Source organism: Rhineura floridana, chromosome 16, assembly GCF_030035675.1.
Source record: "Rhineura floridana isolate rRhiFlo1 chromosome 16, rRhiFlo1.hap2, whole genome shotgun sequence".
Lineage (NCBI taxonomy): Eukaryota > Metazoa > Chordata > Lepidosauria > Squamata > Rhineuridae > Rhineura > Rhineura floridana.
This window is the reverse complement of record NC_084495.1, coordinates 20,944,409-21,088,587: the sequence shown is the minus strand read 5'-3', so window position 1 is coordinate 21,088,587 and position 144,179 is coordinate 20,944,409. Positions and strand designations below refer to the sequence as shown.

The following is a 144,179-nucleotide window of genomic DNA, read 5'->3' as shown; positions in this document are numbered from 1 at the left end:
TGTCAGTTTCAGTTCTCTGGGTTTCTCATTTTCCCCATTCCAAATTCATTTCTCCACATTTCTGCAGCAATTTCTGATTTTTTAAAAAATCCTAATGAAAATTCTTAAGCATTTTTATGCAAATCTCTCCTCATAAACATATTTTTGTATGCAGTTTTGTGACTAATGTACACATTTTTACATGCAAATTTCTCCTAACAATTCATTTGTTGTTTATACTAATATATTCATTTTTATGCACCCTTTCCCCTAATATATACACATTGGTTGGTTGGAGAACTGCACCACAAAATTCAGGTAAGTGTGAATTTTGAAGGATCACTCTGTTTTGATTCTCATATTGTTTCAGAAAATGCTAATTTGATGGTTTTGTCTTTAAATGAGAACTAGGTCAAATTTATACCCCCTCAAATTTCTTTGAGTGGTGTGATGGAGGATGCTGTCCCATCCAGTTGGTTTCTGCATCCGGAATGGGACAGCACCATCATGTCTTTTGCAGCAAGCAGCAAATGCCTTGGATTGACTCTGTTTCTAGCCCTATAGGAGGGCCTGTACCTTAGTGGTAGAGCAACGTCTTTGCATGCAGAAGGTCCCAGGTTCAATCCCTGGCATTTCCAGGTTGGGCCAGGAATTAACCCTGTCTGAGACCATGCAGAGCTGCTCCCAGTCAGTTTACACAGTACTGAGCTAGGTGGACCAATGGTCTGACTCAGTGCAAGTCAGCTTTCTATGTTATTATGCCTTGGAATATAGCAAGGGGAGAAACCTCTGGTCCATTGGCCAAATTTAGCCCAGCATGCATCCCAATTTAGCTTGTAAGGCCTTTTCCCCCAAAATCACACCCCCTTGCCCTGAACCTGATCATATGTGATTTATTTATTTGTTTGTTTCATTTTTAGACCACCCATAGCTAGTAGCTCTCTGGGCGGTGTACAAAACAAATTAAAAATACAATATTATAATAAAATCAATCACATATATCAACAACAATATTAAAATAAAGCGTAGACATAAACATTAACATTAAAAACATTAAAAAGCCTGGGAGTACAGCCAGGTCTTAACCTGGCGCCTAAAAGAAAGCACCGTAGGCGCCAAGCGTATATCTTCAGGTAAGCTGTTCCACAATTCGGGGGCCACTACAGAAAAGGCCCTAGATCTGGTAACAATCCTCCGGGCATCCTGGTGAGATGGTACCCGGAGGAGGGCCTTAGATACTGAACGAAGTGAACGGGTAGGTTCATAGCGGGAGAGGCGTTCCACAAGGTACTGTGGTCCCACACCGTGTAAGGCTTTATAGGTCAAAACCAGCACCTTGAATCTGGCTCGGAAACAAATAGGTAGCCAGTGCAAACGGGCCAGGACAGGTGTTATATGCGCAGACCGATTGGTCCTCGTCAATAGCCTGGCTGCCGCGTTTTGCACCAACTGAAGTTTCCGAACTGTCTTCAAGGGCAGCCCTACGTAGAGTGCATTACAGTAATCCAGTCTAGAAGTTACCAGGGCGTGAACAACTGAAGCGAGATCGTTGCTGTCCAGATAGGGGCGTAGCTGGGCTACTAAATGAAGATGGTAAAATGCATTCCGAGCCACCGAGGCCACTTGAGCCTCAAGCGACAAGGAAGGGTCAAAAAGGACCCCCAAACTATGAACCTGTTCTTTCAAGGGGAGTGTAACCCCATCTAGAACAGGATGAACATCCACCATCCGGGCAGGGAAAGAGCTCACCAACAGTGTTTCAGTCTTGTCTGGATTGAGTTTCAGTTTATTAGCTCTCATCCAGTCCATTATCGCGGTCAGGCAGCGGTTTAGCACATCAACAGCCTCACCTGAAGAAGGTGAAAAGGAGAAATAGAGCTGCGTGTCATCAGCGTACTGATGGCAACGCACTCCAAAACTCCTGATGACCGCACCCAGAGGCTGCATGTAGATGTTAAAAAGCATGGGGGACAAAACCGACCCCTGAGGGACTCCACAATGGAGAGTCCAGGGTGTCGAGCAATGTTCCCCAAGCACTACCTTCTGGTGACGATCCGCTAAGTAGGAGCAGAACCACTGCCAAGCAGTGCCGCCAACTCCCAACTCCGCGAGTCTCCCCAGAAGGATACCATGGTCGATGGTATCAAACGCCGCTGAGAGATCAAGGAGAATCAACAGAGTCACACTCCCTCTGTCCCTCTCCCGACAAAGGTCATCATACAGGGCGACCAAGGCTGTTTCGGTGCCAAAACCGGACCTAAAACCGGATTGAAACGGATCCAGATAATCGGTTTCATCCAAGAGCGCCTGGAGCTGACCGGCGACCACCCGCTCCAAAACCTTGCCCAAGAAAGGGACATTCGCCACCGGTCTATAGTTGTTAAGAACATCTGGGTCCAAAGAAGGTTTCTTTAACAGAGGTCTCACTACTGCCTCCTTGAGACTACCAGGGACTACTCCCTCTCTCAAGGAGGCATTTATCACCTCTTTGGCCCAGCCGGTGGTTTTGGTCCTGCCAGCCTTCACCAGCCAAGATGGGCAAGGGTCCAGAGCAGATGTGGTTGCCCGCACCATTCCAAGCACCTTGTCCACTTCCTCGAGCTGCACCAACTGAAACTCATCCAATAATGAAGGACAAGGCCGCGCTCTGGACACCTCAATGGATTCTGTTATAACATCAGAGTCTAAGTCCCAACGGATGCATGCAATCTTGTCCTGGAAGTGCTCCGCGAATTCGTTACAGCGGGCTTCCGATGTTTCTTTAGTATCGTGAGGGCCAGAATGTAACAGCCCACGTACTACCCTAAACAGCTCCACTGGGCGGCAAAGAGATGATCTAATGGTGGCAGCAAAATAAAACTTTTTTTTTTGACCAAGTTCTCCTGTGGAACTTGACTCCCGCAGCTGATCCCTGAAGAAAGCAGGCTTGAAGTCACTGTCCATCAACTGATGGGCAGTCAGTTCAAGCCCGCTGGATCGGCTATGCAACTGAGTTCCCCACAAAGAGGCTTAAAACTGGAAAGTCCGTTCCACTCTCCAAAGCTTTGATGGGGTATTTTGGATTCCCAGTGACTAGGGCAGTAGAACATAAGAAGAGCCTGCTGGATCAGGCCAGTGGCCCATCTAGTCCACCATCCTGTTCTCACAGTGGCCAACCAGGTGCCTGGGGGAAGCCCACAAGCAGGACCCGAGTGCAAGAACACTCTCCCCTCCTGAGGCTTCCGGCAACTGGTTTTCAGAAGCATGCTGCCTCTGACTATGGTGGCATAGCACAGCCATCATGGCTAGTAGCCATTGATAGCCCTGTCTTCCATGAATTTGTCTAATCTTCTTTTAAAGCCATCCAAGCTGGTGGCCATTACTGCGTCTTGTGGGAGCAAATTCCATAGTTTAACTATGCGCTGAGTAAAGAAGTACTTCCTTTTGTCTGTCCTGAATCTTTCAACATTCAGCTTCTTTGAATGTCCACGAGTTCTAGCATTATGAGAGAGGGAGAAAAACTTTTCTCTATCCACTTTCTCAATGCCATGCATAATTTTATACACTTCTATCATGTCTCCTCTGACCCGCCTTTTCTCTAAACTAAACAGCCCCAAATGCTGCAACCTTTCCTCATAAGGGAGTCACTCCATCCCCTTGATCATTCTGGTTGCCCTCTTCTGAACCTTTTCCAACTCTATAATATCCTTTTTGAGATGAGGCCACCAGAGGTTGGTCCATTTGGGCATGTGGGACACTGCCCTCACCAACCTCAGTCTACCTGCCTTCTTATGCCCAGTCCAGAGACAGTGATGCTTACTTGCTGTCAGCTTCTTTCTCCTCAGTCTCAGTGTTGCTCTTGTGAAACACTCAGGAGGGAGGAAGCTGGGTACAAAACTTGGATTGGTTCTCCCTGTCATTGTCTCTGGCTCCACCTATTGTTGGGCTCCCTGGATTCTGCCCTGCTAGTCCCAATGGGTGCCAGCCACCACTGGATTGGGGGTAGGACTTCAGTGCCCTGTATCATTTCTTGCTGCTCTTCCTCATTAGTAGAAGCAAAACAAGTTATACAGACACACACCTATAAATATGAAGCTTTTCTTGATACAGTCACTTTGCTGACCTTATTCCAAAAAGCACAATACAGTAGGGGAAGACCACGTCTCCTTCATGTAAACTGGTCCAAATAATCTCCTGTGGGATTCCTCTGGCCTTTGACTCATTTCCATCCTATAGAAATGACTAACAGCCCTGGAGACATACCTGTACTGTGAAAGTAGGAAATGAAAACAACACTTGACAGCAGCAGAGCAAACACAGGTTGCATTTGGGGGACGTTGTGTCGGTTCTAAGAGGCTGAACAGAGAGAATTGGTGCGGGGGGAGGGCAACTGATAGCTCAAAATTGGACCCATTAGCTTTCACATGCTGCTTTTAGCAAAATGATCAGAAGGTAAAACTGTAAACTCCGGAAATAAAGCTTCTTGAAATGGGAAAGTGAAGTAAGCCGGTCAGGGAGAGGAGGGGGGGGGGAATCAAATTGAAACAACGAGGAGAGCTGTCTTTACAGGGCATGTAAGGCTACTGCAAGATCTGTGCAGAACAGTGGAAGGACCATCAATTTTCATTTTTCAACATGTATCTAGGCTAGAGATGGGCGAGAAATTCAATTCAGTTTGCATTTCAAGCCGAATCTATCAAATTAGCACTTTCCGAAGCAATATGAGAACCGAAACACAGCTATCCCTTCAAATTCACACTTACTCGAACTTTGCAATGCAGTTCGCCAGCCAAAGTTTACAAAAATGCATATGTTAGGGGAAAGTGTGCAAAAAGTAAAAATAGGAGTGAAAACATACAAAAATGCTATTTAGTAGAAGAAATTGCTTGCAAAAAATGTCAAAACTGGCTACAAAAATGTGTTTATTTGGAGAAATTAGCAGTAAAATGCTGGAGAATTTTCATGAGGATTTTTTAAAAATCGCAAATTGCTACAGAAACGTAGAGAACTGAATTTAAGGTTGGAAAAATGAGAAATGGAAAGAACCAAAACTGACAGACCTTTTCATCCCTAATCTAGACTACTAGAATTTGGCCACCAGCCACTGAAGGCCAAACTAGGCATCTTTTTATTGTGCATCCATGATGATTTGTGTTCATGATGCCGTTGAGGCAATCATATGCAATCCCGTTTGCAATTCTGTTTGCGCCTGCAAATGTTTTGAGGTGGCCACACTTCTTCATTTCCAGTCAGTGCATATTCTGTAACATCATGCTAAAATCATGTAACTTTTCATACCACAAATGTTCTGGTTTATTTTTGTTCCGCTTTTGTTAAACTATGAAATGGAAATGGGCTGCCTTCAAGGCGACCCTATGAATAGGGTTTTCATAGTAATTCAGAGGTGGTTTACCATTGCCCTCCTCTGAGGCTGAGAGGCAGTGACTGGCCCAAGGTCACCCAGGGAGCTTCATGGCTGTGTGGGGATTCGAACCCTGGTCTCCCAGGTCACAGTCCAACACTAACCACCTCGCCACACTGACTCTCCCTTGTTAAACTATAACCCCTCTGCAATCATGTGGGGATCACTGAGGAAGCTTTGCAGAACAACTGATCAAGCAGAATAAGTCTACTACTTATGCTGCAGGATACAGCCACAGAAAAAAGGAAGTCTGGAAGGCCTGTATGTTACATAAATAAATGCATGCTTTTTTTTAAATCTTGGTGTTATCTTTGTTTTTGGAAAAGCAGCTTTAAAAGGAGGGAGAGGTTTAGAGTGGAGCAGTGAAGGGAAGGAAGGAATGTTAAGTCTTTTGCCACCAGCCATTTTTGGCTCCAAATTGCTAGTACTCGTGCTGGACTTCAACATTATGTTTTCCCTTGCAAACATTTATCTGAACATGGGGGGGGGGCGTGGAGAGGGAACTGCAGTGGAGGGTGATTTGGAGCAGAAAAACAGCATGCGGGTAAAAATATTAAATATCTTCCGTCCCACCACTTCTCTGCTCTAAATTGCCCCCCACAAATTTCTGTCTGTTTCTATAAACAGAGTGCTATTGGGATTCATAAATATATGTCTGCACAGAACCCTAGTTGGGATTTGAACCCAGAGCCAAAGTCCAACTCCCACTCTAGTCACTAGACAATATTGTCCCAGCACCAGCCATTTCAGTAATTCAAAATATCCTGCAGAGCATGGCAATTTGTTGCCCTCAGGATCCTGCTTCCGGGCTTTCTGTACGCACTGAATTGGCCACTATGGGAATGGGATGCTGGACAAGATGGGCCAACAGGTTTCTTTTTTAACCCAAACCAGGCTGGGGCAGGCAGCATCTGAAAAGGGAAATGCTCAACCCTTTCTTCTCTTTCTCTTACTCCCCTCTACCGGGTCCTTTTTCAACTCAAAACCACCCTCCCCAAGGTACTTTTTCACCCTTGGAAAAATAAGGGATCCTCGTATCTCTCGTTTCTCTGCATTGTTGAAAAAGCAGCTTGGGAAGGTTTTTTTCCTGAGCTGGAAAAGGGGAAAGGGTTAAGCAGGGGGAGTTTATAACATATTTGTATAGGACTAGCGCTGCTGTTGCAGTCCCACCTTAGCTCAGACTGCAATCCAGTAATACAGGAGAGGGGAAGCTTTTTCAAGCCAAGGACCACATTCACGTCCGGGCAACGTTCTGAGGGCCACATGCCAGTGGTGGGTGGGGCCAGATGCAAAAGTGGGCACAGCAACAAATGTAAAATTTACCTTTGCCCAGTTGGCTTGTTTCGACACACACCCCTCTTTATCTTCCATGCAGGCAAGCAAGAGGCATGATCAGTGTATAAGGGCACATTCCAGCCAGGCAAAAACTCAGGGTGCAAAGCACAGCCAATGAGGGGTATGGCCTGGGGAGAGTTCTGAGGGCCACATAGAGGGGCCTGGGGGCCACACTTGGCCTCTGGGACTGAGGTCCACCCTCTCTGCATTAGTCGGTCCTGTCCTAATAGCTGAACACAAGTGGGATACAGAGATCCATTGGAAAAATCCACTTCAGGAGAGAGAAGTAAGTGTTTACAGCCACAAGAGGGAAAGGACAGGAGAAAAATCTACCAAGAGTTGCCAGCATAGCTAATCCACAGGACTACAAACTATCAGCCTCCTCCATGGGGAGGAAGGGCTGCCATAAGCTTTGAACAGCAGAACCTGGAGGTGGCTTCCATTCCAAACCAATGATTAATTGTCTGCTTGGGTTTACTTTGGCTCCATGGCAAGTGTACACACCGCGTGTCTGGGCAATGCCAGGTGGACCAGGCTAGCCTTAGTACTGGCAAGGAGCGACTCCAGACCTGGCTGACGACCGTGCAACAACAGGTGTTTGCCTGGAGCAGCAAAATGCTTGGCTGTTGTGTGTTGGGGGATGTTGGGGGGTTGTTTTGAGCGGGTGATTGCAAGTTGGCAGGGAGCTGGCGGGGAGCTGCCTGTTTCCCTGAGGGCATTGTAACCTCCAGAGCCAAGCAAGGAAAACAAGCTGGGGAAATGGGGGGGGGGCAGCAGGGAGAAATGACTCCAAGGCGGTTATCCATAAAGTTTATCATGCATCAATTGGAGAAGAGAGGTATAGCAAAGCTGTGACTAAGGAAGGAAGAAAACTGGATAGAAACTGGGTATATTTATGCATTTGCTTCCCTAGCACAATAACAGAATCTCTTTCAGTGCTAGTGTCAGGGGTTGGCATTGTCAGGCATCTGCCAAGGTCTGCTTGTCATTTCAGGGGGCAGAAACATTTGCCACAAAAACACTTTGTGCAAACATCCACTGTCCCACAGTGTCTTCAATGCCACTGTTCCCCCCCCCCCCGCTGTTGGCTGCTGCTTCAGCACCATCTATTTTTCCCTGTACCTGCTTCTCCTTGGATTAGTCGCATGGGGAGTCACAGCAGATCCCAAATTGTGTAACGAGTGGGGTCACATAGTGCAATGGCTGTGTAAAAGGCTTCATTGGGTGGAAATGTAATAAACAGAGCAAGGGCAATGCTTCCTGGCTCATCTCAACCAATCGGGGCTTACCTAGTGATTAGGATTTATTCGTTTCAATGGCAAGAGAGGCTTCAGCCACCTTTGGCCAAAGAAATGAACACAAGAGAAGGTATCCCTCATGGCTTTTTACAATTCCTACTTCTAACTTTATAAACTTCCATTGTTTTGCTCCTCTCCATAGTCTTCATTCTCTGTCCTCTTGGGCACAAACAATCAGCCCAGATGGGGACCTTGGGTGTTGCTGTCTTCTTCACATGCCTTGCATCTTCATCATAGCATTTTGGCTTAATGGAAGATTGGGAGTTGAGCTCCACTGCACATCCAAGATCCATTCAACTGTGCCGATGAACACGGTTCTCCTCCCGTCTAATTCTACACCCACACCTAAACCCATTTCCCTCTCCATCAGCACTTAGCCTCTTGACACAACCACGTTGGGGTTTTTTTGTTTCTCTGTTTTAATGGGATGATGGAAACTACATTAGCAAAAGCAGAGAGCACCTCTGGCTGTGTAGATGGAGTCAAGGTTAATGTTTTCTTTCGGAAACTCTCCAGCAAACTGCTTATTGGAGCTAGAGGTGAGAATGGCAGATTCATATTTCTGCACCTTAATAATAGATGTGAAACATATTCAAATTCTACAGCCCAGCATAAACCAAACACAGAGCACAGATCCTGAACAGTGGGAGATTCAAGACAAATGAAAGAAAGTACTTCTCATAACGTATTGTTGAAGCTAGGGAATGTGGCAGTGATCACCCACTTACACAGCTTTAAAGGGGGATTAGGTAAATCATGGAGGTGCAGGAGCTTCATTTGGGTGGTCTGTGGATTTGTGGTGGGGAAGACTGGAGAAGACACTCCATCGCATTACTTAGTCACATTGACTTTGAATTGTATTTTTATTGCTTCTCTTATTTCTTATGTTGTATTACCATTTGAATTCTCTGGAGTGCAATAAAATGTAATGGGTGGTATTCAGTGCTACTATTCAAAGTGGCCCCACTGAGGTTAATAGGCATGACAAATGTAGCTTCATTAATTTCCATGAGTCTACTCTGGTAAGACGTAGCTGAATACAACCCAATATAAAAGAAATAAAAGAAGCAATAAAAACACAATTAAAAATCAAACAGCATCTAGCATAGTGTATTCCAACAGCTACAAGAAGCAGAAAAATAGTGGTCCACTATGATCCTCAGCAATTTTCAAGGGGTCCACAGGGAAAAAGGTTTGGGAACCACTGTCATGGAGGATTTTATTTATTTATTTATTTATTTATTTATTTATTTATTTATTTATTTATTATTTCTTAAATTTATATCCCGTCCTTCCTCCCAGTAGGAGCTCAGGGCAGCTATCAAATGCATTGCTACCTCCAGGATCAGAGGCAGCCTTATTACTTATTGATTCATATACTGCCTAATGCAAAAAAACCAGCTTCTAAGCAGTTTGTAATATATAAAAAGTTACACAAACATTAAAATCCACAATAATATAATCCCACTGAAACATTAAAATAAACATCCAAAATTAAAATATGCAATAAAACAACCCTATTAAAACGAGAGACCTATGAAAACAAGAGACTTGGGTCAAAAGTTTCAAGGGAATATCTGTTTCAAAAAGTTTCAAGCACATCTTCAAAAGCCACCAGATTACTTCAAAAGTCCCACTAAAAAGGGAGGCTCTCATATTTCAGCAGGGAGTGCATTCCAGAACGCTGGCACAACCAGTGGAAAACCCCATATCCATGTACAAGCCAATGATCATCAGGCTGTAGCAAAACTAATCAGGTTTTATTTCTTTATCTCAGTGCCCTTACCAGACCTCTGAATACCCATCACTGGGAAATAACCGTGGGAAAAGACTATTGCAATGCACAAGTGACCACCCTGATCTATGCTCTGCGGGTCCTTGAACACAAGGAGGTTGGGGATGGAGCCATTCAGCACAGTCCTGGCCCCTTCATATTTTCATTTCAACAAAGATGTACACGTGAACAGGGTCACTGCTTATGGCTGAGACACTATGGATCAAACATAACATGATTCAAAATAGTACCAAGTTGGCAAAGACCCAGAAGGAAGTACATGCCCTTCAGGTATTTGCAATCTACTAAGAAGCCACTTCTTTTTTGCAGTCTGCAAATACACGCAAACACACACAAACACACGGTTCAATAGATTACTGCAACACATGAACTGCCAGCCACATTTTCTGCAGACCGAAACAACAAAAAAATTGCCATCCTGATCACAGTCCCTTAACAAAGGTGGAAACCTTTGCATCTGCGTTTGCAGATAGCCCATTATCAACCATGCAGCTATTTCTGTGGGTAATCTAGATTTATGCTAAGAGTTTGGTACTGTTTTCTTTAAGTCTGATAGAGTTCTGTGATGCTCCCATACCATTGGTCACATCAAAGATATCACTTTATGCCTCCCAAACAAACAGTGCAAAGGGGGGGAGGGAGAGAACTGGGGTTGCCCATTACAGGACACCAGCTGGGTCTAAAGATTGGATCCTTTTTTTTAAAGAAAGTGCCTGGAAAGCCCATTTCTTTCCACTGCACACCCCCTTCCTCTTCTCCACATTCTCTCTAGGCTAGGGCAAGGCTGCAAGAGCCACTGTTTGATTTCAGTGAATTCAAGCTTAGACAGCTGCCCAGCCTTCAGTAAACAGAAATAAATATGTATCTTGCAATGCACATAAATGCCAGAGCGGCTTTCTTCTTTGGTGCCTGCTGGTTTATTTCTCCCCCACTGGGATCACTACTCATGCAAGCCTCTTTGAACTCTCTTTCCTTATAAGTCCATGAAGGAGATTGCATTCCCCTTCCTTTCCTTTGCCACGGCACCACCCAAACCCAAAACTGCGTCTTTGTTGTCTTGCTTCCTCCTCCACACACCCTCCCACTTGTATTCTTGCCTCTGGCGGCAAATGTTTATTTAGGAATAAAAGGGAAAGGGGTTTCACAAAACCCTGGTACACAGGTCACAAACATGGGGCCTGTGGCCACCCGTGGGCTCACCAGTACCTCCTATACTGTCAGTGAAAGGTCTCAAGATTGAATCCAACTATGTTTTACTCAGAGAAAACCCACTAAAATTAATGGATGGGACTGAGTAGGACCAGCATTGGATGCAACTCTCAGAAAATATCCACTGAAAATACACACAACATACAAGAGAGAGCTTGCTCTTCCTGGTCAGTTTCTGTTTGTACTGGTTCAGCCCCTCTTAGACTGAACACACTCTCCTTAAACATGGCCACATTTCATTGGATGCCTGGACTGAACACCCACCCATCCATCTATTCTGAACAGAGGAGAGGAGCAAAGAGTTTCTCCCCATGAGTGAGCCCAGCAGTGCTGATGTCTGCACTTTTTCTTTCTACTGATGGGGTGGCTGATGCAGACACAATGCATGTATCCTCTATGACCCTCTCTTTTTCTGCACCAGTAGATGGGGCAGCCATTTTTTATGATTCCACATGGCAGCCATCTTGTGGTATGCTGCGATCCCATAGCAGCCACTTTATGACCGGCTTAAAATTCCAAATGTGCCTATAGGCCCAAAAAAGGTTGGTTACCCTTTTTTTATTAGTCTCAAATCAAATTTGAGCCTCTATAGCAGGGGTAAGGAACTTTTGTTCAATCGAGGGCCACATCCTCACAGTGGTAATATTTTGAGGGCCATATGCCAGCAATAGAGGCATCCAGAGCCAAAAATGGGGAGGGGACACCTCCTTTTATTTCTCTCTCTCTCTGACACCCCATTTCCCCCATCTTTTTCACCTTTGCCAGTTGCATGAAATATAGGTCGAGGGCCACAGGCTGCTGACTCCTACGCTCATCTGATACCTGATGTACCTGTTAGAAGTGCTGGGATGCAACTGAACTTGGTGCATTTGCATGGGGATGAAGTAAGTAAAGAGCTTCCTAGATGGTCTTTTCTGACAATCTGTGCTGACCTTCCTTCATATGTAAACTGATACTCTTGGGGTTGCTGACCTCATTTCCTGCTCCCTCCATTTTTCTTTGTTGAACTTGGGAAAGGAGACATCTTTCCTTTGTCTCCCTCTCCAACAAAAGAGATCAAAGAGCAAGCATGGCTCTTTGCATCTCCAACTTAGTTAGTTAGAACTAGGAACTCTTTTCTATCCAGTAATGCACTTCCAGTAATAAGCTAAGCTTTTTTATTTTCTTAAACCTAGAGTCTCAGCGTGATTACATCCAGGGAAATGATGTGCGACCTCAGGTAACATTCACACACACACAGCACAGCTACCATGTCATTTTTGTGGCTCCGCTAACATTACCTGTGTCATTCTGTGCTTCCAGATGCCCTGTTGATTGAACATCCATCCCAGTTTTGTTTGCGAAAAAATTAGACAACGTTTGCTATTTAATGAGCATTCATTTTGATTTGTTTGTGGGAGGAGGATAGACAACAGCTTCATACACACCATACATTTAAAGCTTCCTCAAAAGAATCTTGGGAACTGTAGTTTACCCATTACAGAGCTACAATTCTGAGCAACTTTAACAAACTACAGCTCCCAGGATTCTTTGGGGTAAGTCATGCATTTTAAATGCATGGTGTATATACAGTCAGTGTTGCATCAAAGCATCTGATATTCCACACTTTCTGATGCATTTTCCTATCACTTCCCTCATTGCAAAAAGTCCAGTCTTTGGGGAAAATGGGTTTGTTGTGTGACACCTCCCAGTCAACTATAATTGCACAACCTGAATTTGATAGTATGTGATTAATTCCCACCCCCAAAAAAGCAACAGTCTGGAAGCACCCATACCCTCCCTCATTTACCAGGGACAGTCCCAGTTTTCTGGTGCCTATCTTTGGCTAATTACTGTCTCTATTATTGCCCTTTGCACCTGCCAGGGCCAGCCTGAGATATTTTTGCTATTGGAAGTGGAGCAGAAAACGCCCACCCCACCACCATCAAGTCAAGGCGCACAGCCCCCAAGGCTGTTCAAGTCCTCCTGGCATCTGGAAATCCCACAAGTCCCTTTCCCCCTCTCTGGCAGTAAAAATACAAGAAGCAAAAATACAAATTAAATAACCAGCCATTATCTGCCCCATTCATGACACCCAGAATCAGCAGCCTGTGGCAGCCGCCTCGCTCTCCCTAATGGTAGGGCCAGTAATAACATGTTACTAGTGCGAGTTCCTAGAGTTGTCATTCTTCAGGGTTCATCTCCCTCCACGAAGTCTCTAGGTTAACGTGTGTTAGATGTATCTCATTTCTAGCATGCACACAGATAGATGCCCATTAACACCTCACCCATATACTTTGCCATTTCACACCCTACAGTGAATTGCAATGTTAGAACAACCTGCAGCAAAATGTTGCAGCATCGAGTGCTCCCTGTTAAGGATCCCAGACATCCTATTTCATTCCTTCTCTTCCCCACCCCAATAGCAAGTCAGCAATCCATGCCCACTGAGCATTCTCCATCCTCACTGGACTGGGCTTTTTGGGGGGAGGGGGTCCCCTGAGGGTTTTTATTTATTTATTTATTTATTTATTTATTTATTAGATTTATTAGTCCCCCATCTGGCTGGTTGTCCAGCCACTCTGGGCGACGTACAAAATGAAAACATACAAATACATTAAAACATTAAAATCTCAACAGTAGTAATAAAACCTAACCCCCCTAAAGGGGAAATCTTTTCCCTCCTAAAGATTTGTTGTACTTCTGGAAACTTTGAGGTTTCCCTCAGTCTGCTGCTGCTTTCCTCTTGTGCACGGGTGCCTCACTTGTGGCGACATAAATATCATCACCTGGAGACTTAGTATATTATTAGAATAATTATGTTATTCACATAACCAGAAGCAGAAACATTGCCTTTAAAATTAGGGCTGAGTAGATGATTCAGCAGAAATCAATACAGCAGAACCTTCAGTAATGTGTACATACGTTGATGGAGGACTCACACAGCAACAGAGATATAAGAAAGCATCAATTTCCATGCCAATCAATGTTCATCGCATGCAACACTGCTTCTGTTCCACTGCAGTTCGGCTTCCAACAAAAAATAGGTAATTCGTCTCTGACATGGCGGAATTTTGTGTGATTAATTAGGTTATTGTGCTGTTATTCCACACCATTCATTTCAATGCAAAGGAAACACAATGCAAAGGAGGGGAGGAGTCATCAATTTCGTATTGTTTGTGGACTGAAAACAACAATAGCAAATACCAGTTTCAGGAACATACATAGGAAGCTGCCTTATTTCTGAGTCAGACCATTGGTCCCTCCAGCTCAGTACTGTCTACACTGACTGGCAGCAGCTCTTCAGAGCTTCAGACAGGAGTCTCTCCCAGCCCCTTCTGGAGATGCCAGGGATTGAACCTGGGACCTTCTACACACAAAGCAGATGATGGATTGAAATCTTTATGGGATGTGGCATCTTGGCCAGGCTCCCTCAGCAAAGGGTAGAGGAACCCATGGATCTGAGGAAGGCTGCAGAATAGAACATTCTCTGTGTTTCCACATGATTCCAGCCAGCCAGGCTACCTACTGGTTCCTTCTAACCAAGAAGAACTACAAAAGCTTTATCTCCAGTCTGGGACTTCCCATGAGCCTGTCAGAGTTTTGGGTAGATATATATTACAGCAGAGTGCAGAAATATCTGGTCTATTAAGACTGGTCGCTGAAATAATAAAGACGGGTTATTACTACGAAGAGGTAAAGTCATACATGCTGAAGCAGCCATGCAACTTGTACTCAGGGAGCCATTACTAACTAACTGAGAACAAAGACAGGAAGAGGGAGGAGCAAAGTCTGCAAAAACAGCAAACACTTTAGAGAAGGAATCAGCAGAGGGAAGAAAAGATTGCCATTCTGTCTATCACGCACTACTGGTTCCAGTCACTTGTAACATGCATTGGTGCTTTTATCCCAACCGAGCAAGCTTTCACCAATCTGGTGTCCTCCAGATATTTTGGACTACAGCTATCAGGGCAGCTGTGCTGGCTGAGGTTGATGAGCATTGTACCCAAAATATCTGAAGGGCGTGAGGTTGGGAAAGACTGCCCTTATTGTGTCTTGATTCCTGACATTCATTGTGTGTGATTTCTGGCATGCAACTACAAATACCTGCTTGGGGACTGCCTGTAGCCCGGTGCTTGAATCAATAAATCCATCTGAGCCAAAAAGGATATTTTTAAAAGGAGCACTGACTAAGACTATGGAGAAGACATTTAAGCTTAAAGAACTCTTTGGCTGACATAATAAAACCTGACCTATTATGTGATGAGCTGGAGATTTCTCCTGGATGTTAACGAGCCTGTGAGATAAGAGCAGAGGAACTAAAGTCATTTAAAGGGGGGGCTCTCTGGGTTTACTGTTCTGTTCCTATCCCCAACCTTTTATTGCTGCAGTTTTGCCATCACTGTTTCTGGGACAGTTGCTATTTTGACGTTTGAATCCCACCTCCAGCAACACTGTTGAGCTGCCTTGGACTTGAATAGTCCCCCCCACACACACACAAAAGGTTTGTTATGAGATGTGCATTGTGAAACTGGAGACCAACAGCTAGCACTGTAGCTGCTGTGTTGAAATCAGTGTGTAAATTTCAGATGATGGCATACATGCACATACACCCCTTACTTTCTTGAGGTCCCCCACCTGCTTGGAGCTCAACCCAGCATCTCTCAACCTTCAAAGCTTTATCTCCTTTCCACAGCCTTCTTGCAAGCAACACACAGCTCTTCCTGTCCTTGTGCAATGTTTTTCCCGAAGCTCAGAGGTGAGGAACATCCAGGCTGCAGGCCAAATTCAACCATCTCCCCCTTGGGCCAATTTTGAGAAGTGTCAATCATCAGGTTTCATTATGATGCCAGATGACTGACAGGTGGGTGGTCACCATTTCACACAATATCCTACGACAAATTTTGGTAAGCAGCATGATGGGAAAATAAAATGGAACACAGGAGCTCCCTTATACTGGGTTAGATCAACAATCCATCTAGCTGGAGATGCTGGGGACTGAACCTGGAACCTTCTGCATGCAAAACAAATGCTCTCCCACTGAGCTATCACCCTTCCCCTGATAGCACCTAGGCCAGCCACCTGATGTTGTCAGGCCAAAATGTTAAAGAGGAGACCAAGAAATCAGGAGTGTGTCACTCCAGGGTTCTGGGGCCCTGGAAGCTTCCCAAGAAAACCAGCCTTGCCCAAGTGTGTAGAGGGGGAGAGAGCACCATTTAGGTGATCTGTGGAAATCTTGTCGAACGATCATGACTGTCTCTACTTGACCCTGCACTTGATGTGGTTTTTTTATAACAATGGAGATGGAGGCTGTTTTGACCAGGGCTGGAAAACCAAAGAGGCTAATAAAGCCCTAGCCAAACGCTTATAATTATCATAATACAGCTGTATTCAATGTAGCACTTCATTAAAGTCACTTAGTGGAATACTTGTTCCGCTGGCAAAATGTGTCGGTAAAATGTTGTTGTGCAAGAGAATGCATAATCAGGCTGCAGGTAACTTCGTTGTGCATTAGACTGCACCATCTGTTGGGCAACAAGTCTTCCCTAGAGCAGCTGTTGTGCTGGCTTCCTTGGTCGTGCATTACGAAAGCTTGCCTGTCTGCTAGTGCAAAAGTCCCTTGCACTATTAGACAGAGAATGTTAGATACAGCCTTAAGTTTACTTATTTCACCCTACAGTTTACTGGCTAAAATGACCCTTCTCCAAAGCCCGACCTAGGGCCCATGATTTTCATGATATGCTGCTGGTTTTGGATATAAAGATAATAAAGTATTACAGCAGAAGCTCATTATGACATGAGGGTCAGGGGACAAAGGATGCACTTGCATTGTAAGTGTTCTGAGTTATAACAAAAACTGTGGAAATATATACAGTATTGTTCTCGGGGATATTGTCATACCTGTGGTATATCAGAATCCACGGTACGATGAGCTGCGTTCCAGCGAGGTTCTACTGTACTTTATTTTTCTTCATTGCACTAAAAAGGCAAGACTAGTGTTATTAAAATGAGTTATGTTCTTAAAATGAGTGTTGATTTCTAGAGGGGAATGTGTATTAAGTGGTCTTCCAAGACCACTAGCAATTTTCAAATGATCCACACGCCCCCAAAAATGTGTGTGAACCACTAGCCTAGGGAATGAACTGATGACTCATCGCACAGGGCGGCAGTACACCAAGCCACAGGCTCCTAATGCTAGTCGAGGATTGCCCTTGACACATATTAAGTCAAGCTAAAGAAAATTATACCTTTGAGTGTGGGTGTCAGCATTGTCCCAAGGCATTTTTGCTGCCTGATATGAAGCGCCAACTGGTGCTCTGCCTGCCTCTCCATATTACTAATCTACTAGTATACTTTTTTGTTGCAGCATAGATAGCAAGATAGATAACTGGAAACAAGTTAGCTACAATGTAATAGAAGAATGATACAGGCAACTTCGGGCAGCTGCCCTAATAGAGAAGTTGGCTCAACAATTAAGACAGAGACATGATTCAGCAGCAGCACTTTTCATGGGAAATGGATGTGCTTCATAGTCTATGTGGCCCCAAAGGAACAAAACTGGAAGTTGTTTTGGGATAACCTTTGACACCTTTATAGTTCTTCAGATTTATAGAAGGATTATAGGTGATATTCAATGCTAGTCCTCAAAATAGACCCATTGAAGTTAAGAAACATGACTAACTTAGGTTCATTCATTTCAGTAGGTCTACTCTGAGTAAAACATAGTTGAATACAACCTATCATTTGTAATGGTGACTGATTTCTAAGTGTGAGATGTAACCCTTGAGAAGGTGAGCCTCTCTTTCGTTATGAATTTATGTGCTCCTTCCCACTTTTGTATATCTTGTTTTTCTTTTAAGAAAGTCTTCTTTAAGTCTTGTCTCCTTTCTTTTCTTCTTGACATGCATATATAATTTCTGTGTCATAAAATTACAAGAGATGGGTTTTTTTTAAAAAAGTCTTGCTGCACCACTTCATCCATTCCCTTAAATTCTGGAAGCAGCAGTTCACAATTGCTGAATTGTGATATACGCAGATCACTTTTTCTTTTCCACTGACTAACAACAACCCCCATGCTTCTAGGATTAGGGCAAATGGTTTCTTCTGGGGCCAATCTGCAAAGTGGCTGGCACTCCCATGCCACCCTTGTCATTTTAGAGCTCAGCCCCACAAAGGTGCACCATTTTGATTAACCTTTCCCCTCCAAAAGCAAAGGCCAAGCACTTGCACCAAACCAAACTGAAAATGTGCTCTAAACCTCTTTAAACAGGAGTGACTCAGAAAAAAACCCTGCACTTCCGAAAAGCGTTCACACTGTAAGTGCCGTTTGCCCCACAGTCAGATACTTCAACATCAGCAGAATAAAACTGCAGCAAGATTGTTAACAGATGGCCTGGAGGCCGGCAAAATTTGTCCCACCCTGTACACCCACTCTTGTCTAGCATAATTGTTGCTTTAAAAAAAACACAGTAGCTGTGAATGAATAGCCTTTTCCCAGGACTGCATCCTATTACCAATCATTTATTTTTTGCACAAAGTACTTCCACAATTTTAACTCATTTATCCTCTTAGGGTTGTCAGTAGTTATTGTGCAGAGAATGGGGGTCACAATTTGAGAAGCACAATCTTACCTACCCACATTAGGCTGGGTGAAGTTTGGACTCAAGCCTTTTGCAGACATCTATCCACTAGATCAGCCTTTCCCAACCTTTCAGTCCCCAGATGTTGTTGGACTACAATTCCCATCAGCCCCAGCCAACATGGCCAATGGTCAGGAAGAATGGGAACAGTAGTCCCACAACATCTGGAGATCCAAAGGTTGAGAAAGGTTGTCCTAGATTATGCAGAAGCCTCCTACTGTACTGCCACTGCAGGGATCTGCACTGATAACATTCCTGACTCACTGGAGTTCAGGTTGGTGAGGAAATGTTTCTGCCCTGATTTGTTAAGGTCATGAAAGGAGAGGCTCCCTCCACACTGATGTAGTTTGCTTTGTTCCCTGTCCTGATGAAGCAGAGCCTAAAGGGAAGTCAGTAAGGAACAAATCCAGAAAGCAATCTGGAGTGGAAGAAGAGGGCAGGCAGGGTTACATCAGGCCTAGAATGCTGGAAGACAAGGGAGGTCAGCAGCAGGTGTTTCAGGACCCTGGACAGAACCCAGGAAACGCATAACTTATTTCAAGGAAAGGGCTTTCCCCGCAGAACCCCTTTGTGTTCTCTGGGTGTCACTACCTTCTCAGGCTCCACTCCCTTTGCTGAGGAATGTGGAACCTTAAAGGGACAGGTCTCTGGCCTGGATGCTAGCAGTCTATTGTCCTTCCTTGAGCTCATACTCTCTACTTAGGTTAATGCACAGCATCCATGGAACAAGATCCTTGGAGGCCCCCTACCAGACCTGGGCTTGTGGGGGCTGCAGGCTGTGGGCTGAGCTCACTGATCTCAACCTGAGAAGTCTGGGGAATTATAGGAATCTCAGGCTCAGAGAGCTTGGGTTTACTGTGGTGCTTGGACCAGTTGTCTCCTCTATAAGCCCCACTGGCCACCCAGCCTCCATTTCTACATCAAGATCACTGCTAGACTCCAGGGACATGATATTCTCAGATTTATGCTCTTGGCTGCCACTGAAAATCTCACTTTCCCCCAATCTGATTCTGCAATAAGGATGTGACAGGAGAGGGGAATTCCCAGAGCCCAGCATTGGGACCTGTGGTATACTCCTTGCTGGAGTCCTGACTGTTGTTACTAGGAAAGTATCATTTATTAATTTTTATTTATTACATTTATATCCTACCTTTCCTTCAAGGAGTTCAATTTATTTATTTATTTATTTATTTTTTAAAACTTATATACCGCCCGACTAGCAATAGCTCTCTGGGCGGTGAACATAGATACAATAAAATACAATATAATACAAAAGCATCAGTCTAAAATCAAATTTCACAATCTAAAAACAGCAAAGGCTAAAATCAAATTACAAACATTACAATCATTAACAAAAAATTAAAATGCCTCGGAGTAGAGAAAGGTTTTAACCTGGAGCCGAAAGGATGATAGTGTCGGCGCCAGGTGAACCTCCTCGGGGAGACTATTCCATAGTTCAGGGGCCACCACTGAGAAGGCCCTTGATCTTGTCACTGCCCTCCGGGCCTCCCTATGAGTTGGGACCCGGAGGAGGGCCTTCATAGCAGACCGTAGTGTACGAGCCGGTTCATAGCGGGAGAGGCGTCCTCCCCCTCCCAATTTTGTCCTCACAGCAACCCCGTGAGGTAGGTTAGGCTAAGAGATCATGCCTGGCCCAAGGTTGCACAGTTAGCTTAATAGCCGAGTGGGGGTTTGAACCCTGGTCTCCCAGGTCCTAGTCCAACACTCTAACCATACCACCACACTGGCCCTCATGTGAGTCTCCAAAAAGTGCAGTTAAAAAAAATGCCCTGGTTTTCATACATTTCTCGGTGTCCCCCTGATGAGTCACCTCCACTGTCAGTGGACTCTGGTGGCTGCGGGCAGTCACAGGCAACAGGAGCATCATTAGGGGTCTAGGTCTAGCTGCCATTTTAATGTCATATTATGCCTCCCAACCAGAGCTTGGAAAAGTTACTTTTTTGAACTACAACTCCCATCAGCCCAATCCAGCGGCCATGCTGGCTGGGGCTGATGAGAGTTGTAGTTCAAAAAAGTAACTTTTCCAAGCTCTGCCCCCAACTTAACATTGGCAGCCACATTTTGATGTCACATACTGTCCTGGAGCATTGTCCTTTTGTCAGCAGCATGGTGGGAAATTAAAATGGCAGCTAGGACAGCCACTTGATGCTGTTCAGAGCACTGGATCCAATAATAATAATAACTTTAAAGGCCCAAGAAATCAGGGATGGACCCTATTAGGTTGTTGGGGCTCTAGAAACACCACAAGAACTTTAGAGGCTAGTGACAACCCTGCCCCAAAGTCTTGATAGATAGCCAATGTGGTGCCCATTGGTGGCTGGTGACCATTGTGATTGGAAGGGTGGAAGACAGGGAGCCCAAACAGCAAGTGGAGCCAGAGCCAATGATAGGCAGAGCCAAGTAATTCTAGTTCTGTCCCCGTCCTCTTCCCTGCTCAGTTTTGCAAGGGTAACATTGAGGCTGAGGAGGAGGAATCTGACAGGCAGTGCCACCCCTTGAACTGGTTGGAAGTAAGAGGGAAGGCAGATGGAGGTTGGCTGAAGGCAGACTTGCCCTAATGCACCAGCTTCCACTGGTGGTGCCTTCCATCTGTTATGGCACTCCAGCTTTCATCAGCTCTAACCATTAGTCATGCTGGCTGGGGCTGATGGTAGTTGGAGTCAAACAACCCCTGGAGGGAACCACATTGGCTACCCCAGAAATAGACAATGCATGTTTCAAAATATAGTGTTGTGTATCTGCCTCCAAGCCTTTGAAGTGCCAGGCATAATATATCAACAGATGTCACCAGCTGGCTTGGGACCCAAAGAATTGCCACCCCTGGAGACTGAGCACCAGAGAAGTGAAGCCTGCCATCACCTTTTGAACACATTCCCTTCAACAGGCCTGTCATTTGCATGAGATATTCATTGCTCTTTCCACCTAACAAGGCACTTAAAATTCAACAGCATCCTCAACCAGCATTAGAAAGCAAAGATTTACCTCTGGCCATACATTAAGCATCAAAAGAAAAAGTATTGTAAGGAGATGAGAATGACTTCACATAACTCTGGTTATTATGTCCCCTCTCATTTGCCTTGCTCGTAATGAGCCTCTGCACATCACAGATGAAGCAAAAAAGCAAAGCCACCACACACTCTTGTTATCTTTCCAGCAAAAAGAGCGCACCCTTATGCACAATTGTTCCACAGGGGGCAAGTCACGCAGGCAGCAACCTTCATCTTCTACTTGGACCAGAGAGACTCAAATGTTAGAAAGCATTGCGGAGGGAGGAAAAGACAGCTCCCAGTTTTCCGAAGATGTCTCAAAAACAATTCTGTATCCACAAAGAGAACGGGAAAACAACCCACTCTGTGCCACTCACTTGTCGATTCCAAAAGCCAACGGCCAATGCAATGTGGCATTTTGGCATCTGATGTAAAGATGTGCACGCATGTGTGCAAGCACCTTCTTTGTCAACATCTCGCTAAATTATCCAGGGATTTGTGAAAGGTTTTGACAATATAGCAACTGGTTGTTTGTTGGGGGGGGAGTAAGGAGGCAAGCCACCAGAACTGCTTCTCACACATTTCCGACTGAAGCACTAGGACAAAATCAAACCATTTAAGTCAGCTGTTTTGGCAGCTTTGGGAAACTCGGGCCAACTGCAATCAGGTAGAATATGGAAGCACTCAATCACAGCTTCAGAAGCTTGGCTTCATCCACTGAGGCGGATGGCAGGTGCAAAAACTTATTGCTTTAATACTACTACAGCTCTAGGAAAGGAGCAAGCAATTAAGACAAGCTAACAGAGCCACACTGACCCTCTTTGGCAACAGGACAGGAGGAAATCACACAAAGAGGGTTAGAAGCTGCCTAAGATGACTAGATCAGACCATTTTTGCTCCATCTTCCTCAGTACTATCTACTGTGATTGGTAGCGGCTCTGCAAATTCTTTGCCAGAGGTTTAAAAACCCTGCTTTTTATTTTAAAAAAAAACTGGATTGAAATCAGGGCCTTCTGCACACAAGGCATGCAGCCTGTATCCTGAGCTTGTGTTTGCTCCTCCCACCCTTCAGGTGATTCAGCTGGGAGCTCTCCGCCCAGAGGTATGAGCCTTTGGGTGAGAGCTAAAGGGGTTTCAGCCCATGGGTCAGTCAGGAGCCAAGTAATCTTTGTTGGCCTTAAAGAGAGAGTGGATAGAGAGACGTTTTTCTCCCTCTTTCATAACAGTAAAACTTGTGGTCATCCAATGAAGCTCAATGCTAGAAGATTCAGGACAGACCAAAGAAAGAACTTCTTCATGCAGTGCATGTTAAACTATGGAGGCAGTGATTGCCACCAGCTTGTGGTGGGGCTTTAAAAGAGGATTAGGTAAATTCATGGAAGATGAGGGCTTCAAAGGCTACTAGCTATGATGGCTATACTCTGCCTCCACCCTCTTCTGAGTGCCAGTTGCTGGAAACCGCAGGACGGGAGAGTGCTCTTGCACTTGGGTCCTGCTTGCGGACTTCCCATTGGGGCATCTGGTTGGCCACTGTGAGAACTCGATACTGGACTAGATGGGCCACCAGACTGATCCAGCAGGCTCTTCTTAGGTTCTTAAACTATGAAGAGGAGATTCCTCCTCCATAAACAAGACAAAGAACTCAACAGTGCCATAAAACACAAGTGAGCCAGGGAATCAGGAGCTCCTGTTTGGCTTATTATGAGAGTTATGACTGCAAGGCAGGCAGGGAATGTCCAGTCTAGATATCCAGAGACCAGTCACCCATCCCACGCACCAGCTGCTCCCAGCAAGCCAGTCCCACCTGCCATATATTCTGTATGGTACTGTGCACTGCATTGTGTACTGCCTTGATCTCTCAGCCCACGTCTCCCATTTTAACTGCTGTGCTGTTTTAATAGGATTGTTTTATTGCGTATTTTAATTATAGATGATGAATATTTTAATGTTCATGTGATAGGTTTTTATATTTTTAAACTGTTTAGAAGCCTGTTTTGGCATTGCACGGTATGATGCCACTACTGGGGTTTGCCCGATGGCACTGACCCATGACAGGGCCTTTTCAGTGGCAGCACCCCATTTGCAGAATACCCTTCCTGGTGAGGTGCATCGGTCTCCCTCATTATTGACTTTCAGGAGGAATCTAGCAACATCCCCATTTATCCAGGCATTTGAAGGTTAAACGATACTGTTCCTGGCACCCCTGAAATCACAGACTGAGATAATTTTTTTAAAGTGTTAGAATGATTGGCCCCATCTGTATAATGCATTTACAGGAGTACCATACTACTTTAAACAGTCCTGGCGCCCTCCCCCCTGAGGAATCCTGGGAAATGTAGTTTGCGGAGGGTGCTGAGAGTTGTTAGGAGACACCTATTCCCCTCACAGACCTACACTTCCCAGTGTGGTTTTAACTATCAATCCCTCTTCCCAGAGAATCTCTGCGAACTGTAACTCTGTTAGGGGAATAGGGGTCTCCCAGCACCCTTAAAAGACTACACTTCCCAAAATTCCTTGGGGGGGAGCCATAACTGTTTAAAGTGGCATGACACTGATTTAAATGTATAGGGCCTTTTTAGAACACTTGTACAATGTTTGTTTTACTGTTGATGTGCTTGCCATCCTGGTCTCCTTCGGGAGGAAGGGAAGGCTATAAATTGAATAAATAAATAAATGTTTTGCACATGTGTGCACATGCACAGAGAAAATGAATTCTCAAATGAACTCATGGCTGGGTATCTTAACTCCAGGGGGCTGACTCCCCATCTTGGGGGGGGGGATGAGGCCAGGAATTCAGTGGGATAAGCGATTGCCCAGTGACCTCCCAACCACCCCAAATGCACTAGTGCAAGACAAGCCTGTTGTACCAGGACCTCCCCGACCCAAGACAGTCTCACTGATTCCAAGGACTCCAGCCCAGATACCTAGTGGCACCACAATCTCCCCCACGCCATCAGAGTCAATGACTATTAAAACAGGCAAGGGCCCTTCAGCTGAGGTTACTGTCCCCAAAGGTGGAGCTAGGCAGCGTAGATGGAGCTGCGGCTCTGCTTAAAACAGAGGTGAAGAGCCTTTTTTTAATCCCAAGGGATGCAATTCCTCCTGATTCCAAGGGCCACATGCCAGCAGTGGGCAGAACCACAAACAAAGCACGCAGAGCAATCAATTCAACTGTTAGCTTGGTACAATAGGATACATGCCAACCATAGAAAAGTCAAATGTATCTACCTCCCAACTCTCTCTCCACCCAAGCAAGCAAAAGTCATAATCATATTCCAGCCAAGCAAAAGCCTATAAGGAGTGCATGGAGCAGGGCCAGTGATGGGGAGAGTTCTGAGGGCCAGATGGAGAAGCCTGGGGGACCAAATTTGCATCCTGAGCCAGAAGGGTCCCACCCTTGATTTAAGCCTCAGGCTCAGAGATGTAGTTGTCCAGGGTCTCAGGGGGTCTTTACACCCCTTACTTTTTTAAGAGCAGGGTCTCAGCAGGGTTCCTTTGTCTTCATCATCCTGTCAGCCAATCAGCATGAAAGGGGAGAGTGTTCGCCTATAAAAAGAGTCTTCTAACATGCTTTCTTGTCCTTTCCCACTGATTGGAGCCAATCAGATTAAGAGGAGGTGAGTGAGCCACTGAGAAGACTCTTCTCAGTAGTTAACGCACTCCTCTTTCATGTGGATTGGCTCATCAGAACATCTGTTGTTGTGGGAAAAGGCATTAGCAAGGATCTCCTTCTCAACCCAGCAGCAAAAAGAGGGAGGGGAGGGGAGGGGAGGGGGCATGGCCATGACTATCATGAAGAGACCCTGCACTTCTGAATTTGCCACTGCTCAGGCTGAGATTGCCTGGTCCTGAAGGAACATCTGAGCCCTGTTCATATGAAGGCTCAAGCCTCAGTTCCAGATGGAGCTGTCCAGGGCGCTGTCCAAACACTGAAACTTTGCCTCACCTTGCTCTGATTGTCTTGAACCATCTCCCACAGAATTCCCATGCCTGAGACCATAGCTTGGAACAGGACACTAGCAATCTGACATCCTTGATCTCGGTATGATGTAATGAGAACCAGTGTGGTGTAATGTTTAGAGGACTGGACTAGACTTTAGAAGACTGGGGATCAAATCCCCCATGAAGCCCACTGGGTAACCTTGGGCCTGTCACTCTCTACCTCATTCTAACCAACCTCAGGGTTGTGGTGAGGATAAAATGTTGAGGAAAGAGGCTTCCGCTCTTGGGCAAAAAGTTGGAAATAAACATTGTGATTACATCATTATCATTAATTTGATTGATTGATTTGATTTCTTACCAGCCTTTCACCATAAGGTCCAAAGGCAGGTTACAGAAATTTAGAAACACAATATTGAAAAAAGTTTCAGTCAAAATAATAGGGTGAGCACTAACATAAAATATATTTATTAAAGTGCGTGTGTATCTGTGTATATATGTGCATGTATATGATCTGCTTCACAGAGGATGGTTCACACCGTATCCCAAGACAGTGCTCCAAACTCACAAAAGGCTGTGGATAAATGCTATGCATTAAATCTGCATAGTTATGACTAAGAGTGATTCTGAATATCCTTCAGTAAGCATCTACTGCATTACAAGAGAAAGAGAGAGAGAGAAAAACCAACCGTCCCAACGATTAAAAGAGAACATATTTCCTGTTATACAAAGCAGGGAAACACTGGGAGAAGGATGGGGGGGGGAATTTAACCCTTCACCTTACATTATTGGCTGCCACTAGCATGAATACATCCCATCTGTGTCTTTTGAAAAAAAGCTGTGGGTTTTGTTTGCCCTCTCTGTTGTAAAGGTGTTCACACTGCTATAGCAACTGTGCATTTCCCACCCACCTTGCAAACCAGATGGAATGTTCATGGGGGGTGTGCATGCACGGGTGCGTGGGTGGGTGTACATGCAATGTTCTGGCCGCACCTGCTACGTTTGACACGGCAGAGTGTGTGATTGAACCAGATTCAATGAAGGCTGTCTCTGAAGTTGGGAAGAAACAAACAGGACAGTGTTTCATCAGAAAGGCTTGCAGCTGGCTGAACACACTGGGGAGGGGGAAGACAGAGAGAAAGAGGGAAACCATCTACCCATAACCAACCTGAGAACTATTAGAAAGTTCGCCTCCTCTGCAGCTACAGTGTTGAGGGCCGATAGCTCAGTAGGAAGAATGCAATAAGAGCCTTGCCAGATCAGGCCATCAAGACAGAGATGCCATCAGGCCCAGGAGTTTAGGAGATTCAGCCAGGGCCCATTGTCCCCTAGCAACTGGCCTTCAGTGACATCCTATCTCTTTTTTTTTTTACAATAATTTTTATTCAAATTTTCATAAAACATAGAAAACAAAATCATAAAACATTCAAAGACAAAAAACAAAACAAAACAAAAATGATTAAACAAAAAAAAATAAAATGTTGACTTCCCATTTGTCACATATCAAATCAGTTATAGGTCTACAATATATAACAATCCTGTCTCTTAAATCATATTATAAAATCACTTTCCTCCAGTAGTTATCTTAATTAATCATCAAATCTCATAAACATTACTTTATTCTTTCCACAAAAAGTCAAAGAGAGGTTTCAATTCTTTAAGAAATATATCTATCAATTTTTCTCCAAATAAACATGTCAATTAATCCATCTCGTTAATAATTATAATAATCTTATTGTCATAATCATAGTCCAAATAAACATTTCGATTAATCCATCTCATCAGAATCTGTTAGGTCCAATAATTTCAATAACCATTATTCCATTATCCCTATTAGTTCCATCTTCCATCTTCAATAGTCCTGTTAAGTCCAGTAATTTCAGTGTCCAATCTTCCATTATCAGTATTCCATAATAATCTTGCTGTTGTAGCCATAGTCATATAATAAGAGTCTGATGGGAATTTCCTCTATCCCAAATATTTTCTTGCCATCCATTCTAAATAAGTTGCTGAAACATTGTTGTAAATTCATATCTGTGTTCTTCTTTTTTAGAAAATGCACTGGCTCATCTCTTAAGAGTTTTTCCATTGTCACATGACTGCAGTTAATTCCATAGATTTTCTCTATATCAAGCTCCATCACATCATTCCAGTCCAGAAGATTATCCAAGCCATTGATAACTTTATCTCTAATATCTTCATTAATTTCTTCAGAGATAACGTTAAATTCCAAACAGTAGATTTTATTTCTAAAATCCATAAACTCCAGATCTTTTTCCAATTCCACATTTGTTCCAATCTCCAGGGTTTGTATCTTCCCTTTATTTTTTCTTTTCTCATCTCTGATCTCATTCTCCTCTCTCACAGGGTCCCCTATTTCTTTAAACTCCTGCGTCATTTTGCTCAGTTCAATTTTCAGCTCCTTACTGCCCTGTCGCAGGGTTTGTTTCGTTATCTCAATCTCATCCATTATTTTCTGAAACATAATTACTTCCAGATTCTCAGCCACTTTCTTGATTGCCATTTTTAAAACCACGAAAACAAAGCAAAACAAAAATAAAGAAGAACCACTTCTTATTTCAGCAACAATTGGGTTAATATTCCAGGCTTGATGACATCACAGTATAAACAGAGCAACCTGCCTTATCTCTCTATGTTCAAGAATGCAAAATAAATTTAGTTCCCAGCATCAAAACAGTTAGTGGCGTCGTGAAGAAGCAGATTCGTCAAAATAAAATAGACCAAAAAGAGAATAGTCCCAGACAATATAATATTCCTCGGAATAGAAATCAGGAATAGAAATCCCTCTTCTGTTTATTATCTTTAGAATGCACTTCCAGGACAGCTTTTTGCGACAGAAACAGAGATAAGCTGTTAATTTCGTGAATAACAGAGAAGAGCTATATCTCACCCAGAAGTTGTCCAAAGCCGATCAATCTGACAAATCTCCTTTTGCTGCAACAATTTAAACCAAGTAAAAAAAATAATAGAAAGAAGGGTGCTTGCCTGTTAGTCCGTTCTCTCTTTCAAGAAAAGATAAACGTATCGCTTAAGCAGATAGAGCTTGTTAGGAAGTCCGTCCGGCATTGTTGGCTGGACCTTATCTCATAAATTAATGAAATCCAGTCCTCCCAACAAAAACAGGCTTTGAGGTTGATCTCTACGTTTCTCCCTGCCCGGGAGAAATTTCATCAGTCAAAAAAAAAAAAAAATGTTCTGACTGATTTATATCTGAATAAGCTTCTTTTGAGGCGGGAGCCCGTCCCAAAAGCAGGCACAAGCGAAGTCACCCTTCCCGGAAGTCCCAGTGACATCCTATCTCAATGAAACACAAGGTGGCAGCGAAATGCTTTTCCTGCTGCTGTTAGGACAATATAAAATGTAAATGTACTGCCTTCAAGTGGATTCCGGCTGATGGCGACCCTATGAATAGGGTTTTCATGAGGCTGAGTGGCAGTGATTGGCCCAAGGTCACCCAGTGAGCTTCATGGCTATGTGAGGATTCGAACCCAGGTTGTAGTCCAACACCTTAACCACTACATCACACTGGCACACTAGGACAATATAGTGTTACATTTTGTGTAGCAATATAGTGATGACATAGCATTGTATTTTAAATCATTTTTACCTTGTTTTAAATGTTGCAAACTGCCATGGGGAGATTTTGGCTTGCACAGCGGTGAATACATTTCTCAAGCTAAATAAATACAAATGATACTAGGAGGTTGTGCCAGAGGAACCTCCTGCCAATGTCCTTCTATGTGTGGCCCCACACGCTAATACTGTAGGAGAGGGAGAAAAATATATAAATATCTGCACTTTTTCCTGGCCATGCATAATTTTACAGAACTCTATTGTATTCTGCACTCGGCTAGTTACCTTTTTTCCTAAGCTAAAAAAAGATTGACCAGAAGCACAATCCACACTCAAAAAGCTCACAAGTACGGGCAAAGATCACTACCAGAGACTTTAGGTAGACCAACAACACAGCACAGGACAGGGCCCCTCTCTATGTTTGTATTCCAAAGCTGCAGGTGTGATAATAGGAAAATAGAAAAATCATATTTCTATGCTTGCTTGGGATATATAGAGGAATAGCAGTTCAAGTATTATTGGCTGACTTATGGGCATAAAACACGATATTTTCGTAACACAGGCAGAACAGCTGGCCACAATCAGAGGAGCATCCAGCAGCTTCATTGTACAGCTTCCATCATAAGTTGAAGACAGACGTCTCAACCATGGCCTCTGAGAGTTAAGGTATTTTGTTTTGTGGGACCTACCTTTTTTGCTGAATTTATACAGCTCTGTTCCATTTGGAACTCTTTTACATGTTTTCTAATTGTTATGGCTTTATCTGTTTGTATAATTATATATTGTTAGTTAGTTAGTTTGTTTATTATTTGATTTATATCCCGCCCTTCCTCCCAGCAGGAGCCAAGGGAGGCAAACAAACGCACTAAAACACTTTAAACATCACAAAAACAGGCTTCAAAATACATTAAAACAAAACATCTTTAAAAACATCCTTTTAAAAAAGCTTTCAAAACATCTTTTCTTTAAAAAAAGGTTAAAAACATATTTTTTAAAAAAAAAGTTTTAAAACGTATTAAAAAGCGATTCCAACACAGACGCAGACTGGGATAAGGTCTCAACTGAAAAGGCTTGTTGAAAGAGGAAGGTCTTAGTTGTGCATCCCACCTTTCCTCCAAGGAGCTCAAAATGGCATACATGGTTCACCCCCTCCCATTTTATCCTCACAACAACCCTGTGAGGTAGGTTAGGCTGAGGGACAGTAACCAGCCCAAGGTCACCCAGTGAACTTCATGGCTGAGAGGGAATTTGAACCCTGGTCTCCCAGGTCCCAGTCCAGCACTCTAACTACACCACACTGACACTGTTCTGTTGTTGTGACCTGCCCTGGGACTTTATAAGATTCCTTACCTGCCCTTCACCATAAACAGGCAAATAAATAATCCTATTGCATTATGCACCACTTCACCATTTCAAAAGGTCTTGTGCATGGTGTGACCCCCGTGGATTGTTTCCCTAAAAGAGCATCCCAGTAGCTCTCTCAGGAGCCCCATGAGGAATGCTGATGCTTTGCCATATGGTAAACATGATGTTTAGAAACACCTTTAGAAATTACTTCTAGATCCACTGGGCCTAATTACTTTACTTATTATATTCCATCCATCTTTAAAGGTAATCCTTGCAGATCCAGCATAGTTATTGTCATTTGGATGAGCCCAACATAATTACACCATGACCCTGATTTCTAAGGACATTTACCACTCCAATCTTGGGCATGCTTGCTCAGAAATAACACCATGATCCTATGCATGTACACTTGGCAGCAAAACTTGCTTTCAAATAGGGCATTTGTGTACACTCACACACAGAATTGCCGCTTTAGAGTTGTATCCAGCCTTCGTCTGCTCAGAGGAGACCCACTAAAATTAATGCACATGACAAACATAGGTCCATTAATTTCAGTGGGTCTACTCTGAGTATTACAGAGCTCAGTACAATCCATTAGGCAAGTAGTTGCACTGATTTCCATGAAAGCTACTTCCTGATAACTGGGCACAGACTTACATCTTTGCACTGAATCCTGTACACCAGGGGTGGGAAATCTCCAGCCTGTGGGCAAAAACTTTCCCACTAGACCTCCCTATTTGGACCACATTTTCCTGAAACCACACTTACATGCCCCACACCTGATGTGATATGCGATGTCAAAAGTGGGGGCAGGTAGAGACAGAGCTGCAGAAAGCAGGATTGCATTCCCCGCACATCAGCTGATGTGCAGGAATTCAATCCTGCTCGCTTGGAACTGGCTGGCACACCCAAACCCTGCGCAAATCAAGACTGAATTCCCCGTGTATTAGACAATGCATGGAGAGTTCAATCCTGCTTTGTGCAGCATCTCCCCCCACCTGGCAGGACAGCCCACCTATCAATCACCTGACATTGATACGGCATCAGAGAATTGACAGATGGGTGATGGTTGTCAAAGTTTGCCCCCTAGGGTGGGGGAAGATCAAGATCTGCCCCGCCAGGCCAAAACGTGTCCCCACTTCCACCAGACACATTTAACTAGGAGTAAAACCTATTGAACTGAAGAGGAAACATGCATACGGTTGCAGGACTTTCTCTGCAATCCTAGGAAGACTGGATGCCTGAGACCCGAGAAAAACACTACCAGTCCAAGTAGACCAGTGGTAGGGAAATGGATCCAACTAGTGGGCAAGATCCTTATCCCTAAACCCCCTCCCAGACCACGTTTGACAGGCGAGCAGGATCACCCGCGTGTGCAATGCTTCCCAAGTGCCAAAAATCAGGCCCACGGACTGGAGGTTCCCTGCCTCTAAAATGCACCACGCTGGGCCGGGTGAAGAAATAATCTGGCCTGGGACAAGGCAGCTTTGGTTCCTATGGGTAGGAGCCAACAAAACAGTTCCACTAGCAGAAGGACTTTCAGCTATGCAATGGAACTTCATCACCCTCTCCTCTCCACATGTGCCCCCTAAATCTGTTCTGGAGTTTCCCCAACCCCCAGAGCAGATTTACAGGTGCTCAGAGAGAGGAGAGGGCATGGGAGTTCCATGGCACAACTAAAAGTCTTGGATACTTACAAACTTAAACCTCCAATCTTTCTCTCCTTTCTCTCCCCGTCTCCTTCCCCCCCTCCCTCAACCCCATATAATCAACTGAGGCGCTGTCAAACTGGCTCCATTCATGACCATGTAATGTATTTATTGCCTTCAAAGACAAAAGAAGGGAGCAACAACCTGTTTGCCATTCCATAGGCAAGGCAGTCTTCCCTGCAAAAGCCACTTTTGCTTGATCATCATGAGCCTGCAATAATTTGAGTTTCTTTCTCTAAAAGCATCCTGTGCTCTGTCAGGTATTAATGCCAGCTTTTCTATCAGTGGCATTAAAGAGCACAAGGCAGTCCCACTGATGGCCCATCAACACCCGGAATCACTTCCAATAATTACAGCTCCACTCCCTTGAAAGTAAATACCATGCTAGTAGAGCCAAATAAATCATCCTTTCCTTCCCCCACCCCTCAAAAAAAGAGAGAAAAGCACAGTCTCAACTCCAAATCCTTTCAAGAACAGCATCCATTTGCCAGCAAGCAATCCCTCACCTTAAAAGGTTCACTTCACAAAAAACCATGCAACTAGCAGTAGTCATCCGAGAGCTGATGAGAGCCAGTGTCTTGCAAGGACTTCATTATACTAAAGTCGCTCCTTAATACTTCCCATGCTAGCTCACTTTCCAGAAGATATGCTGGAAGATTCAAGGAAAGTAAAAAGAACAAGGGGCACTATTTCCCCACTATTTTTGCTGGGGGAGTACATTTCTGTTAATGTAAGAATATGTTGTTTGTGCAAGGGGGAAAGCTCTGGCATTGTTCCTGTGCTGTCACATCCGCCTGGTATGCAGGAATATTCATAGCAGTGGAGGCTGGTGGCTCCGATGTCAATGGGGCAGTGAATCCACTCTGGGTTTGGTCTGAACTTTCAAGGAGTTGTGCTTGCACTGCCCCATTGACATAGGAGCCACCAGTCTCCACTGTTATACAGCAACTGAAGGTTTCCTCATCAGCATGGCAGGAAAATGTGCCCTTTGCACCTTTTTTCTTTTAGATATGCGTTTAAAATTATACCAATAATGAATTAAAAGAGCCAGCGCACTGAGAAATGTCCACAAAAATACTGAAGAATTTACATAAGATTTTTTTTTTAAATCACAGATTTGTGCAAAAATGTGGAGAACTGAATTTTAAGACTGGGAAAATGAGAAACCAAGAAAAACGAAATTGACAGATCTGTCTATTCTTACAGGGGAGTCTTACAAAGGCTCCTTACACACTGCACTTTATTCCGTTATTCTGATAATTTCTTTCCTGGTAATTTGTGCATGATATTTGATCTTTCACACGATGTACAAGCTAGCTCTGGAATTCTGGTGGAATGTAGTGCAAGTTTAGCGCAAATTTCTGTGATAAATGATACCAGAAATAATCTGTTAGCAAGGCTGGGAACCCGGAAAATCACAGGAGTTTTTCATGAGCTGCAGCCGCTCACGTGACAGGCATCCTAGCATGCAGTGCATTCCCACCCTTTAGTCGTGCGGGGGTTTTTTTGCCTGATGAAAATTGTACCAGTATTCTGGCATCAGTGCAGATAACAGCAGCATTTCCCACACACACCCGTGTCGATATAACTAAAACAACTTTTAAAGGGAGATCCTAAAGGGAGAGGGCGTGCATGGCGACGGGATGAGAACTTAGACTTCCTACATGGTGGGGAACAGTGTGCATGTGTATAATGGGTGAGGGACACAAACAAGCCATGCAAAAGACAGTTGTGTGAAAGGCTGGTAGATCGGCTGAAAAAGCTGCTGTCCCTTAATGCAAAAGCTACTGCAGTATGAAAAGGATTTTAGAAATTGGGACAGAAACGCTACCTGTTTAATCCGTTAAACTAATGCAATCAGCCCCATGTGTGAAAGCAGCCAAAGTTGCCCCCCCCCCCAGTTGTTGGGTGTGGATGAGGTGAAATGCTGATTCTTCACAGAACAGTCTATGAGGCAGGAGATGGTGAAAATGCTGCACTTTATTCCCTTTCGAAAGAGTAGGCACAGAACTTTATGTCTTGTGATATTCAGCCCAGAGATGGTGAGATAAAGCTGTGTGGGGCTGGTGGACCGCTACCAGCATGTTGCCAAACTAGATCCAACCCTCACAACTTCGGTGAGTCACCCCAAACATTAACCACCCCTGGAGTGAAACAAAATAATTACCACAAATTGGGGGGGGGAGATGGCAGTGCCTAGGTAGGAATTCTGTTGTTACCTTGGAATGCATGAGCATTATCACAGGGAAATATGGTCCCCATTACCAGAATGCCTTGGAGCAGCCTCTGAATGCAGAAAATATAATTTACTAGTCTCAGTACTGGTATTAGGGTTTATTGGTTGCTTTTTACTCGAAGGACTCCAAGCAGCTTATAACACCGTTAGAAGCTAAAGTAAATATACCACATCAGAAAAGGAAGATAACAAAACAGCCACCCCATACAGCCACAGAAAGCTTTGGCAGCACATTAATACAAACAGCATCACACTAATACAAAACATCATCTCAGTCAGTCAAATGCCTGGGGGGAAAGATACATCTTTACCTTGGGCCAAAAATATGTCAATGAAGGCGCCAGGTGGATCTCACTGTGGAGCACATTCCACAGATGGAGAGCCACAACTGAAAAGGCCCTCGCCCTTGTCACCACTGAGAGGGGAGTCCTATTTTAGGCATCATCTAGGACAGCCTTTCCCAACTAGTGGGCCACCAGATGTTGTTGGACCACAGTTCCCATCTTTCCTGACCATTGGCAATGCTGTCTGAGGCTGATGGGAGTTGTGGTCCAACAACACCTGGTGGCCCACTAGTTGGGAAAGGCTGATCTAGGACCATCTAGAATGACAGGAAGGAAGGTTCAATGGCCATTCAGCTTCAGTCCCCTTACACTCAGTGTTGTCTCTGCTGCTGTCGCATAAGCCTATTCAGGGGAGAGCGAGGACTGCAGTGCCACTGGAGGTACCAGGTACTAGTGCAAGAGGGTCCATGTGTTGGTGGAAGTGCCAGGGGAATGTTGTATCAGAGGCCCAGGTCCAGGTGATCACTCCGAAGGACCAAGTTGTAGCACATGGGCCCTGGCAGTTTGCCAGTAGGTGATGCTGGGCCTGCACAAGCCTTAGCAAGCGTGATCAAACAGACAAACCCTGAACGTCCCATTGGTTGATAACATCTCTCTCCCCTCTCTAAAATGCCATGAAAATCTTCTTTAGATCCATGTTATTTTATTGTATTTTTTTAATTAAAAATGGCTTAGGTGTTAACTTGGTTGTCAAGGGATTCCCTCCCCCCCAACCTAACAAATGCTTTTACACTATAATAATTATTTCACAACTTTTACTCCAACTGTTTCTGACAACTTATCAAAAGATGCCTTCCTTTCCTCCTAGCTTCTTTTCCACAATGGCATCCTTTCAGCCAATTTAGCCTCCTCCTTACCTTTAGTACCTCTCCCTCTAATCTTCCCCATGGGGAAAAATGTTGTTAAAAGCAAGGCATTTTCTTTGGCACTTGCAACATCTTTCCCCATCATTTCAAACACTTTTTTTAAAGAAAGAAAGAGAAACAGATATTAATTGCCAGATTTGAGACAGTCCCTCTGCTTGTGTTTCAAGGAGTTGGCTTTGATAATTTGCTCCGCTTCCTGCTCAGTTTGACCCGGTTCTCCGTTTTTAATGATGGCACTCAAACACATTTTTGACCACAGCAACCTTCACAGGATTTCTGTGGAGCATTTCTTGTTTGATCATCTCTGCCGATGTTAACAAGCCTGTCTATTATCTCTGAATTCAGTTGCACTAGCTTAGATCAGCTTTATGTCCTTTGGATCATGGTTTTTATTTTTATTACACTCAACAACTGAAGATGAGTTTGGAAATTGGTAATATTAAGCACAGAGATACCAGCCTAGACGTTGCCAGTCTTTTGCTTTGGGGAAAGGGGCCTTTTGGTTGATGATGCTCTCCAAAGCATCATGTACGTTGATGGTGGCACTTTTTAACAGCTTGGGCTAACCTTACCATTAGAGGCAGGGTGGGTTGATTTTGGTCTTTTCTCAGCAGTTTCTTGAGTACATTAAAGGAAAAGCAGAAAAACAACCACTGAAGTGCAGCTCAGTCCTAAGCATGTCCAGTAGTGTAGTGGCAAATTCAGAAGTGCAGGGTCCTTTCATAACAGAGAGCCACATCCCCTCCCCCTCACTTCTGTTTTTTCCTGCTGGGTTGAGAATGAGATTCTTGTTAATGCCTTCTCCTACAACAGAAGTCCCTAGAAGCCAATAAGCATGCAGAGGGAGAGTGTTGGCCACTGAGAAGTCTTCTCAGTGGCTCACTCACCTCCTTTCACTCCGATTGGCTCCAATCAGCAGGAAAGGACAAGGAAGCAGGTTAGAAGACCCTTCTCAGTGGTTAACACACACCCCTTTCATGCTGATTGGCTCATAGGATGCTGGAGACATAGGGACACTGCTCCCAAAAGAGTCCCAGGACGACTACACCATATCTACTCAGAAGTCAGTCCTAAAGAGGATCTTCTCCCCAGTAAGATTATATAGGATTGAAACCTTCATTTTCTTATATTTTGGCCACTCTAGAGAGAAGAGTCATTTGGGATTTCCTGCCATGAACACACCAACATATGGGGCAAACAACCACAATAATTACACACAATTTGAATGCCCAAAGAACTGTTTTGGTTTGCAAGTTTATCTGTCTCCAGTTGCTTGATACTGGATGGTGGCAGATCCATATCTCCAAACAGGGATCACCAAACACCTGTAAAAAAAAAGGGTGGGGGGAATGCAAGAACAATTGATTGAAGAGGGCTGCTGCAATGGTATCATCACTGCCCCCCTTGTCCTGTCCTAACTATGGGTCAACCTGCACTATAATTTTAAGGCATTATGATACCACTTTAAACAGTCTTAGCTTCCCACAAAGAATCCTGAGAACTGTAGTCTTTTAAGGGTTCTGGAATTGTTGGAAGATGCCTATTTTCCTCACAGAGCCTGCAATTCCCCAATGGGTTTAATGGTCAATCCCTCTTCCCAGGGAACTCTGAAAATTGTAGCTCTGTGAGGGGAATAGGATTCGCCTAACAACCCTCAACAAAATACCTTTCCCAGGATTCTTTGGGGGAAACCATGACTGTTTAAAGTGGTCTGATACTGCTTTAAAATGTATAGTGCCAACGGGGCCTATGAAAGGGAGGGGGTCCAGAAAACACAACAGGTGCCTCAGAGTGGTTTTATAGGTAAGGTCAGATTAGGGCTCCAGGCCCTTGGTCAGCTTCGAGAAGACAACTTGTTCCAAGGAGCTCAAGTAAGGCCTTTGATCCCTCTTGGGCCAGAACTGTCCCTAACAAGCTCAGTCTCCTTTCTGAAGAGCAGAGAGCTTTAAAGGGGGTCCCTCTGGCCTGGAGCTTTGCCCTCCAACACCCTTCAGCCAGCCCCCTCCTTGTGCTTTGCCTGTGCTGGCAAGCAGGCACCAGAGAGCAGAGAGTCTAGTCTAGGTGGCGTTGTTTCTGGGGGTCTCTGGATCAAGGGGTTCCCAGCTGAAAGGCTCTGGCTCAGGGCCTGGGTCTCCTGGCTTGTCCTGCTAGTCCTCATGATCTAGCTAACTCCTCCACCTCTGTGTCAGAGTCATGACTGCTGCTGCTTGGGGGCAGGATCATGACTGACACACACACACCCTACTTTTCTCTCAGCCAGAACTCATGGGAGAAATGCAACTATGGGAGTGGCCAAGAGGAGCAACAGGTGAAGGAGGGTTAAGCAAAACACCCCCGCTTGCTGCTTTTCTATATTCATTGCCAGAGCTTGGAAAAGTTACCTTTTTTGAACTACAACTCCCATCAGCCCAATCCAGTGGCCATGCTGGCTGGGGCTGATGGGAGTTGTAGTTCAAAAAAATAACTTTTCCAAGCTCTGTTCATTGCCCCCCTCCCCAAATGCTGCTTTACAGAAGCTTGGCGGTAAGATTGCTAAAGATAGAGAACATGTCCCTTTATATCTTCTGAAGCAGCTGAAGATAACACCACCCCAGCTTATCTAGCTTTGCTCTCCATGGTAAACACATTGTCCTGCTTCTGGGAATAAGGATACCATTGCGTGCACCCCAATCTCCAAGCAGCAAGAGACTCCAAGGGTTCCAGCACTCACCCAGGGTTCAGTTTCCTTGGAGTTAAGATGACTGGAGCCTGTGGTGTCTTTAGGATATTTGGCTTTATTTTCATATATATACAACCTAGATATAAGACAGAAGGGGCTCATAGTGATAACACTCCAACGAATCTTGCTTCCCCGTTAGGTTTCTAGGAGGGGGCTTCAGACATGTAAATCAGGCACTTAACAGGTACTTAAATCAGGTACTTAACAGGTCCAGCCAGGCCCATTAGCTTACCAAATAAACTGTCTTGAACACAGGAAGCAGCCTTAGATTGTGTCAGACCTTTGGTCCATCTAACTCAGTATTGTCTACCCTAACTGGCAGTGGCTCTCTGGGGATTCAGATGGGGGACATTCCCAGCCCTACCCAGAAATACTGGGGATTGAACCTGGGACCTTCTGTATGCAAGGCAGGTGCTCTATTACTGAGCTGCAGCCCCACCTCCCAGTTCAGCAGGTTCCTCCTGCTTCAGATCCCAAACTCCCAATGGAAAATTACAGGCTTGGAGGGGACCCAAAGATATCATCCAGACCAACCGTCCAATCCTATAAAAATACCAAGAGACACAGTCCACTTATAGGATAGTCCAAAGAGTGAGGTCAGGTCACAGTGCTAGATCAAGGTTGAAGGGGCCAGTGACGGATGCAAAGTCCAGTCACAGGTCAAGGTCATACACACAGGGAAACCAAGTTCACAGCAAGGCAGAACAGCAGGTCAAGAAACTGGAATACAGAAGCTGTTCTAGCAACTTCCCCAAGGGACAGAAGGCTTTCATCCAGGAGACAGCTAAGTTCCAGCCTAGGCACACCAGAGCCATCTGAGGAGTTGGGTCTACTCATGAGGAAGCTCCTTATGAGTAGCCCATTCCTCTTGAGGAGTTCTTGGCTTTCAAATGGACACTCTGGTGCCTAACTACTGCCTGGTCCTGCACCTTAATGCCTGACACCTCTTGGGCTTGGAGATAGCTTGGCTTCTTCCTCTGAGCGTGGACTCTCTACCAGAGATGGTGGACGTTGGGATGCTGTAAGGACTGGTGGTCCTGGTTCAGCCTCACTGCTGCCTGATCCTACCTGTACCTCCATATGGTTCCCTTCTGGCAGTACCAGGTCCTCCTCTGCTGAGGACTCCTCTAGCGGGGGCATGGCACACACACCCAGTCAAATGAAAATCTGACATGCACCCATGATTGTGAGCATCGGTGTTGGAGCACAAAGCATATGTTCTCTCCTCCTCTGCATACCACCGTTCTCATCTCACCTCCTTAGCTCTCTGCTGACCTATTGTTGATGCTGGCTTGTAGCAATCGGTCCCTGCAGACCATTTAACTGCAAACGCTGATGGGGCAGAAAACAGCTTTTCGACAACATTACGAAAGGCTTTAATGATCTCAGCGCTGAAATGTCTCCCACAGTAACTTAAGGGGAAGAGTTAATACATGCCTTCGACCCTGTGCTTTCCCCTCCAAAACACCAACTTGAGAAATCCAGACTCAGTTACGTAAATCTGGACCCCCCTCCCCCAACTGTGCATGGCACAGCCAAAACGAACTAAGTGAATGATAGGCTCACCAAAGAGTTGCTTCCCACTTTCTATGTAGGAAAAAAAAAAAGAGGGTGCGCATGTATGGTGTAATTGTTAGGGTGCTAGACTATGACCTATGAGGGTTCAGATCCCCACTCAGCCATGAAGCTTACTGGGTGACCTTGGGCAGTCACTCTCTCTCAACCTAACCTACTTCACAAGGTTGTGAAGTATAAAATTGGGAGGGAGAGAACCACGTATGCCACCTTGAGCTCCTTCGAGGAAAAGTGGGATAGAAATGTAAGAAATAAATGTTTTGCTACATTTAATTATAAGCAAAACAGGGGCCTGTCCTATTGTTACTCCAATAAAGCAGCATTGAGAATGGAGAAAACAATGAAATTAAAGTAGTTTACAAGGCATTTTTACATGGGTTTCCTCAGACAAGTCACAATGTGTTCAATAGGATTGCAGCTTTAGTTTTATATTATACATATCTGTGTGTTTGATATACTTAATATCTGATTTTCTGTTAAGACAATCAAAGTGGTTTACTGTAAAATAAGAAAATCCATCAGAATAGATACATTAAAAAGTAAGGGTTGTAGTCAATTAAGTCTTTCTCAGAGTAAACCCACTGAAATTAAGAAAATTAGTCATGTCTATTAAATTCAATGGATCTACTCTGTATAGGACTAGCAATTAATACCATTCTCTGTCAATAATAACCAGCTATTATAATAACCAGCTATTAGCAGCAATTAAAATATTAATGTGTAGCAGTACAAAACGAAATGCTCACACAGCCAGCTTAAAATACATTTTAAAAAAATATTAATTACTACATTTAATCATGTTCTGATTTTGTTCCCAACAAACGCTTCATCTTCATATCAAAAAGAATATAACAAAAGAAAAAGAAAATTTTAAGATACAACTAATAAGAATGCTATTAATAAAGATAACATTAACATAACAGTATAAATCATTCTGAACATGCGGTTTGCATAACATAGTTGTTAAAAGTTTTTAAAACATCAGATTATACATTAAAAGCCAACTGCATTTTTTTTAAAAAAAATTGCTAACCCACTAAAGAGGGAGCCCAGCAGATCTCACTCAGAATTCCACGAGAGAGAGAGAGAGAGAGAGAGAGAGAGAGAGAGTGTAAGCATGTCTATAATCAAGAGCAGGGATGTAGTCATCCAGGGTCTCAGGGGGGCTTAGACCACTTACTTTTTTGGGAGCAGGGTCTCTATGTGCCCAGCATCCTATGAGCCAATCAGCATGAAAGAGGAGTGTCTTGGTCTCTGAGAAGAGTCTTCTAACATGCTTCATTGTCCTTTCCTGCTGACTGGAGCCAATCAGAATGAAAGGAGGCGAGTCATCCACTGAGAAGACTCTTCTCAGTAGCTAACACACTCCCCTTTCATACTGATTGGCTCGTAGGGATGTCTGTTGTTGTGGGAGAAGGTGCTCGGGGGAAGGACTGAGGAGTGTGGAGGTGGCAACAGACAGCAAGCAAGCAAGGGGATGTGGCTGTGAGGGGATGTGGCATGACAATCATGAAGGGACCCTGCACTTCTGAATTTGACACTACTACTGAATCAAGAGAATAGTGTAAGCATGTCTACAATCATCAAACACAACTTAAATATCTGCCAACCATCCTGGCCCATTAACCTACCTTCTGCTTACGAAGTGAAACAACTTAGCAGCCATAACAATATGTGCTTTGTGTAGCCAGTCATGTGTGAAAGAATACTAAATAGTGCTCAGATTACATGGGGCCCGCCCCTTGGACCTTTTACAAAGGCTACTAGGGAGTGAATTATTTGGGGAAAATTGGAGGAAGAGCCAGGAGAGAAGCTCTCGGATTTCATGAATGATCCCCAGCTGCCACCAACCCTTCCTCCACCCCCACATGAAATCCAAGAGCCTCTCCCCTGGCTCTTTCTCCAGTTTTTGCTGCATACTCTTTCCCTGATCACATCAAAGCTCAGCATCATTTGGCTAACGTTACACTGATGCTCACAATATTTGCACGCACACACACGAAGCCAGAGTCACTGATCAGACCCATGCCTCTGTGCATGTGGGCGCAGAGCTGGTGCTAACATGAGAAGCAGCCCTTGGAGTGACTGGGTAGCGCCCACCCTACTGCTGGAGGCAGCCACTGCAAGAGCCAGATTTGTGACACCATCGAAGGCCATCAAATTGTCCATTATGTAATCCATTGTTACCACAATCATTGTTGCCATTATTTTACTTATCATTGTGGTCATCGTCATTATTGCTGCTGCTGTCATGATTGCTGCATTTTCCACAACCTGGATGGCTTTAATAGACAAATGCATGGAAGACTACTAGCCCTGATCGCTGCGTTTTGCCTCTAGTGTTGGAGACTGTATTCCTCTGAATATCAGTTGCTGGGAATCACAGGTGGGGAGCAGGCTGTAGTACTTGGGTCCTGCCTATGGGAACCCCTTAGGCATCGGGTCAGATCCACTGTGAGAACAGAATGCTGGACCAGATAGGCCTTTGACCTGATCCTGCAGGGCTCATATGTTCTTGATGCACTCTTTATTATCCTTATAATGATTATGTTGCTGTTGTTTTAGGAAGGGCTTGCATTTTCTACCTCAGACACCAGAACGCATTGGAACAGTCAGATGGGGTTGTTGTTTTTTTTAAGTAATATGTGGTGCTAAGAGCAAGCAGCAGGACCTTCTGGCTGTTCCTGTTTCAGAACAGGGGATGAAAAGGTGCCAATTTCTTTCTCTCTTGCAATTAAGCCGGCGTAATGTCCTTCCTGCTGCCAGCTTCGGCTCACCAGGCTCGCTGCAAAATTCATTATCTGATATTGCAATCACAGTCACCTTTATTGTCTGCTGCATTTACAATAATTAGACCTATAAACACTGATTTATAAAAATGACAAACAAGAGCCCCCAGTAAGGAGGAAAAATGGGTTCTCTTGATTGCATATCACTTCACAGAGGCTGGCCGCACACACACACACATCAGGCAGAGAGCAGTCGCTTTATTTTATGGCAAAATTAAAGAATCTCTCTCCTCCTGGAGTCTTTCATTCACCTCCTGTCAGCCGCTCAAAAGAGAGACCAGGCATTCCAGATAACAGGAAGTTCTCCTTCCGGTTTTTGCAGTTTAATCATTTCTCTTTCGCACACACACACCTTAAGCAGGAGGAGTAATAGTTAAAACAATGAGAACCGCAACATTTGAACAGTTGTTAGAGCAGATCCTAGTAGTGGTCTTTAAAGCTAGAAGGAAGGGCTGTAGTTCAGAGCATCTGCTTTGCATGCAGAAGGTCCCAGGTTCAATCCCCAGCTTCTCCAAGGAGGGCTGGGAATGTTCCCTGCCTGAAACCAGGAGAGACGCTGTCAGTCAGTGTGAACAAACAGTGAGCTAGATAGACCAATGGTCTGACTCTGTATAAGGCAACTTCTTATATTCCTAAGCCCTTATCCCAGGGACGGAGGACCTGGTGCCTACCAGACACTCTTGGACTGGATCCAACTCCCAGCAGCACGGCTAATGAGCTGGTGTGGCAAGACTGAAGTCCCACATCTGGAGGGCCACGGGCTCTCCATCCTTGCCTTGGTCAGTATGGATCCCAAGGAACTCAAAAGCTTCTTCTCCTGCACAAGTCAGGATGCACACGCACAGATCTCCTAGCTCTGCTCTGATTTCCTTCCTTTAGACTCCACTTCCACAGGATGTCAGGCCTGCTGCAAGGCATCTTCTTGTATAGGCTAGAGCGGCCTTTCCCAACCAGTGTGCCTCCAGATGTTGTTGGACCACAACTCCTATCAGCCTCAGCCAGCATTGCCAATGGTCAGGAAAGATGGGAGTTGTGGTCCAACAACATCTGGAGGCACACTGATTGGGAAAGGCTGGGCTAGAGGCATTAGTTAGGAACACAGGAACCTGCCGTATAGCAAGTCAGACCATTGGATCCATCTAGCTCAGTGCTGTCTATAAGAACATAAGAACAGCCTCCTGGATCAGGCCAATGGCCCATCTAATCCAGCATCCTGTTCCACAGTAGCCAACCTGTTCAGGCAGGGCTCTCTCCCAGTCTTACCTAGACATGTCAGGGATTGAATCCATGACCTTCTGCATGAAAAGCAGATGCTCTAACCACTGAGCTACAGCCCTTACTTCTAGCTTTAAAGGTCAATACCAGGATCTTCTATAACAACAGTTAAAATGTTGCGGTAATCATTGTTTAACTATTATTCCTGCTTAAAGAGAAAAATCAACTCATTTGAAATGTGATGTTGGAGGAGAGCCTTGCACATACCATGGACTGTGAAAAAGACAAATAATTGGGTATTAGAACAAATTAAACCAGAATTATCACTAGAAGCTAAAATGATGAAACTAAGGTTATCATACTTTGGACAGATAATGAGAAGACATGATTCACTAGAAAAGACAATAGTGCTGAGAAAAACAGAAAATGGAAATGAACTGCCTTCAAGTCAATTCTGATTTATGGCGACCCAACAAATAGAGTTTTCAAGGTAAGCAGTATTCAGAGGGGGTTTACCATTGCCTCCCTCTGAGGCTGAGAGGCAGTGACTGGCCCAAGGTTACCCAGTGAGCATCAAGGCTGTGTGGGGATTCAAACCCTGGTCTACAGAAGGGAGTAGAAAAAAAGGAAGGCCAAATAAGAGATGGATTGATTCCATAAAGGAAGCCACAGACCTGAACTTACAAGACCTGAACAGGGTGGTTCACGACAGATGCTATTGGAGGTCGCCGATTCATACGGTCACCATAAGTCATAATCGACTTGAAGGCACATAACAACAAAAGGGGTGTGCAAGAGTTCCAGGCTGTTCCCACGAGCTCTTGCACACACTGCACCATATGATTCCACCTTGGAGCCCAAACCACAACATCCTACCCTGTTATTTCAAAATATCATATGCTTTTTAGGGAAGGTCTCAGTGACGGAGCATCTGCCTTGCATGCAGAAGGTCGCTGGTTCAATCCCAGCCATCTCCAGGTAGGGCTGGGAGATATCCTTGTCTGAAATCCTTGAGAGCTGTTGCCAGTCAGTGTAGACAATACTGAGCCAGATGGACCAATGGCCTGGCTCAGTGTAAGGCAGCGTCCTATGTTCCTATGCTATTTTGGTATTATGGATTTATATTTAATGTGTTGTAAGCCACCTGGAGAAATTCAGGTAACAAGTGACTAACAAGTCAAATAAATAAATAAATAAATAGATAATATTAATTACCAATAGATTCTACAAAACTTGACATTAATCATTCACCAAGGAAATACAGGAATTGGGCAGATTTCATTTCATTCACACATTACGTGATGCAGCCTTCTGCTCACGTAAAGAGAAACTCCTTACTAGCTCTTCCACTAGAAAACACTAGATGGCAACAGCATTGCACCTGTCAGAGCTCTCGCGCCTGGTTCCAATAACATTACAAGTAACAGAAAGAATAATAATCATTTTTAAAACATCCCATCCCTTAGCTAATCCCCGAGCCTCTATAGCAGCCTTTCCCAACCAGTGTGCCTCCAGATGTTGTTGGACCACAACTCCCATCAGCCTCAGCCAGCATTGCCAATGGTCACAAAGATGGGAGTTGTGGTCCAACAACATCTGGAGGCACACTGGTTGGGAAACACTGCTCTATAGGGATGTCATTAACATGCCGTTTCTTTCTTGAGTTAAAGGATATTAAGATCTCTTAACAAACAAACATTCAAAATCCACAGTTGGGCAATGCGTTTATTAGGACTAATCAACAAGTTTATTTGCAGTTAACTGACCATTAATACCTAAAATAAAATACATAGTGGTGAATACGCTTATTAATACAAACAGAAAGAAGTACAGAAATTGTAAAATACAAGTTATTTAATATAAAATGGTCAAACAATCATAATGATAAGTGGTCTGTGTGACGTCCTTCCCTGGTTCTCCCTGTCAGGTTCCCACCTGCTTGTGGCTACTGCCTTTTACTAGGCACCAACAGGGATACCACCAGTTCGGACAGTCCTTTATATGGTTTCTCACTCCGCTCTAGCACAGATCTCACTAGATCCCCCTGCTAGGCAGCACCACCAGTCACATCCTATAACCAATACTTCCAGAAACTTTGCCTGAGTCTCTCTCTAGCTGGTTACTTTTGTGACTGCGTGCTTATGCTGTTCCCAACCCCCTTGTATCTTTATAGATAACGCATACAACTCTGGGTTGCTCTGGATACTTGAATTGTTATTAATCCTTCCTTCACCGCTGCCACCATTAGATAATGTTTCTGTTCAGCCTTGGTAATTACCTTGCCCTCCCTTCTGGTATGTATATCCCCCAGCCAAGGATCAGGCCTTTGGTAAACCAAATAAGTATTTATTAAATATCAGAAATAACAAGATTAGTTTTAGAATGTTTCACAAGCATATGGTTTCATCTATTCCTGTTTTGTACTTGACTTATTATTAATCAGAACTCCAACTCCCTCTTTCTCCACACTCCTGACCTCCACCCTCAAACACCTCTTTCTCCACACTCCCAACATCCACCCTCAAACACCTTCTTCTCCACCCTACTAACATCCACCCAGATTCAACTGTCATTCTTCCATTTATACTCTCAGCCATTCAAACGCTCAGCCAATCATCCAGCATTCTACTGCTCATGTACTCCCCCCTCCTCTTTCACTCCACTTACCATATGTCTTCTATATAAACAGCACTTATCATATTTACCCTACAAGCAGGAACATCACAGTCTGGTCAGAATGGCAGGGTTCAGAAATTTAGCCGCTTGCACAGTGACTGATTTGTTAGAGCTCTGGAGCAAGATAATCATAAGAGATTCAAGAGAACAGCCTGGAAAGGACTATGGAATGGGATATATTAGGTCTTTTCTAGCCCATTGATAACAGCTGAAATGGAAAAGGACATGCATGATGGACTCCATCTCAACATTATTGCAGGGGCAGCATCTGATGTTCACTGGATTTTATCCTATTTACCATCCTGGAATTTAGAAGGGAAAACATTAAATCATGCCAAAGAAAATCCCGATATTTAGGGAAAGATAACCAACTTAGATAGGACATTCCATCTTTCCAGGGAAGGTCTAACAGACCCAATGACTGGGGGGGGGAATATTGTCCCCGTGCAGCTCCTTGCAGCTCTTGCTAATCTACATATTAGGACTAATCAAAATGTCACAAAATAGTGAGCAAGGTCTTGAGTTCTCCCGACCTCTTTATCAGGCTAAATATTACACAGGGCAGGGGGAAAACAATAAAAGTACAAAAATTAGGTTGTTGTAGCACTGAACCTTCTCTAGGATGCACATCTGAACATGGTAAGGGGGTTTGAGAGTGTGAAAGAAGCTGAAAACAATGCCATTGGGAGTCTAGAGCAAGAGGCTAGACTCCTAGCAGGATCACCCAAGGCAGAATTGTCAAAGCTGAGACACCAGACTAGGATGCATCCAGACTCAGAGAAAGGCAGTTGTAAACCACCTCTGAATACCTCTTACCATGAAAACCCTATGAACAGAGTATCCAAAATGCAACACGAGATAGTGCTGGAAGATGAGACCCCCAGGTCAGATGGCACTCATCAAGCTACTGGGAAAGAACAAAGGACAAGCATGAGTAGCGCTGTGACTAATGATGCAACCGGGTCAAAGCCAAAAAGAAGCCCAGAGGCTGATGCACACAGATGCAAAATGAGAGTCTAGAGTTGTACGACTACACAATAGGAACATGGAATGTGACATGCATGAACCAGGGAAAGTTAGAAATTGTCAAGCAAGAAATGGAACACATCAACATTACAATACTTGGTGTGAGTGAATTCAAATGGGCAGGAATGGGACATTTTCAATCAGGCAACTATAAAATATTTTATGCAGGAAATGAGAACTTAAGAAGGGTTGCTTTAATAGTGAGAAGTGATGTAGCAAAAGCAATTAGGAGCTACAACGCAAGCGAGTGATATCAATGAGATTTAATGGGAAACCTATTAACATAACCATCATCCAAGTCTACGCTCCAATGGCAAACACAGAAGAAGAGGAATTGGAGAGATTTTATTGGAGAGATTTTATGAAGAAGTACAGGAAGAAATTGATCACACACCAAAACAAGATGTGCTGATAATCATGGGGGACTGGAACACAAAAGTAGGGAACAGAGAAGAACTAGAAATTGTGGGGAAATGGGGCTTGGGAGTTAGAAATGAAGCAGGAGAAAGACAATGAATTCTGTGAAGCCAATAATTTGTTTCTTGCAAACACATTTTTTGAGAAACTGAAAAGACGACTGTACACATGGACATGTTCTTAAACTGCAAGGTTTTTTTTTTTTTTGCCTATTAGTGAATTGTATATTATATTTTGCAGTGGGGTGGTGGTTTTTTTTGGTAAAAAAATGAGGTGCCAGTATTCATTGCTAAAAGTGCCATGGGTGCCAACACATAATGGTTGCCATGAGCAGCAAAAAAAGAAGTGCCAGTAGTCCATAGTCGTGTGTACCATCACACACACATATACACACAAAGCACTGATGTTTTGTAGGTTATTGCCACAGTAAATCACTCCAGGAGTCTTTCTGCCAGTGTGAAACAATATATGAATTCAATTTTTTTTTTTAAAAAAAAAGGAGTTGTTGATATATTCATTTTATTTATTTTATACTAACATTTCTGTCCCACTTTTCTTCTCCAGCAGAGACACTTAAAGCAACTAACAACGTTCAACAAACAGCAAAAAAGTAAAGCAACAATCCCCATCATTAAAAGGAATAAAACAAGTAACACTAACAGATTTTAAAAAGCATAAGAAGAACTCAGAGTGCTAAACAACTCATATCTCAAACATCAACAGAGTTAAAGGCTTGCTGAACAAGAAATGGCAGAGCACAAGGAATAAAGAGGAAAATAATCAAAGGCTGCATACACACCATACCTTTAAATCGCATCCCCCTCTTAAAAAAGAATCCTGGGGATTTTGGTTTGTTAAGGGTGCTGGGAATTGTAGCTCTCTGATGGGGCAAACTACAGTTCCCAGGATTCTTTTGAGGAAGCCACGTGCTTCAAACGTAAGGTGTGGATGTGACCGGAGTCAGCATTGGAAACTGGCAGTCACTAAGGAAGGAGCATAAAGTGCATGTGCGCAACCGTTTCCAGTTCACAGCGAAAGCCAGCGCATGGCATCTATACTCTCTCTTCTAATGCACAACCCCCTCCCTCCAAAACCCATATATCCTTACCCCTGTGCCAGCATCAGGATGGGAACACCCAGCCTTCATCTATTCCCCACTCACACCCTATGAGATTCCCCACACCCCTGTGGAAAAAGCACCATTTTGCATGGGCCAGCCTGAGCCAGAGAGAGCAAGCTGCTGTTCCTCCCTGACACACTCAAGAGCCAAGGCATCGTCGTGTGACTCCACCTCAGCTCCAGTGATCTCGCCGTCTCTCTCTGCACACAGAAGGAATTTTAACACAGAAGGGAAAACGCCATGGCAAAAGATCCCCAGCAGAACTCAGAGGAATTCTGCACCCAAGATGTAAGTAGATTACTTTTATTCTCCTTTATTGGGTGGATTTGTGCATGCCCTAATTCCTTGCAGATCAGTCGTTCTGTCTTTCAAGTTTTGTGTGCCCTAGACATTACGGCTTGCCTCAACAGCCAGGCCTTCACTAACTTTTTTACTTGCTTTCCTTTTGCCCTTTTCTAACTATTAGGCACAAAGGTGTAAAGCTAAGAAGGAACTCTGCAAAAGATATAAGATCTGCGGGGTATTGCTTTGCAGCCTAGTGCTTTCTCTCATCCTGACATTTCTCGGCGTCTATTATTTTTGGAATCCAACACCTAAAAAAGTAAGTTGTCATTCCTTGCGTTGAATTTAATTTTTTTTGAAAACCTACCTGGTATTTCTAACTGTTCCTTCTCATTATTATTTTGAAAAACGCAGACTGTTCAAGGTGATTATATGGAAACTTTTAGAGCCCACTGTGTTTTGTTTTATCTTTTTAATGATGGGATCCTTGACCCAGAGGCATTCCGACGTGAGGAAGCGCTTTCCATCTTGTTTCAATCAGCCTGCAAGAAAACCCCTTATGCCACCACATCAAGGGAGGAGCCAGATCTTGAGGGTGGCTCATCACTGCCGATTGCATTCTGTGCTTTAATGTGCCTGTAGCATTATGGGGCCCAGAGGGAGACCTGAAGGGGGAACTTGTTGCATTGCATTCATGTCTTTATTCACCCTTTTTTTTAAGAGGGGGGGATTCATACAATGACACAGGAAGCTGCCTTATACCAAGTGAGACCACTGACCCACTTAGCTCAATATTGTCTGTTGGCAGCGACAGGGTCTTTTCCAGCCCCACCTGGAGATGCCAAGGATTGAACTTGGGGCCTTCTGTATGCAGCGCTCTGCCACTAAGCGACGGCCCTTTCCAAAAATGAATACATGTAAAAACACAGCGTGCATCCTTTGATGTTCCGCTTTCTTTTCTTTTTTTTTAACAATAATTTTTATTCAAATTTTCATAAAACATACAAAACAAAATCATAAAACATTCAAAGACAAAAAACAAAACAAAACAAAAATGATTAAACAAAAAAATAAAATGTTGACTTCCCATTTGTCGCAGATCAAATCAGTTATAGGTCTACAATATATAACAATCCTGTCTCTTAAATTATATTATAAAATCACTTTCCTCCAGTAGTTATCTTAATTAATCATCAAATCTCATAAACATTACTTTATTCTTTCCACAAAAAGTCAAAGAGAGGTTTCAATTCTTTAAGAAATATATCTATCAATTTTTCTCCAAATAAACATGTCGATTAATCCATCTCGTTAATAATAATAATAATCTTATTGTCATAACCATAGTCCAAATAAACATATCGATTAATCCATCTCATCAAAATCTGTTAGGTCCAATAATTTCAATAGCCATTATTCCATTATCCATATTAATTCCATCTTCCATCTTCAATAGTCCTGTTAAGTCCAGTAATTTCAGTGTCCAATCTTCCATTATCAGTATTCCATAATAATCTTGCTGTCATAGCCATAGTCATATAATAAGAGTCTGATGGGAATTTCCTCTATCCCAAATATTTTCTTGCCATCCATTCTGAATAAGTTGCTGAAATATTGTTGTAAAGTCATATCTCTGTTCTTTTTTTTTACAAAATGCACTGGCTCATCTCTTGAGAGTTTTTCCATTGTCACATGGCTGCAGTTAATTCCATAGATTTTCTCTATATCAAGCTCCATCACGTCATTCCAGTCCAGAAGATTATCCAAGCCATTGATAACTTTATCTCTAATATCTTCATTAATTTCTTCAGAGATAACGTTAAATTCCAAACAGTAGATTTTATTTCTAATATCCATAAACTCCAGATCTTTTTCCAATTCCACATTTGTTCCAATCTCCAGGGCTTGTATCTTCCCTTTATTTTTTCTTTTCTCATCTCTGATCTCATTCTCCTCTCTCACAGGATCCCCTATTTCTTTAAGCTCCTGCGTCATTTTGCTCAGTTCCATTTTCAGCTCCTTACTGCCCTGTCTCAGGGTTTGTTTCGTTATCTCAATCTCATCCATTATTTTCTGAAACATAATTACTTCCAGATTCTCAGCCACTTTCTTGATTGCCATTTTTAAAACCACGAAAACAAAACAAAACAAAAATAAAGAAGAACCACTTCTTATTTCAGCAACAATTGGGTTAATATTCCAGGCTTGATGACATCACAGTATAAACAGAGCAGCCTGCCTTATCTCTCTATGTTCAAGAATACAAAACAAATTTAGTTCCCAGCATCAAAACAGTTAGTGGCGTCGTGAAGAAGCAGATTCGTCAAAATAAAATAGACCAAAAAGAGAATAGTCCCAGACAATATAATGTTCCTCGGAATAGAAATCCCTCTTCTGTTTATATCTTTAGAATGCACTTCCAGGACAGCTTTTTGCAATAGAAACAGAGATAAGCTGTTAATTTCATGAATAACAGAGAAGAGTTATAGCTCACCCAGAAGTTCTTTAAAGCTGATTCATTTGACAAATCTCTTTTTGCTGCAACAATTTAAACCAAGTAAAAAAAATAATAGAAAGAAGGGTGCTTGCCTGTTAGTCCATTTTCTCTTTGAAGAAAAGATAAACGTATCGCATTAATCAGATAGAGCTTGTTCGGAAGTCCGTCCGGCATTGCTGGCTGGACCTTTTCTCATAAATTAATGAAATCCAGTCCTCCCAACAAAAACAGGCTTTTGAGGTTGATCTCTACGTTTCTCCCTGCCCGGGAGAAATTTCATCAGTCAAAAAAAAAAATGTTCTGACTGATTTATATCTGAATAAGCTTCTTTTGAGGCGGGAGCCCGTCTCAAAAGCAGGCACAAGCGAAGTCACCCTTCCCGGAAGTCATCCTTTGATGCTCCGCTTTCATAGAATTTCCCCCTCAAGCTTTGTTCCACCCCCCTCCCTCACATGTGATTATTCCTCAGGAACTGCAACTCTGTCGTCCATGCTGATCCTGCCCTTCCTTTGGAACTCTGGGGAGCACAGCAGGGCTTGCAACATCAAAACACAGAGCCAAATAAAAGGCTGGAGTGCTCACCCAACAGCACCACTGGCCATTCCGGTTAAACCTTGGCAATCCAGATTGCATGAGGATCTGAGCATGCAGAATCTACAGCCACACAAGACCTAGTGCCTCCTTTAACTCTGCCAGGGAAGGAGTTGGACAAGTCTCACCTAGACTAGAGCTTTATGCATTTCTGTGGTTTGAAAATAACCACGTAATGCAGCATTGTAAAAAAAAATCTCAGCTTTCTTTTTAATAAAAAAAAAATTGCTAGCTATTCCAGTATTGTAGTAGCGAATTCAAAAGTGCAGGGTCCATTTATAATACCCACAGCCATACCCCCTCACAGCCACACCCCTTCTAAGATTAAACAACCTTCTAATATTATAGAATAATCTGGCCAAGTTTACTTTCTGCTTCTCTATCCGTATTAATGCCTTCTCCCACAACAACAGATATCCCTAGGAGCTAATCAGCATAAGAGTGGAATGTGAGCTACTGAGAAGAATCTTCTCAGTGGCTGACTCACCTCCTTTCACTCTGACTGGCTCCAATCATCAGGAAAGGACAATGAAGCATGTTAGAAAACTCTTCTCAGTGGCCAACACATTCCCCTTTCATGCTGATTGGCTAATAGGATGCTGGAGACATAGGGACTCTGCTGGGATTAGGCTCCCAAAAACGTAAGGGTTCTAAGACCTCCCAAGACCCTGGTTGACTACACCCCTGGTTATAGCTATATAGATACCCTCTTCTCCACCCACCTTGGCCTGTGCCACTTCCCTAAGCAGCGAGGACAGGAACAGTGATACCTGGGTTTGGTTTACAATGGATAAGAAAACACACTGGAATTATATGGTTTTGTCAAGTTTTGTAAATGAAACACGCATTACAAAATACAAACAGAACGTATGTGGATGCAGACAGCAGACATTCCTACAAGGCAGAAGTTCCCTCAAGAATAACATGAGCATCTGTCCCTCTTTCTTCAAAACTACTAGCTGCTATTTCTCACACACTCTCAGACTCCCCTTTCCTTTCGGCAGTAGCAATGGCACTTTCTCCAAGATGGGATGGGCATCACATTCAAAAACACAGAGAGATTTCCAGCTATCAGGAGACCTTCTCCTAATAATTAGCTGCCATGGATGAACCACCAGCCAGCCAACCTGGGACCATTAATGAGTAAACCACCTATACAGAGGGATGATTGTCCAGCAGTATAACCACAGGCTTTAAAGTATATGACGATGTCTGGGGAAATCTCCACAATCAGGTGGGATGTCAGTGCCCTGAATAGCTCGTCTCCCCTCTCCATAAATAGCAGAAGCAAAATAGCCTGTACAAACTAATGAAATATGTGCTAATTTGGTTTATACATGTCACATAATTTGCGGCGGGGGGGGGGACATACAACAGGACCTACTAGAAAAAATGCACTGAGGATGCAGCTCTAAACACAGCCGTTAGTATACATATTGGCAACAACATGCAGGCCAGATGTGGCTCTTGGCTCACTTCTGTGCAAAAGATCGGGAAAAAGGGGGGAACCCCAAAATGCTTGAATATATATATATATATTATAGCAAAAGCCCAACACATTTCGGCCACTCAGTAGTTTTGCCTTCATCAGGGGCTGTGGACAAAATCATAAGAACACACAATATTATTGTACAAGAATTTCATGCAGCATAAAACCATATATACATAATATATCTGTGGGGGGGAATTTACTCACATGAACTGGTCTAAAATGTTCTTCTCTAGCAAATCTGCTCAAAATAATAATGACCACAAAGAAGAATTCACTGAGCATGCTCATATATACACAAGCCCAGGTGCCTGATTGCAGGTGTAACAAGGAATCACACACAACTGAGGCAAAATAATATGAAAGGGATCATCAATATTTAGTGAGATTCACAAGAGAGGAAGAAAGTCTAACCCCTGCTGGATCAGGCCAGGGGTCCATCTAGTCCAGCATCCTGTTCTCACAGTGGCCAAGCAGATGCCCATGGGAAGCCCGTAAGCAGGACCTGAGTGCAAGAGCACTCTCCTCACTTGTGAATCCCAGCAACTGGTAGTTAGGGGCATACTATGTCTGACATCATGGCTAGTAGTCATCGATAGCCTTATCCTCCCTGTCTGGCTGATTAGCCCTAAGAATAGCTGAGAAGCACTCCAGTGGTTAATGGGAAGAGCAGTAGGAGAAGACATGTAGTGGTGAGATCACTGAGATCCCATCAGACACCTCCCCTCTCCTGTTAACAGATCTGCTAGCTCGTCTGTATATACACACATACACAATGTGTTTACCAAAGATAAATTGGGAAATCAGTAAAACCACTCTTGGGATGTGTACCAGAGACAATTGCACACTACCAACAGGACTGCACTGGCTTCCTTTGGAGGATTTTGTAATGACCAATGAAAACCAATATCTGTGTGCTTGCTCCGGAGAGCCAGTAACAACCACCCTGTTGCTGCAATTGTGATCTTTGTTTATAAAAGAATAAAAATGAGTTATTTACCAGTAAAAAGAATGGCTTTGTGGGTTCAAGGGCCCCTACAGCAGTGGTTCTTAACCTTTTTTGGATCATGAACCTCTTTGAGAATTTGATGAAAGCTGTGGACCTCCACAAATATATAAATAAATACAATTAATTTTGTTTCATTGGAAACTGCTTTGCTTTGCACCCGGTTCACGGACCCCCTAGGGGTTCCATGGACCACAGGTTAAGAACCACTGCCCTACAAAAATATAAAGATTTAACAGAGTTGGTAATTACACATTTAACAGACTACCTACTCTTCACCACCCAGACCATATACTTAGGCTGCATAGACACCATACCTTTAAAGTACATCTTCCCCCCCCTTCAAAAAAAAAATCCTGGGAACTGTAATTTATTAAGGGTGCTGGGAATTATAGCTCTGTAGGGGGTAAACTACAGTTCCCAGGACTCTTTTGAGGGAGTAGGGGAATGTGCTTTAAATGTTTGGTGTGTTCACAGCCTCAGTTACTATTGCAGAGATAGAGGGGAAGAGGCTAGAGGCGGAGCATTGCCTTAAAAGGAAATATGGGGTGGAGTCCTAAAGACTCCGCCTAGTTATGGAGAGACAGACAAGAACCAAGAATGGGAAAAGTTCCCATGGAAAGTACTAGGTTTCCCACCCTCACAAGAGTCAAAGGTATGTGAGATTGGGAAAATAGGGAAGGTAGAAAGACATGAAAGAGTTAAGATGCTAATATTCGTCTGCCCTGTAGTCAGAAGAAAATGGAGAGACCAACCACTAGATTTTCCACGGTAAAATGGAGGTGCACTTCTATGAATGGACTAAAGTTTGTGTCCAAGAACAGGCTAGAGTCAAGCAGAATTCTCTTGGATTGTCTGGAGAAACTACAGCCAGGATCACCCTACTGGAAGGAAGCAATCATGAACTCTCTTCCCAAAACATGGGGTCCCCTCATGCACTGCAGTCCTTGAAAGGTTAGGGTGCTTCATCCCCTTCTTAGGTTTCTCCCTTTTACATTTTAATTTGGGTTCCATTGGTCTGTGTTAGTCCGGGTTATTTTGTGTTTTGTTCTTTCAATCCCTTTAGGAAAAAGTGACTGGACCCCACAAAGGAGTCCTAACTAATCCTGAAAAAAAGATAATAAACATGATTCAGAGCCAGGGGGCCAGGGTAAGAGGAGGCGGGGAAAGGGAAGGGGAAGCCGAGTTTTCACAGTGATCTGCAAGGTTGGAGCATCTGAAAAAGAGCAGCCTGGTACGGACCTCTGGTGGGGTCCCAGAAAGCTGAACCTATGAAGCAGTCTTCTGGGCAGAAGACTAACCTGGAAAGAAGCGTGGACAGCCTTGGTGGGGAAGACTGAACAAACTGAGAATGCAATATGCCCACAGTTATAGGGGGAAAGGTTATTAGTAAACCTCAACGTGAATGTGAAAAGGGGCTTATGCAAAGGTCCAGGCTAAACATGAATATCATTGCATTTTTTAAAATGGCATAGGTGATGAGTTTTCACAGCTCATTTAGAATCCTACCTGCTAAGTTTCATGCCACAGGGCTAAAGTAAAGGCATAAAGGCATCTTCGTCAGTCATATCTTGATGTAATAACATGGTCTCGTCCTTACTAAAAGGGGATGAGCTTGGGTCTCTCAGGAAATGCAAAAAGAGGTATCTATTTTAATCAAGGCAGGATATGCTTACTGGATGGGAGCCATTCACTCACAAGGGATTATTAATGGCTGAAATATAGGTCTTGTCTATATTCAATATGATATTAGGTTTTAGATTTAGGGGATTTAATTACACAGAAACAACCACTCTCATTTGGGTCACACGTACTGGGATCAGCTCTGCCTGCAACAAAAGGTCTCTTTATTTAGCACAGTGATGCACTAATTACTCAGAGCAAAGCCAAATCACACACACAGTCTCAGGGCATGTAAAGAGTTTAAGCTGAACTAACTTATCCAGTAACTCTCCCTGCTGCCCAGCTGATTTAGCCGCTGGAAACAGCTGAGGAGTGCTAGGGTTTCATTGGAAGATGATGCAAAAAGATGGGGGAAGTGTAAATGGGTGTTTACGTGTGTGGAAGCTATATGCATGTGTCTATGTGTGATGGGGAGAAACTTTCATGGTGGTAGAAAGTCTCTGTGTGAGGAGCTGGGGAGGGGTCTCTGTATATATAAGGGGGGAGCCCACCCTCACCTTCACCCCCTGCCTGCATGGAGATCCCATCCCAATGTCACCCTTGCATGCAGTCCTCAGTGACAGAAAGATGGCCCACCCTGGAAATTGTTTCTCAGTAAATATACATAGGATTATGCTGCAAATGGCCATTGGAACGCATTGGCTCCTTCTGAATGACCACCAGAGGGATACACTATGGTCAGGGAAGGGCCTGTAGCTCAGCGGCAGAGCATCTGCTTTGCATGCAGAAGGTCCCAGGTTCAATCTCCGGCTTCTCCAGGTAGGGCTGGGGAAAGATCCCTGCCTGACACCTTGGAGAGCCACTGCCAGTCAGTGTAGTCAATACTGAGCTAGATATACCATTGGGATGACTTGGCGTTGGCGACATTTAGCACTCCACTGGAAATGACAGCAAACCAAACCAGACAGCTTCTTATGTTCACTGAATTTGCCAATGGATAGTGGGATGCATTTAGCCAAGAGTGACTGATTGGCTGCTTACAGAATTAGCTTTAAGGACTATCCCCAGATGAATCCCAGGATGGTTGTTTGGTATCTGCCTTAAATTTTAATATATCCAGGCCAGTTGCTTCAGGAGATAGCAAGGGAAGATTCTTTGGAAGCTGAAGTCTCACAAGCGGCCCAACTCTGACAATGCTGGGAAGGAGGGCTCTGCCAGCCGGGAGCTGCCTGAATATGCACCCAGCCCTTGCTTTCTTCATTGTTCAACCTGACAGCAACATCTGTTTCCAATAAGCTGCTGCTATTCAGAAGCTAGGTCTGCAGAAGACATTTTCATTCCAGACACATCAAAGCCCCACAAGCCTTTTGCCACGCAGCGGATGCATATTAGAGCTCAACTAAGAGTCCCATTATTACTACAAACTAACTGAGAGAGGCTATATGGGGGGTCTTATTTTGCTTCCGATTAAGCTGAAAAGATCTTCCAAGAATCAGATACAGGAAAATTAGTTTGTATAAACATTCTCAAACATGGTCTGCCTTTATATATTTTTTTTGTCCTCAAGGTAATGGGCTTGCAGCCAGGTTGGAACCCTTGGACCTCCGGGCCTGGATAAGATATCTACTGCAATCACACATTCCAGGCTACATTATTTCTTCCACTTCATTTATACAGTGCTACACACACACACACACACCAGCGGAGGCTGGTGGCTCCAATGTCAGTGGGGCAGTGAATCCACTCTGGGTTTTTTGTCCAAACGTTCAGGGAACTGCCGGAGGTACTGAGCCTATATTGGGAATATGTTCCAGCACCTTGGACAGCTCCTTGAAAGTTCAGGCTAAAACCTGGAGTGGATTCACTGCCCCGCTGACATCAGAGCCACCAATCTCCACTGGAGAAAGGGGTGCAAAGACAGCAGGAAGCATCAGATGGACCTCATATACTGCATGCATGTCAGGCTTCCTGGCATAGAAACATAGGATGCTGCCTTGCGCAGAATCAGATCAACAGTCTCTCTAGCTCAGTAGTGTCTGCAACAACAGTGCTCAGCACGGCCTGGGGAGGGGAAGGCGGGCGGTTGTGGAGGGGGTGTGACCCTGTGAAGAGTCTCGAGGGCAACATAAAGAAGCCTGGAGGGCCACATTCAGGCCCCACCTGAAGATGGCAGCAGGGGTGTCAGTCCCTTAGACAAGCCTCAGCTGCCATCTTGGTTGATGGCAGTGACCTGTGCGCCGAGCACGCAGGGCATTCACAGTAAGAGAGAAGAGGTAGGTGGAGTGGTCCCGCATGGTCTGTAGAGGGGGGGGCTCGGTGGGGTTAGGCAGGCTGGCGCCCACGGGCCCAATCACTCCTGGTGCCAGCCCTGATATACATACACACACTACAGGTGTACAATGTGACCAAGAATTACACATCTTACAGGGTTTTTAAAAATGCACGAGCAGGAAGGAGGGTGAACCCAACGCAAAGCTTTAAATAACCACCCTGCTCCTCTCCTCCTCTCACTCCCTCTTGTCCCTGTGACCTCAGGAAACAACTGTTTGTCCAGCCATCCACAGCAGCATCCAGGAAAAACAAGCTTGCACCAGGGCTCAATTTCTCATGCCACGCCAAATTTTAACAAACCCAAATAAAGACAAGGAGCAAAACATCTCAAAGAGAAAACAGCTTTCATCCTTGTGTCAACAAGGAGGCGTACGAGAAAAGGCCCCAGACGTCCTTCTGGAGCCATGTGCTTCCATGTCTGCCATTGGACAGTTTGCCAAAGCACCTTTGTAGACAGGTGGTCCCAAGGGCTCCTGTTTAAATCCGAGCTTATTCGATGAAACCTAGCAGTGCCGTAAAGGTAGGACTTCAGGGCAGATGAATGAGTAGGAGGGCTCTCATGTGCAACAGGGCTGGGTTACCAAACGTTTACATCAATGATGTAATACACACTGCTATCTAAAGAGGGGTAGAGGTGTGAGACAATTAAGTCCAGAGTCTAAAATTACCTACCATCATCACTGACCTTAGTTCCCCCTTTAATATTTGTGGGGAAGATAAGCAGCAGCAGTTTGCAAATGAAACTACTGCTATGATGAATCAATACTATTCTGAAATGCGAAGTGGCTGTCCTTGCAGACTTGGCGGAGCCTAATCACTGAGGACAATGAGCACTTAGCCATTCCAAGTATCTGGAATAAGAGTCATGACACCAACATGCTAGAGTAAGAATTAGAATCAGTTTTTCCCAGAGAATCTGTGCAAGGGGAGCCAGAAAGCAACAGTTTGAGGGCATTGGGAAGAGGAGGGCAGGCAAGTCTGATGCCATTATGGATTTGGTGATAGTATACCCACCTGTAATAATAATAATAATAATAATATTTTATTTATTGGTAGCCTATCTGTCCAGGTTAGTGGACACTCTAGGTGACTTACAATAACAAAAAGCTATACATAATATACATATACAAAAACAAACCACAGTCCAAAACCACAGTGTGCTTGCTTCTGCACCCCAACTCCAGTAATACCTGCTCAACCTGTACTCACATAAACCCACGCAGTACAAGTCTCCCTCCACCAAAAGAAGCTGACACCGTGAATGACCGCTGCTTGGGGTAGGTAAAAGACAATACCAAGAGCGCTTAATGAAAATATCTCCACCTTACTATAAGAGGATATTTAATGGAATATAAATTTAAATAAAATAACAACAATCACAACATCATCATCATCAACAATAATGGTCTTACGAATCACAGGGTGAGAACAATTTTAGGAGGCTTGTAATTTCTATGACATTTCTCATAATTAAGCCAATACTTTGCACAAACTCTCTTTTTAAGAAATAGCTTCATATGTGGATAGTCAGCCCAAGTCAAAAGAAAAATCATTCCTTGAATAAAGATTGGAATTTCAAGATCCTTTTCCAATACGTCTTCAGATGCCACTGTGACTGATCTGAAGCACAGCTTGTTCTTGGGGAATGTCTGATGAGGAAACATGCCATCCCTTCTAAGCCTTCATCTTAAACTTTCCATACTGTAGAATCCATTGGTATATATACATTTCCTGACTTAATGGCCTTGGATTACTATTAATGGGTCTATTGCCATGCTATTGCCTACAATGACTCTTAAATCTATACAAAAGAACCTTTGCATTCTTTAACAGCTGGGGATGTTCACACCACCTGAATGGACAATTCAGCAGCAGGGAGGTTGTGTTAGGCAGGCACTTGGCAGCTTACGTGAGGGCAACAGTAGTTGTCAGGTGGATGGAGGAGAAATGTGACTTTGTGTTCCTTCCCAAATCAACATACAAACTGAAACACAATTATCCTTCAAAATTTGAAAGTTCTCTCAATTTTGCTATGCAGTTCTCCGACCAACCAATGTGTAGAAAGATGCATTATATTGGGGGAAATTGTTTGCAAAAATGGGCATAATTGTTGAAACACCATACAAAACTGTATAATTGGAGAAAATGGCATTAAAATGCTGACAAATGTTATGGAGTTGTTGTTTTTTTTTTAAGCTAACTGCTGCAAAAATGTGGAGAATTGAAATTAAAACTGGGAAACTGAGAAACTGAAACAAATACTGGCAGATTCATCCATCCCTAATTGTCTGTTTGAGGACAAAACTAGATGCAGGATGGTTATTTAAAGCTTTGCGTTGGGTTCACCCTCCTTCATGCTCATACATTTTTAAAAACCCTGTAAGATGTGCAATTCTTGGTTATATTATACACCTGTAGTGTGTGTGTGTGTGTATGTATGTATGTATGTATAACCACCCTGCCCCTCTCCTCCTCTCACTCCCTTTTGTCCCTGAGGTTTAATCCCTGGCATCTCCAGGTAGGGCTGGGAAAACTCCTGCCAGTCAGTGTAGATGCTATTGAGCTAGATAGATCAATAGTCTAACTCAGCATTAAGGCTGCTTCCTATGATCCTGTGTGTACGAGAGATAACCTCAGCAGGTACAGATTGCATGAGAGGTTACATCTGCTCAAACACACTTCTCTACACAGCTATTAAAGGTGCAGGAGTCCCACCCTCTTTTGCACCTGGTACCCTAACTGTAACACTCCGGTATTTTCTCATACAAAGGAATAATAAACAGGGTCATCCTGCCTGTCCTGGCTTACGAGTGGGGAATAAGCGAGGATGTATAACCATGTACACGGTCAGAGAACTTTAAAGAATCAGGCTAGGAATTTGGCTAGCAGAAGCTGTTTGTTTGCAAATTCCACCCTAAGCTTAATGCTTTCAGGATTCAGGCATCGCCTGCTGTGCATTCCCCCTTCCTCTTACCAATATCTGTCGTCACAGATCTATGACATGGAGCACACATTTTTCAGCGAAGGGGAGAAGCAGAAGATCCTCGTGAAGATAGACCCTCTCACCAGGACAGAGCTCTTTCAAACTGGAAAGGGCAGTGAGGAGGTGCTGGAAATACATGACTTTAAAAACGTACGTGCTGCCATTTTCCTCTGGCAGAGGAATCTTTTGGGACACTCTTTAGGGGGAGAAGGGGGAGCACACCTGTAATTGTTCTTGAAGAGCAGGTGCATCTTTGTCAAGCTCACTGTCTGCACACTGAAAGGCCAGTGTTCTAAACCGGTGGTTCCCAAAATAAATTTCCCCCACAGACCTCTTGAAATTGCTGACGGTCTTGGCAGACCACTTAATGGGTTTTCTGCCTGTTGCAGCAATTGTAATGAGCTGTGCCAGATGCTGTGTGATTTTTAATGGTATTTTTATTGCTTATTTTATTTCCTATATTGTATTTTATTGTGTTACAATTTGCATTCCGTAGAACTCAAAAGTGTAATATATTAAATTCAATGTACGAAATAAAAGAAGCAACAAAAATACAATTAAAAATAAATATAGATATTAAATGTAGACATGCCACGGACCACCTGAATTAAGCTTATGGACTGCTGGTGGTCTATGCAGACCACAATTTGGGAACCCCTGATCTGTTCAGTTCAGTTTGAAACCATACTAGGTATGCATGCCTAAAAGCACAAATCCCTTTAATTTCACCATTTCAGTTTTTATTTATGTATTTATTCGACTTACTAGTCGCTTATCTGGCTGAATAGTCAGCCACTCTAAGCAACGTACAAAGCAGAACATGTAAACATCAAAACATTAAGAGACTAACAATAAAAGCTAACAATAATGTAGAAGCAACAAGTTCCAATAATAATAGGGCTTCTCTCCTGTATAGTCCAGAGGTGTAACTACCGATGGAGGTTCCTGGTGTAAGCATCGAACCAGTGCGGCAATAGTTCATTGACTGTTCTGATGTTTGTTTTTAATTGTGATTTTAAGTTCTCTTTAATGGTTTTTAATGAAGTATTCTAAACTGTTGTAACCCGGCCTGGGGCCTCGGGGTGAAGGGCACATTCATTATTTGCATACAATGGTTGTTGTCAAGTAACAACTATCATTGTATACCAATAATGAACTCATGTGATTTGAGTGCCTATAGGTTTGGCAGTGAAATGGGCCCAGTCAAAAATGGGGTAGTGGAGAATCACTATGTAAAAAGTATACAAGTGTGCCATTTAAAAAAAAAAACTGACAAAGCTTCCAGAGCTTACAAACTTCGAGGTGTTGAGAGAAAGAGGGGGGGCTGGAAGTGGGGGCAGAGAGAATTGGCCTAGTCAATCCCAAGAACAACTTATAGAGATGTATGTCATCAGGTTGTTATTAAACACTCTTTCCTGCACTATACAGGGCCGCATCCTGGCTAGGCTGAGACTACACTGCAACACTTTGTTGCAGGTCCCACCTGTAGTAATAAAGCATTGATACAGAGCACCTTTTAGAGTTTTCAAAGCATTTCACAAACTTTTTTAAGTTGCAGTCCTTACTATAAGCCTGTAAAGTAGCTGAGTATTATCCCCACATATGGGGGTAACGGCTGAACTTGATTAGTTGGTTTGTCTGCAGATCGGTATCCGTGAGTTCACTGCAGAGGTGGGATTTGAACCTAGGGCTTCCTGACTTCTAAGCTCAGCACATTAGCCATGATGCAATGACGGCTCGCTTTCTCCCCACCCCACACCAAAAGGGGGGGCGGACAAGTAACATCATAACATGTTAATGCCGCACGATAAGGATAGCAAAGAAACCACACAATGAAATATTCTTAATTATCATTGTTTTCATTTTTCGTATTCATTCTGCAAAAGGAAACATGTACCAGATTAAGCCTTTACATGCTGCTGAGAATTTTGGCCCCACCAAGTAAAACCTTGGAGTCATCTTATTGAAGTCTAAAATCTCACCTTGAACTAAGCTATAACAACTGCAGGGGTCTATGCATTTAATTCCTTCCTCTAGCTCTTTTCTGTTCCATCAGGGAATAACTGGCATCTTTTTTGTGGGGGACCCAAAGTGCTTCATCCGAAACCAGATTAAAGTGATACCTGAAATGTCTAACCTGGATATGGAGGAGCCAGAGGTATGCAAAAAAAAAAACCTCCCAGAATTAAATAAGGCACAGGATTGCCAAAGATTTATAATAGCATGGAAAGTACAGGCTGACAGAGTAATCCCATTAGTTTTTAAATTGCTCACAGACCAGGCAGACAAAATATGTTAAATGCCTAACAGAGGCCCAACTAAAGCACTCCAGATGGAGTTATTTTCAGAGTTGAAACTGGCCCAGATCAGCTGATGGCAGAAGTGAAGAGGGTAAGGGACAATTCCTCCAGATGCCACGACTCACCAAAAGAATTAAGTTTGATTGTTTGAAATATTTCTTAATTCAATATTGGTGTATGTGCCAAACAGGAGGATGGATAAACAGCAACCTTTTGTTGCAGGTCCCTTGTTCACAGTTAAGATCTGAGGCATCACAGTTTGGCTCCGAGTAGCAAAAGGTGACTTTGTAGGCTTCCTGGAGATATCCACTGTGGAATATAGATAGGCATTTAATCTGATACAGCAGGACAGCTTCTTCTTATGTTCTTATGACAGGGCAAAGTAAAGGGAGGAACACTGGGAGGTAACATGAACAGGGCAACCCCTGTAGCTGCAAGGAGGAAGCCTAAACAATACCCTAGACGCTGATCTAGAAAAAATGTATATGTCTCTTAGTGTAAAGTGAGGTGCACTTCCATGTTTAGTATGGAAAACAGGGTACTGTGCCCCATTTATTAAACGTTTGGGGAAAACTGGTCTATGAACTTGATTCTCTGGGTTAACAAAGGAAGAAAGTGACCACTGATTTCTTGCAGGGTGAGGAAATGATAGACACCTATTTTGAACAGTCTGTGGTCTGGGTTCCAGGGGAGAAACCCATTGAAAATAAAGATTTCCTGAAGAATTCCAAGATTTTTGATCTCTGCAAAAATGTGACTGTGTACTGGATCCACCCAACCTTCCTCAGAGGTAAGGCAGTTTATTCCGTCCAATCTCATAAGCAGCAGGTTGACAAACCCCTGTCTGTTGCAGCCTAAAAAGTCACCCTAGGTCACTTTTAAGTTGGCATGCCTGTCCAGGGCCAATACAAACCCTCTTGCTCAAACTCAAGAGTAAAAGCTGATTCAGGCATGCTGAAATCAAACTTAGTATGGTCAGCCAGGCTTTTACCCTGTGAAAAGGTCATCTGCGTTTCTTTTTATCATCTTTCGTGCAGTAAAAGGCTTTGAAAAAACAGAGCTTGTCTGTGGTTACTAGCATGCTAGCTGAGACATTGCTGGAGCTGGCGTTAAAATGGTGGCTCCATGTGGCACTGAATATAGTACTGTGTTATCTGTCAATGACCAGCCCCATAGTCAAGATCATTCTATGAATAATTATTATTATTATTATTATTATTATTATTATTATTTCAATTTATATACCACCCTTCCCCCCGAATGAACCCTGGCCACCATATACATCAACAGTAAAAAAAAGGTGTAAAATCATTCTAGGCCACATCTGCACTATACACTGAAAGCAGTATAATCTCACATTAAACAGTCATGGGTTCCCCCCGCAAAAAAATCCTGGGAACTGTTGTTTGTTAAGGGTGATGAGAGTTTTTAGGAGGCCCCTATTACCTTCACAGAACTGCAGTTCCCATACATTCCGTGAGAAGAGGAATTGATCATTAAAACCACACTGGGAATTGTAGCTCTGTGACGGGAATAGAGTTCTCCTTTCACACACACCCTTAACAAACTACACTTCTTTAGGGGAAGGCATGACTGTTTAAAGGTGGTATCATGGAACTTTAAATGTATAGTGCAGATGGGGCCAAACATTTTAATAGTCAAAAACATTCTTTCAGCCAATGATTTCAGCATTGCCAGGAACAGTATCTTTCAGCCATCAAATGCTTGGGTAAGCAAGGATGTTCCTAAATTTCTCCGGGAAGTCAATAATGAGGGGAAAGACACACCTCATCAGGAAGGGCATTCCACAAACAGGGAACCATCACTGAGAAGGCCATGTCATAGGTCAACACAAACCAGGAGGCCCTCAGTGAGGGCACAGCCAAAGAATCGCTTGCTGCTCAGAGGCTCCAAGATTATTCATTGATATTTATTTTACTATTATTTCTGACATTTATATCCCACCTTTCCTCCAAGGTGCTCAAGGTGCTACACATGGTTCTCCCCTCCCCATTCTATCCCCACAACAACCTTCTGAGGTAGGCAGGCTGAGAGGCAGTGACTGGTCCAAGGTCACCCAGTGAGCTTTGTGAGTGGGGATTCAAACCTTGGTCTTCCAGGTCCTACACCAACATGCTAACCATTATACATCACTGGCTATGGGGAAGGCATTCCTTTAAGTACATGGGTCCCAAGCCCCAGGGTTTTATTTGCTAGTACTAACACCTTCAATTGGGGCTGGTATCTCAACGGCAGCCGGTGAAGCCCTGTAGGAATTTATTAGCATCAGCTGGTTCCTGGGGGAAAGCCAAAACCTACTTCTGTTCCACCAGAAAGGTTGTTCATGGTGGCTGTTTGTCTCTCCCTCTTAGAGCCAGAATTCCTTGATTTTGAGAATGAAGGTCAGGAGGAGGATCCGATTCTGATGCACAAGCAAGACTGGGCTGGACATGGGGAAGAGCACCACTTAGCCAAGGAAGTCAGACCAGGCACCAAGCGTCAGGCTCGGCAGCTCACCGAACAGGATCTCCCTGTGAATGATTATGTAAGTCAACCTTTTGGAGCCAGCGGGCGTATTTGGAATGTTGAGAAAGTGCTGTGGGAATCAGTCACAAAATGGCTGTCGTGGGAGGCATGGCATAAAGCAAAATGGCTGCCACATCTAAAAGCAAAAAAAGAGAGAGGATCCCAAAGGTGTGGGAAGGATCCCATTATCCACCACCATTAGTGAGAAAAAGGCACCTGCATCAACCACCACCAGGCTTGCTCACAGAGAGAAGTGCCTTTCCACCTCTCCTCTGGTTATTTATTTATTAGAATTATACCCTGCCCTTCCTCCCAGTAGGAGCCCAATGAAATGCGGCAATGTCTATTTATTTATTTGATTTGTTAGTCGCTTGCTACCCAAGTGACGTACAACACTGTTAAAAACAAAAACCGATACATCATTCCATAAAAACACAAAACAATAAAACAGCAATAACAATCAGCCCCATACAGCCACAGAAAGCTTTGGCAGCACACCAATAATAAACAGAATCATCCTAGTACATCAAAACCCTGGGGGGTAAAAGAATTCTTTACCTGGTGCCGAAAAGATGTCAATGAAGTTGCCAGGTGGACCTCACTGGGGATTGCATTCTACAGATGGGAAGCCGCAATAGAAAAGGCCGTCTCCCTTGTCACCACCCTTCAAGCTTCTCTCAGAGGAACCTAGAGTAGGGCCTCAAAAGAAGATCTAAGGTTCCAGGTAGGTTCATATCAGGAGGGTGCCTACTGAAATATAGGAGAGGCTCAGCCAGTGCAAACAAGTACTGAGCAGGAACAGCAAACAGTCTTCCATGTATTCTGGATGTTTAGAACTACGATTCAAGAGGAAATATTGCGCAAGGATCTCCATACAGCAGTGATGGGGAAACTGTAGTGGTCTAGATGATTTGGGGGCTATTTATTTGTTAAATTTAGATACCACTCATAAAGCCCCTCTAGGATAAAACCCTTACAAACCCCTCTAGGGTGCACATCTTAATATGGTAAGGGGGTTTGAGAATGTCAAAGAAGCTGAGACCAATGCAGTCAGGTGTCTAGACCAAGAGGTCACCCAAGACGGAATGGTCAAAGCTGAGACACCAGACTAGGATGCATCCAGACTCAAAGGAAGGCAATGGTAAACCACCTCTGAATACCTTTTACCATAAAAACCCTATGAATAGACTATCCAAAATGCAACATGAGATAGTGCCGGAAGATGAGACCCCCAGGTCAGATGGCACTCATCGAGCTACTGGGGAAGTACAACAGACAAGCATGAGTAGCACTGTGACTAATGAAGCAGCCGGGTCAAAGCCAAAAAGAAGCCCAGAGGCTGCACAGATGCAAAAGGAAAGTCCGGAGTTGTACAACACACACAACAGGAACATGGAATGTGAGAAGCATGAACCAGGGAAAGTTAGAAATTGTCAAGCAAGAAACGGAACGCATCAACATTACAATATTTGGCATGAGTGAATTAAAATGGATGGGAATGGGAAACTTTCCATCAGATAACTACAAAATATTTTATGGAGGAAATGACAAATTATGAAGAAACGGTTGTTCTAATAGTGAGGTGATGTAGCCAAAGCAATTAGGAGCTATAACACAAGGTCTGAGAGAGTGATATCAATGAGACTTAACGAGACACCTATCAACATCATCATACGTGTCTATGCTCAACAGCAAACACAGAAAAGGAGGAAATTGAGGGATTTCATGCAGAAGTATAGGAATAAACTGATCACACACCAAAACAGGATGCTCTGATAATCATGGGGACTGGAATGCAAAAGTAGAGAACCCCTAGAAATTGTGGGGAAATGGGGCTTAGGAGACAGAAATGAAGCAGGAGACAGACTTACTGAATTTTGTGAAGCCAATTATTTGTTTCTTGCAAACACATTTTTTGAGCAACCGAAAAGACAACTGTACACGTGGACTTCACCAAATGGTCACTATAGGAATCAAATTGATTATATAATTGGAAGCAGAAGATGGAGAAGTTCCATACTTTCTGCAAAATCAAGACCAGGAGCAGACTGCAGTACAGATCATGAATGGGTCATATCGAAAATCAGAGTAAAGCTAAAGAAGAACAAAGCAATCATAATACAATTTAAATAACATCCCAGAAGAATTTAAAGATCAAATAAGGAACAGATTTGAGGCTTTAAACTTAGCTGACAGAGAGCCAGAGGAACTATGGACTGAAGTTGGATATATTATCAGGAAAGAATGCAAAAAGACAACACCTCTAGTTAAAAAGAGAGACAGACCTAATGGATGACTGACGAAACTCTTAAAATGGTTAAAGACAGAAAGAAAGCAAAAGCAAAAGGTGAAACACTGTCAAAATCCTAAATGCAATAATACAGCGACTAGTACGTAGGGACAAAGAGAAGTACTACAATAATTATTGTACAGAAATAGAAGAGGATAATAAAAAAGTTAGAACAAGAGCCCTATTCCAAAAGATTAGAGAAATCAAAGGGAAATTGTGGTGTTGGAGGAAAGTTTTGCAGATACCATGAACTGAGAAAAAGACAAATAGTTGGGTGTTAGAACAAATTAAACCAGAACTATCACTAGAAGCTAAAATGATGAAACTGAGGTTATTATACTTTGCATTTAAAGGGAAACCTACCTATTCACATTTTCCAAAACAAGACACGAACCAAAGTATAGCCATCCTTCAAAATTCATACTTTGAACACACAATGATAAGACATGATTCACTAGAAAAGACAATAATGCTGGGAAAAACAGAAGGGAATAGAAAAAGAGGAAGACCAAACAAGAGTACAACCACAAATCAAATTTACACGAGACAATAAAATCAGTTGCAATACAAGAGCAAAAATAAATAAATACTAGCATAGCATAGCTTGGCATAAAACCATCCAGGGAATGAGTTAGCACAGGTCTCCAGAAAGGCCAGATGACTATGCCCATTGTAATTACAAGACCTGGGAGAACACAAAAGTCTTTACCTGGAGTGTAAAAGACCAATTATGCCGCCTAACGAGATCAGCCTCACAAGACCTTCTCTCGGTCCCACCGGTGAAAACAGCTAGGCTGGTGCGGACCAGAGAGAGGGCCTTCTCAATTGTGGCCCCCACCCTCTGGAACTCGCTCCCTTTTGACCTCCGACATACCCCCTCCCTGATGGGTTTTCGCCGAGCCTTAAAGACCTGGCTATTCAGGCAGGCCTATGGGATTTTTGAGGGGGATTAGTTTTTATGGAATCTTAACTGAAGGTGGTTTTAGTTGAATTGATGGTGATGTTGTGTTTTGCTGATTTATATATTATTTTATACTGTACTTGAATTGTTGTATTGTATTGTTGTACGTCACCCAGAGTGTCCGTTAACTCGGACAGATGGGCGACTAATAAATAAAATTTTATTTTATTTATTTATTTATTTATAGCGTAAACACAAGGTGAGCCTCTCTCTCTCAGCAGTGACCCAGAGACAATGGGACTAGTGGAACTGGCTGAGGTGGCATAGGGTCTGAGCCACACCACTGAACCCAAGATCCAGAGAGCCCTGAGCCATAACAACAGGAGGCAGCCGGCCCAACATGAACACATGGAGAGATTGTGAAGTGCTGGCTCCAAGCCAGAGGGCTGCCTCTTTAAAGCTCTGCACTGTTCCAAAAAGGCAGTGGAGCCTAAGAGGTGTAACCAGGCTCAAGGGAGCATAAAAGGGCTGAGCGGAGAAAGATCTCTAGGGGAAACTGCCCCCCAGCTTTGTTCACAGTGCAAGAAGATCTGCCTCCAACCTCCCTTGTTTGTCAGAATAACAACTTTGGCCGCATCTGCACTGAACATTTGAAGCAGTATCATACCACTTTAAACAGTCATGGCTTTCCCCGGAGGATCCTGGGAACTATGGTTTGTTAAGGGTGCAGAGAGTCATTAGGAGACCCCTCTTCCCCTCACAGACATACAGTTCCCAGAGTGGTTTAACAATCAATCCCTCTTCCCAGGGAACTCTGGGAATTGTGGCTCTGTGAGAATAGGAATCTCCTAACAACTCTCAAGCACCCTACACATTACTGTTCCCAGGATTCTTTGGGGAAAGCCATGATTGTTGAAAGTGGCATGATACTACTTTAAACCCATACTGCAGATGGGGCTGTTGACTGCACACTGAGCCCTGCCTGTTCTCTCCCTCTAGCCAGACTGCTTGCTAGGCTTGCACCTTTCTGGCCTGCCTGTGAGCTCTGCTTTACCAGAACAAGGCAGATGTTCCACCACTGAACTATGGCTAGGGAAGGAGAAGCTTGATTCAGTTTGCATTTAAAGGCAAACCTACCTATTCACATTTTCCAAAACAAGACAGAAACCAAAGTACAGCCGTCCTTCTAAATTCACACTTCTCCAAATTTTCCAGTGCAATTCTTCAGCCGAGGAACATGGCAAAAATGCATATACTAAAGTGCAAAAATGTGTTATACTAGGGGAAATTGCTTTGTAAAGATGTATGTACTGTATATTGGGGAAAGTCACACTAAAATGCTGATGAATTTTCATGAGGACTTCTCTTTTTTAAAAAAAATGCAAACCAATGTGGAAATGTGGAGGACTGAACTTTACACTGGAAAAATGAGAAACTGAGAAAAACTGAAAGTGACAGATTCGCCCATCCCTTACTGTGGTCCCTCTCCAGATATGTCTGAAACTGAAATTGATTCACCCATCCCCAACTATGGTCCCTCTCCAGATATGTCTGAAACTGAAATTGATTCGCCCGTCCCTAACTATGGTCCCTCTCCAGATATGTCTGAAACCGAAACTGACAGATTTGCCCATCCCTTATTATGTCCCTCTCCAGATATGTCTGAAACCGAAACTGACCGATTTGCCCATCCCTTACTATGGCCCCTCTCCAGATATGTCTGACTGCCGATCAGGATTTTCCACCTCATTTGCCTTTTTTGTTTTTCCCTTCTAGGCAGAGAATGGACTTGAGTTCCACCCCCTGTGGGATGAGAGAGGATACTGCTGTGCCCGTTGCCGTCGGGCACATCAATACTGCCAGAGGGTGTGCGAGCCTTTACTAGGGTATTACCCCTACCCTTACTGCTACCAAGGAGGGCGAGTGATCTGCCGTGTAATCATGCCGTGCAACTGGTGGATAGCACGGATGTTGGGACGCATATGAGCACGCTCAGCCCCGAAAGATAACTCCCAATGTCTTGCAGCATGCACATCCCACCCAAGGTGCTCCCTGAGCCCACATTTATACCACATATTTATTCCACTTTAAACAGCCACGGCTTCCCCAAAGAATCCTAGGAAAGGTAGTTTGTGAAGGGTGCCGAGAGTGGTTAGGAGATTCCTATTCTCTTCAGAGTGCTTTAACGGTCAGTCCCTCTTTCCAGAGAACTCTGCTTCCAGCAGATTGCCAAAGTGACTAACAGCGCTAACCTAAGGGTGCTACAGCTTGGGGCATTTGCCTTTGGCAGTCCCAAGGGCCAAAGCACTCTATACAATGGGCTGAAGTCACTCGAGTGCTCCCAACAGCTCACTAAACTGGAACCAAATGCTGCAGCTCCACTTGCAAGACAAAGCCAGCTTTTCCCATTCTAGCGGCATGCTAAACAGCCACACGAGGGCAGTGTTTATCAAGAAATTCCCAGACTTTAGCTGAACTGCAGCAGAGTAACCGAATGCGCCTCGCAAAGCAAGCCCCAACCAACCACGACAGCCTTTGCACAAGCCCCTCATAGCAGCATATTCTAGTGCTTGGAATGAACTAGTTTGTTTTAAGGAAGTCCACTGCATTACTCCAAAAATTTCTGAACTGCACCTGAAAGTAGTTCCCATAATTGCTGGGAGAACTGGACGTGAATTGGTTAACTTTGGGAAAGAATTTTGAATGATTTCTACTTCATTTTCAAGGTCATCCTCTCACGTGCACTTTTAATTCTTTGGGCTGTTAAGCTTAAAGATAACTGTCAGAAAAACAATCCACATTCCATTGTGTGTGCATGTTGATGTTTGCTTAGTCTTTCAAATCACATTTTATACTTCAGCCCGGTAGCAGAAAAGATTCTGAATGCTGGGGGAAAAATTGCCAAGGAGGATTGGCGTGAACTTGAATTGAACTGTGAACAGAATGTGGATCAAACTAGTTCACTTTGTAAAGAGATGAACGTGAACTGGAAGTAGTTCCTTTCTATGTTAAACTAGACCTAGTTCCTTTTTAAAATGAACTTTCCAAGCTCTGGTATATTCTGAACCTTTGAAATATAAATAAGAATAGATGTCTTACCACAGGATAGCCTCAATGCTATGTACCCCTTTGGAAATGAAGTGGCAAATATATGCAATCCAACACTGTGGAAGGATGCATCTGCATCTTCCATCACCTAATTTGCCAATTTCATTATTACTTTGGGGGGTGGGTAACAGTGGAACTGAGAAGGCTTTTTATCTCTTCCTATTTGACAGTGAAGTCTGATTACATAAAAACATAGGAGCATTGGTCCATCTGGCTCAGTACTGCCTGCACTGACTGGCAGTGGCTCTCCAGGGTTTTCAGAAAGGCGTCTTTTCCAGTTCTCCACGGAGATGCCAGGGCTTGAATTTGGGACCTTTTGCATGCAAGGATGATGCTCCACTACTGAGTTACAGCCCAACTTCAACTTTAGGAAATGTCCTCTAGTTGGACTCATTGCCACCAGCAAGTTCTCTCAGAAACTTTACTTTCTAAAGTTCTGCTGGATCTCCCACAAAGATACAGAGATAGAAAAAAACCTCCTTGGTTTCATTTTCCTCCACTGACTAGCTGCAAAGGTGAAAGTCTCAGTGCAAAGGCTGGGCAGCACTGTGTTAAATTTTATTTTACGGTGGTGAAGAAGCACCTCCAAATCATTTTAATGATTTGTTTTTAAAGAAAAAGGCCACAAGGTTCAGGGATGTGGAGAGGGAGCTGGGCTCCTAGTTATCATTCACATCAGTGGAAATATGCAACACACACGACAATTGCACAGCTACATTCCACATATCACATTACCAATCGTTTTCCTTGCCGAGAGAAATAGTTGTTTTTCCTGCTGCAACACACTAGCATTTTACATGCACTATCCCCACAACAGAAGGGCAGCCTCAAGGAATGACATCTGGCTCCCTCACTGTGTGACAGCTGATTCATGTTTTTGAAAAAAACTAATGGTCCAAAGAGAGTTGGCATCCCATAAAGTCTAACAGATAAGCTTATTCCACCATGAAATAATCTTTTAACATGCTTTGGGACTCTTGGGTCTTTCCAGACCAGATTGGAGCTACGTGGCTGCTCAGGTTTAACAAAGCTTTATTACTAATTCTTCTTTAGCTTCATTGCCACCAAGTTAAGCCTCATGTTTAGTTTCATCTACTGTTTACTTTGAGTCAACATATAGGAACATGATGTACACAAGGCAAATAATAAAAATATCTACTCTGGCTTTGTTTCTATTTGCATTATGGGAGAATGTCTTCCTAGATCAAGGGAGCCTCTCGCTTTTGGATTTTCAGAAGTCTGCATGGGTGTATATCCACTTATCCCCCACTGATGGGAGAAAAATGCCCAAAGAGCCCCCAGAGATCTCTCTCACTCACTCGCGCACACACACACACACACACGTCAGCCATCTAAAGGTCAGATAAGTAAAGCATTTACCAAGAGGAAACTGTTTTTCAAGAATCATCAAACCCAAACTATAACATTAAGAATCGAAGTATGAAATTGTTTATTTTATTTTCAAGACAACAAGGATTTCCTATTTAATACAAAACATCAACATATGTGTAAAGCATCAAGTAATACTGATGACTGAGATCACACCAAACCCAGCAGGGCAGGGACTGTAAAGGTTAAAAAGGCTCTCCCACGGAGCCTCACAGCACACACACAAAAAGATCACTACAGCCCAATTTTTAAAAACTTTATCAAAATACATTTATTTTTTTTAAAAAGTAGTATCAAAATTTCACGGGGAAGAATGATGGGAGGAAAAAGCCAACATTCTGCCAAGGACAGGGTTCCAGGCTGAAAAGATTGCATTTATTTCAACAGCCACAAAAGAAAAGAATCTTTTTTCCCTCCCAACTCCAATTTGGGGGGCGGGGAGATGGATAAGAGGCAGAGGTTGCAGCAAATGAATGAGAGCTGCTACCAACCCTCCTGCCTAGAAAGCTAGGAGGCTCTTTTCCAAGGAAAGAGAGCACTTATGAGAACCTCAGGAAGAACTAGCACTAAAACGAGTAAGGCTGTGTCCACATGAGCAAATTAGGTGTACCGATAGAAGTTAGCTGGAGAGAAATGGCTGACGAGAGGCTGCGTGGAAGAAGGGCAGGATGAATCCCTCTCTGGCAACCCAGAAACACTTGTGCAGAAGGAGTACATACACTCCTTTTTCCAAGATATACTTCTGCTCCCTCCTCACTTTAGGCTCACAGTAAGAACATATCAAGACGGGATTTCAAGCACCTTTGCACTGCAACCCTATGCTGTGTCTACTCTGAAGTTTAGTCCCACTGAGAGCTCACCAGGACTTGCTCCATGGTAAGGGAGTTCAGCACTCCAGCTTTAGTGTTCATCAACCTGAGCTGTGCAAATATGGCCTTAGTGTAACATCAGCTGCTGTACTTCACTGAGACCTTCAAAAAAAACAAATGGCAGGGACGCTGGTTTACTGCAAGGCAAGACATTTGCTTTAGTGTACTCATTATTTGTCTATTCATCGGACTTGTAGCCAACCCTATTCCATGGGCTTAGAGTAGGTAACAATACATTTCGGATTCTACCCAATCCCAGGGCATCAAAGGCCAGGGGCTTGGGGAGAGCACTCATGCCCCTTTCAAATCAACCAATCAAAAATTTATTACGATCAAACAACCATTTCACGGCCCTTCCAGAAGACACAGAGGCTCAGGTTTTGGCAAATCTCTAAGAAATAGAATTCAAAAGTTAAGAGCCTTTCTGTGCTCACACCTGCTAATCTAATATGGTGCCTAGTGTACTTAAAAGAGTGTTTCTGGTTGCTGTTAAAGGTAAGAGAGGGATGGCCTTAAAGGCAATACAGTGATGGAAGCAGCCTGTGATGCAAGCTTGGCTGAAGTGGTTTAGGGCATTAGAGGTTTTCACCTGCACCTTGTACTGAGCTCAAGAAGGATCCAGCACTGGTTACAATACGTTCCTCACAAACAAGTTTCTTCAGAAAGCAGGGTCACAGGAGTGTGCACCGGCTGAAGCCTCCAATCTGTCAGCAAGGGCAGCCTACCTAAACACATGAAAGTAGTCTAGCTTCAAGAACAGGAAGGCGTTAATTGGCAGGGCTGTGAGTTAACAATAGAGAATGTTATGTTGCTGAGGCTACTTTGGCACTGGTGTGCTTCTGTAATACAGAATGAAACACACTGGAGGAAAGGCACCTTTAAGAAATTCCAAGCTATGGTGTTTACTTCATTTGACATTTTAATACAACGACTATTTAAATAAATGGAATTAAGAAGTAAATAACTATGCAACTAAACTTTCTTTAGTCTATCGACAGCCCTACCAAAAGCCCTCCCTCCCTGTTTGTTTGTTTTTAAAAAGCTAGTATGCTGAAGAATTTGCAAGTGGCAGAGGAAGCCAAATCCACAATTCACAGCACAACTGGGGCTGTGCAGTAAGCCAGCCTCCCTGCTTGGAGGAGCTATGCTAACCACTTGCCCTACACTAATTGTCCCATTTGACATTCCTTCAGAATAGCACAACAAGCGACGACATCCTAAAGCAGAATACACCTGTTTTTGCACACGGTCCTCTCCAGCGAACAGGTTGAGCGCAGTCTGATCAAACAGGATTTCATCAGCTTGGGCCTGCCAGGAAATGGGTTTCCAAAACAATGCATAATTTATTATAAAGTGTCCCAAAAATTCTGAAAGCAAAGAATGGAGAACACATTAGAGTTGGCAGGGTTGAGATTTAACCAAGTTAACCTGTTGCAATAAAAAATTATGGAACAGTCGCATTCAATTTGCATCTGTCATGCAGTTGTGAAGACATGGGCTGCAGACTCTGAGCTTTCACATTTAGAAAGAAAAGTCTCTAGCCCTTCTAGAAAAGAAGTTATGAAGCAACATATGCAGGTACCCGTCTAAGTGATTTATGTGAAATGTGACAGTCTGGCTGCTCCTGCCTGTCAGTGTTCTTAGGCAATGAGTGAAGTCAGAGCTGTGATTGATAAATGAACCCCAGGTCACAGGAATTCCTGGGGTCTAAACAGCTTATATTTTCCCCTCCCCTTGAGTGCACTTTTCCTGCCTCTGTCTTAATTTAAAGTTATCTCCATAGTTTGCCGTTTCTTTTTTCCTAGTAAATAGGACGCATCTTTCCTGTGGTGGGCTTGTCTGCCGTCAGGTACTCCCTAGAAGTTATTTTCTGCAAATAGCACTACACAATAAGCATGGGTGGATGTTCAAGAATCCTCTCCCTAAATGGCAAACGCAAAATGTGAAAGCTTTGCAAAGAGACTTAGGCATGTCTGCTGCTGTGCAGGAGCTGGTGTCCAGACACGCATTAAGAATTCACTGTATAGTTAAACTTACAGCACAATGGTATACATGTCTACTTCAGAAGCAATTCTTTGCATTTAATGGGGCTTACCCCCAAGTAAGTGGGCACAGGATGGCAACCCAGGCTTTGCTTTAGGATTGGCATTGGGGAAAACGGGGTTGTGTAAACAGCTACTGTATATCTTCACAATCAGGACCAGGACATAGCTGACTTCCCATGGTAAACAGGAGGTTGTCAGGGGGGCGGGGGAGAGAAAGAGAAGCAGCAATGACTGTACTCTCCCCAATTTTGTGTTATCCATGCCCCCATAGCAGCCATTTTGTGACTGGCAACCCCTGTTTTAGGCGGTCATCTGGCAACTTGAGTTACCAAACTGCTTAATCTACATATTCTCTTCTCCTTCTGCCAATTCAACAGACCAGCACGGAACTATTGAAAGCACTAAAGCCCTGCTCCTCCCAACCACTTTGAACCTTATAAAATCTGCTCACCCCAACCCTAAATTTCATCAATGCACATGCATTTTCTAGCCTAGCTTCACTCTCATGAGGACTAGAAACCTGCTTTTTTAAAAAAAAAAATGGAGGCTAAGATTCTTGGGATACTCGATTCCACGTCGAAATCTCCACCTGCATAAAATCAGGCATTCACAGTGCTGTGTGTATTAAAGCATTGGGCAGCTTCTGTGATCCCAAAAAAGCAATATGCAGCCGCACAGAATACACGCAGGTAGGATGGTATTTCAGCAAAGAGGCTCGCACCTTGTAGTGAGTTGCAGACCTGCAGGCTTGCAAGTTACACCATCTCATACTGATTATTTGTGATGGACCGGGAGAGGCAACAGGCGAGGACAATCCCAACCAACTAAAAACAGAGGGAAGAAGGAGAATTGATTTATTATTTACTTTTATTTCTTACATTTATACCCCACCTTTCTTTCATGACAGAACCCAAGGCAGCATACATGTGGTTCCCGGACTGACCAGACCCAGACCTGCTTAGCTTCAACAAGGTGGTAGCCTCATGTGCCTTCAGACCATAGCCAGGGACAACATGTAACTAGACAGTAACAAGCTAAAAGCTTGGTATTTCTTAGCCGAATTGTCTCCAGCCCTCAGCCAGCTACTGTAGCAAAAGACCAAGTCAAACAGGACTGCCAGCTGTTTGTACAAACTGAAACCATGACAACATTTCAAAAATAAAAGTTTCAACAACCTTTTTCATTCAACCTTTGGTGTAGATTTGAAAAAACATTGCCTATCGGTCTCCATGAATATGAATTCTTAGTATCCCCACTTGTCAGACCAAACTCCATGAATAATCTACCGTTTCATGCATTTCACAGAGATTATATGGTTATCTCAGTCTATTATATAATCGAACTTTCACCACTGCAAACAGTGTGGAAGCCAGACTAAGAGCTGTTCTGTCCCTGATGCCAAATAAGGTGGCACAATCCTGGACTATATTTATTTGTACAGGAGGTGGGAATTCTAGGGCATCCAGAATTTGTTGGATTCTAGCTCCCAACAGCTGATGGAAAGTGATCAGACAATGGGAGCTGCAGTCCAGCAACTCCTGAAGGGCCACAGGCTCCCTGTCCCTGATAAATCCATTTTTCCAGCCAACTTTGGTACATGGAACAGCTTAAACCAATTATGCACACCACGAAGATACAGGAAAAGGTATTAGAAGAAAGAAGGGTATGAGTATGGCAGGCTATCCTGACACAACCAGGCTATGCCCTTTAGATGGATGGGACAGAAGGAGCCACAGGGACGCTACCCGATATTAAAAAAATGACCTTCAATTGATCTGGAGTCTTGTCAATCCCCTGGAAGTTGATGACAGTAGCGGCCTATAAAAAGCCAGCACATCATCTAGTAGAAGTTGGACCGTTAGGGCAAATGGGGCACTGCCCTACCAGGCTCAGTCTGCCCTTAGCCAGCCCCCACCTGCCTCTCTTCTTACTTACAAGTTCAGGGGACAGGACTGGCTGTCAGCTTCCTCCTCCTCGGTCTCAGTGTTGCCTTTGTAGAACTCAGAAGGGAGGAGGGTGGAGCTCATTGGCTTTGGTTCCACCTGCTGTGGGCTTCCTACCCGACGCCCCACCAGTCCCAAATCAACACCAGCCACCACTAACATTACCATTATTATTTATTGCAGCGGTTAATACAAAACGCAATGTCTCAAAGCGACTTCATACCATAAAATACAGACAAGTCAAATCAATTTAAAGCCAAATTAAAAACTCGCAATGCAAGATTTCTAAAATGCTCATCCAACAATACAATAAGACAGACAAGCTCCACCCTACCCCGTTACAAAAACGAGAGAGGTTAACTGAGCCACCGAAAGCTTGAAAAAAATTCTTTAGAAAAGCTTAGCCTGGTGCCCAGTGGTGGCTGATGCCCACTGGAGCCAATAGGACGACAAACGGAGATGCCAACCGCAGATGGAGCCAGAGCCAAGTAATGCCAGTTTTGTCCCCCTCCTTCCTGCCAAGTTCTACAAGGGGCAGCACCAAGACTAAGAAGGAGGCAGTGCCACCCCCTAGACTAGTCATAAGTAAGACAGGCAGGTAGGGGGTGGCTGTGGGTAGACAGAGGTTGGCAGGGCAGTGCCCCCCTAGCCCCAATGGACCAGCCTCCACTGCTGGCATCTAAAAACTGACAGCGATGGCGTCAGGAGTGTTTCTCTGGGGCAAGCATTACACGGACAGGAGGCCATCACGGAAAAAGTCTGTTTTCATATAGCTACCCTCCACACCTCCCTCAGATGAGGCACACAATGAAGAGCCTCTCATGAAGGCTTCTATCCGTCACGGGGACAGAGTGAGTTTGTTTTTACCTAGGGGAGCACAAAAAAAAAATAGCACCCCGCCCACAGCCAGAAGAGCAAAATGCTACCACCACATTCTGTGAATTGCACAGTACGGCTCTGACTGCAGCAATCCGAACTTCACACATTTTCCCTTTTTCTCCAAGGGAGCTCTTAACACTGGAGGACGCGCAAGAGCCAACGTCGTTTGAGAGCTCCTCAAACATTGAAAACCTTCATTGCGTTTTGCTGGCAATCCAACTTGCATGGGACTTGCATGGGAAAAAGGACTTTTTCTCAAGGTGACCTTTTTACTTCCTCACAGAGCAAAAGCTGTCAGACTGGAAGAGAGGCAGATGGGATATTGTTGACATCTGTGCCTGGGGCAGGACCTTTGCAGGAACATGGGGGTGGGGAGAGGAAGCCGTGCATTTATCACGTTGTGACTTGTTCGCAATGTCACCCACAGCAGTGCAAAAATGAAGGGGAACACAGGAAGGGCTTCACTGAGCCTGGAGCTTGGAGAGATTCATGGATGCATTCAACAAGACTTTGGAACATCACCCACCCATTAATAGCGAACTCAGCTGGTGGGTGCTGATGGGATTATACCCCAAATAGGACCATGATAAACCAGAGACGTATCAGCACGCTCAGGGGAAGCCCAAGGTTTGCAGTAGTACAACCAATCTCGTGGCAAAAAAACCCTAAGGGGCAAAATCTATGTCTACTGAAAATATTTAGGTGTCTGGGTAGGCACGACTGGGAGCTGTGTGCACTCAATTTGCACCCAAATTGTGGAAGGGCTGTAGCTCAGTGACAGAGCACTTGCTTTGCATGCAGAAGGTTCAATCCCCAGCACCTGCAGGTAGGGCTGGGAAAGACCTCATTCTGAAACCATGAAGAACTGCTGCCAGTCATTGTAGACAATACTAAACTAGATGGACCAACGTTCAGCCTCCATGTAACGCAGCTTCCTATGTTCAAAGATGAAAGAGCTCCCCGCAAATTACTTTCAGCCACTCTAAAGTGCAGGCAAGAAACGCTAGACAGAGCCACAATCGGAATGACATGACAGCACAGTGAGAGAGGACACCCATACAGTTTTTCATGGGCTCGGTCATGTCATATTCTAATACCCTCCACTGTTGTGTCAGCTTAGTACCTAGCAAAGGAAGTCCATTCAGCGATGGACAGGAAGTGTAATCAGCACTTCTGATGCTAAGCAGGGCTGGACCAGGTCACTGCTTGAATGGGAGACCACTGGCAGCCTGATGTCAGTTGCTCTGAGCCTTCCAAAAACAAGAAGGGAAGGGTGTGATCATAATTAAATAAATACAACATGCATTGCAAGAGCAGATGCGATCACCACTTCACATAAGCAAAGAGCCGTGGTTTATTTCCCATTGTGCAAAGTGCGTCAAGTTGGCCTGTGCTACATCTGGGTTACTTCAACCCTTGCTTGTAGCTGCTCCAGACAGATGCATGCGTCCTAAGCATCCAAACGCCCAGCAGGATTTGGCAGCAAACAGCTCCACTTGACGTTGCTCTTTCACTGCTGCCAACACACTGAACATAGCAGACTGGCGCTCGCCACCCACGCGTTCATGCTGTGGGAGGCAACCTGGCCGCATGTAGTGTGTTTCCTGGCGAGGAGCCAGGAGTCTGGGCTGCTATGGGAAAAAGGAAAATGGAAGGTCTTATCAGCTGGCCACCTCCGGAACTGCCAGCTGCCTCCGCACATCTGAAGTGCGCTGTGTGTGCCCTTTATACCATGATAAGCCAGGAACAAAAGGGGAGGGAATACAAACTTGTTAGGACAGAAGAAGGTTAAAAATGTTTAAAAACGTTACCTGGAAGCAAGCAATGCTGAACGAAATCCCTGCTACAATGCTCATCTTGGAGTCCATCGTTTGGATCACCAGACTGTAACAACCCTACAAATGGGTGAGAGAGAAAGAGACAAATAACACACTGGTCGGAACTCCCAGGCAACTCCTGCCCATGGAAAACAGGAAGCACCCACAGCCCTCAAAAGGTCCAGGCATCTTAAGTGAGAAAGGACTTCACTGCAGGAGGCTCCTTGATCTGATCCAGAGTATGCAATTTAACTAAGAGGCAGGCTGCATCAATGTTACTGCTGCTTTTGACCTCAATACAAGTCCTTTATTGCAGTATAATTGAAGGTGCGGAAAAAACTGAAGCTCCCAGGAGATAGCAGGAAGACTAGCCCCTTATCAGTTACATCAAACAGTGGAGCAGCATAGAAGTAGGGGTTTGAAACAGAGCTCCGACAGCCTCTAAATAAGTCCAGCTGCTGCACTGTACTGGCCAGCTTATTATGCCATTCCATACATCACAGACGTTACAGATATGTGGCAACTACAACATTAAACACCAGAACTGGCAGGTCTGTTTCATTCCTTTCCCATACAGAGAAATGTGCTGCTGCAAGCAAGCAATTCCCAATTAGGAAGCTGCCTTATTTCGGAGTCAGACCTATTAATCCATCTAGCTCAGCAGTCTACCCTGACAGGCAATGGTCCCAGGATTTCAGGCAGGAATCTCTCTCCGCCCCACCTGGAGATGCCAGGAATTGAACCTGGGACCTTCTGCGTGCAAGGCAGATGCTCTACCACTGAGCTACAGTTTTGTCCCCCCATTCCACACTCTCTGCAAGGAGTCTGGCTTTCTGCTGGAGACCAGAGCTCATCATTACAACAGAAGGTCCTGGCCTGTCAAGCCCCTTCTCCCAAGCCCCACAGCAGGGGCCGCCGTTACATTGGCTTACGTTGTCATACACTTTCCCCATGGCTTTTGCTGGATCTTTCAAATCTTCTGCTGTACAATTCCCTGGAGACTTGCAGCAGCTCATGGGAATTCCCTTCTGCTTGAAGTAGTTGGTTTGATTCCAGTCGGTGAAGTTTGCAACGCCGCAACAGTGCAACTGTCCGGGACAAGAAGGGGATGGGAGATGACAAAGCTCGACTAGCACATGCCAAACCTGCAATCCTCCAAAATCAAACCCTAAGATCTTTTCATCCCAACCCATGAGCATAGCTTCTGATGATCTGCACATTCAGCCACCAAACAAATGGCTGGTGGTGAGAAGCTTCAGCAATCTGCCGGCCGCCAGCACAGACGAAGCCAAGCTTTTAAGTTTGTCCAGGGAGACCCTGCCAGTCATTCCACGCCTAGCCGATTGACACTTGGTGACCATGTGGAAGCAGGTCTTCTCGGTGACAGCAGCCACTCTCTGGAACGCCCTCCCTCAGGCAGATGGTGAAGCATGGGCAGTAAAGACCTTTATACGTCTCTTAAAAGTGTACATGTTTACCCACGCTTTCCGACTCTTAATTTTATTGCTTTTATAAAGCGCTCACTTTCATTTGTAACATACAGATGCGGTTTTGTTTTTAGAAAATTTTGTTGAATATAGTTGTATTTTTAGCTTTTATGTAAACCATTTCGATTTTTATGATAGTAATAGATGTGCAATTTTTATCCATAAACAAACATTGGCAGAGTTCCAATCCAACTGTAACTGCTTCTTTCAGCAGCCTAGCTCTCTTCTGCCCGCCATTTCATGTCCTCCACTCTCACGCCGTCCCCACACCACTTTCCCAGGACACTGTTTGCAAACAGAGGTAAAATGAATAAATCGGGGTGGGGGCTCCAGATATTGGACTCCAACTCACATCGCTGTCAGCCAGCATAGCCAATGGTATAAAGAGATAAACAATCCGTCTATTGTATTGTTGGCATCCAGATTACACCCAAGGGTATTCTGTGCATGCTCAAGAAAGGAAATGGAATGGTTCTACTCCCACCCACTGCCAGCTCCAGGGCTGGCGCCAAAGGGCGGCCAGGTCAGGCTCTGGCCAAGGGCCCCTGCAGCCAGGTGGGAGAGTAGCGCTCCCCTGCCACAGATCACAGGAAGGGAGCTTCCAGGTCGTCCGCCCGTTCACTCGCTCCACCTACCTCTCTCTCTCCTGTCTTCTGCAGCTGCGCGCGCTGTCCGCACAGGGCTACCATCAACCAAGATGGCAGTGCAGGCATCTTTAAGGGGCTGATACCCCTACCGCCATCTTGGTTGATGGCAGGCATGTGCGCGCACGTAGCATACTGTGCATGAATGCCATCAACCAAGACGGCAGCGGGGGCATTAGCCCCTTAGAAAAGCCACTGCCGCCACCTTGGCTGATGGCAGGCCTGTGTGCACACCCGTAGGAGGCAGGAGAAAGGTAGGTGGAACAAGCAGGAGCCGCAGTAATGCCTGGCACCGGCCCTGGCCAGCTCCTCCTCCAAGGGATTACAACCCCTAGGGCACGGTTCAGGAACTTGTGGTCCTTCCTAAACCTCCCATCAGCCCTGGGACTAAACCTTTAGTCCTGCAGAACTAAACCTCCCATCAGCCCTGGGACTAAACCTTTAGTCCTGCAGAACTAGACCTCCCATCAGCCCTGGGACTAAACCTTTAGTCCTGCAGAACTAAACCTCCCATCAGCCCTGGCCATGCTGGCTGGGGTTGTCGGGAATCAGAGTCCAACACCATCTGGGGCACTACAAGTTCCCCATGCCTGCCCTAGGGAGTGTGGTCCTCAACGTAAAAGAAGCTACCCAATGCTGACATAGACTAGGGATGACTCCTTCAGCTGGGCTCAAGAGGAGCCCCAAACCCATTTGCCCAAGTTTTTATTGGGGAGGGAGGGAGGCAGACCCTCCCCCAGCCATCATGCCACCAGTACCCTATGTATTTTGGGTTTGGCCTTCTAGGCCTTTTGCACAGAAATCGAAAAAAGAGAGGGGATGTCCCCAGAATGTCAAGGAGGGAAGTTCCAAACTGTATAGATTTATTTGTTTATTTTCTTTAAAAGAGAAAAAAATTCTTCTTAAAATACCCAGCGCGTTTCAGCCTTATAACTAGGCTTTCATCAGGGAATTTATGTTGTTGAAATGCTTTATTCAATAGAGTACTTCTCACTTTCACTATGGATGGCTTCAATATGAAAGCCTAGTTATAAGGCTGAAACGCGTTGGGTATTTTAAGAAGAATTTTTTTCTTTTAAAAAAAATAAACAAATAAATCTATACAGTTTGGAACTTCCCTCCTTGACATTCTGGGGACATCCCCTCTCTTTTTTCGATATTAATGAATGTCCACACCCTATATATATTTTGTTTTTCTTTTGCACAGAAAGCCTGCCAAGACAGAAGCAGCAACACAACCCGGGGTATTTAGGACACTTGCAACCTATGAGGGCCCCATGCAAAATAAGATATCCCAGTGGTCTCTGAGGCAGGCTGAAATATTGGGATTTTTTGTTCATCTGCACCCCACTTTGTGGTATAGGCCCCCATCTTCTGGCACCTCCACAAACAGAAGAGTGCACACCAAATAACCAAGGTGACATGCAGGCCACCTCGCTAGGCAAAGAGACAGGCGAGTGCTCACAGTGCTCTGGATAGTATCAACTGCCATGCTGCGTTTATCTATGGTTCCACTGTAGTACTTCACAGCCACTTCACAGTTCTTCTTAAAGCTGTCCTTAATCTGCAGAGAAAGGAGGAAGATTCATTGCTTGCCTAGAGAGAAGTTATCATCAGATTAAAGCAGGCCTGGGGGCCCTTTGGCCCTCCAGGTGTAGCTGACCTACAACTTCCATCAGCCCCAGCAAACATGGCTGTTCCCCACACCTGGATTAAAAAAATCTTAGCCAAGCATATCCTAATTCTGCACAGGAAAAAAACAATAAAGTTTTAAGTGAAAATGCAGACTTTGATACATTCATGTGGAGGGGTAGATGACTGCAGAGAAGAGACCATCTCTCTGTTCATTTTATAATTGTTCATTATTTTTATATCCTACCTTTCATCCAAGAAGTTCATGGTGGCATACATGCTCACCCATTCCCCGTTTTACCCTCACAACAACCCTGCGAGATAGGTTAGGCTATGACTGGCCCAAGGTCGCCCAGTGAGCTGCATGGCCAAGTGGGGATTTGAACCTTGGTCTCCCAGGTCATAGTCCCACACTCTAACCACTACACCACACTGTAAGAGAGACAAGAAACTCCTCTTCTAAGATGGTACTGTCCCAATATGACATTTAAGGATTTGGTTAAAATACATACCTTGCTCCATGTTTTTCATACTTGGAACATTTCTACAAATAGCAGTCCTTAGGTAAAAACAGCCTTCCCCAAACTGGTGCCCTCAAGATCACTATTCTTCAACCTTGGATCCCCAGATGTTGTTTAACTACAACTCCCATCATCCCCAGGCAGCATGGTCAATGGTCAAGAATGATGGGAGTTGTAGTCCATCAACATTTAGGGACCAAAGTCTGAAGAGCACTGCTCCAGATGATTTGGGCTACAACAGCCATTAGCCCCAGCCAATATGGATGGTCAATGGTCAGGGATGATGGGAGTTGTAGTCCAAAACATACCTAGAAGGCACGAGAGTGAGGAAGGCTTGCCTAGAATGATGCACTGACCTCAACGGCAAAGACCCTGTTATTGGTGAAAGCAAGATAAAGTGGACTGCATGCATCCCCCTGAAGTGGCGGGTGGGGACAGAAGCCACACTGCATCAGCAAAGCACAGGAAATATATTCCCAATTCAATTTTTTAAAATATTAAGTAAATACACTACTCACCTCATGCCTGAAGACAAAGCCCACAATGGCAGCTACCAGCACAACAAGGAAGATGAGAGTTAAGAACATGGCATACTGTGGATAGAATGAAGGAATCAATCAGGACCAGCAAAACTACATCCCCATAGCAGTAACGCAGCCAAAGCTCTGCTCACGGCCAGAGTTTGATTCTAACGGAAGGAGGAAATCGAATCTCTGGTAAAAGGGGTCAAAGTCCACTCAGCCTTCCATCCATCCGTGGTCGGTAAAATGAGTACCCGGCATAAGCTGGGGAGTAAAGAAAGGCCAGGGAAGGAACTAGCAATCCCACCCCATATATATGGTCTGCCTAGTAAACATCACAAGACGTCACCCTAAGAGTCGGAAACGACTCGCACTACAAGTGCGGGGACACCTTTACCTTTTTTTTATACTGAGTATCTCAGCCCTACTTGGAGATTCCTGGGACCTTCTGTGTGCAAAGCAGATGCTCTTCCACTGAGCTATGGACCTTCCACTACTGCCTTCCACAAGCTGCCTGGAGAATCTACACAGGATGTAGGTAGCACAGGACAAATTTGTGGGGAAATGTTCCATAATTCCATATTTAAGGAAAAAAACATAGCACAAGCCGAAAGTGATCATATTAAACTTTCCCTTCCCTCAGTTTAGCTATCTAGATAAAGGAAGAGGCTGGATTGTACTCAGCAGTGCTTTTTTTTGGTTAAAAAAATGAGGTCCCAGTAATATATTGATAAAAGTACAACGGGTGCCAGCATAAAATGGCTGCCACATGTGCAACAAAAAAAGAAATGGTAACACTCTGTACCAGTGAGTACAAAAGTTCTGGTCCTCAGTAAAAACAAGGGTGTGCAAGGTGACACACTTACACCAGCTGAAGCAGCAGAAGACTAGTCAATCCAACACATGCTGTTTGCAACAGCCAGTCTCTAGTGGCCGGGCAAAGCAATACAAGATGATGTTATCCAAGTGTGATCTGCTGCAGGGATGGAGAGTTCAGGAGATGCAAGAATGCCAAAAAGTGACAGACACAAGAATCGTTTAGAACACCTGTTTTTGATGGCAACAGCACATTAATAAGATGGACTATTCCCAGCAAAGGTATTTCTTTGGTATGTCACATAACCTTCTGAAAGTCTTTGCAGATTAAATTTTCACATAACATCTCAACACAGGATGGCACACACAGTGGAGTACAGAGGAATCTGAGTTTGCATGTATGCAGCTGAAATAAGAGAGTTGTCTTTATTACGTTCTATGCCGCCTACTAAAGAATGCCCCCCGATATGTCTGAAAGGGCTGAAAAGTAGATTTTAGAGGCTCAGAGACTCAAGATTTGCGGCACCTACCCTGTGGAATTCCCTCCCTTTGAATATTAGGCAGGCGCCATCTCTGCTATCTTTTCGGTGCCTTTTGAAGACTTTCCTCTTTCAACAAGCCTTTTGAGACCTATCCCAGTCTGCATCTGTGTCAGAATTGTTTAATATGTTTTTTAATAATGTTTTTAACCCTTTTTTAAGGGTTGTTTTTTTAAAATGTTTTTAATGCTGATTTGTTTTAATGTATTTTAAGATCTGTTCTTATGATGTTCTAAAGTGTTTTAGTGCTTTGCTTGCCACCCTGGGCTCCTGCTGGGAGGAAGGGCGGGATACAATTTAAATAAATAAATCTCCAAGTGCAGCCTTGCTCAATCTGGTGCCCTTCAGGTGTCTGTGCAGTGCAATTCTCATCATCCCTCTGGCCATTGGCCACACTGGCTGGGACTGATGGGAGTTATAGCCCAAACCTTCTAGAGGGCACTTGGTTCGGGATGGTAGTCCTCTCTGATACGGACCATTCTGTCAGCTGCAGGATTGCGTTATTTGCAGTAGACATTGAAACAAAATCAGGAAAGTTTTGTGCAGATGATTCCAATATCCTGTAGCGAAGACCACTTCTGACATAAGTTCTGGGGTAAGTTATTTATAGCCTTTATGATTATTCATTTGTGTATATATATTCTTTATTTATTTATTTATTTATTTCATTTCATTTCATTTCTTTCTGAGCCTATGGAAGGAGCAGGTTGTTTGTTTTTTATGACAATGACCTAACTACAGTTGAAAGAAATAAAGCAACAGCCTGCCATTTAGGTATCTGGCTGAACTTTTACACGGTTCCTTATCAAGTTGTTGCGCTGAATCCACACACACACCCCAAATTGCATCATTCAACTTTGGAACTAGTTATGAAGAAGCACCAATATATCTGGGCTGCGAAAGGCACCAAGTCTGTGTAGGCGACAACCACCCAACGTTTCGAGAAGCCACTCTGCACTAAGCTCATTTTGCCCCACAAGACTGAAGTCCACTTTACAGGAACCTTGATGCCTGATGCACATGAGGAAGCCAGGAGCCTGTTAGCTTCAAGTGCCTAGCCGACAGCTTAGTGAAAGCTGAATCTTCAGCTTACCCCATGCTGGGCCTCTGTGGTGAAGACATCAGATGACAGCCTCTGTCATGTAGACGGGACCTACTGACGGCCATTCACCCACATGCTAACATGCGGCAAAAGGTCCCGTGAATTGGCCAGAGTTTGGATAAAATTAATGCTAAAACTATTGAAATGATTGCATCCATCATCAGGGAATTAGGCACACCCATTACCAGTTTTATTTGAGCACACGTGATGTGCTGCTATGAGCGCAGACAAGAACTGTAAACACGCTTCTGTACACACATTTGATGTTTTTGAGGCATAAGGACAGAAATAGCAACACGGGCGGGGGAAGTAGTCTGACGACGCAAGATCCAGGTATGAACAACGCCAGTTAACATATTGACATAAGAAAACCTGGCTGGATCAGGCCAAAGATCTATCTAGTCCAGCATTCTGTTTTCACAGTGGCTGGCTAGATGGCCATGGGAAACCCACAAGCAGGATGCAAAGACAACACCACTCTCCCCACGTGCGAGTCCCAACAAATGCTATTCAGAAGCAAATGGCCCCCAACACTAGAAGCCAAGATCATAACACCATTAGACAAATCTATAGCATGACAGCACTTGGAATATGGTGTTCAGTTCCGGTCGCCTCATCTCAAAAAGGATACTATCGGGCTGGAAAAGGTTCAGTAACGGGCAACCAAACCGACCAACAGGGTGGAGCAACTCCCTTATAAGGAAAGGTTACAAAATTTGGGGCTTTTTTAGAGCAAAGGCGAGTCAGAGGAGACATGACAGAGGTGTGTAACATGATGCACTGTGTGGAGAAAGCGGACAGGGCAAAACTTTTCTTCCTCTCTCATGACACTAGAACTTGGGGCCATCCACTGAAGCTGAATGTCGGAAGATTAAACATAGTTACAACTATAGAATATGCTCCGACGAGAAGCAGCGATGGCCACCAACTTGGAAAGCTTTAAAAAGATTAGACAAATTCACGGAGGATGAGGTTATCAATGGCTGCTAGCCACAACGGCTACGTTCTACCCTCCAACAGTCAGAGGCAGCGAACACCTCAATTCCAGTTGCTGGGAATCTCAGGTGGGAAGAGCGCTCTTGTGCTCAGGTCCTGCTTCCCAAACAAGATGCTGAATTAGATGGACCACAGGCCTGATCTAGCAGGCTCTTATGTTCTTAGAACATAACCATCATGGCTAGTACACTGTTGGAGAACTCCACCAAATTCAAGCGGGTGTACAGGGAGGTGTACAGGCTTCTTGCTCTCCCTCCCCCCCCCATCGGGCTCCACCTTTGGGACCCTCGCAAGGTGAACTGGTAGCTCCAGGGCCAGAACTTCCACCGGCTGAGAGGGCCACGCCACTCCCAGAACTATGAGGATAGGACTATGACTGAGAGAGTGTGGCTAGCCTTGCAAAGTAGCCCAAAGTCTATAACACCTATTTTGCCAAAGTGAGGGGGGAGGTAGTTTGTGTTAACTTTGAATTGTATTACAAATTGTATTGTTTTATTGTTTATTGATGTATTATTGATATTTTATTGATGTTTTATTAGTGTATTTTTATATTTTTTGTAAGCCGCCTTGAGGGCCTTTTGGCCGGAAGGCGGGGTAGAAATATTAAAATCAATCAATCAAATCAAAGAAGCGTTGTCGCTGTGTGCACCACAGATGGAGGAGTCCCTGGAATGTCAAGGCAGTTGCCAGATCCCTGGGCCTCCCCCCTCCACTCTGGCACTTACCAATTTCAGCATCCATGTGCTTCCCCGGCAGGTGGCAAAACAACCAAAGGTGCCTAAGAGAATGACAACGGTGCCGGTGCCAATCAGGACATAGGGAACGTTCGTGGCCTTCTCATTTAACAGGGAGAAATACACCTCCAGGCTGACTTTCCCCCAGATGCCGACCGCCAGGAGGATAATGCCAGAGAACTAGAGGAATGAAAGAGAAGGAAGAACTCCATTAATCGCAATAAGCTACTTTTAAAAAGCTTGGGGGAGGCAGGATATTTCTGGGGGAAGAGTTACCCTATACACTCAGTTAACAAAGAACCGGCACAGCCTAAAACACAATTCACACTTCTGCGCTGGGTTGATTCAACCCAATTATTAGCAATGTCAGGATACACGCTCAGTTACGAGCACAAAAATCCACAGACCGCACCTTAAGAATGCACTCAAGAGCTAGAAAGAAACGCACCCTGCTCACACTCTCAGCCCTCGCTAGGAATGTTATTTAGGGATGAAAAGGAGCAACTAAATCCATGTTATCTGAACTATGCATCTTGGGTGGAAAGTCTCAGCCCTCGCTGCTGCTGCTTCACTGTTTGGCTTTGGACATGGCAACCTCCACGTTATTTTCCATTGAACCAAGACTGACATGACCTCCCAGTCTATGAAGACTGCATGCGTTGAGCCAGATTACTAGCAGGAGATGCAGAAAGAAGACAACCGCAGACATCCAGAACACCTTACACCAGGGATGGGAAATCCATGGCCCTCCAGACATTACTCGACTGCAGTTCCAATTGTCCCCGACCATTGGCCATGCCGGCTGGGCTGATGGAACTTTTCAGTCCAACACCATCTGGAGGGCCAAAGATTCCCCACCCATCCAAGTCAGACTATTCAGTCAACTACCCTAGTATTGTCTATCCAGACACATAGATGTCGATTTGTTTTAATCTTTTCAGTCAGCTGTTTTAATTGTTTTCAAAATTGTTTTTAACTGTCTTACAGATAGTTTTAATGATTTCTATAAACCGCTTAGAGGTTATTTACAATCAAGAGTTGTATACGCTTTGTTAAATAAATAAATATACAATGACCAACAGAGGCTCTCCAGTAGAGTACTTCCACATTGTTACCCAAACCTTTTACCTGGCACCAGGTTTAAGACTTTCCTGATTGCCCCAGCATTTGAGGTGGCATTATATTTGGAATTTTAGCCTTCTCTTTCATTTTTAGTCTTCCTCTTTTTTTTTTTTGTATATTGCAATGATTATTTGCTGGTTTTTAGGCTGTATTTATATTTTGCATCAATGGGTTTATTCACACCTTTGTACACAGAATCTTTTTACAAAGGACAGCTAAGAATATGTGGTCTCCAAAAGAAAGCAAAGCATCTAGAAATCACCTGTGCAAGCTGGTTTCTCTTGGGTCTAGTATTGTATAAACATAGATCAGGATCCCAAAGGTATCTTACCTTAGGGAATTTATTTTTCCCATCACAAGGCTTTCTTCCCCTGTTCCACTCTTTCAAAAACAAACAACAGTTGCTTTTCTCAGACCTACCCTAACCCCACGCCCAGAGCCCTCCTCATTTCCACACAGATGGCACACAATGGTTTTTGTTTCGATCCATCCCTGTACTGCGGATGCGAACCTTGTCCCTTATATTCCCAGAGTGGTTTAACAATGAATCCCTCTTCCAAGGGAACTCTAGCTCCGTGAGGGGAATAGGAGTCTCCTAACAATGCTCAACACCCTTAACATACTACAGTTTCCAGGATTCTTTAGGGGTAGCCATGACTTAAATGGTATAAGAGTGCTCTAAATGCATGGTGCAGATGTGACCTTATACAGTATCACAGAATACCCAAGAACCACTGAGAATCTATTTTGTTTTCTCTTTTCTGTATTCTTTACTTAAATGTCTTTTTCTTTCTTTGCATAAAACAAAAACATATAATTGTTTTTAAAAGAGGGAGAAGGTACAGCACCTCCGTGCCTCAAGACAAAGAGTGCATCTGGCCCCTGGGGGGAAAAAACAACACACTCACCTGATTCAGAAGCCTGAAGCAGCAGCAGTGACGGAAGGAAAGGACAGGATTACTGAGTGCATTCCATATGTTATTTGTTATTCACCAAAAAAGGGCCAACAAAGCAAACAGGCAATTTAAAAAAAAATGAAGAAAAACAGAAGGTGGGGGGGGGAGAGGGGAAAAAAACTAGTTGCTACAAGAGCTTGGCACGCAGGGGCACATCAGCACATATTCTGCCATCTGTGCCACAGAGGCAGGTGCAATGCTCACACTAGTAAGCCCCTTCCCCAAGGGTCTACCTAGATCCTGTTATCTTTGGAGATAGGGGAGTGGGCTTCCATATTATATCCTAAAGCAGGAGCAGGGACCCTTTCCCAGCCCAAGGGCCGCATTCCCTTCTAGGCAAACTTCCATGGGGGCCACATACTAGTGGTGGGTGGGGCCAGAAGCAAAAGTGCATGAAGAAAACATTTTTAAGTTACTCACAGACCCCCTCTCTCTCCTCCATCCAGGCAAACGAAAAGCATGATCGGAGGTCAAAGATACATTCTAACAGAGCAAAAATACCCAAGGGTGGCAAGCAGGGCCAGTGAGGGGTGAGGCCAGAGAGAGCCCCAAGGGCCAGACAGAGAAGCTTGGAGGGCCACATTTGGCCTCCGGACCTGAAATTCCCATCCCTGTTCTAAAGCACTGAGGAGTTAGGAGAGATGGAGATCCTGCCTGACAATGTGAAAGTCAGGTAATAAGAAAAGGAGGGGCATACCATCCCCCCCTCAAAAAATAGTCTATTCCATCAAGCTCCATGCAGAGTTGGAGAGACAAACAGACAGACAGAGGAAGACAGAGAAGAATTAGGGAGGGAGCTATAGGTCCAGGCGTGACCGAAGGCTCAGCCCTATTGTCCTGCGTAGCATGGGTGGCCAACTTGTGGCCCTCAGTCATGCCGAGCCTTTCGGTCCCCAGATGTTGCTGGACTACAGTTCCCCTAATTCCTGACCATTGGCCATGCTGGCTGGGGCTGACGGGAGTTGTAGTACAGCAAGATCTAGGACCCAAATGCTGGGACAGGCTGCTCTAAATGTTGTCGGACTCCAACTCCCATCAGCCCCAGCCAGCATGACCAATGGTCAGGGGTGATGGGAACTGGGGGCCCTGTGGCATCTGGAGGGCTTCAGGTTAACCTCCCCCCCCCGGTACCCTCTATGGGGCCCTAGGAGAAGCCAAGGTGTAACACACATCACTGTGCCTAATAGGTTAGGAATACCATAGAGCAGCAAAAAGGACCAGTAGTTATTTTCCGAAGGGAAACGAAGAGCAGGGGGAGAGAGACACACACAATATATATATATAAAATATGTTCATTATAGTATGATGGCGTATATGCCTGGTGTAAGGGCTCCACCCTATCATTCTCAGTAGGATTAGGAGATGCAAGGCAATCATATTTATGTCCTACAATGCTCTGGAACAGAGTGTTCAGAGTTAGGGGGGACCCCACTGTAGAGTTTAGGGGGAAGGGCATTTACCCAGCTGTTATCTATGGACCTTGGAGAGCAGAAAGGCAACTCTCTACCACCACCACCCCCATTATATTCTTCTTGGATAGGACAGAACTATAGGGTCAGCCCGCCCTGTTGTCACTTTATGGGGCTGCTGGAAGGGAGAGAGACGAAGAGGCTGCCAGTTGTCCTGTAACACTCAGTAGGGCAGGTCGGTGGGAGGGGGGGCGTTGCTCTCTATGGGATTAGTAGGCAATGCAAGAGATGGGTGCCTTTTTTCCACCCTACAAACTTTCTATATAGAGATATCGATTGCACTCTATAGGGTGAGTAGAGCTAGGGTTGGGGGGGCTGAGAAGGGGGGTCATTTACCCGACGTTGGTAGAAAAAATGTGATAAAAGAGGCAACTCTCTGCCCTCAGGACATGACAAGCCAGGATTATAAACCTGCCCTATTGCCGTCTATGGGGCTAAAAAGAATGGCTTGGAAACCGGGGGAGAAATGAAGAGGCTGCCTGCTGTGCGGGTGGGGTGGTGAGACACCCCCCCCTCTCTCTCTCTCTCTCTCTCTCTCTCTTCTCTCTCTCTGCCCCATTGTTCCGTAGGGCAGCCAAATGCGGGGCGGGGACTTCCTTCCGAGGGGCTCACCCAGAAGACGAAGGTGTAGATGAGCAGGACGCTCTTGAGGCAGGTGATGACCGGCTTGGTCTGCAGCCTCCGCGACGGGGATGCCATGCCCGACTAAAGCGACCCACGGACGACGACGACAACGCTCGCTCACCCGCCACGCACAGAGTCTCCTCCGCTGGACTCCGACGCTGTCTCGGTAAGCTGCTCGCCCAGACGGAACAAGCCGAGCGCTGACGGAAGAAGACTAACCTTTCCGGAATTTGCCGAAAGGGGATCAGAGGTTTTGTCCCCACCTAGCCAACAAGTCCAAAGCGAGCCTTTCCGGAACTTGCCGAACGGAGGCCCGACGCTCCTGTTCCCCTGCGCCGAACCTGCCGGAGTATCTTAAGCCCCGCCCCCTTTTTCCGATTTCTTCTAAGCATTCCCGATAAAAGACGAAACCTTCGGAAATCCCTTTAGTCTTGGAGGAGGAGGAGGAGGAGGAGGAGGACCAGGACCAGGACCAGGACCAGTTTTCTACCAGTAGGTGGCGCTAGCCACCCAGGAACGATTTTATTTATTATTATTATTTATTTAATTATTACATTGATATCCCAAGGTAGAGAACAAAAGACTTTAAAACATTAAAACAAAGCATCTTAAAAAGCATCTTTTTTAAAAAAGATTTTAAGTATTTCGTAGTTTGTATACAAATAAAGTGGGATAAACAAGGATGATGTGGGTTTCCCCAGCAAGGTTCCTTAAATAAGTGCAGCCTCTCCTTACTATGTACATTGAATTCTAAATAATGTTGAGACTTCACCTATTGAATTTCTACCTGGTGGGCAAGAATCCTGTTCTTAGCTTATCTACACTAGCGTGAAGCAATGTAGGAGCATTGGCCCTTGAATGGGGAGACCAAGGTTCAAATCCCCACTCACCCACCCACAAAGGTTCCTGGGTGAGCTTAAGGAAGTCACCATTTCTCAGCCTATCCTACCTAATAGGGTCAGACTTAAGATAAGGATTGGGGAAAGGAATCTTGAGCTGTCTTGATTAGGGTTGCCAGTGTTAGGTTTGGAAATAAAGTGTGTTTAATATAAGTTTAATGTCGGTTTATTTCCTGGTGACCTACTTTTAACCTTCCAGTGGCTCTGTGAATAAAAGCCTATTCAAGCTGGATTGTGCCTTCCTGATCATATATCTTATGCATAGTGTTTGAATGGCCTATATAAAGTTGCCATCATGTAGTACAAAGACATTCCTTGGTTTAATTTGTGAGCTTGTAGGCCTTGACACGTATCTCCTTGTAAATGTAAAATGGAAACCTTCCTAGTTTAATGATCTTGCCTGAAACTACTCCTCCTCTCACATTATCTGTCTTTTGTTTTGCTAAAGTCTGGAAGCGCTTATCTCAAGGTCGCATATCTATGTGAGCCCCTTTCTCAGGAACTAAGATGTGCCTTACTTTGTTTTTCTAAAGTACCCCTCTTTCCATATCTATAGTGTTACTGTGTCTAGTGAAAGATTGAATGTTCCTGTTCATTCTTATCTCAAGCACCCCAATTCTATTTCTTAGATGTTACTATGACTGGCAATATTTTATGCTATTTTGTGACGTATGATCCCCTACTTTTGTTATCTGCAAGAAACTATATAATCTTTGTCTTTTTCAATAAACGGGGTTCCCACTTCTGAAAGGCATCTTGCTGGAAGGTATTGGGTCCCCTTTGCAAAGGTAAATATTGTGTTATTCCTAGTCTCTGGTAGTGGGTACTTGCACTCAATTCCGCACCTTCCCGGGTGTACGTGAGCTGAGGAGACAGTGACGGCTTGCGTGTTGGGTTTGGGCGGGCCCTAGTGATGCCACAGGGGCGGGCCCAAGTGATGTCAAAGGGTGGGCCTGAGTGATGTCATTAAGCATGATACATTAAGCATCAACCACAGTTGCTTGGAGCATACAATTAAAAAGTGCCCTCAGGCCAGGCCAGTCACCAGAAGGCCATTGTAAGAGGAAAGGAGCCTAGTGTTGTGGAGATGTTAGATGGGAGCACTCAGGAGTAAAGATGGATGCCCCTGAAGGCTGCAATTCTAAACACACGTACTAAGGGACTAAGCCCCGTAGAACTCAACAGGATTTACTTCTGAATAGTTATAGTTTGGATTGTGCTGTTGGTAAAGCTTGGCTAGGGATCCTCTGCAAAGACATCCACATCTGAAGAGGGTGGTTTATAACAGATGCTATTGGGGGTCACTGATTCATAGGGTCACCGTAAGTCGAAATAGACTTGAAGGCACATAACTACAACAATGAAATACAATGCAGGAAAAGCTTCACCTGTTGACATTCTGTCACTCACCTTATTACTTGTGTGCAGCCCCTCCCACCTCACCAGCACAAGAGCAGGCAAATTTGCATCATATTTTTTGAGTGAGGCAAGTGCCTGATCCACCTACAGTGTCCAGGGGCCAGAAAATCCTGCTGGCATTCCTACTGAGAAATGCCTGGCTCAGACGTTTCAGTCAGCTCCACTACATCTCTGGATGTTAAATCTTTGAGAACCACTATGGGTTGTAGGCAACTAAATCCTACTCAGAGCAGACCTATTGAAATTAATAAACCTAAGTTAATTGTGCCTATTAACTTCAAATGGGTGTACTACAAGTAGGACTGCCATTGAATTGCCCTATGCTTTTGAATGAGTGCAGGGCATACCACACAGGAGCAGCCTACAAAAAGGCAGCTGGCACCACAGAGGGGATAGGGTGGCAGCAGGGATCTTCGGTAGAAAAACAGAGCTATTCCAAACCAGGCAAGGTCCCCTATTTTCAAGGGGGTGAAAAGCTGGGGGTATCTTGCCTAGACCTTCATCCGGCATTCAGCACTTCCCTGTCCCTCACGCTGCCCATCCTGCCTACTCGAGGGAAACTTCAATCTGCATCAGCACATATCACTTGCTCCTGACCTTGCCAAGGCTGACTGACATGCTGAAGCTCTCCAATAATATAGCAACATGTGTACAAAGAGACATCTAGCTGAGCATGGTGTGGTTCCCAAAGGTCTCTGGGTTTCCAGAAAGTCAAAGGGTGTTTTCACACTTCAGGAACAAAGAAGCTCTTGCTGTAATTGGGCTTTAATGGGATTTGCAATGTAAAAAAGACACTGGCCAGAATGCTCATTTGAGTGTTCTGTCGGGGCTGTGATGGAACATCTGCTTTGCATGCAGAAGGTCCCAGGTTCAGTCCCCAGCAGCATCTCCAGGTAGGGCTGAGAATGTCCTTTGCCTGAAACCCTGGAAAGCAGCTGCCAGTCAGTGTAGACAATACTGAGCTAGATGGACAGATGGACTGACTCGGTATAAGGTAGCTTCCTTTTTCCTGTGCTTGAAAACTGCCTATCTTTCTGGGTTCCCCCCCTTCCTTATTTATAACAGTTAGATGTTAATTCTAAATAAATGAATATGTTATTTGGTCAAAGGGGTCATTAGGAAAGGTATTAAAAATAAAAGTGCTGATATAGTGCCATTATACACATCTCTGGTGCAACCGCATTTGGAATATTTGGCATATGGTTGCCTCACCTCAAAAAAGATACTGTACAGCTGGAAAGGGTTCAGAAAAGGGCAACCAAAATTATCAAGGGGCTGGAGCTACTCCCCTATGAGGAAAAGTTGCAGCATTTGGGGCTTTTTAGTTTAGAGAAAAGGCGAGTAAGAGGTGTCATGATAGAGGTGTACAAAATTATTCATGGCATGGAGAAAGTGGGTAGAGAAAAGTTTTTCTACTTCTCTCATCACACTAGCACTTGTGGACACCCAATGAAGCTGAATGTTGGAAGATTCAGGACAGATGAAAGTACTTCTTCATACAGAGCATAGTTAAACTACGGAATTTACTCCCATGAGAGGCAGTGATAGCCACCAACCTGGATGGCTTTAAAAGATGATTAGACAAATGAAAGAGAAGGCTATCAATGGACAACTAGCTATGATGGCCATGCTCTGCCTACAATCAGAGTCAGTATGCTTCTGAATAGCGGCTGCTGGAAACCGCAGGAGGGGAGAGTGCTCTTGTGCTCAGCTCTTGCTTGTGGGCTTCCCACAGGTATCTGGTTGGCTTCTGTGAGAACAGGATGCTGAGCTAGATGGGCCATTGTTATGTTAACCCTGATGGGAGGAAATTCCATTGCTAGATTACGTTGACAGGGGAACGTACATCTGAAAAACGTTTCTCCTTTCGAAGGACCATGTCTCATCCTGGTAATGAGATCTTATTTGAAGGTTGTCAGTTGAGAAATGCCTCTGATGATCGGATGCCCTTCATCAAGCCAACAGTTATCTCAGAGGGCAGATCTTTGTGACAAGGTTCAAGCACTTCCAAAGAACCTTGTCTCCCTCTGGTATACATGTTAGAAGCATAACGATCTGTTCAGATGAGGCAGACACTTGATAAGCAGAACATCATGCCCTCAGAGTTGATATTGGCCAGGCACCTTGGGATGATGAAACGCCTGGCTCATCTGACTCCAACTCTGTGCCGGGCTTATTTATTTATTTATTTAAGAAACATATGTCCTGCTTTTTACCACGTGTCAAAACGGCTTCACAGAAGAAGAAAAATACAAAGCACAGAATTTAAAACAAAAAGATAGAATACATCAGAACAGGATTCATGGTGTGAAATAAATCATGTTTTATTTATCAATTCATTTATTTATTATTTGATTTATATCCCGCCCTTCCTCCCAGCAGCATTTGTTAAAATGATAACCTGCCTTTCCTCCCAAAGGAGCCATGGGTGGCAAATGCCTGGCATCTGGAATTTAGCAGGGATGGCTCTTGCCTGATTTCTAATGGGAGCAGGGATGGGAAGATCTGTCAGTTTCATTTCTCTCCATTACTTATTTGTCCACTCTTAAATTCAGTTCCGCAGCTATTATTATTTTAAAAATCCTCATGAAAATTCTTCAGCATTTTAGAGGAAGAAATTCTCCTACATTTTTGTCCTGAGCGTTGACTAATGTACACAGTTTTTCAAGCAACTTCTACTAATAGAGTATATTTTGTATCTTATTTTCATGAATATATTCATTTTTATACACATTTTCCTCTAATATGTGGAGATTTGTAGACATTGGGTGGAGAATGGCATCACAAAATTTGGACAAGTGCACATTTTGAAAGATAGCTGTGTTTCCTTCTCATATTATTTTGGAAAGTGCAAATTGGATAGAATAGCCTTTAAAGGTGAACTGAACCACTTTTCTCCCCCATCCCTAGCTAAGGGAGATAAAAACACCAGCTAGGCGTTAGCACTAGAATTCCATTAGAGATGGGGCCAGGCAGATATCCCAGGGCAGAGAGTTCCACTGTGGTTTCTCCTAGATTCTTTTTATATAGTATTAACTGTGTGTGTGTTTCTTAAATATAATTTCTAAAACATCTTATTGGTCTGAAGCCTTCTACTTTCGGTCTCCAACATCTTTCTTTCCAACCGATTCATGCTTACCTGGGAGTAAATCTCATTGAAAACAGTGGGAATTATTTGTGAATATGTGGGACAGGGCTGCTGACTTTGTGCTCATGTACTGCTTGATGGCTTTCCGTATTTATTGGTTCACTGCTGTGAGAACCAGCGATGGGAGGATGTGTCAAGTTTCGGTTCTCTCAGTTTCTCATTTTTCCAATCTTCCACACAGTTCTCCATGTTTCTGCAGCAATTTGTGATTTTTTTTAAAAATCCTCATGAAGATTCTTCAACATTTTAGTGTGAATTTTTCCTAACAAATATTTTTGTCTGCAGTTTTGACTAATGTACAGTTTTTCAAGCAATTTCTCCTAATACAGTGCATCTTTGTATCTTATTTTCACTAATATATGCATTTTTATACACATTTTCCTCTAACAGACATTGGTTGGAGGACAGCATTGCAAAATTTGGATAAAGTGTGTATTTTGAAGGCTGGCTTTGTTTCAGAAAGTGTGGATTTGATAGACTTGATAGATGCAGCTATAAATGTGAATGGAATCAAGTTTTTCCCCCATCCCTAGAATAGTAAACCAGGCAGGTCTTTGGTCTTTGGCCTCTTCCAGTAGGGCTCCTCTTATGTTTTCCCTGCTCCTCTTGATCCTGGTCCAGGTTTTCCATCTCTCATTCTTCTAACCACAGAAAGACTTATGTCCTGCATATCCAGATACTTACCAGGGGGTCTTGCAGCCCCCTTCTTCCAACATAATGAAAGTAAGCATGACCTCATCTACCTCCCCACCATCATAACGGTACATGTCCTCTCAGATCTCAATGCAACTGCTTATAAAAAGGCAGACAGTTTCTCAACCCAGTTGGGTTTCCAGTGGGCACTCAGAGAATAATCACTTTCTCTGAGAGCAAACTCCAACCCCCCTGGGCTCAGAAGCTCCTGTCCTGCGATCCCTCCCGTGGTTGCTTCCACAGATCACGGAAGGGGAGCGGAGGGGCCCAGGGCACATCGGTGCCCAACGGCCCCATCATGCCTGGAGCCAGCCCTGGGCCAGGGCACATCGGTGACCAAGGGCCCCGTCATGCATGGGGCCGGCCCTGGGCCAGGGCACATCAGTGACCAAGGGCTCCGTCATGCCTGGGGCCAGCCCTGACTCCCAGATAAGTATCTCTTGGATGCTTTCATTCTGAGGACTGCTGCCACAGAAGACAAGAAGCCACTTGGTGAGTAGCACTTGATTCGGTATCCCAGTCTCCTTGGTTTGTTGCCTTTGGGACAGTGCCTACCCATTTAACATAGGGGATTTCTGCTCTTTTCAGGTCCACACTCTGTGTTATGTAGATGAGGCCAAGTATGACCGCATAGACAAGAGGGACAGTGGATTGATGCTCTTGATGACTGAAGACATGTCACAAGGTGCAGAACTGGAGCTGTCAAATAGGTAGACAAGAGGGACAGTGGACTGATGATCTTGACAGCTAGATTCTCTGTCTTTTGTAGGTCCGTTCCCTGCTGAAAGACCAGTGAAGATCTTAGGTTGAGAAGAGGAATGGGGAAGGAGGATCTTGGCTTTTAGGGCTGCAGTCTTGATCACATCAGATTATGTTCTGCACCTTGTGACACATATCATCATTCAAAATATGTCACAAGGTGCACAAGAACCACAGGAATCTCACTGAAGAGGTGAGATATTATAGGATGCCATAGATTCACTGTCCCTCTTGTCTACCTATTTGGCAGCTGTGATCTCTTCCCATTGGAAGGCCAGGCCCATGTTGAAGAAGACCCTAGAATGAGAACAGAGAAAGAGGACTCTGGCTCTTGGACCCCAGTGTGATAATGAATGTGCTATTTGGCCTTAGACCTCAGTGTGGACCCTAAATATGTCCCAAGGTGCAGAAGATCCACACACAAGGCAGGAAATTGATGAGGTAAGACATTTTTCCTGTTGTTGGAATAGTTGGAGATGTCATAGTTACACAGACCCTTTTGGCTACTTATCTGACAACTCTGCTCTTTGCAGGTCCATTGAACAGACATATTTATATTTATTATTTCAATTTATATACCGCCCTTAGCAGAATAGCTCTCAGGGCGGTGAACAAACAAGATAAAATACAATATATCATAGTAAAAAATCACAAAAACATGTACAAACAAACAACAGAAAGCACAACAAAAACGAAATACAACACAAATTAAGAAGGATACATGTTAAAAGTAGAAAGATTAAGAAAATTAAAAGATTAAAATGCCTGGGAGCATAAAAAGGTCTTTACCTGGTGCCGGAAAGATAGAAGTGTAGGTGTATGTTGAAGAGGACCTTAGAAGGGATCCAAGCAGCCAATAGATGGAACAGCTGGTGAGTGGCACCTAGTGTTATATTCCCATAGTTCATTTTGCCTACCCCTCTGAAGATTCCAGTTCTTTTCAGGCCCATGATCCCCTGTTCTTTTCAGGCCCATGAAATGCAGAAGAGAACACATGGAAGCAGAGGAAGAGGAAGGAGGGTTATATGCAGAGCTTGGAAAAGTTACTTTTTTGAACTATAACTCCCATCAGCCCCAGCAGCTGGCTGGGGCTGATGGGAGTTGTAGTCCAAAAAAGTAACTTTTCCAAGCTCTGGTTATATGTGATAAACGGATTGAATATATGTCACAAGGTGCAGCCAAGAATAAGAAAGGACTAACTGACAAGGTAAGCTATTGTGTCATAGTTAGCTGAGATCAAGTATCCATCTCTCTTGTTTACTCATTCAATATAATGGATCTCTCTCTCTCTTTAGGTCTGTGTGCTAGAAAATGGCCTGGCAAATGATAGAATGGAGACGAAGGACCCCAACAGTGGACATTCATCATCACTCTACCTCCCTTTCACTGCTGTCATCCTCTGTTGTCACAAGCACTGGGATGCAACAATAGGCCCACTGATGTGAAGTATTTAGCTCAAGTTGTGTCTGAACCCAGACACAGACTGGCTATTTCAATGAGGCCTCAGGTAGACCTGACAAAGGTGAGATCCTTTTCTGTTTGGTCTTTTCCAGGGCTACCTGAAGAAATGCCCCACTCACCACTTAACCTGGCCGTGCAGGCATTGCTGGTTGCCTGAATTGGAGCCGAGAAGGAATTTTTCCCTGTTGAACCTGAACAGGTTTTTTGCCTTCTCTGCACTGCCTTCCTCCTCAGCTATTGAGCTTCTTAGCTTGTAGCTCAGGAGGAGTTAACGAGTGGGAGCCATACACAGTACACTTCAGAACAGCCCCAAACAATAAAGTTATTCAGTTCTCAGAATTTACACATATATTGCTTGTCTTGTCTTTCTTGGTTGTGTTGTCTTGTCTTACTTCTTTGGTCTCTGTGCATAGGATTCTAGACTTAATCCAAATCAAAGCCCAGTGAAATGTATGGAACAGCTGCAGAATAAATTATATGTCATATAACATAATTATATGTCTCACTTGAACAGAGTGTTAGAAAGAATCTTTACACAATGGGATGTATCCAATGTTGGTTCTACTCAGAGTACAACAACTGGAATGATTGGACATGACTGATTTAGGTTAATTTCAATAGGTCTCCCCTTAGAGCAGCCTTTCCCAACCAGTGTGCCTCCAGATGTTTTTGGACCACAACTCCTGTCAGCCTCAGCCACCATTTCCAATGGCTGAGGCTGATGGGAGTTGTGGTCCAACAACATCTGGAGGCACGCCAGTTGGGAAAGGTTGCCTTAGAGGGATGGGGAGAAATTTGATTATGCTTGCATTTGAATGAGAAACTACCTAATTCACAGTGTTTGAACTAATATGTGAACTGAAACACAGCTAGCCTTCAAAATGTGCACTTCTCTGAACTTTGTGATGCAGAAAACTGAATTTCCCACCACCACACTAGAACCAAAATCCTAAAGATTCCCTCCCACATTGTCCTCGCTCTATAAAAACCTGTGTGAAAACATCACTGACTGCTTTTCTTTTAAACCATGAATTTCTGACTCATAAAATGTGCAGTATCATATGTCTCCAGAGGGCTGTTTATGTTGCTTTAACCCTGCTTTGGGTGTTGCATGTTCTGCACTGAATGGATTGTTTAGTAAGCTCTCTTTCCTTCTTAGCAGCCGGGCTCTATTTTCCTCACCACCCTTCTGTTCCTTTCTCATCCTCTCTCGAAACTGAGGCAGTACAGCTTTAAAGAAACATCTGGCAACTGCAGGCTGCCCCACATCTGGGCAGCATTAGCTGAGTCTGGGACCTGTGTAAGAACAAGTGACTGGTTTTTAGAAAGTTAAAGAGAAGGTCTCCTGTATGGGGGATTAAGAGAAAGAGGAACGACCACCACACAGATCTACAGGCAAACAGGTAAGAGAGAATTTGCTTTGGCCAGTACTTGGCTTCTTCATCTGCAGTGAATGAGAGAGATTAATTAGGAGGTGATGGGAAAAAATTATTTATTTCCTTTTGTTTAAGGAAATTATTAGCCACTCTTCTGCGGAGGCTCTCTGACCGACTTACATAATCAAAGCAGTTCAGCTGTAGCCGTAAATGCACTTTCCTGGGATCAAGTCCCAGTGAGTTAGGACTTGCATCTGAGTGGGCAGCGTGCATACGGTTGTGATAATGCAAAGCATTATCTATGAGTGCACATCAGTACAACACAAAGGGAAACCGGCTACTTGTTGTCAGTAGGTGGGGGGGGGATATAGGGTTGTCTTGCCACTTTAGCAAGCTGCAAGGGATGACTGGTCCATCTATTTATTTACTTACTAGAACAACTTGTACCCTATTTTTTTTCTCTGAACCAGTTTCACAAAAAAAGCCTGCAGAAAATGGTAAAAATAGAAGAAAATGCATTCTGGAGAGAAAAAAAACTGAATTTTCAAATTCTATAGCCTGCCGGGGATGGGGGTGGGGAAAGAATTTGGATGATAACCCTACACAGAGGAGAGCCAGAGCTGAAGACAGTTGTTCCGGCAAGTATTATCATTAATAATATTTTGCATTCAGGTGTCTCATATATGTTATTTCATATAAAAACAGAAATAAAAAGACATTAAAATCAGATATAAAAACTACAATCAACTAAAATTAAATAGATTTTTGGATAAGTATTTTAAAAGGAAGGATGAGCAGAACGAGGCCACTGACCTATCTTAACTACCTTCCCAATAAAAAACTAAAATCCTGGATAAATAAGAATGTTTTTGCCTGGTGCCTAAAAACAGACAATGATGGAGTCTGGCATGCTTCCTTGGGGAGAGCATTCCTCAAGCACAGAGGGTGGTGTGTGTGTGTGTCAAGAGTAACCCTCAACATGTTGTGGAACTACGACTTCCATCATCGCTTTCCATTGGCCATGTTAGCTGGGGCTAATGGGAGTTGTAGTCCACAGCACTATGTTGGCTACCCTTGTCTTGCTCAGAACTTAACTTCAGTGGAAGCATAGTAGGGTGGGGGACAGGGATCTTGGTGATTTGAGCACAGGAGACCAAATCCCTGCTTATCTTACACATTGTCTCTTTGTACAGGTAGACCTGTCTTACCTTAACTTACAAATTTGCTAGCAGAATAGTTATTCCACCTTGAGATAGGATGGGAGGGGGCATACACATTGTGGAACTTTTTAGTAAGGAGAGCCATTCTGCTTCATTGGGCAGGGAGCTGAGTTTGAGACATGTCTACATAGGAGTAGTCTTGGCCAACTACTATCTCTCAGCCTCAGCTCCCTACCTTTAAAATAGGAATGCTATTCCACCTACCCCAAAGGGTTGTTGGTGATGCAAACTGGATTGTAAAGCATTTTACACCTCATAAGTGAAATGCAATAGATAAATAACACATTTCCCATTTTAGCTTGTTGTATATATGATTTCTGTCATTAACAGGGGTGGGGGTAATGAGGATAATTGTGGAAGGACTGTAGCAAAGGAAGAGAGGACATACCTAGCATAAAAAAGGTTCCAGGTTTAATATGTGAAGTGGTGCACATTCAGGCAAAAAATCCCAGCTTCACATATACACTGATGGAATATGAGCTGGTACGTGGCAGTGACTTAACCAGAAAGTGATCCTGGGGTCGTGGTGGGCAGCTCCATGAAAATATCAACCGAGCACTCAGCTGCTGTGAAAAGGGCAGATCCCAGGGATCATTAGAACAGGGAGCTTTAAAAACCTGCCGCTATGATTACATCTTTATATCAATCTATGGTGTGAACCCACTTTGGAATACCCTGTACTGGTCCCTGCACCTTAAAAAAAAAAAGATATTGCAGAGGTGGAAAAGGTTCAGAAAACAGCAACCAAAATGATCAAGGGAGTGGAACAACGAGGAAAGGTTGCAACATTTAGAAAAAAGGTGAATAAAGAGGAACATGATAAAGGCCCATAAAAGTATATGTGATAGGAAGGAAGTGGGTAGGGAGAGGTTGTTCTCCCTCCCTCATAAACTGGTGTCCTCCAAAGAAGCTGAAAGATGGGAGATTCAGGACAGAGAAAAGGAAATATTTCACCGCACATACAGTAGGGCCCCACTCAAACGGCGGGTTATGTTCCTGACCCCCGCCTAAAAGCAAAACCGGCTGAAAAGTAGAACTCCGTCAATAAAATGGCGACTGACACCCGAAAAACGCCGTAAAAGCGGAACAAGCGCCATATGAGTGGGGCCTTCCTCTAATTGAAAACCGCTGTATTAGCAGAACGCCAAAAAGTGGGGCCCTACTGTACTTAACTATGGAATTTGCTGCATAAGATGTAATGATGGCCTCTACCTTGGATGCCTGGGAGAATAACAAACCTTTTCACCTGGCATCAAAAAGATGACAGTGTCAGGTGAGCTTCCCTGGAGACAGCATTCCATAACTGGGAGACTACCACAGTCATGATGGAAGGAGGTGCTACTAGTTGTGAAGGCCATTTATTACTTCCAATATCAGAGGCAGCATGCTCTGAATTCCAGTTGTTGGGGATTACAAGAGAGAAGAGTGCTATACCACTCAGGTCCTGTCTGCGGGCTTTCTGTAGACCGGGGTAGCCAACAAGGTGCCCTGCAGATGTTGGTATACTCCAATTCCTCACCAGCCAACGTGGCAAGCGGCCAGAGGATATGAGAGTTGTTGTCCAGCCACATCTGGAAAGCACTATGTTGGCTATCCCTGCCATAGAGATCTGGTTGATCACTGTGTGAATAGAAGACTGGACCAGATTGGCCTTTGATCTGATCCAGCAAGGTTTTATTATGTTGTTAATTCCTGGCCCCTCTAGTCAAAAGGCTCTCTCCAGTAGAAATACCGCAGAAAGCTTCCCCGAAACCTCAGAGAGCCATCGCCAGCCAGAATGCTTAACTGTGTGGGCTGGGTTGACCACTGATCTGACTCTGTATAAGGGAACTTCATTTATAACCAGACGTGCCTCTTTCATACAGCCTCATCCCCAAAGTGTTGCATCAAATAGCAAAGCCTCCTGAGAAGATTTAAAGTGACAACAAATGTGTAACTGAAGCCACTCTTTTTTAAAAAAACTAAGAGAGATATTTATTAGAAAATAAGAAAGGTGGAGGAGACACAAAGGATATCTAGCCTGACTCCCCCCCCCCCCGCTTCCAGGCAAGATCCACAAGAATGGGGAAGCTGTGACCCTCAGATGTTGCTGCACTTCAGGTCTCATCTCTGACCCTTGGCCATGCTGGCTGGGTCTGAGAGAACAGGAAACCAATGGCATCTGAAGGGCCACAAGTTCCCCAGCTCTCTCCTTCCAGATCCACCTGTCCAATCTGGACTGCAGCATACCCCAGGCATAGAAAAGTCCCTCCAGCCCAACAGGCTACAGCATACTCTGGGATCCTGAGGACCACCTATTGAGTGCACGTTTATTCTTTTGTCTTGTTTAATTCAAAACAGGCATCAAGGAGGAGGAGCCAGCTGAACTCTCTGGATGGTTTTGATTTGTTGTTTCCACTGGACTCTCTAACTTGTTTTGAATTTTTTTTTTCATTTTGTTTATCCCCATTTATCAGGAAGTTCAGCAGTGAGCCTGCTTCTGTGTATTTGTCAAGCTATTCCTTACTCATCGTTTATTTGCCAAGATTTCCGGCTTACCAGCCCACTGCACATTCACCCTTTCTTTTCCCTCTCCTTTCTTTCCTTCTGTTTACATTCTATTGTTGTTGTTATATTGTTATTGTCTTCCATATGCTGCTTTGGGCACTGCTTGCTGTGGAAAGGCGGCATATAAATAAACTCAACCAATCACCCAAACCAATATATATCTAGGCAATGTACAAAATATATCTCTCTGGCTTCTGGAAGTCACTGGCCCAAATCCATAGTAAATCTTAAAGTTAGCATCTGTTTTGTTAACAGACAGAGCACTTCCGGACTGTCGCTATTATGGGGTGGGATTCAACCACATACCGGCAAATTCAGATCTCACCATTATCGTGGATTGGGAGTCTCACAATAAACCCACTTGCCCAAAGTATTAGACTTTTTGTGATAAGGAAAATGATGGAGAAATGCACCAGGAAGGGTAGCATAGTGCTTGCTTTGACACATCATCTAACCTCCCCTAACAAATCAGGATGAATGCTCATTAAATAGTCAGTGTCGTCAGCGTTGCAAACAAATAAAGAAAATGGTCATCAAGCAGGTCAACTGGAAGTGACTACAGTCTCTCGTCTAGCATTGTCCGTGCTGTTTATTGAGAAGCGATAAGCAAATTGAATGAATCTTATAAAGTCATAACGCAAAGCCTAAAGAAGCAATACACCCAACTTGCAAGCAACACACATGCATCTCTCTTTCACTCTCTCCTTCTGCAGTTGAAAGCCTCTTTGACTGGCACAGCCTTTTTTTATTAACTGGTACAGTGGCTGTTATGGGCCTCTCTTCCAAGGACCTTTTCCCCCTCTTGTGCCTCCTGCCTGTTCCTCCCCATTAACTGACAGACACTTTTGGCTTACACATAATATGTGCAAACAGCCGGTTGGAAGAGACTGGTGAAACACCACCAGTGTTCTCTAATTCCTGTGTCAGTACCTGTGGGGCTTTAATGCCTTCTGGTGCAATCGGACACAGCAGTGAGATCCAGTGGAGTGCAGCAGTGGTTAGAGCAGCGTTGCCTAACCTGTAGGTGCCCTCTAGGTGTTGCTGGACTCCAACTCCCATCAGTCCCAGGCAGCCTGGTCAATGGTCAGGGGTAATGGGATTTGTAGTCCATGCAACTTCTGAAGGGTCACAGGTTCCCCATGCTTGGGCTAAAGTGTCTGGGGAGACGCAAGTTCAAATCCCTGCTCAGCCACTAAGCTTGCTCACTAAGCTTGGGCTGGGCACAAGCTCTCAACCTAACCTCCCTTCACAGGGTTGTTGTGAGCATAAAATGGGATGACCCTCATGTGTGACGCCTTGAACCTCTTGTGCATAAGTATGCATGTATATGTGTGCTTTTCTTTAGAATACTTTCTTCCCACTGTTCATCTCAGAATGGGTTACACATCAATCAAAATGCAGGCAACCAAAGAAGCAGAGAGAATGGATGAAAGACACCTAATATCAATCATATCCATCATAAAAACATCTTATGGAGCTAGCACAATTTCTTACAGCAGGGATAGCTGACATGGGTCCCTCCAGATGTTATTGCAGCCTTCCCCAACCAGTGTGCCTCCAGATGTTGTTGGACCACAACTCCCATCAGCCTCAGCCAGCATTGCCAATGGCTGAGGCTGATGGGAGTTGTGGTCCAACAACATCTGGAGGCACACCGGTTGAGAACGGCTGTTTTATTGCATTACAACTCCCATCTTTTCTGGCCACATTGGCTGCCTGGGAATGATGGGAATTGAAGTCCACCAGAGGGCACCATGTTGGCAACCCTGCCTTACAGCAACAGAAACTAAAGCTAGAAACTCAGAAAAGCTGAGGCAAACAAGGAGGCCATAGCCCGCCACTCAAAGGTCAGCAGAGTTGGCACCAGGTGGACTTCCTATAGGGCGGCATTCCATAACACGGGTGGGGAACCTCAGACATGTGGGCCAAGGGGGATGACCAGGAAGGCGATTTTTTTTAAAAAACCAGGCCCACCCACCAATCAGTTGATTCCCTCCAAAGGGGGCTGGCAACAGTTAGTGGGCAGGGTTTGATTTTGCACTGGCTGCTTGTGCCTGTTCCCCTCACAAAGCTACAGTTCCCAGTGTGGTTTAACAATCAATCCCTCATCCCAGGGATCTCTGGGTACGGTAGCCCTGTGAGAGGAATAAGGGCTTCCTAAGAACTCCCTGCACCTTTAACAAACATTGTTCCCAGGATTCTTTGGGGGAAGCATGACTTTTTTAAGTGGTATAATACTGCTTTAAATATAAGGTGCCGGTGTGGCCAATGTGGTAGCATTGGGGAAGCATCACAAAACAACTAATAAAGCAGAATAAATCCATTTCTAATGCGCTGTTATTGTGTCAAAGGCATGTTGTCGAATCCACCAGCAAAGAAACACCAGCCTGCAGTGCCCATAGTCCAAGAAAGGCAACAGAGCTGCACTGCGCATCTGCGCAAATGGTGCTCGGGCAATTGATGCTCCCCTGCCTTCCAAGCAGGTGATCAGCACTGTGCCATCCAGCTTTTTGCTGGGGAAATTTTCACATGCAACCTGCTGTAGCTGTGCTAGGATTTCTGGATTGAGTCCCCCTACATTCTCTTTTTGAATGCCCATCAAACAGAAGTTCTGAAAACCAAAAGTCAAAAATTAAAACTTCCTACTCACATGTGGGAAACGTGGTCTCCCCTGAGTGAGACACTGGAGGGGAATGTCTGTACACCCTAGGGGAGAGATAGGGCTGGCTTGATTGATGGCCTTTTGGATTTTTTGCTGCAGGGTTAAATGGCATGCCTAACATAGCTCCAGGGTGACCCAATTTGTGCTTTGTAATGTTGCTATCTGATATTGTTTTGACTCATTTCTTGGACCTTTACTGTATATTTCATTTGTATTTTTTGTTGTTCTTTGTTAATGCTTTGTTATTGTGAGCTGCTTTCAGCTCAGGTTGTTGGGAAAGCGGCAGACAAATATTAAATCATACATGCTGAAGTTTCAAGCAAAACTTTGATTGTCACATCCTCCTCGCTACTGAAAACTGGCAGAGATGCTAACTCAAATGTACAGGGCCGTATCCAGTGCTACTCCTACCCAGAGAAGACCCATTGAAATTAATGGCCAAGATTAACTTAATCTAGTAATGTCAGTGGGTCTACTCTGAGTAAAAGTTAGATTCACCCCACAATTTAAAATGTATAGGGAGCTAGGGACTAAATGCGTACATCTGTTTGTGCTCAAGCATTGGGAGCAGGGAGTGAGGTTGCCACTGCTTTCTGTTGTTGACCTCCTACCTCTTATTCTTGGTCCCACAGCTGGAATTCTCGGCCACACCGTGCAGCTGGAATCTCCCTTTCCATGCAAAGATGCATCAAGAAGCATCCTTCCTCCTCCTGCTTCTCTGGGCCGAAGTGGTGTCCTCCACATGGTACGAAGGTAAGCACTGACAAGCCAGTCCCAATGCGGGATGGGATTAGAATGAATAACCATAAGAAGAAGAGTGGGGAAGCTTTTTCAGTTCAAGGGCTGCATTTCCTCATAGGCAGCATTCCAGGGGCTACATGCCCTTAGGCAAGGGCCCTTAGGCAGCAGTAGGCAACCAGCAGAGGTGCCCTCCCAGCAACATAGCCTCGTTTGCTGGGATGGGGTGAGCTCGGGTGAGCTCCAGGCTGGCAGGGCTGTACACACCTTCACGAGGCAGCTGCCACCAAACCAGGATGCCCCCAGCCTTGTCACCGCCCCATCCAGCCCTCCCCAAGGAGCATAGCACTGCTGCCACCGCAAGGGTGCCACTGCCACGTTGTGCCACTATTGGTAACAGGGCTCAAAAAGACCCCTGTCCCAAAGCCTTGGAGGTCCAGCTGCCACTTGGAGGGGACAATAGTGAATTGGATGGAGAGCTATAGCCGAGTCACGCCGAGTCTGGCTCATCTTGTTATACATGCATTGCAATTAGCTGTGGTCTCCCTTTTTGGCTCTTGAGCTGCCATCCAAGCAAGACAACAGAATGTCTGCTCTGTACACAGTAGGGTAGCTCTGTAGTAGAATCCAAGGGGAGAAGCAACCAGCATGCCCGCATCCTACAGATCCTGAGCTGCACTACAGCGCTACTAAAGTAAGGAGCCATTGTGGAGCTAAGCCTGGTGCCTGTTTTCCTGGGTGTGAGGGCAGGCCGACAGAAAAGAACCTTTGGGGTTAGGACTATCCCCAGATATAAGTAAATATAACTCGCCTCCCCCTCGCAGCTGCAAGAGCAGAAGCTAAATTTTTCCACATGTCCCGTCTCTGGCTGACGGGGAGACCACTTGGCAAGTGATGGTTTGTCTGGAGCAGTTACAGACAGTAAGCAGTGCTGGGGGCGGGGAGGTGCCACCGCCGGTGGGGGGGGGGAGTAAGCCTCTTTCCTTCCTCAGTTGAGCTTCTGAGTTTCTTTGATTCCTTGGCTCTAGTGTCCTGTTAAAATCCCATCCATTGCCCGCTCACTGCCAGGCAAGCAAATACTTTCGAGACACCAATCGTTTAAATCAGCGTCAGGGAAACCTTGCAACAGATGTGCTTGGCCAGATGTGTCTGAGGCTTAAAAGGCCCTGACTATATAGGTATGGCCCTTTTTTCGTAGGGAGCTCTAGGGACTTGAATAGCAGCTGGACAGAAACAAATGACAACAGGCTATGATTTTCCCATCCTCCCTTAAATAATTCATCCTCATCATCTGAAGAGCCTTGCTGGATCAGGCCAAAAGCCCATCTAGCCCAGCGTCCGCCATCCTGTTCTCACAGTGGCCAGCCAGATCCCTGTGGGAAGTCCACAAAAAGGACCTGAGTGCAACAGAGCTCTCCTGATTCCCAGAAACTGATATATGGAGGCATATTGTCTCCAACAGCGGTAGTACATAGCCATTCTTGCTAGTAGCTTAGCCGCTGAGAGCCTTATCAGACAGTGAGACTGTCAAATTCTCTTTTAAAATTTATCAGGGGCAGGAGGGGTGTGAGCAACAGGTTTTGAATAGACTAATCTTGCTAAGGTTGCAATCCAGTACATGTCTACTCCATTGGGTTCAATGGGACTTACTCCCAAATCAGTACATATTGGATTGCGCCCTAATTCATCAACGCAGCCTTCATCAAGCAAGTGCCCTCCAGAGGTTTGGGACTACAACTCCCATCAGCCCTAGTCAGCATGCTGCAGGGCACCTGATTAGCGAAGGCTGAACAACAGGCATGGGCCTAGACTGAAGACGTGCCAGCTGAGGGCCCACAGGATTCAGAGGAACCCCCAGAATATGTCATCAGCATGAAATATTATGCTGACTGAACACCCCAGCAAAGATCCTGTTGCTGTCTATGAGTGTCTGTGGCTGTCCTTGTGTGTTCTGGATCCTCCCATTGGCTGCTAGTCAAAAGAGCCTTGCCCTTCCAGAGCAGGACTTGAACCCGTTCCACAGGAGGGCTAAGCGTGCTCTGTGCAGACAAACCTCCCTAGGGAGCTACATAGCTCTGATTTATAGGTCTTCTCCTGCCTCCTCTTTTCGTGTGTCTTGTGGTCTTAAAATAGTTTTTCTAAGAAGGCCAAGTGGATTCAAACCCTTGCCTAGAGGGATGCCTAGGGACTGGTATCATTACTGGGGTCAAAGCTAGCTGAGGCCAGTGAGGTGGATTAATTTTTTTCATTATTATTTCTTATGACAATTTATATACCGCCAAATGCCAATAGTGTCTAAGCAGCATACAAAAAACGCAATACAATGAAAATAAAAATCAGTTAAAATTTTGAAATCAGAATTCTAAATGCCTGCGTTTTGTTTTTTTTTAAAAGGCTTCAGTAGGTGATAGAAGTTTAACAGGGAGGTAGCCTGCCTGCCCTCAACTGGAAGGGAGTTCTATAAAATTGCACCCACAATACTGAAGATGCAGCTCCTGTTGGATCCAAGCCATGGGGGGTATCATAAGCAGCAACTCCCCTGAAGACCTCATGGCATGGATAGTCCATCCTATTCCAGTGACTGTTATTTGTCTTAACTGTTTTTAATACTGAAATTTAAATTGTTGTAACCCACCCTCCTGGGACCTGCTGCTGAAGAGTTGGTATTAAATTATTATTTACTATTATTATTAAGTGGGGGTTGCCGTGGCATTATCTTACATGTTGTGTGTGGACAGGGGTGATGCAGAGGTATGTGCTGGGATTGGCTCTCCATCATGGCAAATTCTCTGGGCACCATGTGCACATCATTGCCAGCTTTGACCTTGATTGGTGGGCACTGGTGGAGTTTCCAGGGATGTTTTGGGAATGTCTGCCATTTTCCTGCCATTTTTTGTATTTTTCTGGTTGTGAACCCCCACACTGGGTATGGCAGCATAGTGGTTGCGTCTCTGCAGTTCTAGTGTAATGTGAATATTAGAATCACTCTTGCCCATTTTGCTGCCCTACTACATTGATCCTGGGTTTGGTTTGGACAAGGCTGGCCTAGCTGTGGGCCTCTGACTATGAGCTGCGTGGGTGGATGAGACAGTTTTGATTTCTGCATTTCCATCTTCCAGAGGGAGCATTATGTTGGCTGCATTCATGATCCCTGGAGCTGCAACCACTGTGGGCTAAGGAGGCTGACTCGGCCATTTCCCTCTAGGAGATGGTTAGACACAGACATCAAACTTTCCCTTGAGGCTGGTGGTGTGGGAATGTGATGCTGGAGATGGACAATAATTTTTGAGTGGGAATGTGGTAGCCTAAAGGATATCATTGTACATGGTGTGTACACACTGTCCATGGGTACGCTGCTCTGATCCCTGTGGTGAATGTATCATATAGACTAGTGTTCCTGTTTTCTTTCTCTCTCTCTCTGCAACACAGTGGGAAGCATCCTAGCCAGAGAGAGGCCCAGTCTAGAAAAGGGATTCATCATTTCATCAAAATCAAAAAGCCATATTAGGGTCAAGCAGAATGTCACGAAATAAGCAAGCTTTCAGGTTCTCCAGAACTCTTAATCAGGTCAGATATTAAGCAAACTTGGTGGCAGTGTGGTGTGGGGGAGATGTAAAAGATTCCTGAAATGTACCGCTTCTAGGGTGGTAACAACGGCATTGCCAATTAAAGAGGATACAGATTTGCATTTGCTCATTTATATATATGGATGCAATCTTAGAAATGCAGCACATCTCAACACATTGGGTCCACATTCACACTGTACATTTATTCCACTTTAAACAATTGTGGTTTCCCCCCAAGAATCCTGGGAAATGTAATTTGTGAAGGGTGCTCAGAGGGCTTATCCACACGGGAGCCTAATGTCATACTAAAAACACTGCTTTTACAATTGTAATATATTTTTAAGGTCCACACTTCTTGCTCAATAGTAGCTTCCAGTGCACTGTTTTCCATTCGCACAAGTAGGCGTTTCTCTGGGAAGGATTAGTGTCATTGTTTCCTTGTGTCCCCACCCTCTAATTTTACATGTTTACTCCCTCTGGTTGCTCAGTTACTGTGCATGTGCAAAAATTCTTCACCTGCGCAGTATTTCCAATATCTCCTGCCCCCAACCACTTCTGGAAGTTTGGCAGTTGAAAAGTGGGGTCATCTGCCCCTTTTCTCCGCAGTCCCTTCCCCCCCCCGAAGTAAATGTTTCCCCTTGCCTTGAAAAAGCAATTTACAATCCATACAAGTATTCAAGCCTCAAGGCTGAAGGGGAGAGCACCTCGGCCTGCAATTGACAAGAAAAAATGACACTGACTAGACCCCACTCCTCTTCTCCCATTATCATTCCCCTCCTTCTTTCTGTGTGTCAGTTTCCTTTCCTGACATATCCCTAGTAAAACCCTTTCTTCCTTTTTTGAAAAATTAGCTATGTAATTAAATTTGTATATATGAGTCGGAGACAGGGAGAGTGAGTGTGTGTGTTTGTGTGTGTGTCTCTCTCCTGTCACATTGCTGGTAACTGGGGGATAAAACAATGTTTGCAGGGGGTTACATTGACCATCCTGCAGGGATGATGAAATACAACGGGACTTCTGATTAAATACTGTGGAAACGGAGGCCATCGCTGGTTAAAAAGGAGTGAAGGAAGGAAATTTAGTGGGGGAGAAAGGGGGAAAAGAAAGGAGGGCTGCAGCAAAGCTATGCAGGAGGACAGAGCAGTCAGTCAGAAGTCAACAGTTAAGCCGCCAGAAACAAAATGGAATTCATGGGTCAGTTACAGTGGGCAGGAAATGGGGAACAGCTGAAAGTGACGATTCACCCACCCACTCAAAAAACATTGAAGCGAAGCACCTACACGGCAGAGCACAGCGCAGCTGAGATGGTTTTTCCTTCCCTTTTTGCATTTTCAGCGGATTAATACTGATTTAAAGGGGAAAACTGTGCAATAGCTTCTGCTTGCCTGCAACATCATATGAACCATGCAAATTAAAGGGGATACAAGTAGCTCCACACACACACTAAATCACTGCGTGGATGAGCCCAGAGTTGCTAGGAGACCACTGTTCTCCTCACATGGCTATAATTCCCTGGGTGGTCTAACAACCAGTCCCTCTTCCTAGGGAACTCTGGAAACTGCAGGTCTGTGAGGGGAATAGGGGTCTCCTAACAACCCTCAGCACACTTCACAAACTACACTTCCAAGGATTCCTTGGGGGAAACCATGACTGTTTAAAGTGGAATAAATGTACAATGTAAATGTGGCCTGGCAAAGACGGTGACCAGGTGCCTGTTTGTTCTGCTGTCCAGGTGCGCTCTGTTGATGGACAACTTCAAGGTCTGTGCTCTTCCTTCTTAGGGTTCTTTTTCATTAAACCGGACTTGGACTGGACAGCCTTTCAGGTACAATGAAATTAACTGAGTGTAAAGTGAGACCCACAGCTGCCCTAACCTTTTCATACTGTGATTGTGTCTTTGAAAACTCCTTTCCACCCATACAACAAAATATGGCCATGCACATAGAAAGCTAGCAGGTCAGGGACAAGACCAAATAGAACCTTCTCCCTGATATGCTAGCTTTCTAGAAGCTGGGAATATATTTTTTGTATGGAAGAGGAACCCATAGCCCAAAGTGGTTCAGCTCAGACACAGTTTTAGCATTAATGAGACAAGCCATTTGTTCTAGACTGAACCTCTCACAGGCTGAGAGGCCCACAACATTCTGCAAAATGAAGTACCTCTATTTAAATGCTGTTCTGACAACCAGGTCCCACTATGGCCACATCTGCGCTATATGTTTAAATTTCTATGATGCCACTTTAAACAGTCATGGCTTTACCCAAAGAATCCTGTGATGGAGAGTTTTTAGGAGCCCCCCCTTCCCCTCTATAATTCTCCGAGCAGTTTAACTATCAGTTCCTCTTCCCAGGGAACTCTGGGAAATGTAGCTCTGTGAGGGGAATAGGGACCTCTTAACAAAGCTCACCACCCTTAAACTACAGTTCCCAGGATCCCTGGGTGGAAGCCATGTTTAAAGTGGTATCATAGAACTTTAAATGTATCATGTGGATGTTGTAAGAACTCTTCCTTCTTCACCTGGGCTGAAATTGTGCTCAGACCCAGCAGAATTCTAAGCACTGTTGGCTCTAGGTTGTAGGGTGTCCTTGAGCAAAGATCCCTTTGCTGGTTCCCCGTGTAGCTCCACCCCCTCATAATCACTGTGGCTGTTTCCAATTTGCTGGCCTTGCCTCTCTAGCCAGGGCTGGATCTAGGTTTGAGAGGGCATGGTCTTTGGTGTCCCCTCACTTCCGTCAGTGGGCTTTGGCAGTGAAGAGTATTCCAGGCAGCTGGGCCTGCCCACCATTTAGTATTCTCACCATGCCTCAGAGCAGTGGACCAAGAAAAAAAATTGTAACAGGGCCTAGGTGGACCCTGCCAGGCCACTGGGGTACTGGCCTCTACCCAAGGATACCAGTTGCTGACGCTGGCCCTTCCTACAATCCTAATCCATACCTGGGCAATGTGAGCAGCACTTGCTGCTGCTCCTTCCTGTCAGTGCCCGCTCACTTTGAGAAGTTAGGTGGAACAGGCAGCAACAGCAAAAAGCCCAAGCTGAAGGATAGGGAGTTCTGGAAACTGATAGCAAGACCCCTGCTGACCTGTGGACCTTAGCTAATGCCTAAAGATGCTGGCCCCTTTAATGCTAGACTCTCTCTTTCTTGAAACACACAAGGCAGTCCTAAAGATAACATTGCTTCTGAGCATGTGCAGCATGCCTTCCAGTCACCATTGTCATGCCACTCTTGTGTGGGGTATGAAGGAGAAGCATTTCCATGCCAGAGGTTTTGCATCTAGCCAGCCTTGGCTCCTCAGCACCCTTCCTCTTTTAGACATGAAGTTATGCTCTCAGCCAGAGCAATGGAAATATCTGGCCTTTTGCTTAGCCAAGATGTGGTTTCTGGGCTAATGCAAAAGACGTTATGCATCATTTCAAGCATAGGTCCTAAAATTAAGTAAAGAGGCAGGCGCATTCACAAGCGAGAACGGGAAGGATTCATGAGAGTGCCTGAGTGGTGGTTAAGAGAATGAACTGTGCCCTCTGGAATGAGAGGGAACCCAGTGGAAACGTGACCTCACTGAGATGGAATGCCAGCTGAAAGCTCTTATTCATTCATCTCAGATCCAAATTCATTCTGCGCCATTTCACTGCAAAAGATATTTTTGTCTCCATGCGTATCCTCTGTGTTCCGTTTCATTGATCTTTGTGGAAACATTGGAGGGGGAACTAGGTCTGTTTTGTCTGCTAAAGCAAAGAAGGTAAAGAATTGCTTGCACTCAGTCCTTTTAGCATACTCAGCAAAAGCATCCTTCAAAGTGATCCCATGTGTCTTGGCTGTCAGAGTGGGTTTGATTAGCATCATTGTTCTTCCATGGATCATAACCCTACAAATGGGATCTCAGAATCTTCTGAATGCCTCCATTTGGAAAACCTATGCAGACACCTCATGCCAAGGCCAGTTTTCCAAATGTTTGAAATGCAAAGATCACTTGCAAAAGGCATCCCATAAATGTCAAGCATAACCTCATAGTGAACATGTGAAACTTCCTTGTACTGAGACATATGGTGGGAGAAATTCAATTCACTTTGCATTTAAAGGAAATCTATCAAATTTTGAAACAGTATGTGAACAGAAACAAGCTATCCTTCAAAACTGGCACTTTTTCAGAATTTTGCAATGCAGTTCTCCAACCAAACAACATTTGTCCTATCTGGACAGTGATGACCTCGCCTCAGTCGTTCATGCTCTGGTAACTTCTAGATTGGACTACTGCAATGTGCTCTACGTTGGGCTGCCCTTGAAGACAGTTCGGAAACTACAGTTAGTCCAGAATGCAGCGGCCAGATTGTTGACGCGGACCAGAAGGTCCGCTCATATAACACCTGTTCTGGCCCGTCTGCACTGGCTTCCTATTTGTTTCCGGGCTAAATTCAAAGTGCTGGTATTGACCTATAAAGCCTTACACGGCATGGGACCGCAATACCTGGTGGAGCGCCTCTCCCAATATGAAACTACCCGTACACTGCGCTCAACATCTAAGGCCCTCCTCCGAGTACCATCCCATCGAGAAGCTCGGAGGGTGGTGACTAGAAATAGGGCCTTTTCGGTTGTGGCCCCCGAATTGTGGAATGGTCTCCCCAATGAGGTGCGCCTGGCACCGACGCTGCTATCTTTTTGGCGCCAGGTGAAAACCTTTTTATATTCCCAGGCATTTTAATGTGTACTATTAATATTTATTGATGTATTTTGCTGCTGTTTTGATTTTTGTTTACGTCTGTTTGGTTTGATTCCATTGTATTATTGTATTTATATATTTTCTGATTGTTTTATTGTTATGTACACCGCCCAGAGAGCCCTTGGGCTTAGGGCGGTATATAAATTAAATTAAATAAATAAATAAATAAATTTACCAAAATGCATATGTTAGAGGAAAGCGAGTATAAAAATGAATATATTATTGAAAACAACATACGTAGATAACATACTGTGTTGCCAATAGGCAAGAAAATTCAAGAGATTCCAGAGGCAATGAACACTCAAGTGGGAAAAAAGAGTTACGATGCTTTATTTGAAAGATTTAGGTAGTGGTTTATGGCAAGCAATACATAGATAAAGATGCAAATGAATGCAGCTGTGATCTTACATCTTTCAGCCGCTGGGAGCCTCGGACAAGTAACAACGGCGAGATCCCAGCTGGCCCCTACACAGCACCCCCAACCAGCCTGGGTCTGTGCTGAGGCTCCCTGAGCAGGAGTTAGGGACCCTTATTTATACCCCAAAGAGCCCCTGGACCTGGGTGCAGGTTTGCACCTGTGACTTTAACTAGCTATACCTGTGGGGATGTTTTTTTTTATTTGAGTCTCACGCTTCTACCTTTGTTTATCACTCCTGCTGGTCAGTGTAGCAGACTGATTCGTTGCAACTGCCTTTGAAGGCCAAGTTCCCAGGGCTTACCAATGTAAGCAAACATCCTCCCTCATGATCTGCTGGCATCCACAATCTATTTTTGCCAATTAAGAGCCTCTGTTGCCTCATCTGTGTTACATCAACAAAGCTTCTCAGTCTTTTGTACTATTGTATTCTATATAGGCCAGGTGAGAAAGAAAGCAACAAGCCCACCTGGCTGGGATGCAGGGGCATCAGACAGGAGTATGGGACAGAGGGATGGAGCATGCCACACCATACCTTGTTACATTGAGATGTCTTGCGGTCATTTCCCATCCCAAGAAACATACAATGTGCATTATATTAGGCAAAATTGCTTGCAAAATTTTTTAATAGACCTGCAGCAAAATAAACACGACAATTGATAACAAAGCACTCCTATACCCTCTTATGGCCAGATGCAATGGTAATATATATATATATGGCGGTCATAACATTCAGTGGCTTTTATACAGAAATTCTTACCTGGACAAGCCTGATTAATGATCCAGGAAATAATTTCTGTACTAAAGCCATTGGATGAGTGTTATTACCACTACATATATTGTGAACTGAAGAGTGTACATCTGAGGTATATTAACCACTGTTATTCACATGTATTTTGTTGACATATTGTATTTATGCATCTGGCCAGGCTACTCTAGGAGCAGGCATTTGCCTCATAAAGGTGCAGGAGTGCACTGTTGTCTGTTGTGTTTATTTTACTTCAGAGCTTGGAAAAGTTACTTTTTTAAACTACAACTCCCATCAGCCCAATCCAGTGGCCATACTGGCTGGGGCTGATGGGAGTTGTAGTTTAAAAAAGTAACTTTACCAAGCTCTGTAATTTACTTCATGGTTATTAAATATTTATTTCAGTATTTGTAGCTTAATTTGGCCTATTTTTCCTTAGCTCTTGTTATTTTTCACAAAGGATCGAAGACAGAAAAAGCAACAAAGTTTATCCCCAGTAAATTTGGCCTATTTTTCCTTCACTCCTTTCTTGCATGGTCTTTTGTTCAAGAAAATCAAACTTCTTGTGTATTTTTCCCCTCCTTTGTGCCAGGATCCGGCTACTCAGCTGCAGAAACGCAAACCAATGAAGTATACGCTGAGGAAACCTCCCACGTTCTTGCTCCAGAATATCGAGGTGAGTTTTAGATCAGCTTAAGATTATCTTAACCTACATACTGCCTTCCAAATGATGCTGGACTACAACTTCCACCAGGGCCAGACCAGCGTGGGCCCTTGGGCACCAGAAGGCTGTCCCCCATGTGTGTGCATGCATGCACTTTAATACACCCGGTTGCATTACTTCTTGGATCGCCATGTCAGCGTGCATGCCTGCCATCACCCAAGCGGGCAGTGGGGGTGTCAACATGCCCCCGCCACCATCTTGAGAGATGGCAGGCATGTGCACTGATCCAGTAATGGCCTGGCCACCATCATGGTTGATGGCAGGCATTCAACAACACAACAAGAGGTGCGACCAGGCATATTTAAGTGTGTGCTGGTTGCACACACTCGTGTCGCCTAGGAGAGTAGAGCTCCCACTTCACAATCTGTGCCACTGTCTGGTCGCAACCTGCAACCTGAAGCCGGCAGGGATTGAGGAGCAGGAGCTCCACCCTCCTAGCCACAGGGACCTTTGGCCGTCGCAGGGACCCTCAGCCAGTGCCCAACCTGGCCACACACTGGCGCCAGGCGTGACTTCCATAATCCCTGATCATTGGCAAGGCTGGTTGGGGCCAATGGGAGTTGGGGTCCAACAACTTATAGAGACCACCATGTTGGCCAGCCCTTCCCAGTAACTCCCCAGGGATTTCTGGAAAGGCCCAGCCATGCCCAGGTTGCACAGACATCATTCTGAGTAGGAGGGGGTAATGGGGTCAGTTTAGGTGCCCTTGGCAAGTTCACATCTTTCTGCCTCTTCACCCCTCCCGCAACATGGAGAACTGAAGAGGCAAACAGTAAGGGTGAAGAAAACACACACACACATGCTCACTAGATGTGTGGGGAGGTATGCGACCACAACAAATAGCCCTAAGGAAATCATCAGCACCCACGAGACACAGCTCTCAGCTGCTGCACAAACAGCTTTAAGGAGAAAGGACTGTACACACATAAGGGAAACTAGTTACAAGAGAAAATCCCATACACACACATGCTGTGTGAGGATGGGCCTCTTTCTTATTAATGCCATGTGAGGTTGCCTGGGGTGCAGTCAGTGATCACGATACTGCTTCACCTTCCGTATGTCTGTGCGTGCCTGGGGAGGAAGGTCTGAAGACTCTTAGTCTCTGAAGAGCAGTCAGCAGAAGTGGAATCCACCCTGGCCAACTTCACCCCCAAGCAGGACAGACATCAACTCCTGACATTGTTAGGCAGCTCCCAGGGTCCCAGCACTCCAGCGGAACCCAATAAATAAATCCAGCTCAGCACTCTGAGCAGGGCTGGTTGGCTGCTTCTAGCTGCCATGTTAATTTCCCACAATGCCCATTATGTAACATAATAATAATAATAATAAAATAATAAAATTTTATTTGTTAGTCGCCTATCTGTCCGAATTAACGGACACTCTAGGTGACTTACAGCAATATGATAAAATACAATAACAATCCAGAACACAATTATCCATTAAAACTAACATCAGAACATCAATTAGTACATCAAAAGCTAAGCTACCCCAAAATTCCCATAGGCCTGCCTGAATAGCCAGGTCTTAAGAGCTCGGCGAAAACCCATCAGGGAGGAGGGCATGTCGAAGATCATAAGGGAGAGAATTCCAGAGGGTGGGGGCCATAACCGAGAACGCCCTCTCCCTGGTCCACACCAGCCTAGCTGTTTTGACCTGTGGGACCGAGAGGAGGTCCTGTGTGGCTGATCTTGTAAGGCGGCCTAATTGGTGATACTGGAGGCGGTCCTTCACATAAACTGGGCCGAAACCATATAGGGTTTTAAAGGTCAATACCAACACCTTGAATTGGGCCCGGTAAACCACTGGTAACCAGTGTAGATCTACCAACACTGGGGTGATATGATCTCGGCGACGGCTATGTTTAATCAAGCGTGCCGCCACATTCTGTACCAGTTGTAATTTCCAGACCATTTTCAAGGGTAACCCCACGTAGAGCGCATTACAGTAGTCTAAGCGAGAGGAGACCAGGGCATGTATCACTCGTGGGAGCAGATGCAAAGGAAGGTAGGGTCGTAGCCTCTGTATCAGATGTAATTGATACCAAGCTGCCCAGCTCACTGCTGAAATCTGAGCCTCCATGGACAGCTGGGAGTCAAGAATGACCCCTAGGCTGCGGACCTGGTCTTTAAGGGGTAATCTCACCCCATTAAGCACCAAGTCAATGTCTCCCAACCTTCTCCTATCACCCACGAGCAACACCTTGGTCTTGTCGGGGTTTAGCTTCAGCCTGTTCTCGCCCATCCATCCACTTACGGGCTCCAGGCACTTGGACATGGTCTGCACAGCCAGCTCTGGTGAGGACTTAAATGAGAGATAGAGCTGAGTGTCATCCGCATATTGGTGACACTGCAGCCCAAAACTCCTGATGATAGCTCCCAGCGGCTTCACATAAATGTTAAATAGCATGGGGGAGAGGATAGAACCCTGTGGTACTCCACAGTTAAGAGGCCAAGGGTCTGAAACCTCATCCCCCAATGCCACCCATTGGTACCTGCCTGAGAGATAGGAATGGAACCACCGTAAAACCGTGCCCCCCATTCCCAATCCCTCTAGGCGATTTAACAGGATACCGTGGTCAACGGTATCAAAAGCCACTGAGAGATCCAGGAGGACGAGGAAGGTATATTCTCCCCTATCCAACGCCCTCCTCATATCATCCACCAGAGCGACCAAGGCTGTTTCAGTTCCATGTCCAGTCCTGAAGCCCGATTGGAAAGGATCTAAATAATCTGCTTCATCCAAGTGTGTCTGTAGCTGGTTGGCCACCACTCGCTCTATCACCTTGCCCAAGAATGGTAAATTAGAGACTGGGCGAAAGTTGTCCAACTCTTGGGGATCCAAGGAGGGCTTTTTTAAGATGGGCTTTATCACTGCCTCCTTGAGGGCTGATGGTATTGCACCCTCTTCCAAGGATGCATTTACCACTGCCTTGATCCCTTCGCCCAGTCTTTGTTTGCAGCTCATAATGAGCCACGAATGGCAAGGATCAAGCAGACAGGTGGTCGGCTTCACAGTAGAGAGCACCTTGTCCACTTCCTCAGCGAGGAGAGGCTGAAACCGATCCCACCGGACCGGAATGCAACTGGCCGACTCTGGCCCACTTCCTGTATCCACGGCATATGGAATCTTGCTCTTCAGGCGCTCGATTTTATCGGCAAAGTGTTTAGCAAATATGTCACAGGAGGCTTTAGAGTGCTCCATGGGTTCCTGGGCAACTGGACCGACCAGGCTTCGGACCACTTGGAACAACCTCCTGGGACAGCACTCTGCCGACGCAATAGAGGCAGCAAAAAATTCCCTCTTTGCTGCCTTTGTTGCCATCTGGTAGGCCGCTATTGCTGCTCTAACCAGTGTCCGATCGTCATAAGCTTTGGCCTCCTGCCTCCACCAGCTAAACCTTAGGGAGGGGGGTTGTCCATTAACAGAGGCAGGTTCTACCAAATTCAGACTGTCCAAAACAATACGGAAACCGAAACACAACCACCCTTCAAAATTTGCACTTATCCAAGTTTTCCAGTGCAGTTCTCCAACCAACCGGAGTTTACAAAATGCATACATTGGGGGAAGCATATATAAAAATGAACACGTTCGTGAAAATAACATACAAAAACCCATAATATTAAGAATAATTGCTTGCAAAACTACATACAAACATGTTAGGAGAAATTCACACTGAAATGATGAAGTGTTTTCATGGGGAAGTGTTTTTTTTTTAAATCACAAATTACTGCAGAAACTTGGAGAACTGAATTTAAGATTAGGAAAATGAGAAACTCAGAGAAACAAAACTGACAGATCTTTCCATCCCTAGTTACAGAAGATATAAGCCTTCACCAGTGCGTACTCACCAGTGAGAGCAGGGTTGCAGATACAGCACAGTATCCAAACAAACCAAGGTCAAACATAGACAATCAGTTAAGGTCCAAAAATGTTCCAGAGACAAAGTCAAGCAACAGTCCAAGGTCAATATCACAGGGAGTTCAGGCAAGACACGGAGACTATCATCAGGAGCAAGGAGCCAGAGACCTGTGTTATTTCCAGAAACTGGAAAGTTCAAGAGGGAGGCCTTCTGTACATTGGCTCCTAAACCACACTCTAACCACAGCTGCTGGCATCAGGGATAGCTTACTTACAAGTAGACCCTTTACTCACAAGTTGATCAATAACTCTGGCTCCATAGACCCATACTGTCCCAATGCTCTTCAGCCTCGACCTGAAGCTTTTGGCGCCAGCACTCTCAAGGACTGGGGGTAGGCAGCTCCAGCTCTTCCTCTGACAGTTCCAGGGATTCTTCATCAGGTATCAACCCAGAAGGTCCCTCAAGAGGATCCTCAGGATTGGATTCAAGGGCCCCTGCTTGCTCTTCAAGTTCCTCAACCTGTGGAATGTCTGGTTCATCCTCTGAGGACTACATCTTCGGTACCAGGACAGGGTTTGGCATGATGACACCACGTCATAAGTGGAGCTCTCCCTGTCCCCAAGGACATCACATATCGGAATGACTTTCCCCTTTTATTGTCACACACACACGGTTCCCAGTGTGGAGCTTCTTCCATGGAAAGAGAAAGAGGAAAGGGGGGGAAAATAATAGGGATGTTGCTAGGCAACCATCATGGACAAACATTCTCTCTTCCCTTCCACAGAACAAGCCCTTGAACTGCCAGCCATGGGGTCCTACAGGGACAGCCAGCAGGTGCTGTTTACTCTGTGGCTGTGTGGGCCCTGGCTGGGGGAAACAGCTGAGACAAAAGTAATTTGCCACAGTAGCTGAATTCAAAACAACTTTTCCCAAAATATAAAATTGGGCACAGCTGCTTGGGAAAGCATCAAGGATGAATTCTAAGGTATTGTTTACCAGGGTTAATCCTCGGGATCCAGTTTTTAATGCCTGAAACATGTTAAGGAATAATAATGAGCACATATGGAGTGACTTCTCTCACAACCACATCACTGAGTGTGCTAGTCAGAACTTATCCAGAGTCTGGTTCTGGGTGCCACACTTTAAGAAGGATACAAACAAATTGGGACAATATTCGTATGCTGCTCAAAGCAGCTCACAACAACAACAGAGCATTCATAAAAACAACATTCCCGAATACAGAACAAAACATACAGTGAAGATACAGTAAATTCAATAAATGAATCAAAACATAATAAATCACAAAATATGATCTATTCCAAGTGAGCATTGTTTTCTAATGATCCATGTTCTTAAGCAAATAAATTGAAATTATGTAGGGCTTTAAAATATGTGCATATATATTTCTATGACAACCTTAAGGGGAAAAATCCAGACAATTAGGTGTGAAACAAAATAAAAGCGACACCTTAAAAACAATCTCAACAAGAAATACATTGTTGGTTTAATTGGCACCCAAAAGTGGCAGCATGCTCACCTGATAAATGCGTCCGGGCATGATGGTATTACGTTTTCTGTGTACCGTCCCTGAAAGAGCCCCATCCTTTCACACGCAGCCACCTTATTTCTAGAACCGGGGACTCCTGGATCAGGGCCCCCAGAGAAGATCTGAATGCATGAGCAGGTATGGATGGGAGTACGTGGGCTCTTTGATCATGAAAGCTTTTGCTCTTGATAAGTAGAACCTACAGTTGAGTTTCTCTCTCTCTGTCTCCTCTCTAGTTCCCCAGTGGTGTCATCTCTTAAACATTTACCATGGGGAGGCTACCTGCTATTCTCCCCGTGGGGGTAATTATTACAGCAGCCTGGGGGCACGCTGTGAGCTCTCCTGTGACCGTGGATACCGCTTGATTGGCCAGAGATCCGTGCAGTGCTTGCTAAACCGCCGCTGGTCAGGGGCTGCCTACTGCAGACGTAAGTACCAGGCCAGCTTCCTGTGGCCGCTCCCCATTACAGCCATGTCCATCTTCAGGAAACTCTATTAAAGTTAGCCCATGGTGCAGCTAGGTTATAGGCATACATTCAGCAGATGGAGCTTCACAGGCAGAAATTCAGCAGATGCTGCTTTTTGTGGTGAAAATGCAGTAAAGCAGGGTTATCTAACCTTATTGGCCCTAGGTATGGCACAGCAAGAACCGCAGATCTCAAGGCTTTACTTTCAGTTATATTACATTGTTTTAAATTATTTTTATTAATCATTGCTACATTAAAAGAAAATTTAAAAGGACAATTTGGGGGCAGGGTGTCACAAAAACCATTTGGCACCACAGCAGGGAACCCACAGGAGGGATCAGTGAAAAAATAGTAATGATTTATTTTAAAAAAACCAAAAAAATTAAAGAGTGGGTGGGACCTGGGGGCAGGTGGCTGCAAAAAAAAAAAAAAGGCTTTCAGCACCATGCCGTCACAGCAATGGGTCCATGGGAGTGGTCAATACATGTTTTAAAAAATGGCAATTTGGGGAGGAGTTTTGGTGGGCCACAAAAAAAACCTTTGGAGGGGTAGATACAGACGAGTTTGCCACTCTTTGCAGTAAAGGAGACAGCATCACTGGATGATGGATAGAAAGCCAGTGTGGTATAGTGGTTAGAGTGTTAGATTAGGACCGGAGAGCCCCAGGTTCAAATCCCCACTCAGCCATGAAGCCAACTGGATGACCTTGGGCCAGTCATTGTCTCTCAGCCTAACCTACTTCACAGGGATGTTGTGAGGATAAAATCAGGAGGAGGGCAACCATATTTGTAGGGCACCTTGAGCTCCTTCAAGGAAGGGTGGGTTATATATGTAATAAATAAATATTTGGCCTGTCACTCCACTGTTAAGGGCATGAGGGTGCCAGGCCTCACTCATCTCTTCTGTCGCTGCCACACACACACACACCTCTGATCAATTTCCTCTTCTTATGCTGTATCTCGCTTCCCAAACACCAGCATATTCAGAACATGAGAACATCCAGCAAACCATTTTTGAAATATTGGGATTCATTTTCCAGGTACAACAGCCTGTACTTTTCCAATCAAATAGCAGGTATGAATGAATGAATGAATCTTTATTTTTACCCCGCCCTTTTTCCAAAACTGGAACTCAGGGCAGCTTACAAATAAAAACTACTCATAGGTAAAAAACATACAAAAATATACAATTAAAATAGAATTAAACTATTCGTAACATTAAAATCATGAAACATACACTTAAGATACTAAAACAATTTAAAACATTAAGAATAGGACCTTATGAGGCCCTATCTTAAACATCTTCTAGTCCAAAAGCCTGTCGGAATAAAAAAGTCTTTGCCTGCCTACGGAAGGATAGCAAGGAAGGGGCCATTTGTGCTTCCTTAGGAAGAGAGTTCCAGAACCTGGGGGCAGCCACCAAGAAGGCCCTATCTCGTGTCCCCACCAATCGCGCTTGCGAAGGTGTTGGGACTGAGAGAAGGGCCTCTCCTGAAGATCTCAGGGCCCGGGCAGGCTCATATGGGGAGATACGGTCTGACAAATAGCCTGGACCTAGGCCATATAGAGCTTTATAGGTCAAAACCAGCACTTTGACTTGTGACCGGAAACAAACTGGCAGCCAGTGGAGCTGTCACAACAAGGGGGTTGTATGGTCCCTGTAACCAGCCCCAGTTAGCACTCTGGCTGCAGCTCTTTGTACCAGTTTAAGTTTCTAAACAGTCTTCAAAGGCAGCCCCACGTAGAGCGCGTTACAATAATCTAAACGGGATGTAACTAAGGCATGCATCACTGTAATCAAATCAGGCATCTCCAGGAATGGGCGCAGCTGGCACACCAGTCTTAGCTGGGCAAAAGCATTCCTGGCCACTGCAGAGACCTGGGCCTCCAAGTTCAAAGCTGAGTCCAGGAGCACACCCAAACTGCGAACCTGTGTCTTCAGAGGGAGTGTAACCCCATCCAGCACAGGCTGAATCCCTATTCCCTGATTTGCCTTTCGACTAACCAGGAGCACCTCTGTCTTGTCTGGATTTAATTTCAATTTGTTTGGGTAGGCTCCAGTTTCATACTACACCTTCACTACAAAGTTTGGACCACAGTCTGAAGCTTTTTAAAAACAGCCCTCCAAGATATCCTGAGGATCGTAGTTCTGTGAATAGGCTATAAAATTTGAAAATTCTCTCCCATTCTAACTACAGAGATTCGGTGCCACACATTGCCAGCAATTCACCATGGATCATACCAATGTTCAGATGGCGTCAAGGTCGACTCTCACTGTGACTACACCTGCCAGTCTGGGTACCATCGAGAGGGTGATCGCAGTCGCATGTGCATGGAAGACGGACGCTGGAGTGGTAGCGAGCCAATTTGTGTAGGTAAATTCTCACCCTTCCTGGAGCCAGCCTCTGTCTTTTCACTTTACACAGGAGAAGTTGCCACTGCCTCTCCTCTGCCATGCCCCCCCCGATTAATTGCCCTACGACCACAGAACTGAAGGGAAGCACACCCTCCCCTCTTTTGTTGCCTAGAGGACTGAGGGTTGCCAGGTTGGGGTGTAGGACCATGTAGGAAGGCCCAGGGCCGGCACCAGCCTGCCCCAGCACTCACACGCACACCCCACCTACCTACTTTTCCCTTGGTGAATGCTGCCTGTGCTGTGCGAGCATGGCTGCCATCAACCAAGATGGCGGCTGAGGCTTCCCTAAGGGGCTGATGCCTCCCCTGCCATCAACCAAGATGGCAGCAGGGGCATCAGCCCCTTAGGGAAACCTTGGCCGCCATCTTCATTGATGGCAGGCTTGCGCCCACAGTGCAACCAGCATTTACCTCAAGGGAGAGGTAGGTGGGGCATGCAGGCAGGCATCGCGGGCCTGCACGGCAGTAGAGAGGGTGCCTGGGAGTTTCCTTTCACAATCCGTGGCAGAGTTGGGAGCTGACACTGCTGCAGATCTTAGAAGGGAGAGCTACCCACCCACCCTAAGGAGGGGCCCTTCAGGGGCCCTCAACCAGGGCCTGACCTGGCTGCCCTCTGGTGCCGGCCCTGGGAAGGCCATAGCTCAGTGGCAGAGCAATTACGTTTTGGGCAGAAGGTCACAGGTTCAATCCCTGGCATCTCCAGATAGGGCTGGAAGAGACCCTTGTCTGAAACCATGGAGAGCTATTGCCAGTCAGTATATACCACACTGAGCTAGTTGGATCCAATGGTCTGACTCAGTACAAGGCAGCTTCTATGTAAGTCCAGGATTTCATAGAATCATAGAACAATACAGTAGGGCCGTGCTTTACAGCGCTTTGCTTTACGGCGCTTCGCTAATGCAGTGGTCTCAATTAGACGCAATTAGACTAAAGCCCCACTCATACGGCGCTTGTTCCGCTTTTACAGGCGGTTTTTGGGCGTTGCGCACCATTCTATTCAATAAGTTCCGCTTTTCAGCGGGGGTCTGGAACGTAACCAGCCATATGAGTGGGGCCCTACTGTAGAGTTGGAAGGGGCCTATAAGGCCATCGAGTCCAACCCCCTGCTCAACGCAGGAATCCAATTAAAGCATATCCGACAGGTGGCTGTCCAGCTGCCACTTGAAGGCCTCCAGTGTTGGAGAGCCCACCACCTCCCTAGGTCATTGGTTCCATTGTCGTACTGCTGTAACAGTGAGGAAGTTTTTCTTGATGTTCAGCCGAAGTCTGGCTTCCTGTAACTTGAGCCCATTATTCTCTGCCATGCCCTCTGGGATGATTGAGAAGAGATCCTGGCCCTCCTCTGTGTGACCCCCTTTCAAGTACTTGAAGAGTGCTATCGTGTCTCATCTTCTCAAGGCTAAACATTGCCAGTTTGTTCAGTCTCTCCTTTTGTGTGTGTTAGTGTTATTTCAATTTCTTATAAGCCACCTTAAGGATCATTTGATCAAAAAGCAGGGCATGCATGTTCAAAACAAACAGACTAGGTTTTGGAAAGAAATTCCGTCAGGTGCTGTAGATAAACCCACAAAGGATGAATTTTCTCACAATGCCTTTCTTGCTGGAAACTGGGGCTGCTTTCACACATGGGGCTGATTGCTAAAAAGATAGTGCTTCTGTCCCGATTTCTAAAATCCCTTTCACGCTGCAGTACCTGTTGTGTTAAGGAACAGCAGCTTTTTCAGCCAATATACCAGCATTTTGCACAACTGTCTTTCACACGGCTTGTTTTTGTCCCTCACCCATTATACGCATGCACACTGTTCCCCACTGGGTAGGAGGTCTAAAAACTCTTCCCGTCACCATGCAAGCCCTCTCCCATTAGGATCTGACTTTTTAAATTATTTTAGTTGTATCGACATGGGTGTATGTAGGGAATGCTGCTGCTATCTGCGCTGATGCCAGAATACCGGTACAATTTTCATCAGACAGCAAAAACACTGTGCAACTAAAGGGTGGGAATGCACTGCATACTGGGATGCCTGTTATGTGAGCAGCTAGCAAAAAACTCCTGCAACCTTCCAGGTTTCCAGCCTTGCTAACGGATTATTTCCGGTATCATTGATCGTGGAAATTTGTGCTAAACTTGCACTACATTCTGCTAGAATTCCGGAGCTAGCTTGTACGTTGTGTGAAAGGTCAAATATAATGCGCAAATTACCAGGTAAGAAATCATCAGAATAACGGAATAAAGTGCAGTGTGAAAGTAGCCTTGGTATAACACAGAGATGAGAAACCTGGGTGGATCTCCAGATGTTGTTGGGACTTCAGTTCACTTTCATACATGGGGCTTGTTGCATCACATTTTTGCAGATTAAAGTGGTTGCACTTCTGTCCCGATTTCTAAAATTCCTTTCACACTGCAGTAATTTGTGTTAAGGAACTGCCGCTTTTTCGGCTGATATGCTGGCATTTTGTGCAACTTTCACACTGCTGCAACCAACAGCTTCTTGTTTTTGTCCCCCAGCTGTTATACATATGTGCACTGTCATTCCCCCATAATTCATGAGTTAGCATGGGTGTTTATTAGTAGTAGTAGTAGTAGTAGTAGTAGTAGTATTGCTGTTGGTGTATGCTGATATACCAGTTCTTCCTCAGCTACAAGGTGCAGCTGAGCTTCTAAAAAAAAATGGAGTTCTATTAAACCTCATTCAGCTCTGTCTTCAGGTTTTGATTGTAGTTTTGAAAACAACAGTCCAAAACATATTAATCCACCTGAGGAGGCAGAGGCAGAAACGAAAGAAGGGGAAGCTATTAGCCATGTCTACACTGGAATACCGGTACAATTTTCGTTAGGCAAAATAAAGGCAAAAAAGATGTGCATCTAAAGAGCAGGAACACATTGCATGCCGGGATGCCTGTCACATGAGTGGCTGCAGCTTGCTCAAAACTCCCACTATTTTCCAGGTTCCCAAGTTTACAAACAGATTGTTTCTGGAATCATTTATCACAGAAATGGGCACTACCACTATATTCCACTAGATTTCTGGAACTAGCTTTCACATCGTTTGAAAGATCAAACAAAATGTGCAAACTACTAGGTAAAAAATCGTCTGAATAATAGGATAAAGTGCAGTGTGAAAGCAGCCCTAGACAGCAGGCCAATGGTCAGGGATGTTGGGAGTTTTTGTCCCACAGGTTCCCCAGCCCTGTTATATAAGATGCCAAGTAGATGAGTCATAGGTCTGACACGGCAAGACAATTCTCATTTTCTTGAGTCACATGTGGAAACAGTGACACACTGCTTGAGCCAGTGACTTAGCCAAACAGTACAGGAGAAGATGGAGAGCAGAAATAAGATAAAGAGTGGCTCCACCAAATCATTTGTTTATTGAGCACTCATAATTTGCTTGCACAAAGCTTATGCAGATGTTATACTATGTCCAGACTTTATTGAGCAATCATTCTGATTTGATTGTGGGGAGGTTATACCACAATGAGCATTCAACCTGATTGGCTTGAAGGGTGAGACCTCTTCTCATTATTCACTTGTTTATCCCATTTTTAATGCATTTCCCTGTCATTTTCCTGGCTGCAAATAATCAGGTGTTTTTTTTAAGTGGATTTGTTGCTCTTTAATCCACTTTAATTGCGAAAACCTAAATTTCTCGTATGCATCTGAATCCCTCCCACAAAATACTGACAGTTTGGAGGTGACTAGTCATTTGGTGATCAGGCCAAAAATGGAAACTTCCCGTTTCTGCTTTTTTCCATGGAGTTTCTTTCTGATTCTACCCAAGCAGACATAGAGCCTCCCAAAATACGATGTCCTGAGTCTCGAGAGCGAATAGCAGAGCCTGGCAAGCTGACGGCCACTGTGTACTGGGATCCACCCCGGGCAAAAGATTCCGCGGATGGCATCATCAAACAGTAAGCTTGGTGGAACAGCTGCCAGAGCCTGGTTCCAAACGGGGATGGCTGCATTTGGGTCTCTCCACACCATCGTAAGGATACTTTATGGAAGACAAGCTTTAAATCCATCCCTCAGCATCCCATCCTGACCCAGCTCTCTGTCTTTTGAGTCCAGAATGATACTCCGGGGCCCAGAACCAGGATCCAGGTTTTCTGAAGGAGAACATATTATTCGCTACACCGTCTATGACCAGGCATACAACCGAGCCAGCTGTAAGTTTTTTGTGAGGATCCAAGGTAAGGGACAAGACTTTTCTCCATAGCTCTGAGCCAAAGGCATTGTGTTAAATGAGAGCTTTTTGCTTACATCTTCTTCTTTTAAATATGAACTATGAGGGAGGGATGATCCAGATCTAGGCCATGGCACACCATGGTCCTGATGGAGAATCCCTCCCCAATGAAGTGTTTGACAATAACAATTTCCCACTTAGAGCAAATAGCAGCATTGCAGAGGGGGCATATTTTTGGCAGGACTAGTCCCAATCTGGATCAACTTCCCCACCCCTCCATGACTCCAGGGGGTTGGAAGATACAAATGCACCCATTGAAAATAATGTGGTTTGGCAGTAGGGAAAGCACTGTTGCTCAGTGGCAGAACATCTGCTTTGCATGCAGAAGGCCCCAGGTTCAGTCCCTGCCATCTCCAAATTAGAGAGAACCCAGCCTGAAACAAAGGAGAGCTGCTGCCGGTCAGAGTAGATAATACTGAGCTAGATGGACCAGTGGTCTCTCAGCAAAAAGCAGCTTCCTGCTTTCCTAGAAAATTTTAGGCACTTTCAAAACACTGCTGTTTCAGTTGGGACCTGCAACAAAATATTGCTGTGTGCAGAGCTACAATCCCCAAATTAAATATCAGTCCCTCTTCCCAGGGAGCTCTGGGAATTGTAGCTCTGTGAGGGGGGAATTGGGGTCTCCTAACAACTCGCAGCACCCTTCACAAACTACAGTTCCCAGGATTCTTTGGGGGAAGCCATGACTGTTTAAAGTGGTATCATAGTGCTTTAAATGTATAGCGTGGACGTGGCCTGTGTTGTGTCCGGGTGGGGAAGCCTTTGGACACTTATAGCTAACTTTCCCTTCTACAGTGAGCCGCTGTCCTGTTCTAAAGCCGCCAGAGCATGGTTACCTCAGCTGTACCTCAGAAGACAACAACTATGGAACCACCTGCGAATACCACTGCGATGGAGGCTACGAGCGGCAGGGTACCCCCTTGCGAGTCTGTCAGTCCAGCCATCAGTGGTCGGGCTCTCAGCCCACGTGCATGCGTAAGTGGGGGCTGGCAGGGCTGAGCACGGCAGGGATAGGCTAACATCACCACCTATGGAGGATGTCAATGGTTCCTGTGCAATTCCTTTAAATCAACGATGGGGAATGATGCAAAAGTGTCAGATCTGGTTGCCTCCTGCTGTTATTTCCCCATGTTCCTCTTATCTCCACTACAAGAGATATTTTATTTGGGTAGGATTTCAGTGTGAATCGTGATTCTCACGACCTGATTTGCACTTTCCAAAACAATAAAAAAGGTAAAGGTGTCCCCGCACTTGTAGTGCGAGTCGTTTCCGACTCTTAGGGTGACGTCTTGCGATGTTTACTAGGCAGACCATATACATGGGGTGGGATTGCCAGTTCCATCCCTGGCCTTTCTTTACGCCCCCAGCATATGCCAGGTACTCATTTCACCTACCATGGATGGATGGAAGGCTGAGTGGACCTCAACCCCTTTTACCAGAGATTCAACTTCCTCCTTTCGTTGGAATCGAACTCCAGCCATGAGCAGAGCTTCGGCTGCATTACCGCCGCTTACCACTCTGCGCCACGGACAATATAGGAACCAAAACACAGCCGTCCTTCTAAATTCACACTTCACCAAATTTTGCAATGTAGTTTCCCAACCAAATCATATGTATAAAAATGTCTATATTAGTGGGGTGGGGGATATAAAAGGCATTAGGGAAAATTGCAATCAAAATTCTGTGTATTTGGAGACAATCGCACTAAAATGCGGAAGTATTTTCGTGAGGACTTAACAAAAATGCAAACTGATGCAGAAATTTGGAGGACTGAGCTTAACAGCTCAACCGACGACAGGCAACTGACGGAAGGATGCTAGCAGAGGAAGAGGAATCGTCAGTGGAAAGGTCTGCAGGATCCATTTCCCACTTGGGAGCCACTGGCCTGGCTGAACACTGGCTCCATTGGGAGCTGCACGCAGGAGTGGGAAGAAGCCAGCTCCCACAAATCAGCCTCCCGGGGAGTAAGCATTCCCTGTAGATGCCCATTACAGTTTTTTTACTCCACTGGCCTTTTGCCAGGCAGAGATTTTGACCAGATCAGGACCTGGGGGAGGGCTCCAAATGCAAGGAAGATCTCCTATAAGGCCCCCCCTCACAGATCCTCCCCCTCCATGCTCCCAGAATGCCCCATTTTCAGGGCTACCGCCGGCTTCCACCTTCTCTCTGTCCACCAGGCTGGCCATCCTCAGTGGATCCCCAGCTGAGCTGGCAGAGCCCCAGCGGTGGCGCAGCTCAGCCATGGCAGAGGGCTTTGCTGGTGGAGCCCGGCAGCACTGGAAGTCTGCCAGCTCAGCCAGAGGTCTGCTGCATCCAACCCCCCTCTGGCCCAGTGGAAATGTGAGTTGGATTGCACCCCAAGACTGGAAAAATGAGAAACTGAAACTGCAGATTCATCCATCCCTAACTGCAATGGGGTAGGGGTGGCCGAGGCACTAACAGTCAGATCAAGCAGAGTGGACATTTCAATTTCTGATTCCATGCTTTTTAAATATTTGTCAAATGAAAATAAGTACATTTCACAACCTCATGCTGACTGCAATGAAGATTTCTGATATCTTTCTTTGTTTTTCTCATAGTTGATAGGAATTGTATGTTTTAGTGGCTGCTTTCAAGTACCCGACAGAGCAAATCTATACTCTCATTATGCCAGGACTATTATTTGTTCTTTTATTTCTTTTGTTTCGTTTGAAAACATTTATATACTGCTTAATACTTCAAAAACCTCTAGAGAAATGCCACCACACACTGGCCTGCCGTGTATAATGCATGCTCAGTCCAGGAGTGGAATGGAAAAATACACAACCAGAAAAACAAAAACAATGGGAGGAAAATGTCGTACAGCAGCTCTGGGGCTGGTGTAAAGTTCTGCTGTGGATTGGCTGTTTGGCAATGGAATGAAGGGATACAGAATCTGATTTGTGTTCTTCCTCAATATCACCCAGATACTGTCCACAACACCACCCCTCTTTCAGCTGTTACATAAGCATATGTCTTGCCAGGAGGAGAATGGCTCTGTCATCGTCCCTGAGGTGTTCCACTGGCATATTTTTCATGCTAGCAGCACATCTAACATTCTGGCAGCAGAGAGATAGCTTGAAGAAGATCCCCAGAGCACCATCTTGCGGACAGAAAAGCAGGAAAACTGAAGCATCAGTTAGTTGTTGCTGTTAACTAGGAGTACAAATGATCAGCTGCTCCCTTTCTTGGTCCGTCTTGATCCCACCAGGCTCCTCCTGTAAGGTAGACACTATGAAGTGCAGACTCCATCCCTCCCCTCTTGCTGCAATCATTCTTCTCGTGCTTCTGAAGGCACACGCCCCCCAGTCCAGAACCCAACTCCCAAGCTGCCTTTCCTTTGGCACTGAAGGCAGCCAGAATTAGATATTGTCATATCTCTCTAAGTAAATTACTAATAATTGAAATTTCAGACAACTAAGTCTTACAATGATACATAACATGGAGTATAAATCAATCTAAATATAATTTGTAGCTAAACTAGCAATAAAGGTAGCTAGTTAACAAATTCAAATATATAACAGACATACCCCAATGCTCTCCAGCTGTGCCACTAGCTTAGTTAGAAATCTGAGTATGTGATGTCTACTGTTCCCTTCAGCCTTTCCTCTGAAAATATACATCAACTATAAACCAAACCCTATCTGTCAACAGAATTTGTAATGAGTGAAATATAAATCTAACACATTCAAATTATATAGCCAGAATAAGTGAACAAAGCAGGTAAATATTTCAAAATTAACCATCTCAACTCACTTCTCACTTCTCACCAACAGCTCAGTTAGAAACAAGCACCTCCAAGCAGCAACGGCTTGGTGACATCAGTTACACCTCAGAGCATTGTGATGCAAGTGTCATTGTGACCTTCTATGGCTAACTCAAGCATTTCTTTTAAAAGTATGTGCTGCTTTTCTGCTACAACAGCCCAGAAGGCATCCAATTTAAAAAATCCAGCCAATACATAATAAAGATTTTGGGTGGGGGTGTGACAGTAGTTGCCTTATGAGCTCAACCAAGAGATGTTGGAGACTGGGCATTATTTTTGTGTACAGTGGGGGTGATGGAAGGAGTACTCTGACCAAGCAATAGGACAGTAAGTGAGGCAGGCATCACAGGGGCATCTCCAGACAGGGAGAAATGCCAGGGAAGCCACAAAAGGCCAAATGAGCGAATGGCTGGGCTGAGAATTCAGGTTTCCCACAACGGGTTTATTTACCATCTGTGCAGAAAACCTATAATCATTCCTTAAGTTACTGGTAGTTGGACTACTAAATGACACTATGGATATACAAAAGAAGCATATAGTAACCCTGTCTGGAAAACCAATGGACAGTTAATCCAGCTATGGATCCAAGAACATTCTTTGTAGTCACAAATGCTCCCCAACTGCTGTTAGAAATTAAAACTGAGGTGATGTCAGTTGGAACTCAGAACACTGTTGCAATGATGTCAGCAGCATTGTGATCTCAGAGGCAGGTCTTTATTTTAAAGGTATATCCTGCTTTCCAATTGCCGCAGCCTGCAAGGCAGTTTACAAGCATGAAATAAAAATCACAGCAACAGACAATATCTAATTCTGGCTGCCTTGCTGCTTCCAGTGCCAAAGCAAAGGCAGCTTGGGAGTTGGGTTCTGGGACTCTTCAGTAACAATGACTAGCAGCAATGGAGTTTGTATGTCATAGTGACCGCCCTATATGGGGACCCCATGGGATCAAGTTCAGGAGCAGCTGACAGTTTGTCATTCTGGTTAACCAGGGACAACTAACTAGAGGCTTTACTTCTCTTGCGTTTCTGCCCACAAGACAGTGTTCTAGGGGATCTTTTTCAGGCTGTCAAACAAGAATTCTTGCAAAGGTCAAACTGGAGTGGAGAGATCTGGAAGGGCATGGGGATCTATTACTAATCTGACACAAATCATAGAATAGTAGAGTTGGAAGGGGCCTATAAGGCCATCGAGTCCAACCCCCTGCTCATTGCAGGAATCCAACTTAACTGTCTGCTTATCTGGGCTCCAAACATTGTCCAAAATACCTGCTTGGTGTTACATAAGGCAAAGCCTCCCTACCCCCTACAATCTTATCCCATAAAAGAGATCTGAAATTATGACTCCCACATTTGCAATGCAGTATCCATTCAGTTCTGCTGAAATTGGACTCCTTTTGAATTTTTCTGAGTGAGGGAAGGGATAGAAAGCTGGGCACTTAGTACCACAAAACTCAAATGCATGCATGAATATCCTTTTTTGCACTGAGAGTTTGAGCAATGAATAGGTGTTACGTTTGAATAGGAAATACAAACACAGGTAGGAGACATTGGGTCATACACACCATCTCAGGGCCTCTGGGTAGACCATTCTTGACCTTTCCATGTGGAAGGACCTTATTTGGACAGTGTCTTGTGAATCTAAGGAAAGGGTTGGGCCAGATTCTAGGCAATGCCTTTCTACAGAAGTCACACTCCTGGATTTGTGGGCATTATGATTTGTGGTAGCCTAAATCTTATGTTGGGATTACAGCCCCAATTCTTTAGTTTTTTCTACCTTGGCATGGTAATTTGTCATGTAAATATGACAGTGTCTCTTACATCAAAAAGAAACCCTGGGCTAGACACTTTTCAGTGTCTTTCTAGAAAGGATATTTTTCTGTAGATGTATGATTTGGAGTGACCTAAAGGATATTACTGGATGTGCACATCCAGTTTCTTGGTTGTCATCTAGGATTATCATGCATTTACAAGTGTTGTATCAACATGACAGTTCTGATTAGTGAAAACTAATGCCGAAGGGGACAAACCCCTGCTCATGGAGATATATGATGTAGAGCACTGGTCTTCAACCTTGGGTTCCCAAGTAATGTTGGACTACAACTCCTATCATCCCCAGACGGCATGATCAATCGTTAGGGATGACAAGAGTTGTACTCTATCAACATGTGGGGACCCACTGTTGAAGACCAGTGATGTAGAGTATCCCAAAGCTCATTATCGGATTCAGGGATATATAAACTTTTGTTCTTTTTACATTTTCTGACTGAACTGTGTTCTGAACGTTTGTGCAAACAAGAAATCGAGAACTAGAAAACCAGTTTCAGCATCACTGGAACAGGAGTGGTGGTCCAAATGTTGCTGGACTTACAGCTCTCATCATCCCTGACCATTGGCTATTTTGGCTATGGCTGATGGAAGTTGTAGTCCAACAACATCTAGAAGGACTTAGAACTCTAAGACCATGGCTGTTGGAAACATTCTGGGGACACTGATGAATAACATCCTCTCTCCCCCAGTCCTCCTGAGGATGTTACTGCATCACCAGGTCCACAGCAGTGGCCTCAGAGAAACCAGCCTCTTCTTTTTAGTAGCTGCCACCCTCCAGCCCTTTTTGGACCTCACCTGCCCTCAGCCCCAGCCAGCACTGGCAGCAATCGAGGCTGATGGAAGAGACTCCACATCTAGACCTTCCTCACCTGGCCCCATCTCCTATTGCTGTGGCTCCTGGCTCCACCCCAAGCTGGTGGTAGTAGCATAAGGGTATTTTGGAGGACACTCAGAGGTGTGCATCAGAGTCCACTTCCCCCATTATGCCAGATGGCCCTGCGCCCACTACGGCTGCTCTTCATACTTCATATTACTACTGCTCCAACATGCAGAAGCAACCATGCTACACTCTGTCATCTTTTTGTCCTCTTCCTTCAGCTATGCAGATCAATGTGGATGTGAACTCCGCTGCCAGCCTTCTGGACCAGTTCTATGGAAAACGTCGGCTGCTCATAACCTCTGCTCCAGATCCCTCTGATCGCTACTACAAGATGCAAAATGCCATGCTGCAGGTAGACCCCTCCTCTAAGTGTCCACTCTAGATTTCCCCTCCCCTCCCCAGGTACCGGGCTCCATCTAGTTGATTGTCCTCTTCCCTGCAGCAAGCCACTTGTGGTCTGGACCTGCGTCACATCACCATCATTGAGCTGGTGGGGCTACCACCCCGTGAAGTGGGGCGGATCCGTGAGCACCGGCTCTCAGAAAACATCATAGAGGGCCTCAGGTTAGCGGTGCACGGTGGGATGGGGGCATCTCAAGGAGACAGGCTGGCATAGCAGGTGGTGATATGGCAGAAGCTCAGGTTCAAACCTCTGCTCAGCCATGAAAGTCACAGAGGATGATCCGGCCCTCTGTGATCCGGCCCTCTGGCCAAAAGTAGCTCCCCACCTAAAACCATGACACTACACGAGTTCTTGGGGAAATGCAGGAAACCGTGATCAGTTACCCTCTTGTTTCTGCAGGCAGTCCCTGCACATCACCCGCTCCCGCTTCAACACAGTGTTGGTCGACAAAGAAGGCGTGGACCGCGAGCGCTACATCCAGCCTTTGTCACCCGACGAGCTCTTTTCCTTCGTCGATACCTACCTACTGAGCAGAGAGGAAGAGCTGCAGAGGGAACAGAACAGGGACACGTGTGAATGATAGTAGGCTGCTCCATCCACAGGAGTCACAGGGGACTTTTGACCTCTAAAATGTCCTGCGTACTAAGGGAGAGGGAGAGCCAGGTCTTCCATTTCAGCACTGTACTTTGCTAGAGGTGACACAGAAGTTAAAATTGCTGAAGTTGAACCTGCAGGTACAGCAGAGGCCACCACCCCAGACCTCTGGGCCCCTAAAAGAAAGATCTGTGCAGTCACGGCTGCATCCATGTTTTGTTGTTGTTATGTGCCTTCAAGTCGACTACGACTAATGGCAACCCAATGAATCAGCGACCTCCAACAGCATCTGTCGTGAACCGCCCTGTTCAGATCTTGTAAGTTCAGGTCTGTGGCTTCCTTTGTGGAATCAATCCACCTCTTGTTTGGCCTTCCTCTTTTTCTACTCCCTGCTGTTCTTTCCAGCATTGTCTTTTCTAGTGAATCCTATCTTCTCATTATGTATCCGAAGTATGATAACATCTGTTTCATCATTTTAGCTTCTAGTGACAGTTCTGGTTTAATTTGTTCTAACACCCAATTATTTGTCTTTTTTCGCAGTCCATGGTATGCGCAAAGCTCTCCTCCAACACCACATTTCAAATGAGTTGATTTTTCTCTTATCTGCTTTTTTCCACTGTCCAGCCATACATCCATGTTAAAAGCAGCAAAATAATATTAACTATTCCTATAGGGATTATTCAGGAAGGTGTGCCTTTTGAGATGCCTACTCTTTTCTAGACAGGGAGTCAATTCCCCATTGGAAAAAAAGATTGCATACAGAGACAAATCACCATAGCCTAGAATCAGAGCTCATCTCTCTTTTCAAGAGCACACAAACAATCCTCAACCCTGTGGAGGAAACCTTGGCGACGTCCACGTTAAGTGGCACCTTCTCCTCTTTAAAGCATATTCTGTTCTGCTCACTCCTTAGTTTATCTCCTTTTAACAAGCGCAGCAGTTAATATATGGAAAATTAAAACTGTCCTGGCTGGGAGAACGCAGCCTAGACATTTGGCAGCTCTCCAGCAAACAGAACAAATGCAAGTCTGCTTCGTTGAACGGCCCCTGCCTCCTGAGCTCTACAGTAGAGGAGAAGAGCACAGGCCAAAACGTAGAACCTGCAGGGCTTCTCAAGCTTCCCCGAATAAAGACAGAAAGCAGTACTTTCTGAAAAGGCCTTTCGCAACTTGTGAGTTCCTTGAAAAAAAATGGGGGAGTTACAGGATCTTGAGGGTAGGAAGGAGCTGAGCAAACACCCCCTTTATTAGAGATGGCAGACAGAGGAGGAGGAGGAAACAAACTTTTAATTAAGAGCATCCACGTCCAACAGATGATTTGCTTGTTTATAAGAGAGAAGACCTATGGGAGTGGGTGGGAGAGAGGTGGCCTAGAACAGCCTTTGCCAACCCGGTGCCCTCTGGGTGTTTTGGATTGCAACTCCCACAACCGTGCTGGCTGGGGCTTACGGGGTTTGCATCTCTGGAGAGCACCAGGTTGGCAAAGCCTGCCCTAAAAGCTTCCCCTTGAGTTGTTGAGCACCAGCAGCCTCAAGATGCGATTTGCAGTGCTCAGTAAGCCTAGTTGTGTTTGCACACAAATCAGTGGGGGAGAAAGGAATATAGTAGCGCCAGAGGGTTTCCATGTCTCCTATGCCACTGTGGTGCTCTGCCACTCTCATATACCAACAGTCGCTGGGCACTTTCAACTAATGGTCAGCCTTCAGTATTGGAGCCCTGCTGATCTACGACTATGGCTTTCCCTGTACCTCTCGGCCTAGGTGGGGGGAATCCAATAGAAGACACCTATTAGTACCCAGATACACTTTCAACAAAATGCCCACAAA

The 144,179-nt window shown here is 44.7% G+C and overlaps 3 protein-coding genes and 1 non-coding gene across 5 annotated transcripts; 2 read left to right on the top strand and 2 right to left on the bottom strand.

Moving 5' to 3' along the window:
- The first annotated feature begins 49,420 nt into the window (after positions 1 to 49,420).
- TNMD (tenomodulin) lies at positions 49,421 to 74,277 on the top strand. Its single transcript, XM_061598468.1, has 7 exons — positions 49,421 to 49,504; positions 49,683 to 49,817; positions 62,028 to 62,168; positions 64,075 to 64,176; positions 64,955 to 65,108; positions 66,691 to 66,863; positions 71,812 to 74,277. Exons 1-7 carry the CDS (start codon positions 49,457 to 49,459, stop codon positions 72,019 to 72,021), a joined length of 963 nt encoding a protein of 320 aa, XP_061454452.1. The 5' UTR covers positions 49,421 to 49,456; the 3' UTR covers positions 72,022 to 74,277.
- Positions 74,278 to 74,590: 313 nt separating this feature from the next.
- Positions 74,591 to 95,344, bottom strand: TSPAN6 (tetraspanin 6). Its single transcript, XM_061598799.1, has 8 exons — positions 95,237 to 95,344; positions 91,069 to 91,257; positions 86,888 to 86,962; positions 85,682 to 85,780; positions 83,018 to 83,173; positions 82,080 to 82,163; positions 78,168 to 78,270; positions 74,591 to 76,768 (listed from the first exon to the last, which is right to left on the bottom strand). Exons 1-7 carry the CDS (start codon positions 95,321 to 95,323, stop codon positions 78,202 to 78,204), a joined length of 759 nt encoding a protein of 252 aa, XP_061454783.1. The 5' UTR covers positions 95,324 to 95,344; the 3' UTR covers positions 74,591 to 76,768; positions 78,168 to 78,201.
- TRNAA-UGC (transfer RNA alanine (anticodon UGC)) lies at positions 82,808 to 82,885 on the bottom strand. The gene has a single exon. It is a non-coding gene; the product is annotated as a tRNA-Ala (tRNA).
- A 9,479-nt stretch (positions 95,345 to 104,823) lies between the features above and the next one.
- SRPX2 (sushi repeat containing protein X-linked 2) lies at positions 104,824 to 142,974 on the top strand. Of its 2 annotated transcripts, none has more exons than XM_061598357.1 (11): positions 104,824 to 105,030; positions 112,065 to 112,185; positions 122,209 to 122,292; positions 127,982 to 128,173; positions 130,410 to 130,586; positions 134,409 to 134,535; positions 134,693 to 134,814; positions 135,663 to 135,842; positions 141,576 to 141,709; positions 141,800 to 141,921; positions 142,160 to 142,974. In XM_061598357.1, the coding sequence occupies exons 2-11, from the start codon at positions 112,116 to 112,118 to the stop codon at positions 142,338 to 142,340; spliced, it is 1,389 nt and encodes a 462-aa protein (XP_061454341.1). In that variant the 5' UTR covers positions 104,824 to 105,030; positions 112,065 to 112,115; the 3' UTR covers positions 142,341 to 142,974. The 2 variants fall into 2 exon arrangements, with proteins under 2 accessions (XP_061454341.1, XP_061454340.1); XM_061598356.1 differs by having other exon boundaries at positions 134,406 to 134,535.
- The last annotated feature ends 1,205 nt before the right edge of the window (positions 142,975 to 144,179 follow it).

What these genes read in the sequence shown, in the direction of transcription:
- SRPX2 (XM_061598356.1), top strand. Translation starts at nt 112,116, where the DNA reads ATGCATCAAGAAGCATCCTTCCTCCTCCTGCTTCTCTGGGCCGAAGTG. An exon ending in TCTTGCTCCAGAATATCGAG is followed by an intron (nt 122,293 to 127,981) that starts GTGAGTTTTAGA and finishes TCTCCTCTCTAG; the next exon opens with TTCCCCAGTGGTGTCATCTC. An exon ending in GTTTTTTGTGAGGATCCAAG is followed by an intron (nt 134,815 to 135,662) that starts GTAAGGGACAAG and finishes TCCCTTCTACAG; the next exon opens with TGAGCCGCTGTCCTGTTCTA.
- TSPAN6 (XM_061598799.1), bottom strand. Translation starts at nt 95,323, where the DNA reads ATGGCATCCCCGTCGCGGAGGCTGCAGACCAAGCCGGTCATCACCTGC. An exon ending in GCACATGGATGCTGAAATTG is followed by an intron (nt 86,963 to 91,068) that starts GTAAGTGCCAGA and finishes TTCTATCCACAG; the next exon opens with TATGCCATGTTCTTAACTCT. An exon ending in GCTTTGTCTTCAGGCATGAG is followed by an intron (nt 85,781 to 86,887) that starts GTGAGTAGTGTA and finishes CTTTCTCTGCAG; the next exon opens with ATTAAGGACAGCTTTAAGAA.
- TNMD (XM_061598468.1), top strand. Translation starts at nt 49,457, where the DNA reads ATGGCAAAAGATCCCCAGCAGAACTCAGAGGAATTCTGCACCCAAGAT. An exon ending in CCACCCAACCTTCCTCAGAG is followed by an intron (nt 65,109 to 66,690) that starts GTAAGGCAGTTT and finishes TCTCCCTCTTAG; the next exon opens with AGCCAGAATTCCTTGATTTT. An exon ending in ATCTCCCTGTGAATGATTAT is followed by an intron (nt 66,864 to 71,811) that starts GTAAGTCAACCT and finishes TTTCCCTTCTAG; the next exon opens with GCAGAGAATGGACTTGAGTT.